Source organism: Meles meles, chromosome 5, assembly GCF_922984935.1.
Source record: "Meles meles chromosome 5, mMelMel3.1 paternal haplotype, whole genome shotgun sequence".
Taxonomy (NCBI): domain Eukaryota; kingdom Metazoa; phylum Chordata; class Mammalia; order Carnivora; family Mustelidae; genus Meles; species Meles meles.
The window spans coordinates 134,794,020-134,938,198 of record NC_060070.1 but is presented as its reverse complement, the minus strand read 5'-3'; the positions used below and the strand labels follow the sequence as shown (position 1 = coordinate 134,938,198).

The following is a 144,179-nucleotide window of genomic DNA, read 5'->3' as shown; positions in this document are numbered from 1 at the left end:
TCAGTTCAAAGGGATCTCAGAGTTCAGGGGCCACTGAATCCCCAGCAGGCACTAGGAGGATGCCCAGGGCCCATGCAGAACCTGCCATATTCCCCCACATCCCTGCCAAGGCACAAAGTGTCCAGGAAGGAGGGGACATCAGCCCCCAGGAGGATTCATGGGCTTCTCCCTTCATTCAGATGCTCTCTGGGGAAGAGCGAGTGGCAGGAGAAGACCCTGGAAGGGAATTAGAAGTTTTTGGATTGAGCCAATTTTCTGAAAAGGACTATTTTCAAGAGAAAGGAACCATTATGTTTAGTTGCCAAATGTAAGTGTCTTCTGCGACATTTGTGGCTCAGTGGGTTAAGCGTCCCATTTTTTATTTCGACTCACCTTGTGATGTCAGAGTCATGAGATCAAGACCCGCATCAGACTCCGCAGTCAGCACGGAGTCTGCTTGAGATTCCCTCTCTTCCTCTCCCTCTGCTCCTCCCCTTGCTCACTCTCTCTCTCTCTAAAATAAATAAATTAATAAAATCATTTTTAACTTTGCCCCTATAGTATGGTGTTAAATTTTTTTTTATTATGTTATGTTAGCCACCATATACTACATCATTAGTTTTTGAGATAGTGTTCCACGAATCACTGTTTGTGTATAACACCCAGTGCTCCATGCAATCCATGCCCTCCTTAATACCCATCACTGGGCTCACCCATCCCCCTGCCAAAACTCTCAGTTAGATTCCCGGAGCCCATAGTCTTTCATGGTTCATCTCCCCCACTGATTCCCTCCCCTCACTTTCCCCCTCCTTCTCGAAATGTCCTCTGTGCTATTCCTTATGTTCCACATATAAGTGAAACCATATGATAATTGTGTTTCTCTGTTTGACTTATTTCACTCAGCATAATCTCTTCCAGTCCCATCCATGTTGATGAAAATAGGGGGTATTCAACCCTTCTGATGACTGAGTTATATTCCATTGTATATATGGACTACACCTTCTTTATCCTTTCATCTATTGAATGGCATCTCGGGTCCTTACACTGTTTGGCCATTGTGGACACTGTAACTGCAGAAAGAGAAATTAGGGAATCTATTCCATTTACAGTAGCACTAAAAACCTTATGATACCTTCAAATAAACCTAACCAAAGAGGTAAAGGATCTATACTCTAGAAACTACAGAACACTGATGAAGGAAATTGAAGAAGACACAAAAAGATGGAAAAACATTCCATGCTCATGGATCAGAAGAATAAACATTGTTAAAATGTCTATACTGCCCAGAGCAATCTATACTTTCAACACCATCAAATCAAAATACCAATGCATTTTTCAAAGTGCTGGAACAAACAATCCTAAAACATGTATGGAACCAGAAAAGACCCTGAATCACCAAAGAAACATTGAAAGTGAAAAACAAAGCTGGGGGCATCACGTTGCCTGATTTCAAGCTCTATTACACAGCTGTGATCACCAAGACAGCATGGTACTGGCACAAAAACAGACACATAGACCAGTGGAACAGAATAGAGAGCCCAGAAATAGACCCTCACCTCTATGGTCAACTAATCTTTGACAAAGCAAGAAAAAATATGCAATGGAACAAAGACAATCTCTTCAAATTAATAAAATCTTTAAAAAATGTCTTCTAATGTCAATGAGAATAGGGCTCAGGAGTAATACATGTTTAAGTTTACAATAAGGACAAATACATTTTTTTCAGACATCTACAGTATAGTGTATTCAATTTGAAATTGCTTTATCAAGACGTAAGTTATCAACTCAACACCTCTGACCAAATTATTATATTTGAACAGTACAGACGTGTGAAGAGTAATTGAATTCATCCTTTCAAGAAACATTCATCATCCTTAAGGAGGACAGTTGTTAGGATGAGCACTGGGTGTTGTATGTAAGTGATGAATCACTGAATTCACTCCAGAAGCCAATATTGTACTCTATGTTAACCATCTAAAATTTAAATTAGCCACCTGCGTGGCTCAGTTGGTTAAGTGTCTGCCTTCAGCTCAGGTCACGATCTCAGGGTCCTGGGACTGAGCCCCTGAGCTCCTTGCTCGGTGGGGACCCTGCTTCTCCCTCTGCCTGCCACTTCTTCTGCTTGTGCACTTGCTCATTCTCTCTCCAACAAATAAATAAAATCTTTAAAAATAAATAAATAAATAAAATTTAAATTAAAAAAATAAAAGCGATCAGCCTCAAAAAAAAAAAAAAGAAAAGAAAATACTCCTCATCCTTAACAGAAACTTCCTTATTGTTATCAATTCATGTGATATATTTAGAATTCTACAAAAGATAACATTTACCTAATGCTTACTATTTCTAAGGGCAAGCATTTTCAGGTTGTAAATGAAAAACTTGAGGTGGGGGGAGGGCTAAACATACCGCACAAGAACCCACAGTAGCACATGGACTTTAAGCCCTGTTATGTTCAATAACAAAGCCTACACGTGTTCTTTTTGTTGTTGTTATTTTATTTTATTTTATTTTAATTTTTCATTGTTCCAAGATTCATTGTTTATGCACCACACCCAGTGGTCCATGCAATGCGTGCCCTCCTTAATACCCACCACCAGGCTCACCCAACCACCGATCTCCCTCCCCTCCAAAACTGTCAGTTTGTTTTTCAGAGTCCACGGTCTCTCGTGGTTCATCTCCCCCTCTGATTTCCCTCAACTCACTTCTCCTCTCCACACATGTTCTACTTTTTCCAAAAGTTTGTAACAGGAGTTTCTGTCTTTCAGGCATGTAGTTAAAAACATTTTTCTACCTCTAATAATACATGATTTAAAGTTCTTTAAGTACGGAGTAGCATCTATGTAAGTAAACAGCATGATTTTCTAAAAAATGTATATATGTAAGTTTCTATTTTAGTAATCAAAAACTTGACTCTTCTATTGATAGCTACATGACACCTTGGACAAGTGATTTAACCATTTTGAGCCCAGTGTTGCTTCCTCAGTGGTAAGATGAAAGGAATGATATTGACATCAAAGGCGGCGCTTGAGGTGGAGTAAACATTAAATGAATCTGCCCTTGAACTTCTCCTTTCCCTGGGGGAGTCAAGAGGAAAATGAACTTTCTTTGAAGAGAATGGTGGTGGATCATGATCTGTCAGTGGCTTCCTCCATCCGACTGCCCAGCATTGCTCAGGTTGTTGACCTGGTTGGTGTTTCCACGGGAAGGGTGATCCTGGGTGCCCTTCTCCCCTGTCATGTCCTTCTTTAGCAGTAGGAGCACCAAAGATGGACTAGTTCTCTCCACTCTTGGTCTTGAAGCTTATAGAGCAAGAGCAGAGCTTGGCTCCATGTCCCTAGAATCTGAACTACAGAAGACCTTGCACACGTGCCTCCACGTCTTCCAGAGCAAGGATGGCACCGTTCACAGTAGACTCCCTTTCCTTGAGTGACAGAATGCAGGACGAGAGACAGAGGACAACCTCACCGGGGCACCGAAGAGTGCAGCACATTTAAAGCTGCTATCTTGATTGACGAAACCTGCTAACAACATAGTAATTTTTACGTGGTCATTGTTCACTGTTGAGAACATACTTTCCCAAAATTTCACATTGTATTAGGCTGTCCTGGTGATAAAAACATGTTTCCCCAGATGATATTAACCAAGCCTGGGCTATAACAAATACAGACGACCCTTGAAGAACATAGGTGTGAACTGTGTGGTCCACTTATACATGTTGGGTGTCTTTGTTTTTGTTTTTGTTTTTGTTTTTTTCAAAAAATAGAGTACAGTACTATAAATGCATTTTCTCTCCTTATGATTTTCTTAGTAACATTTTCTTTTCCCTAGCTTGCTTTATTGTAAGAACACAGTATTTAATAGTCATAAAACTTACAAAATATGTGTTAACCGACAGTTATTGTGATTGGTAAGGTTTCTGGCCAACAGCAGGCTATTAGCAAAGTTTTAGAGGAGGCCAAAAGTTAGAAGCAGAGTTTTGACTGCATGGTGGGGAGGGGTCAGTTCCCCTAATCCCAGTGTTCTTCAAGGGTTAATTGTATACATTCTTCAGGATAGCAGGCACTGTCTGTTGTCTATAATCCTACTAGCTGGTATTAATAGAAAAGAAAGAAAAAATCTTTTAAGCTTAAAAAGAAAAGTCACTCATGTTTAAAACAAGAAATCCCAATTTTTTAAGAATAAAATGAATAATCAGATGTAAGTATAAGGAGGAGTATAAATGAAATACATTTTTATATCTATTATTTTCAGTGTTTTTAAAAAAATGCAAGTCATAGTCCAACACTACATATCACCTTACTATCTAATTCATGTTTTAAAATAAAAATTAGAAGCTGTTCTAGGAAATGAAGTGTAAAATATAACTCTCCAGAGTTAGAATCAAGGCCTTCGTTGTTAAGAATTAAGGAACAGGTTTTCTCTAAGCGTAAATTTGAGTTTGAGGAAATCTGATAAATAACACATTATTTGTAATAGGAAATAAGTAAAATAACAACAATGACAAGAAAGTTTCCTCTAAGTAGAATCAAAGTTTCCAGAAAGAAAATTAAGTAGTTGCAACCCTGATGATTTAAATTTTCCTACATGACCTCTAGGTGGCGTGGCCGATACCAAGTTTTTAATTTAATGATTATGACCTAAAATCTACTGTTAAAAAAAAAAAAAAGTTACTTATTTACCTCAAAGCACTGATTCCACTTAAAATACAAAGCATGTAGGATGGGGTACACTTTAAGCTTTTATCAATCATTTACTCCTTAGTATAAGTTATCTTCTAACATCAAGTGTTGACAGCAAGAATGTGTAGGGTAAATAGGGAGGGCAGAAAGACAGAGTGGGGTCTTAGAGGGCCCCAGGTCCTGAAAGCCAGCATCTCCTAATTTATCATTTTTTTCAAGGCCCAATGCAAATATTGAAAGAACTAAATAAACCCTAAGTAACTTCAGCGAGAGGCAATTCAAATTCATTTATTTCTTTTTGAATATGGCTCAAATGACGACAACTGTCCCCACCCTTTCTGGCATATTGCACATTACTTTTTATCAGTTGGCCAGAGGAAGCAGAAGGAACTGGGAAAAGTCTCCCTGGATAGATGGGGGAAAGCTGGCCCAGTACTCCATCAAGTGTTGCCTTCTCAAGGAGGATACCATCTCTGCTCTCTTCAATCCCATCATCCTAACACCAAGCACAGACCTGCGGCATGGTCCTCAGTGAAGATCATATGAATAAATACCAGGTGGCCATCAATAAACCCCTACAAAATATGGAGGGCAGGTATGATTTGGCCAATGAGGATACTGAGACTGAAAGAAGGTAAAAGATTTCCCCAGAGTCACCCCCAAATTACTAGTGCTCCTGTTTCCTCCTGCAACCCAGTTCTATCTAACTGGGTGCCTCTCTTATCGGACTGAATGTTTACTTCCTCCCAAGGTTCATATGTTGAAGCTCTAAGCCCCATTGTGTTGGTATTTACGGATGGGGTTTTGGAAGATAATCAGGTTTAGATGAGGTCATAAGGGTGGGGTTTCCATGATGGAATTCATGATCAGAACACTCTCTCTCTCTCTCTCTTTCCAGATACAGCAACTAGGGAACTTTTGCAAGCCAGAAAAAGGACCCTCCTGATCAGAGACCAAGTCCAAATCTTCAGGTTTCTTGATCTAGACTTCCAGCCTCCAGGACTGTGAGAAAAAATGTCTATTGGTTTAGTCTGTGGTATTTTGTTATAACAGGCTGAGCTAACTAATAAGGCCTCCACACTTATCTTGAATTTATACAAGTGACTTATAATTACCTGATACAGCACCATATTTCATAGAACACAAAACACTATTGAGACATACAGCAGGATCTTATGTGTACCGCCAAGAGAAAAACTACCTCCATTTCCCCTAGGACACAATGCTTCCTTACCTCAGAGAAAATCATTCTATGTTCATTAAGAGAGCTTTTTAAAACGGATTAAGCATAGATTTTCTCAGCTATCTCTTTTGTACCTAACGTTTGTAGAAAGTGAAATAAATTGCTTGAGATATCACTAAGACTTTTTCATAGAGTACAATTTTTTGAATCATTTTTTTTCTACCCAGACCAATCCTTTTATTTTTTAAGGTTTTACTGAAAACCCAGACCCATCTTATGTTTATGTTTTGCCATTCAATATCATCTTTGGTGTCTTAAAAATCTCTGGCCATGCAACTTTTTTTTTGGGGGGGGGGCAACATTTCTTAAAATAAATCCATGGGCGACCTTAAACTCCTTGGACCTGGGCTCCCACTCAGCTTCGTATCATGCAGTGTGGGCCTTTTGGGATCCCATCCCGCTGGAGGCCGCTTTACATCGCTCAGATTCATCAGTGTTCCAACTCCCACCCCAAGACCACCCATTCACAGAGGTTAAAAGACTGAGGATACCCACTGTCTCTAGAATTTTCTTCCAACTCTTGACACGCATTGCGAAGTCTATGATGTCACAAGTTTCAGGCCTTGACCAATACAGACCGATGATGACTTTAAGATGCAACTCAGTATCAAACGTATTTTAATAATTGTACGCATTTGGAATCAATAAAATGCACTTTTATGTATTTTATATTTGCTCTGTGTCTCCTCGCTGGAATGTGAGATCGGAGATTTTGCCTATTTATTTACAACAATGTCTCTAGCCCCACCACAGCCCTGGTGTGGTCTGTGCTCAATAAACAGTTAATGAAGACGTGATTGAATTAATTTATTCATACATTCTATTAAGCTACCAATTTAGGAGAAGATTCCTTCTTTTCAGTTAAGATTTGTTCTTTGCTGGAAAGCAGTATTAATAGTATGATCTCTTCAGAGAGAAATAAAGAAAAGATAAATAATCCCTATGTTAAGAGTTGTAGCTAACTGATTTTTTTTCCTTTTATTTATCTACACTTCCTAAATTTTCTAACATGGTATTATCGTGCTACTAATTTTATAATAAAACCATAATATCAGCACATGATTTTTAACTTGTGTTGTTTTACTTTTATTTAGTAAAAGGCTAAACCATCTCTACTACAAAGCAAAAGCACAATCTCAATTCAATTATTTTTGCATTAAGTCTATTTTCAATAATTTAAGTTTTAGAGCATCTTGGTATAGGGTTCCTAAAAAATGCATATCTATAGCTTGAGGGTAAATGGAAGAAGTCCAAGTTAAGGTACTTTGGGATCAATCAAAATCTCATTATGAATCCCAGGCTTGAGCCTCGGCTCCTGCTGGTGAGCAGATCCCTGTTCTCCCAGGTTCCGTGGTCTTCGGGGGATCCCTGGTCATGCAGAAGTTCCCTGAGGTCTCATTCTAAAGAGGCTGTCAGCAAGTCTATTTTATGCCACTCAAAAAGACATAAAGAAGGTAAGGAAATTGGGAAACGTGTTTCTGTCCAATAATCTGTATCCAGATGCTGATCCATCTATCAACCTAAATCAGTAAAGGGGAGTGAAAGGAGTATTATGGGCTGAACTGCTTTCCTCCCTCAAATCCTTATTTTGAAGCCCTAATAGCCAGTACCTCTGAATGTGACTGCTTTTGGAGACAGGACTTCGGAAGGGGTGATTACATTAAAATGAGGCCCTTAGGGTGGGTCCTGATCCAATCTGGAAATTAGCACGAACAAGAGACGCACCAAGGGTGCTCCCCTGTGCAGAGGAGTGGCCTCTGGAGGACACAAGCTGAGGAGAGGAGCCTCAGAAGGAACCAATCCTGCCGGCACCTTGATCTTGGACTTCTAGAACTGTGAGAAAATAAATTTCTGTTGCTCAAGGCACCCAGTCTATGATACTTTGTTGCAGAGACTCTAGCAAAGGAATGCAGGAGATAGGTATTTGGTGATCGTTGAGTTAGTAGGACTCTTCTTTTAATACAACTTTAAACTTAAATTTAGAGTGATCCCCAGCGGGGGCACCCGGGTGGCTCAGTTGATTAACTGTCTGACTCTTAATTTCGGCTCCGTTAATGCTCTCAGGGTTGTATGGTCAAGCCCATGTCCGGTTCCATGCCGTGTGTAGAGCCTGTTTGAGATTCTCTCTCTCCTTCTTCCTCTGAGTACACCCCTCTCTCTCCTTCCCTAAAGAAAATAAAATAAAATAAAAATAAGTAAATAAAGTGACCCTTGCGACCTCTGGGAACCTGTCCATGATTTGTCGCGCTGATAGAAAGTGGTGGCATAAGTGCCTTCTGCCTCTAGGTAATCCCAAAACTCTTATTAGCTCTTCCTCTCAAACTTCCCCCATACAGGATCCCCTTGGTTTCTAAAACTTTGTGACCAAGAGATTGATTTGAAGTCTCAGGTCCAGCAGGGACTCTGTGATAGCCCAGATAGGTCAAGGGCAGACACAGAAAAGGACACAGAACATGAGTCTAGAAAATACACCACCCAGTTAATCAGCTGCTTTATAGATAGTCCTAAGTTAGTCGTACCTAATGATGGAAATGAAAGCTTATAGCGTAGGAAAAAGAAACTGACAGATTATCAGGCTGACACTCTCCATTTGCTAAACAGAGATAATAGATTCATTATCTCGGCCCCCTCTCCTTAACAGTATGGGTTTGATTGCCCTCTTGCCTACAGGTAATTCTCCATCAAAATTAAATCCGTCAGCTAGTTCTCAATTTTATAAACTATGCAGGCAGGGGGAGAGAGGAGGTCGGGGCGGAGGCTGGCGCTGGGTGGGAGGGAGGTTATCTTTCCTGGGGCTGCTGGAACGCCAATCCAAAGTTTCTCTGAACCAAGGGCCTTGAAACAGGCCTGCATTCACGGTCCCATAGTGACATCAGCTGGTCAGATCCGAAACAACAGCCTAGCTAGAGAGGAAATGGTTCAGGAAAATGTTTAAAATTCAACTATAGCCAGGAATCCCTGAGTAAACTAGTATTTTAGCACGGGCACATAAATTAGATTTTCATATTTCTTCCAAATATGAACAAGCCGACATAATTTTATTGCACTTAGCTTTACTGTGTTTTGCAGATACTGTGCTTTCTACAAATCAAAAAAAAAAAAAAAAAAAAAAAAAGTGGCGACCCTGGGTCCAAGAAAGTCTATCAGCGTCATTTTTCGAACAGTATTTGCCCATTTCATGTCTCTGTGTCACATGTTAGCAATTCTCACAATAGTTTAAGTTTTTCATTATTATTATTGTATCAGTTATGATGATCTGTGATCACTACTTAGGACTCATCAAAAGCTCAGATGATAGCATTTTTAGCAATGAAGTATTTTTAAATTTAGATCCGTACATTGTTCTTCCAGACATGATGACGCTGCATCCTTAACAGACGACAGTGGAGTGTACACAGAGCAATTACGTGCACTGGGAAACCAAAACATTCACTTGTCTCGTTTTATTGCAACACTCACTCTATTGCAGTGGTCTGGAAACCTGCAGTACCTCCTGGGTGTGACTATAATGTTAATAGCTGGTGGTAAATACAAATTTAGAAGTCAGCTCCTAGAAATGGCACTTTCAAACCTTCCAGTGACAACAATATAATAATAAGTCCAAATTAGCTATGTGACTTTTATGGATCAGGAATGATTTTTAATGTTATGATATTGAGTAACAGCTGAGCACAAGTGAGCTAGGGTCTCTGACAGTGCTAACACATAAAATGACCCCTTTTGGAGCGTTGCACAGCTCAGTTAGCCCAGGTCCAGTTTAAAATACAAGAAAATGAATGATTCAGGGGTTTGATCGTAAGAAAATATAACACAGCCTACCTTAGACCTCTTTGATTGGTTTACCAGAGAAAAGCCTTCGGTAGGAATTTTGGCACAACACTGAAAATTTCTTCATCCTGTGGATTCCATTTTTTTTTTTTAACAGTACAGGAGATTCTGTGGTTGAAGCAGAACCAGAAGGCAAGGATAGAAGAAGAATCTAGAGCACTATGCCTGTAATTCACAGTGGGAAGCAGAGGCGAGATTAAGAAATATTCCTGAGATTGACAGAGCAATTGACAGAGTTTGAAAACAACTGTCTGAAACCTAACAGTGTGCGGAGGAAAGGTATTAAGTGAAAGAAGTCAGGCAGTCAGGAAATGATTTATTTCTTAATTCAAAAACTCATTTTAAGAGTAAAGGAAATATATTGTTAAAGAAAGAATAAGGAGACTGATTAACACTGGTAGAAAGCCTTTAAATTTAGATATTGGAAAGTGTTACCATAAAAACACAACCAATAACTCAATCATTTGAGTTGATTTTGTTATGCAGAAGGTAGCTAAGCTCTTATCCATAACTACTGCTACAATAACAAAGATTCCTTGCTCACAACCCATCTCAGCCACACATCTGCACTTCTTCTGTTCTATGTGCCTTCTTAATTCAGATACCAGGCTGAAGAAGTGTCTGGTGTCTAGGACACGGTAATCTTGCAGCAGAGAAAGGAGCTAAGACCAAATCACTGGATGGCTTGTCAATTTCTCAAAAATAAGTCAAACATCCACTCCCCAATATCAGGGTGGTGAGGAAGTATAATCCTCCCCCAGGGATACATTCCAAGCCACATGGCTACAAACAAGGATATATAATGCTTTTATAGAGAAGGCAAAAAACAATTAGAAACAATACTGCAATCCCACCATTCTATAAAATGCCCAGTGTTTTGTGCAAATTAGATGCTCAATAAATGCTTTGAATTAGTCTGTGAATGACAACATTGACAGTGACCTCACACTAAATGTAGATAGATTTGTCTTCTCTGGTACAGAGTTGTATCCCATGGAGTGTTACAAAATCATTTCCCCTTTTCTCCCACAAATGTCCTACTAGGAATGAATCTCACAAACATAATGTTGAACAAAAGAAGCCAGATGCCAAAAAGTACTTACTAACAGATGCATGGATAAAAAAACTTTGGTATATCCATGAAGGAATACTACTCAGCTGTTACAAGGAATGATCTTTAGATACACACAACAGCACAGAAGAGTCTCAAAATAATTAAGGGGAGTGAGAAACAAAAAAGGAGAGCACATTCGGTAAGACTACATTTATATAAAGTTCTAGAAAATGCAAACTAATCTATGGTGACAGAACGTGGTGACCTGGGGAGAGGAGAGGTAGGGCTGGAAGAGAGAGTGATAAGGAAACTCTGGGGTTGATGGATATGTTCATTATCCTAATTGTGGAGATGGTTTCATAAGTGCATTCACATGTCAAAACCCATCAAATTGCACACTCCAAATACATGCAATTTATTTATGTCAATTATGCCTCGATAAAGCTTTTAAAAGAGAACTTGCCATATGATAATATTTACGTATTTTTTGAGCAGGCAAAACTAATCTATGGTGGTTCCTCTTGAGATAGGTCATGACTAGAAGGGGTGTGGGAGATTTTGCTTCCTGAGCTATATGCACATTTGAGTTACACACATGTGTTCTACTGGTGAAATTTCATTGATCCACATATTCATGACGGGGCATTTTTCTGTAGGCAAGTTGTGCTGTTATTCTTTTAACAAATAGTAACAAATACCAACCATATTTTTTAAAAGATTTATTTTAGAGAGAGCAAGCGAGAGCATAGGGGTGGGGGAGGGAGAGGGAGAGAAGCAGACTCCTGGCTGAGCATGGAGCCCTGACATGGGGCTTTAACGTAGAATCCTATGATCATGACCTGAGCTGAAATCAAGGGTCAAACACAACAAACTGAGCCACCCAGGTGCCCCCAATAGCAACCATCTTAAAAATACGAAAGAAATCCACCCTCATCAATAATTTATTTTTGACAGAAAAATAATAGTTATGGTAATTGCATTCAGTTATCACCTATCTTTGAAACTCAATTCAAGGATGGTGAGTGGATTTTTCCTGCAAATCTCCATGACTGAAGACAGACAACTGGGATTTGTAGGCTGTAGACAAAGGGACCGTGGAGGAATGCATCAGCATGTTGACCTTGGGGGCAGTATCTGTCCCCCAAAAGGTGTAAATGCTCATGTTTCTGCTCTCTTTTGTGTCCCTAATTTTAATTACTGTCCCTTGCACTCCCATTTTATGCAGAGATGGGGAAACCACATATATACACAGATGGTGCACAGGCACCTGAAACAACTCAAAAAGCAAGTGAGTTATGTCACATACCCATAGATGGGATCATACTATTGCAGAAGGCGGAGCTAAGATGAACAATGAAAGTTCCCAGACATTTTAATAAATTCATAATTTTCACCATTTAATATATCTTAAAAAGAAAACCTCATTCCCACTGATTGATTACTTTAATGAATAAATATAATGTAGAGTCAATGGTTTGATGGTTGAAGTGGATTAAATTTCCATTCTTGTCATTCCTGAAAAGAATGAGCTTAAATAAAAATGTATTGAAAGTTTATAATTTTCAGCAACCCCCACCCCCCCAAACAAAGGCATAAAATCAGTCTGAATATCAAATGACTTTGATCTTTGTATTTATTTTATAAATGATTACCTGATTACTGTGAATGCCCCTATGGAGTGAAAACATAGTGTCTCAAGTTGCTCAAGTAATTTTAATTTGCCTAATAGTTAATAATAAGTAATTAGTAATAAGTAATTTTAGAAGAAAATTTTTCAAAATGACATTGATCTGTTATAAAAATTACTACTCTCTTCTCATGCATAAAGCTTTAAGATAGGCTCCATCTAATAAAAGAAAAATGAAAATAACATAACTACTATGATTATCAGTAAAAATGTGAAAGACAAAAATAAAGAGCTCACAATTCCATTCTGCATCAGATGTCCACTACTCACCAGGTGCTGTGCTGTGGATGACACAGACAAATTACAACCTGATTTGGGGACCCGGAAGTGGGGTGCTGCCCTGAGAAAATCCTAGAATATATGCAAGTTTTCAGGACAGAATTGTTGGTAGAAGTCCTGAAGGTCTAGGGGAGGTCCTTGAGCAGAATCTTATCGATGGACCCAAGGAGACAGTTGCAGAGAGCTCAAAGGAAAATCAAGAAAACATTCTGAGAAGCTAAGGGAAAAAGGATCCTCATTATGTAGTATCAGAAAATTTAAAAATACTGTTGTTATGCAAAGGTAGAAATGTGTGTCTGAAATGGATAATCTAGCCAAGGAGATATGAGATATGCCACCTGCCTCTATTTGCTAAGCTAAGGAGATAGGAGAATGCCACCTGCCTCTATTTGCTGTGTAGCACGAAATGTGAGTACAGAAATAAAGTAAATTAAATAAGCTAAAGAACAAAACATAAAAAGGATCCAGGACTTGCTATCTTCAAAAGTAACACTCTTGGGGCACCTGGGTGGCTCAGTAGGTTAAGCCTCCAACTCTTGATTTCAGCTCAGGTCCTGATCTCAGGATCATGAGGTCTCCAGCCTTGCATCTCTCTCTCCTTCTCTTTAAATAATAAATAAATAAAAATAAAACTCTTTTTCACTCCCAGCCTTTCCAGATGGCAAATGGTGATAAAAATAAGAAATACCTTTTGGAAAAAGATTGACTCCAAGGCATGATCAAGAGAACATAGCCTAAAGATGGAGCCAAGGTTGTGACTGAAAAGTCTTTTTATAAGACCTCAGAAGACTTCAAAATAGGGAAAAATCTCCCTGAGGGTCTTAAAAGTCATTGTCCCTCAGCTTCCTTTCAGGGAATCTAAGCTGCAGAGGAGTTCATTCAAGAGATTTGGGGTGTTGTTTTTGTCTAATGCAATGGATTATAAACCAATTCTACTATTCCCCTCCAATTCCTCTCCAAAAAAAAAAATTATGAATTTTTTAAAGAAGTAATATTAGCTTGAATTGAGAGTGTGGACAGTACAAAATGAATGCTAAAACTTGCACAGTTAGGAAGTAGACTGAAGAATTATTCAGCTTCAAACAAGGTCCACATCCAATGGAAGAGGAAAGCTATTTCAGAGGATGGAGCCAAGAACTACAGTGAATCATCCCCAAGCATTAATCATGGAGCTGGTCTTAATCATGGAACTGGCAACACTCACCCGGCTGGATTTCAGGATTGTTATAAACCTGTAAGGTGGGGGGGGGGGGTGTTCCTTCATCTTTTCTGAACATGGATGTCTACGATGGTTATCCCATTTCTATTCCATCATTGCATGTTGTGTTAAGTGGGATCCAGGTAATGTATCACTGTATTTACAGGTGTTTCAGTTAAAAAAAATAGTTGTCAAGAAGTTGTTTCAGAGGTATAATGCTGAAAAGCCTCATCCTGCCCTGGATAAGACTTAAATGATGGGATACTGGACATTGAGTTGGAGCCCGTGTTTCAGGTGAGGATTTGGAGCAAGTATAGTTTCCATACAGGGGAGACTTGAATTATTGTGGGAGAAGAGAGAAGGGAGACTCTAGAAGATGGCATTTTCCAAAAAATGGTGGCAAAAATAGTTTTAGTCCCGCATGCTCTTCCAGAAGTTTGAAGCTGCTCTTCCAGAGATAGGGTCTATTTCCCTGGACCCTGAGTCAGGGCACCCTTCATTAATAGACTGGGATAAAACTGATATTGAGACTCCCAAGCCTTGGTAATTTTAGAAGTAAATTTTCCAAAATGTCATCGATCTGTATGAAAGCTCAACTCTTCTTCTCATGCATAAAGCTCTAAGATTCCCCATGGATCCTCACCAGAAAAGAGGAAAAAAATTAAAACAACCAGAATGACTCATGACCATCACTTGAAATGTGAAAAAGACTAAAAGAAATAACTAAAAGTGTAAATCATAACTGGATATTCACCATTGATCTGGTGTTGTGATAAGACTGGGTGTGCCCAGGAAGCTAAGATGGCAACTGAGTAGGAGGACTCTAGGCTGGTCTTATGCATGAAACATAAGATAACTGTCAAATCATCCCAAATGCCTGAGAAATCAGCCTGAAGTCTGACAAAACAAAGTCCACAACTAAAGGAAGAGAAGAAGGCTCATCAAAGAAGTGAATACATCCCTTTAGGAAATCAAAGAAAGCATGAGAGTGCTGGGGGAAGGTGATGGAAGAGTAGAGAACTCTCATTTCACCTGGTCCCTTGAATTCAGTTAGATACCTATCAAATCATTCTGAACATCTGTGAATTCAACATGACATCTAAGAAAAGAATTGCTGCAAGTCTACAAATAGAAAAGAACCACTTCTTGCAAGTGGCATGGAAAGTTTTGAGGGAACAAAGCCACATAGAGAAACCCAAAGCCACTTACACTGAGCTTCACCCCCTGGCCAAGGTTGGCACAACTCTAGCCTGGCAAAGACACCTGAGAATCAGTGTAACAGCCTCCATACCCAGAAGACCAGCAGAAACATCAGGTTGATGCCAAGTTTATGGATCACACAGAACTGAAAAACCTCTGTGCTAGGGGAAAATAGTATACAGAATTCAAGGGTTTTTTTCTCATGAATCTTCACCTTTTCAGTTTAAAATTTTCTTTCTTCTTTTTTTTCCCTTTGCAACTAGTTTCTTATTTTATCAACTCTTTGTTTTTAAGTCTTTTTTAAATTCTCATTTTTAACTTTACATTTTATAGATATATTCTTCACTTTTGGCTTCCTTTCACTGTGTTTATTTTCATATATTTATCACTTTTTTTCCTTACAATATTGGAATTTAGTATCTTCTAACAGACAGACTATACCAAAATATACCCAGGATGAAGTGGATCACCCTGTTTTGTCCACCTATGAGGTCCACCTATGAGATCATATGCTCACTTTTCTCCCTTCCTTTTTTTCTTTTCTTGTTTTTTTTTTTTTTTGGTTTCAGATGTCTGCAGATGTGTCTAGTGTATATTCTGCTGGGGTCATGGTTGGTATTTTTATTTTGTTCTCTTGTTCATCTATTCTTCTCTGGACCAAAAGACTAGAAGGAGAAATTTATAGAAAAAAGAAAGAAAGAACCAGAAGTAATACTCCCTGCCATAGATTTAATACATACAGATATAAGTAAAATGTCAGAATTTAGAAAAAACGATTATAAAAATACTAACTGGACTTGAAAAAAAAAGCATAAGAGACACTAGAGAATCTCTTAGTGCAGAAATAAAAGAACTAAAATCAATCAGACTGAAATTAAAAATGCTTTAACTGAGATGCAGTCTAAAATGGACATTCTAACGACAAGGGAAAATGAAACAGAAGAGAGAGTCAGTGACATAGAAGACAAAATGATGGAAAGTAAGGAAGCTGAGGAAAAGAAAGAAAAACAACTGATGGATCATGGTGGGGGGGGGGGGCTTTGAGAAATCAGAGATACCATAATGCAAAACAATTTTAGAATTATTGTGGTCCAGAGGAAGAAGAGAGAGAGGGACAGAAGGAATATTTGAGCAAATCATAGCTGAGAACTCTCCTAATCTGGAAGGAAATAGACATTCAAGTCCAGAAGCCACAGAGAATCCCCCTCAAAAATCAATAAAAAGTAGGTAAACACCCAACATATAATAGTGAAGCTTGCAAATCTGAGATAAAAAGAAAATCCTGAAAGCAGCTTGAGACAAGAGGTCCTTAAACTACAAGAAACATTAGACTGGCAAAAGACCTATTCACAGAGAATTTGTAGGCCAGAAAGGGGCGGCAAGATATATATATTCAGGGTACTAAATGCGAAAAACATGCAACCAAGAGTACTTTATTCAGCAAGCAGTTATTCAGAATGGAAGGAGAGATAGTTTCCGAGACAAACAGAAACTAAAAAAAATTGTGATCACTAAACCACCTGTAGGAAATATTAAAGGGGATCCTGTAAGTGAAGAGAGAGCTCAAAAGTAACATAGACCAGAAAGGAACAGAGACAATATACAGAAACAGTGACTTTACAGGTAATACAATGACACTAAATTCATATCTTTCAGTAGTTACTCTGTAAATGGGTTAATGCTCCAATCAAAAGACATAAGGTATCATATTTGATAAAAAAGCAAGATCTATCCATATGCTGTCTACAAGAGACTCGTTTTACATACTCATCACATGTAGCTAACTAGCATCTCTGAACAACTGCCCTACATTCTTGTAATCTCCCTAATTATTAGTTCTACCTTCTCAAAGTAGAAGCCAGAAACTCTCAATCCCAGACTCCCTTGGAGCTGATAAAAGGAATTCAAGTCCCAACCGTTTGTGAAATTGTATCAATCTATGGACGGGAGAAATGCAATTAGGATCTGGGAAGATCTATGAGGGTATCCTGGGTATGTTTCTCAGGAAAGGTATGACTTCTGGGATAAGGACCAGATCTTGAACTAACCTAGTCAGATTTGGATTCAGTTTTAGCCTTCTCCCTTTTGTTATAATTCCCAATAGAGGCCTTGACTATTCAGTAAAATTAGATGGTATGAAAGAAAACAAAGGAAAAGACCAGAAACAGTTGCAAAGTGTGCCTAACTTCATCCCTCCCCAGGCAAGCAGAATGGAAGCAAAATTTATCAAAAAATTGTATCCAGCAGAGAAATGAGTAGATGTCCATGGGAAAGATGGGAGCAGAGATGAAGAGGACTGGCGGCCAAAAGCACAGCTCAGAAGGAGCACAAATCAATATCTTCTCATTCAATTTATACCAAGACCCTTCAAAACAGGAAAGCTTAATTAGCCTATAAAACTGAATCATGGGAACTTGAGACATCACCCAATCCAGCGTTTCTAAATTCATGTTCAGTGGCAGCACCTGTCTTCAAAAGAAATATTGTCATTGTAAAACTGAGGAATTGGTATAGGGATTCTTTATATTATTCTACTTGGTGTATGTTGGAAATTTTCCACAAAAAATATTTTAAAGAAATATTGCATTGAAACCTAATCTACAAAACAAACTAAATGCATGCAGTTTATTTTTTTTTTAAAGATTTTATTTATTTATTTGACAGAGAGAGAGATCACAAGTAGGCAGAGAGAGGCAGGCAGAGAGAGAGGAGGAAGCAGGCTCCATGCAGAGCAGAGAGCCCGATGCGGGGCTCGATCCCAGGACCCTGAGATCATGACCTGAGCCGAAGGCAGCGGCTTAATCCACTGAGCCACCCAGGTGCCCCAAATGCATGCAGTTTAAATACTGTGAAATCATGCTTCCAAGATTCAGCATACTTGCTAAGAATCATTTCCAAGGTGGTCTACCATTGCTTACACACTCAGAATGACAAAGAGCACACGATTTTGAGGCACTCAGAGTTGGATAGTTCTGTTTTGTCAGAAAATGCTGATATTGATCCGAAGTATGAGCTCTTATAACTTCAAATGAAAACCAGACAGTTCCCCCAGCAAGAAATCATATTTAGGGGCACCTGGGTGGCTCAGTGGGTTAAAGCCTCTGCCTTCGGCTCAGGTCATGATCTCAGGGTCCTGGGATCGAGCCCCACATAGGGTTCTCTGCTCGGTGGGGAGTCTGCTTCCTCTTCTCTTTCTCGCTCTCTCCACCTGCCTCTCTGCTTACTTGTGATCTCTGTCTGTCAAATAAATAAATAAAATCTTTTTAAAAAAAGAAATCATATTTATACTTTTTGTAGCATTCAGTGCATTTTTCAAATAATTCCAAATAATGGTCAAAGTTTGTTATTCTGTATCACACTAATATATGTTACAAAGTCAGCAGACTTTGAAAGAGAGAAAGGTTGAAGGCCATTTTCCTTCCTCTGGGTTAAAGAGATATGAGCAAAATATGTAAGTTAAATTAAGATACCTACAGGCAAAACCGACAAAGTGTTTTACGTTTTGCTACATAACAGATCGAGATTTTTTTTTTAATATCATGGTACTCTCCATCATCACCTACCTGTCAGCTCTACATCATTTGTTATTAATTTAACACCAGAGAAACTGGAAGGAGCTAGAAGCTAGTGAGGGCACACAAATCAGGAGCAAAGACACCAAAACCTCCTTGGAGATTCCTGTTCACAAACTTTAAGGGAATTTGAAAAATGCCTCTCAATTTGGAAAATGCTTGATAGGAAATCAAAGAAAGTCCAGCGACACAAGTTTCAGTAGCTTAATCTAAATGCAGCAACAGAATGAGGTACAAGCAGCCAGGTCATCTGTGGAATTTCAAGACTACTGTGGGAACACATATCTGTTCTCCTGATTTTCTGTAGCAGGTCCTTCCTTAATTGTATGGACCTGTTTCCAGCACCAGCTGATTCTAAACCAAGGACATCTATATGCACATCTACATACACCTCAGCAGGATGAGTTGGAGGAAAAGGTGTATCTGATTTGTAGACTGATCTTCACAGCAGTGCTCCCTTACTAAGAATCACAGTTGGCCTTACACTGAAAAATTACATGAAACATGCTTGTCCCGTGTTAGCTGGACACGTAAGTGTCCATTCCAATAAGTGGTGTTCATTCCAATACATATGTAAATGCCATCCTTCTCTCAAAAGTGTTTTAGAGCAAAATGACACTATAATGTCAAGTACATAGAAAAGATGCTCCTCTATTAAACTTCCTAACTGAATCCCATTTACTTATGTTGGCATGGCCATATATGCTGAAAGTCAAAAATAAAATCTAAAGGTTGGCACTGACCATCATGTAACAACAAATGACTAAATGTTCAGCAAATCTGTTTCCTCTTCCATTGTCAATCAGAATTCTTACAGGAAACAGAATCCAACTCTGATGACTCAAGAAATTTTAATGAAAGAACTATTTACAGAGGTGTGGAAATGATTAAGAAAATCAATAAGGGATGCTGAGGCTCGTCCCAGAGACGAGCAAGAAGAGAAAGCCATTACCACTACTAGGTTGCCAGCTGCTCTCAGATAGCATAGCCTGTCCTCTGGTCATCCCATACATACAGGATGGACTCCTCCTGAAGGCTGGCCATCTTGACTAATGACACTTCTTCATCCACCAAGAGAATTGGAAGGAAGTGTATTACTCACACCCAGGGGACTTCAGGGGAGAGAAGGGTAGGTGCAAGGCTGTCTATCTAGAACAGCAAAAGCAAAGAGCAGAGAGTTGCTTTGACCTTCATCATGCCCAGGGCATCAGAGTGAAGAAGGGTTCCCATGCCCAGACTAGGACTAATGAGGTTCAAACTTCCCACTGATGCAAGAGCTCAAGGAGGTGTATGGAATTTCCTTACATAAAGCACCAGGTACATGCTGGTGGGGAAGGGTTAGCCAGAAGCCTAAAAGCTGTCAGCCATCAAACATCAAAAATTGAGTCAGACTCTATCAGACAGCCCAAAAAATGGAAGAAGGAAGTAAGGCATATAAACTCTAAACTCTAGTCCTGCAATCCCCTGTCTGTGCCTCCCACAATGATGCTTTCTGGAAGCCGGAGGGTGAGAAATCTTGGGTAATGTCATCCATAGGGTGATGTCATATTTCTGGAGCCCAGAGCGAGCTAAAGAGAATGGAAAATGGAACCTGGGGGCAAAAGTCAAAGAACCAGCAGATAGACAGAAACCATTATTCAGCCTCTCCTCAGTTTGGTGAAACTTCGTAACAGAGTTCTACCCAATAGCATGTGGAAAGAAGTGACGTGTGACCATTTCAGTCCCAGCCCATAGCACCTGACATGGCCCTCTATGTTCTTCCAGTGTTTCCATCCATAGTTCAGATTGAAAGGGTCCAGAGAAGGACTTTGAAGTCTTCAGTGATCACAGCGCCACTAGACTAGCTGAGTCTGAGTTTTTAAATGACTGTTGATCAGAGACCCACGCTCAACAGTGACATGAGTAAGAAATCAGTTTGTATGTGCTAAGCTTCTGAGTCTGTGGAACTGCTATTTAGACAACTATAACCAATACATACATGAATATTGTTGGGAAAGAAAAAGTCTAAACTGAGCTGAAGTTTGCAAAAGAGACTAAAAAACAACTTCTAAAAATCATTAGCAATAAAAGACCATGAAAAAATAGGTTACCTACTTTGGACCAAAATGATCAAACCTTTGGTTCATTAGTTTTGCCTCTGTGCTTTCTTCCAGTATTATTGAAGGCGTGCTCTCTTGTATAGAAGAAAAGAAAGGAAAATAGCTTTTGGGTAGGAATTCAACCATATCTTCCATAAATGGGGACAAGTGGGGCCTTTCAACACCAGCATGGGGACTGCTAGTCCTTGCGTGTGTATATAGTTTGGACCACTGTAAAGCCCATCCTCTTTCTTCAATGTTATTCTATCTCCGTAAGATTTCATTCCTATGATTACTATTCATTTAATCTTCATTCACTCATCCTAGAAACATTTATTTAATGATAACTCTGTGCCAGCCACCTTCCCAGTGACTTACTGCTTACTTGGAAGAGTCCTAGATATGAAGTGTAACAAGTGATTTGTTGGAAGTACCTGTAGAGTTCAGTGGGACCCAAAAGGAGGAGTGCCCAGCTTTTGCTCTGCCGTGGTCAGGAGCAGGGGTATGGATGGATTAGGAAAGTCTTCAGAGAAAAGGTGACCCGGAGTAGCTGAAAAGAAGTAGCTCTACAGGCACATAAGCACCCAACAGCCTGCACTGCTCTTAGGAGAAAGAATTAGCCTGCCCCAACAAGAGATGGGTCCGTGTATGCTGGTCACAGGCTAACTCTTCACTTTAAGGGTAGCACAGAGGACACGCTTTGCCTTTGGACTTTCCTCCAGATACACTGGGCAGATATTCTGCTGCTACAAATCCTGTGATTATCTGCCATCATCACCTCCGGGGCTGAGGTTGAAGCTGGGCCAATAGCTCTTCCCTAACACATTCAGCAACAATGTTGGCACCAGCAGCAGCTGCTGGCAGGCGGGCAAGCCACTACGGCATAGCAGTGACCCCTGGATGGCTCTCAGGCCATGCTCTAGCTGAGTTCTAATGAAGTGCTGTCCCCAAGAAGAGTCTAGAGCTTCCTTGAGATCCACTGAGTCTGAGAGGTATGAGGCTGCAAGGAACCAGTCCATCAGGGAGGGGACCCTCAAAACCTGGGGAAAATTTGATTCTTTCATTCTTCTAAGGTACTTCTCTCTATGAATCCTCTGAAAATGCATTTTCTTACACTCGTTGTGAGGATCCACAAGTTAATACAAGTAAAGAGCTTAGCGTGGTGTCTGGGGCACAACAGTGAGTAACAAATGTCATAGTCCAATGTGAGTAACAAATGTCATAGTCCAATGACAAGTATGACAGTGAGATGGTGTTGATGAGATGATAAATGGCCACTTCCTGAGCTCAAGGAAGGTGGTTCAGGTGATCAGTAAATGATGGGGGCCACTGAAGGAAATTATTTTTCCTTGAGGAAACTGCTTGCCAACTCCCAATTTGTGTTTTCTGAATCATTTCATTTGCACTGGCCTACTGCTCATATACAGATTTCTTGCTTTTGGGTTTTTAACACTTACTTAAAGGCAGAACTCTACCATATCTTCACAATTTGCCTGTTAATCATTTTGACCCATCGGACTAGCTTTCTACATCATTCTGTGTCTTTGCACCTCCCTTTTTTAAAATTTTTTTAATGTTTTTTCAAAAAGATTTTTTATTTATTTATTTGACAGACAGAGATCATACGTAGGCAGAGAGGCAGGCAGAGAGAGAGGAGGAAGCAGGCTCCCCACCGAGCAGAGAGTCCGATGTGGGGCTCCATCCCAGGACTCTGGGATCATGACCCGAGCCGAAGGCAGAGGCTTTAAGCCACTGAGCCACCCAGGTGCCCCTGCACCTCCCTTTTTTTATTCAACAAATGAATTTATCCCCGTTTCTGTCCTGAGCCTTGTGTCAGGTGTTGATGACTCAGCAATAAACAGGACAGAGTCTATGCCCTCAGAAGGTTTGCTGGCGGCAGGCAGAGAGACAAGAAAGCAGTTTGAATGCAGCGGGGTACTTCTTGTGGAGAGAGCATTCCCAAGGCTACTATGAGAGCTCAGACCCCCAGCCCTAGGTGAGGGTAAGGGTAGGAGAGTGGGGGCATTTCTGGTGCGGACAACCACAGATGCAAAGGCTCAAAGGCAAGAGGGCACAGGGAGCTTTCAGGACTATGAGGAGACAGGCAGGGCTAGAGAAGACAACATAAGGGAAGAAGTGTCAAAAGATGAGTCTGAAGAAGTCAGTGGTGGTCAGGACCTTAGTTGCTGGGCCAAGGTGTCTGGATTAAATTCTCAGTCCTTAGCAAGACACTGCCAAAATAGACTGACAGTTTAGATAGATGTCTGGAGGTGCAGGGTGGAGGACAGAAGGGAAGAGGACAAAATGGATACAGGGACTCAAGGCAGGAAAAACGTTCCCCAGGTAGGAGCTACTCTAGGTAGCTGAAAAATTCCAAATGTTCAATGATGGTGCTCATGATAAGGCATGAGCAATGAGGATGGAGAACAGCAGAGCAGCATGCATGGGGTTACAGTGACCAGAAGGAAATACTGGCCCAAACACAGGTCCAGTATAGACCTCCTTACCCAGTCTGCCCATGCTGGGGAGGCAGGAGAAGGAAGATTGTCTTGGGCCTTGAATCACCCTCTGTTGGCCACACTGGAACATGAAGGAGAGGTAAGAGTCAGGGATGGCACCTGGACTTCTGACTTGGGCAAATGTTTGCATGTCATTCAGTGAAACAGAGAGGAGATAAGGTGTAGCCCTGGGGAGAGGGCATGAGATAGCACAGTGAGCTCACTTCAGACATGCTGAATTTGATGCACCTAAGAGTCTTCAAAGTAAAGACTTCTGAATGCAGTTTACAAGGCCCTTCTCATCCAGCATCTCTCACCTATCCAGCCTCCCCTCTCAGTACTCACCCTGGGCAGTTTCTGCAGAGAATCATGTTCTCTTCACAAATACAGTCTCTGCACATGCAATTCCCACCACCCAGAATTCTCCCCCAACACCACCCCACCCTACCTCGGTCCCAACCAACCTGCTCATCCTTCAAGTCTTGGCTTGGGTACCAGAACCTCCTGTAAATGTCCCTGACCCCACCCCCCAAGTTCCACCTTAAGTGTCCCTCTGTGTGTTCTTGCCTTTGACTCTGCTTCCCAATCATTATCTACTACAGGGTTGCAATTATCTGTTTTCCAGTCTCTTCCCTCAAGATGCCCTAAGCTTGATGGGGAGGAGGGGTGCTCATCAATGTGTCCCTAGTGCTTTTCAGTGCCTGGCACATAGTAATGGCTTAACAGGAGGTCTCTGTGACAAAGAGAAGCCAGCACACGTGGTACATACAGCACCTATTCACCTCACAGTTGATGTCACTTAAACACGGGTTCAAAACTCCAACATGTTTTGAAATAGAAAGCTAAGCTCTCTCCTACATCTGAAAATTGTCTGATAGGCACCGCTAAGAGCAATCTGATACAGTAACAGTTTCTGGCATATGCAGCTCATTTTAACAGATGCCAATATGACATACAGAAAGCTGTCAGGCCTGCTCCAAAAAGGAAAGTCAGCCAGTTCATGTTCCACTTGCCAAATTAATTTCACTTGACGTTCAATTTCTATCCTAAGGTACTGTGGATTTAAAACAGCAGATTAGAGAAGTGTTCCGTCTGACAAAATCAGATCCTCAAGTTATTTTTATTATGAGTCAGGCTGATTATGAGACAGGGATATCTCCAATCCATCTAAGAAATATATTCATCGATTACTTTTTTCATTTTTTTACTATTATGTGAGTCACCATACAATACATCATTAGTTTTTGATGTAGTGTTCAATGATTCATTCATTATTTGCATATAAGACCCAGCATTCTTTACAACACATGATTTTAATTTTAAATAAAATTCACTTTCTCCTCTTTCTTATGCCTAACATTGAGTGAAGAGTATGCATCGGGGTGCCTGGGTGGCTCAGTCACTAAGCGTCTGCCTTCAGCTCGGGTCATGATCCCAGGGTCCTGGGATCAAGTCCTGCTTTGAGGTCCCTGCTCAGGGAGCCCACTTCTCCCTCTCCCTCTGTCTGATGCTCCTCTGCTGTGTTCTCCCTCTGCCAAATAAATAAATAAAAATATTTTTTTAAGGATTTTATTTATTTATTTGACAGAGAGAGAGAGAGAGATCACAAGCAGGCAGAGAGGCAGGCAGAGAGAGGGGGGGAGGCAGGCTTTCCAAGCAAAGAGTCTGACACAGGGCTCAATCCCAGGACCCCAAGATCATGACCTGAGCTGAAGGCAGAGGCTCAACCCACTGAGCCACCCAGGTGCCCCAAATAAATAAAATTCTTTAAAAAAAAAAAAAAAAGAGCATGCATCTGTTCACCATACTCACAGAGAAAGGAAATAGCAGGAAGTTAGAACTCTATGGGCTTGAGAACAGAAAGGTGACTTGAGGGCACTTGGGTGGCTCAGTGGGTTGAGATCACTTACTGGGTTACAAATCAGAACTCAACTGGTATTAAAAGATGGGTTTATTCCCTGTATATTTTCAGATCACAATGATTTGAAACATGAAGTCAAACATGAAGTCAAAGGCCACAGATACATGGAGGTAAAAGAATATCCTACTAAAGAGTGAATGGGTCAGCCAGGATATTAAATTAAATTAGAAATTAAAAAATACATGGAAACAAATTACAATGAAACAATGATGATCCAAAACCTTTGGGATGTAGCAAGGGCAGTCATAAGAGGGAACTGTATAGCAATACATGCCTACCCTAAGAAGCAAGAAAAATCTCAAATACACAACCTAACCTTATACCTAAAGGAGCTAGAAAAGGAATAAAGCAAGCCTAGAGCCAGCATTAGATGGGAAATAATAAAGATTAGAGCAGAAATAAATGATATAGAAACAAAAAACAAACAAAACCCAGGAGAACAGATCGATGAAACTAAGAGCTGGATCTTGGAAAGAATTAATAAAATTGATAAACCCCTATCCTGTCTAATCAAAAAGAAAAGAAAAATAATCCAAATAGATAAAATCATGAATGAAAGAGTAGTGATAACAACCAACACCACAGAAATACAATTATAAGAAAATATTATGAAAAATTATTTGGACCATCTGGAAGAAATACATAAATTCCTAGAAATATACAAACTACCAAAACTGAAACAGGAAAAGATAGCAAGTTTGAACAGACCCATAACCAGCAAAGAAATAGAATCAGTAATCAAAAATCTCCCAACAAACAGAAGTCCAGGACCAGATGTCTTCCCAGGTGAATTCTACCAGACATTTAAAGACTTAGTACCTTTTCTTTTCAAACTGTTCCAAAAAGTAGAAATGGAAGGGAAAGTTGCAAACTCATTCTTTGAGGCCAGCATGACCTTGATTCCAAAACAAAGACCACTAAAAAGGAGAATTACAAGTCAATATCCCTGATGAGCATGATGCAAAAATTCTCAACAAGAAACCACCAAAACCGAATCTAACAGTACATTAAAAGAATTATTCACCCCCAGTCAAGTGGGATTTATTCCCAGGCTGCAGGGGTGGTTCAATATTTGCAAATCGATCACTGTGATTCACCACATTAATAAAAGAAAATTTGGTAATTTATAAATTAATATGGCATGTCTGTCCATTTGTTCAACTGTACTTTTTCAGCTTTGTGGTTTTTTTTAAAAGATTTTATTTATTTATTTGACAGACAGAGATCACAAGTAGGCAGAGAGGCAGGCAGAGAAAGAGGGGGAAGCAGGCTCCCCGCTGAGCAGAGAGCCTGATGGGGAGCTCAATCCCAGGATCCTGAGATCATGACCTAAGCCGAAGGCAGAGGCTTAACCCACTGAGCCACCCAGGCGCCCGTCAGCTTTGTGTTTTTATATTGTTATTCACATGAATAACACTTGTGTTTTTATATCTCCATCTTTTAATATTTAATACAAATGGGATCTTCGCTTTAATTGCAACTTCTATTGATTTTTTTTATGTTGCTATTATAATCTGCTGCTTTGATAAATTCTCTTATTTGTAGTTTCTCCATTGGTTATCTTGACTTTTCAAGATATAAAACCAAATTCTCTACAAATAGATTTTGACCTCTCATTTCCATCTGAATGCTTCTAGTTACTTTTTCTTATCTAAAAGCTTTGGCTAAAACTCTCTCACACAGTGTTATGAAATAGTGGAGATGGTGAGTTCTCTTGCTTTTTTCCTGAGTTTAACAAGAAAGCTTCTAATGTCCTCCTATTTTTTTTAATTTTTAATTTATTTGACAGACAGAGATCACAAGTAGGCAGAGAAAGAAGGAGAAGCAGCCTCCATGCCGAGCAGAGAGCCCGATGCGGGGACCAATCCCAGCACCCTGGGATCATGACCTGAGCCGAAGGCAGAGGCTTTACCCCACTGAGACACCCAGGCGCCCCTGTTCTCCTATTAAATAAAAAGCAAACTCTACCTTTGGGATTTTGGCACATAAGTGCATGCACACACACACTCATTCACACACACACACACAAATATAAATTCCTATTTTATTGAGTGTTCTTAATATGAATGAGTATTGAATAATGTTAAATGACTTTTCTGAGCCTGCAGTGATGATTATATGACCTTTCTCCTTGGCCATATTAACACGATGCATTATATTAACAGATTTCCTAATGTTGAACCACCCTAGCATTCTTGGAATGAATTCCATGTATTCATTATGTATTTTTAATGTGTAATTGGGTTCTATTTGCTAATATTTTGTTTATGATTTTTTTTTAAAGATTTTATTTATTTATTTGACAGACAGAGATCACAGATAGGCAGAGAGGCAGCCAGAGAGAGAGAGAGGAGGGGAAGCAGGCTCCCTGCTGAGCAGAGAGCCCGATGCAGGGCTCGATCCCAGGACCCCAGGACCATGACCTGGGCCGAAGGCAGAGGCTTCAACCCACTGAGCCACCCAGGCGCCCCGTTTATGATTTTTAACATATATGTTTATAACTGAGATTGTTCGTAGTTATTGATAGGTTTAGAGATCAGTGTTTTAGTCTCTTTGTAAATCAAATTTCCAAGTTTTTCTTCTTTGCTCTGGAGTAGTTTAACCAGCATTGAGATGATGTGATCTTTAACTTTGATAGAATTCCATGATGGAAATACCTGGAACTAGTACTTTTTGGTGAGGCAGCTCTTTTACTAGTTCCCCTACTTCTTCCATAGTAATTACTATGGAATCTTTAGGATCTTTCTCACTGGTGTCAATTTGATTACATTGCTTTTTTCTAGAAAAAAGTTCAAAAAATGTTTGTAGGAAACTTCATCTAAGTTTACATTTATTTACAGAGAATTCTATAAAGTAAATCTTATGACTTTTAAAATTCTCTCTGTTAGGATGGTTATTGCCCTTGTCGCTTTTAATTCTGTGCCTTTATGCTTTCTCCTATGTTTTTCCTACATACTAGCTAGTGGTTTGTGAATTTTGTGAATTTTTCAACTTTTGCAAATTGAATTTATCCGTAGATTCTACTGTTTTGTTATTGTTGTTTTCTTACACAATTCTTTTACATTGATCACTTCTTCCCTTGTGCTTTCCCCTGGCTTATTTTTAAATTATTTACACTACAGTTTTATTTTATTTTTCACTTTTATTCATATAAATATTTCACAGTATAAATTTTCCTATCATAAATGCATTCATAGATCCACATGATTCTGCTATTTTACTCTGAGTTTCCTCATTGATCCAAGAGTTGCTTATTAAAATGTTTTTACATGTCTAAAAGAAGTCTTTTTAAATTTTTATTTTTATTAGTTTCTTATTCGACTGCATTGTGGTCAAAATTATTTTTATTCTTTAGAATTTATTACTTTTCAAGTTTATTTTTTTCTTCATGATCTAAGATGCAATCAATTTTCATGAATGCTCATGTGCACTTGAAATGGAGGTATGGGAGGCTGACAAGGGCCCAAATATATCAGGTCCTATCCCGAGAACCTGGAAATATATTACTCTATAAAGGAATATGAAAAAGGGTCTTTGCAGATATAATTAAGTTAAGGATCTATAGATGGGGGAAATTATCTTGGATTACCCAACTGGAACTTCCATGCCACTGCAAGTGTCTTTATGAGAGCGGGACTGAGGGAGACTTGACACACACAAAGGAGAAGGGTACGAGAAGATGGGACAGAAAGAAATCTGAAGACGCTGGCCTTGACTGGAATGATGCAGCCTGCTGACACCTTCATTTTGGTACGGTGAAACTGATTTGGGACTTCTAATTTCCAGAATGCGACAAATGAATTCTTGTTGTTTTAATCCACCAAGATGGAAGGAATTTGTCACAGCAGCCATAGGAAAGCTAACACATAGGTGTTTCCTCTATTTATCAGGTTTCAGAGATTTGTACATATATTTATGTTCTAAATTACTCCTTATCTTTCTGGATTTTCTATATTCTTCCTGATTTTTTTTTCTGCTTGCTCTGTCTCAGATTGAGGGAGATACAGTAAAGGCTCCTATTATTTCTGAGTTTCTACTTCCCGGCCATCTCCTGTTGGATCTCCTGGTGAAAATTTTCTCATGTTTCTGGGTATGGAACATTAATCACTATTTTTTTAGAGATTTTATTTATTTATTTGGCAGGCAAAGATCACAAGTAGGCGGAGAAAGCAGGCAGAGAGAGAGAGAGGGAAGCAGGCTCCCTGCCGAGCAGAGAGCCCGATGTGGGGCTCGATCCCAGGACCCTGGGATCATGACCTGAGCCGAAGACAGAGGCATTAACACACTGAGCCACCCAGATGCCCCCATTAATCACTATTTTATCTTTATCCTATATTGTAGCCTTTAAAGCATTATAAACTCCCCTTTGTTCTTTTCGATGTGCTCTTGTAAACAGCATCATGTGAATTTTGCTTTGTTAGACAGTTCTAAAATCCTTTTTGGGGCACCTGGGTGGCTCAGTCAGTTATGCATCTGCCTTCGGCTCAGGTCATGATCTGAGGGTCCTGGGATGGAGCCCTGTGTCATGTTTCTCTGCTCAGTGGGGAATCTGTTTCTCCCTCCCCCTCTGCCACTCCTCTTTGCTCATGTGTACTCTCTCTCTCTCTAGTAAATAAAATAATAATAATAGTAATCTGTAAAAAATAAAATCCTTTTCTTTTATAGGTGAATTAAACCTACGTATTTATTAATATAATCCATATACTTGGTCTCAGTTCTGTTAAATGGGTACAGGCAGACATACAGCCATCCACTTACATGGTCTGCTTTATTTGCTTGCATTTTCTCTTTCTTTTGGTGCTTAAGAAAGCTTATATTTTTGCTCTAAGGTTACATTTAGAATAATACCTTTATATAATAACTGAATCCTCTCTTCTTGGGGATACTGCCTATCATTTACCTATTACGAACAATATTGGAATTTGCTAGAAATCTTTTCGTTCTCCTTCCCTCTTGCTCCTTCAGCACCTAATGTGAAATAACATCTTTTTTCTTCTAACCAACACCAATCAGCAAGCTAGTCTCAGTTCCAAATGTTCTTCATCTTATCTTCCCACTTTTGATAGTTATACAAATAGTTATAGTTTTTGATAGTTATACAATTTTTACAGTTATATTGTTCCTACCATGCAGAGAAGATAAGCATTGTATAATGACTACCTTCATTACGTCCATCATTTAGTCATGGTACTAGAGATAATCAGGGACTCCTGGGTAGCTCAGTGGGATAAGCCTCTGCCTTCAGCTCAGGTCATGATCTCAGGGTCCTGGCTCTTTGCTTAACAGGGAGTCTGCTTCCCTCTCTCTCTCTCTATCTCCAGCCCTGCCTACTTGTGATCTCTCTCTCTCTCTCTCTTTCTCTCTCTGTCAAATAAATAAACAGAATCTTTATTTTAAAAAGATAAAATCAATTCCCCTTGAATACGAAAGTCAAAACTCAATTTCCTAGATTACCTTACAGCCTTGGACACAAGCAAGTGACTAAGTTCTGCAATCAGAACTTTGATCCAGAGGTGTGGAATGTTAGGAAGCCACTGTGCATGGACCTGCCATTTCTGCTGAAAAAGCCAGTGGCCCAGGCAACCAGCTTCCACAGGTAATGATGAAAGAGAAGTTTCCCAGTGATTTGAAGGTCATGTTCCTGAGGCAGAAGCGGCATTGATGCTGTTAGCAGTGGTAACTGCAGTAACATCCGTTTCTGGTGTTTGTACTTTGTAGCCATTACACATAGAGTAGAAGTTTCTCAACAGGCCAATACTCCGACTTCGTTTTGGAATCCTAGGTTTGAGATCTTCTCTAGCCCCCAGCCTAACACTACTGTGAACTTCCTAAAATCCTCTTCTGTACTCCCTGCTTAGAGTAGATACTGTTGATTGTATCCAAACCTCCTGACTTGAATCATACCTGGAAGGTCACACATCTTCTACTATTTTTGTAGAGACTGAATGATATACGTTACGCTAACACACTGAACAGACACTCAGCAGTGCTCAGCAAGGATTAGTTTCCCTATGGGTTCCTGAAGAGGTAAATAAGGAGGGTACACAGGCAGCCATGGTAGATTATCTTGAAGTTTCTGAAATAGATCTTCATTTATTAAAGACATATTCAAGCACTGGACATGGAATGTCCAAACCTCAAATGTTTCCTGGAATCTTCCTGGTCTATTAAACTCAGGAGCAAAGGTAACAAGGTTTATATACATGACTGGCTATGTAAGTCATGGGGTCCACTGCAATATGAAAATGCAAGGTTCTTTAAAAAAAAAAACTATAATGGGGGGGCTCCTGGGTGGCTCAGTTGGTTAAGTGACTGACTCTTGATTTCAGCTCAGGTCACAACCTCAGAGTCGTAAGATTGAGTCCCGCATGGGGCTCCGCACTGGGCAAAGAGACTGCTTGGGACTCCCTCTCTCCCTCTGCCCACCACTCCCCCCGCTCCCAGCTTACACAGGCATGGATACATGCATACATGCATGCTCTTACTCTCTCTCAAAAAAAAAAAAAAAAACTTTATATGTAATGAATTTCCAAGATGGCAACAGCAGAGCATTAAACCAACCACAGGGCGCTTCTCAGCTTGCATGCCCATGAAGCCTGCCGTGTCCAAATGAAACACTTTTGATCTCTTTCTCATCTGTTATTGTTAAGAATAGAGAATATGACAGGGACACCTAGATCCCTCCATTGCTCCCCTTAAATTCTGTTTAAAACAAGCAAGCCGTGATATTTATATGTCACAATTGGCCACAACAAAAGACTTTCCAGCCAACCATACAAAACTACTTCAGTGTGCAGTTACATATCAAAATTACAATTACAAAATTACATTAGTTGTACTAAAACACATGTTCACTTTAAGGGAAACCAGTATACAAAATTGCATGTTCACTTTAAGGGAAAAAGTGAAACACGTGTGCTTACCTTAAACATGAAAGACATAATGTCAACACGAAAAGGAACCAGATAGAATTCAAGCCCACTGGGGTTATATTTGGGGAAACTGAGTCTTGATAAGGCTGACTGCCTGCCTAGAGTGACCCAACCAGTTAGTTCTGAATAGAGTATGGAACCTCTGGCTCCTGGAATCCAGTGTAAATTTGCCTCTTTTATATGGCACCATCTCCCTTCCCGTTCATCTCAGAAGCACTCATGGGTTCATCAGTTTCCCCCCATCCCATTCATGAACATCCACAAAAAAAGTAAGAATACCAGAAAACAAAAAGAAATTCAATATTAAAAAACTTCAGGGCTTAAAGGGAAGAAGTTTCGGGGCACCTGGGTGGCTCAGTGGGTTAAAGCCTCTGCCTTCGGCTCAGGTCATGATCCCAGGGTCCTGGGATCGAGCCCCACATCGTGCTCTCTGCTCCACAGGGAGCCTGCTTCCTCCTCTCTCTCTGCCTGCCTCTCTGCCTAGTTGTGATTTCTCTCTCTGCTCCACAGGGAGCCTGCTTCCTCCTCTCTCTCTGCCTGCCTCTCTGCCTAGTTGTGATTTCTCTCTGTCAAATAAATAAAATAAAAAAAAAAAAAGGGAAGAAGTTTCTATCTACATCAAAACAAATTTTCTTTTCAATTACAAAATCTATCTGTAATAATTTGAACTGGATAAATTTAAAGATGATATCCTACCTATTTATCAAATCTTACTCCCTGAAATTATCACTTCTATTATTTAGGGGAATATCCATTCAGTTATTTTTTTATCCTGGAGCTCAAATCATAGTTCAGGTCACTAAGGTCAAGACTTATATACCATCCACTGGAATTACATAACTGAAATTTTTAAAAAATGTTTTATTATAAGCAGAACCCGAACCTAAATACTGAAAATAGGTTAATTTTCTCAGAGAACTGGTCTTTTTAGAAGTAATGAAATAGTCATTCAATTCTCTGTATATGGAAAATAGAAAATCAATGTGCAATAATCCACTTCCACTGGAATTTCCTTTGTATTTTGTTTATGTTGATTTGACCAACTTTCCTTTTCCTTACATTTACTTCTGCTGCCAGTGTTAACTCATTGAGTATTTGGGGGTAAGGAAGGACAACATTTCCCTATGAAATGGCCATATTTCTGAATTAGTGATGAGCTACCTTGTAGTAGTTCATTTCTCTCAGACTAATACACATTTTGTTTACTCACTTTTCAATGTGGAGAAAAAAATTCCAGAAATCTTTTGGAAATAGTCCAGGCTTCAACATACACTACCCATTTTCTACTTAAAGACATAAGGACATAACAGCTCAAGGGGAAGATGTTATGTGCATTTCTTATGTACTTGACAAAAGCTACATAAATTACATCAGTACTTTATCTTTGTAGTACTGCATATAAGATCATTAAAACTATTGATGGCTGATTTTCCTGGGCCACAGGAATTGCTTGATGGTATCTAATATGCCCAGTGCTCTATAAATAATCTTTAAATTTTAATGCTCTGCTACTATTGAGCTGTATATTGAAAGAAGAAAAATTTGTTTTTCCAATACAATTAAAATCCCCATGAATAACACCCTGTTAGAAATTCCTAATAGACCGTGAACTATTTGCTATTTAATTTGATTGTTCAAATTCAGAGATTCCCAAGCCAAGCTACGGTAAATGTCTATTCCAATTATGCATAAAAAGTCTCTTGGCATGCCAAATCAGCTAACCAGTTAACTCTGCTGTCTAGAAATTGGCAGGCTCCGCCTACTGCAACACCAAAGCCCGTTATGCCGATACGTCCTCAAGAGCTCCAAGAACTCACAGAATTCTTCGCCACCACCTCTCCACCTGTCTTACACCCATCTTTCCGTCCCGCCCCTTATATTGGCCCCGCCTCCTCGCTCAGGCACGTTTTCCACGCCCCCCTGCGTTCAGCCAATAGCTGGTGCCGTTTGTGGGAGTGGGCCTTCCCTCCCAGCCAATGCAGGAGATCCTTGCTGTCCTGGTCCTGCCCCTGCCAGGAACTCCTGCCGGAAGATGGCGGCGGCAGCCGAATTGACGCTGCTGGAGAAATCCCTGGGGCTGAGTAAAGGGAACAAATACAGCGCTCAGGGCGAGCGCCAGGTGAGAAGCCGGGCGGCGTGGAGGGGAAGAGGTGGATAAAAGCGGGCCCTTTGAGCCCAGGTAAGATGGGCAGGCCAGCAGAGGCGGAGGATGCGGCTCTTCTCCCCACGTGTCTGCGCCGCAGGGCGGGCTGGCTGGTGTCTTTCGGTCTCCTGCGGTCCTGGCTCCTGAGGGTTTCAGGGGTATCTGCCTCGTTCCGGCTTTGCCTGAACTTTTCCTCCTGGGAAATTGTCGTCCTATTTTAGGAAAGCGAGGAGGGCCCTCAGAGAGCCCTTAGGCCGATCTGGAGATCCCGTATTTGGGTTCAGTGACAGCACTTACTGTAACATTAGTTTTCATTCAGTGTCCAGCAGCTGTTCCAGAGAGCTAACGGGGTGCCGAGTAGCACTGTGCTGGGACTGGGGAATGCAGCAGTGATTGAGAAGACGGACACACTCCTTCCTCCCAGGAACCTTGGCTTTAACCTGGGTGGACAAAGATTGCTGCTATTTTAATTACAATAAGTGAAAAATGCTACATTGAAGCCGAGATGGCTGAGAGAGCACATACTTGGTCTTGGTCCAATGTGGGAGATTCAAGGAAGGTTTTTCTGAGTTCAAGTTCAGTGTGAGACGTGCAGAGAGTGAAGGAGGAAGGTTAATGCAGTATGAAGCTGGTAAGATATAAGGACTCAGATTTCTCAGGACAGTGAAGAACATTTGTGTTTCGTTCATAAACGTTGTTTAACGTGGATGGAAAGCATTAGGGAAGGCGAATGATTGTAAGGCGACTACTTTGGATAGATAACATTTTTGCCCCTCCTTGAGATTTTTTCCATGTGACGTTTATTCTTAGTTTTTCTGTTCTTCGTTTGGTTTATGTTAAAAGCAGTCCTAGTGTAGTTTTTACACATAAGTTCAACTGAAGCCTAGAAAGGTCGTGGGGCTCGCCTAAGATGAACCCACTGATTGGAGACCAAGCCGCCTGCTTTTGCTTTTTCCTCTGGCCTCATGCTGATTCCTTCCCTTCACCCACTGCTCCCTAGTTTGGTTTCTGTTTTTTAGAGAACATTGCCAAGACATGAGTCTTGCCTTCAGGAAGCTTACCTAGTATGAGAAATAGTCATTGGCAATTAACTTAAAGCAAGACAGAACATCTACTAAATAGAGGAGACGTTGCTGAGGAATGTGGAGGAGAAGGTTAATTTCGACTGTGAGAATGGATTCATAGTAAACTTCACAGAAAGCTGGTATTTAAAGCGTGTGAGACCAAAATTATGAAAGATTGGGAAGTTTGGGACAAGGAGTAGACCAATATGAAAAATACTACAATGCTAAATAAGCCCAAAATTATAGTTTGAGGGTAGTTGTGAGGGCTTTATGGAGTTCAGATTGTGGTTCTTACTTTAATTAAAACGTTTTTGGTGGGTGGGGGGAGATCTTAGCAGAAGGCAGCTATTGAAAGTTTCTATTTCTATTTACATGTTTGGTGAAAGGGATGGGAATAAATAATATTCGGTCTGTTTTTGGTGGGGAAGAGAGACGACTGACAGCAGTAAGCCAGCAATGGTGTGAAAATGTTGGGGTTTGGGAGAAAATTGTCTAGAAAGAATTATTGAACCATCTCTGGTGCAAAAGGGGTGGTTTTTTTTTTTTTTTTTTTTTTAAGATTTTATTTATTTATTTGACAGAGAGAGATCACAAGTAGACAGAGAGGCAGGCAGAGAGAGAGAGAGGGAAGCAGGCCCCCTGTTGAGCAGAGAGCCTGATGTGGGACTCGATCCCAGGACCCTGAGATCATGACCTGAGCCGAAGGCAGCGGCTTAACCCACTGAGCCACCCAGGCGCCCCAAAAGGGGTGGTTTTATTAAAGCACAGGGACAGCACCCATGGGCAAAAAGAGCTGCACAGGAGTTGTGAGGAGTGACTGATAATATACTTTCAAGTTGGGAAAGGGCATTAGTCTCTAAGGAATCTGGAAGCAAGGTTTGTAGGATCTTGCAGGGCTAGCTATTGTTAGGAAAAGATCATTTATTACTGTCTAGTAAAACCTTAGTCATGAGACCTTTCAGACATATATCAGTGGGCCATATGCTTGGAGGATGAGTACTAACATATATCCTGGGGGGTAGAGATAAAGGAAGTTTTGAAAGGGATTTTTATATGTTAAAGAAGACTTACAGGATCCTGGAGGTCAGGCTACTCTTAAGCTAAGGTTGCCTTTTGCCTTTAGCAAGCTATTAACATCGATGGAGGCAGTTGAGTTCCTAGAGGAATGTCATCTGCCTGTCTTGAGGACTTGTCATTGGGCTGTAAGTTGTAAGGAAATTTAATTTTTTTCTTTTGCCTTTGTTCTCCACATCAAGGAATAAAGCATTCTTTGCAACATTGCCAGTTATACAGTAGTCACCCATCTGTGTATCTCTTCCCCATCCATGGTTTCGATATCTGTGGTTTTGGTTACCCATGGTAGCCATGTCCAGAAACAGATGATTCTCCTTCTGACATAGTGTCAGAAGGTCAGGAGTAGCCTAGCACTGTGTCACAATGCCTACGTGATTCACCTCGCTTCATCTGATTATATAGGCATTTTGAAACCTTGCATCATCATAAGAAGAGTGAGCACAGTAGAATTCTAATTTAAAGCACAATTTCTCATTGTGCTTTAAATTTCTTGGTTTTGCATCAAGAACCTTTAAATTAACTGTCAGTTTCTTATAATCTGAGTCTTTGTATTGCTGTTCTAATAAGGGAAACAAAAACTGGACTATTTTTCAGATGATTACCTGAAGCCCAGACTATTATCAGTGGCCCCAATTATATTTTAAAATGTTTTTTAGATATGAAATATTGGCCAACAGTGACTTCACTCTAAATGATTCCAAAATTGGTAGATACGCAATTCATGGCAACCAAGTCATTGTCACAGTCCATACCTACATCAACGAGATATAATTATATTAGATCACTTATCACTAAAACCAGGCCAGATCTCACTTGCTGGTTCTAACTATATCGACATTAAGTCAGCGTTACTATAATCATATCCTTTTGTTATTATAGAAGTCGGGTTTATTTAAGTATGTTCATCTTGCTAAAAGAGGATATTGGTAAACTTGATAAAAATTAATGCAATATTATTGGGATTTCTATTTTTTCCTCTTGTGTATGCACAATTATGAATTAATGTAGAAACATTGATTTTTGCAATGTTACTACCAGTTTCACTTGAAGCATCTGTTATCAAATTGTAAATAACATCTTAACTACTGTTTTCCTGATTTTCATTTGAATATAACTTAGTAGCTTAGAGTAGAATCCTAGGGCATTTGAAAAAACAGTGAATGATTTAGTGAATCCTTAGAACTTGAGGTCCTATTGAGATTTGTTTTTTAAATTTATCAAAAGAATTTTTTTTCTTTTTAAGATTCCAGTTCTTCAGACAAACAATGGTCCAAGTCTAACAGGACTCACTACTATAGCAGCTCATCTTGTCAAGCAGGCCAACAAAGAATATTTGCTGGGGAACACTGCAGAAGAAAAAGCAATCGTTCAGCAGTGGTTGGAATACAGGGTAACTCGAGTAGATGGACACTCCAATAAAGACGATATCCGCACTCTGTTGAAGGTATTGTGACTTCTCTTTAGAGACTAAAATGCATGAACTGTTTGTAGCAGGAAGCTCTCTCCCCTGAGATTCACTAGCTGAAGCCATTAGCCTTCTTGTTTCCTTCTGCCTCAGGGTAATTTGTACCTGTTATTACCTGTGCTGGAAACAGACTCTGCCTGCCCTTCCCCTTCAGATCTCAGCCCAGATGCCCCTTCTCCAGAAATGTTTTTGACCATCTCTCTAATGCATGTGGGTCCTTGTTCTATATGCTTTTTCTTTCTAACACTCATCACAGTCAACCATTACTTGTATGATTCTTTTTTTAATGTAATGTCTAAATACTTAGTTTCTCCACTCAGCAATAAAGTACTTTCTCAAAGGCAAAAAGGAAGTCAGAATCATTGGGAACTACTGAAAAAAACCGGTAGATTGATCTGAAAAAAACCCACATTTTTCCCTTCAGATTCACTGCTTTAAGATTTGTATTTTCTTTCTAAAGAAGCAAAATCAGAACAAAAGAATCTATTGATGTAAGGTATAAGCTGAATATGGCTCCAGAGTCACCAGCAGTGAGAAACATTCCAAATGATATTTTTATTACTTATTTACATAAAAATAAAGCAGATTAAAAAACATATTTTTAATAGAAGCTTAGAATTTGAAGGCACCTTAGAGATCATTTAGGTAACCACATATCACTGCAGGAATCCCTTCTGTTTTGTAATTTTATTCCCATTATCATATAAATTGGTAGTATAAGTTGTGAAAGAAGGTCTCATAGAACTGAAAACTTTTCATTGATCACTCTGGGAAATGGTTTAAACTGTATTTTGGGGGGCGTCTGGGTGGCTCAGTGGGTTAAGCCTCTGCCTGCAGCTCAGGTCATGATCTCAAGGTCCTGGGATCGAGCTCAGCATTAGGCTGTCTGCTCAGCGGGGAGCCTGCTTCCCCCTCTCTCTCTGCCTGCCTCTCTATTTGTGATCTCTCTCTGTGTCCAATAAATAAAATCTTATTAAAAATTAAATAAATAAACTGAATTTTGAAAGATATCATCAAGAGAACTGATAAAAAATGAATTTCCGACCTTGTTCTTTATAGGTCTATCCTGACCAACTACGCATGCTTAATTAATATACATACCGACCCCTTCCACTGGCCTCTGCCATGCTCAGCAGCCTTTCCAGAGCGAAGCAAGCATGTTTTTCCTTTAAGTGAATGTGGGATTTCAGGCAAATAAAATATAACTATCTCTTAAAATTTTCCAGGAACAAGGATAGTAATAAAGTACTTCATTCTGAAAGATGTGAACAGGATTTCACCAAATTAGGTTTATAAGTTCAAAGTTGTATTCAGAGATTGGGTATTAAAAACATGGAAGTACTTCCACCGAAGTGTTGTATCTGGGAAATGTAAATATTATTTGAAATTCCAGTGAAGAGAATCTGACTAGAAATATTGCCATTTTTGAAGTGTACAGGGAACAAGTTTTTTGGTTGTCATCCTTGCTCTGCCAGTTTTCTTACCTATACCTGCACTGATAGACCTGATGCAGTTCTAAGGGCAGTGGTGCAGTGACCCAGTAGACACAGTCTTTGCCTGTACAGAGCTTAGACCAGTGAGGGAGACAAATGTATATATATATAATGGACTACAATGTGATTTTTGGCCATATGAGCATAGATGAGGAAACATTGTTTTCTGTTTTGTTTTGCTTTTTGCTGTTTTTATCTTAAAGGTAGTAAATACTTGTTATAGAAATTTAAAAAATAGAAGGAAAAAAGTTTTCAAGCATTAGTAGCCCCACCAAGAGAGAAGTGCTAATAACACTTAAACTTGGTCCTCAGATATTTATTGAAATCCCTTCATGTTCTTTCCATGCTTTTCTTTTCCATATAGATAGATATGTGTGTGTTTTTTTTAAAGTGGACAGTTATTGGCTGCTGTAACTTGCATTTTTTTGTTTACTGACAGTTGTGAACATCTTTCAGGTCCACAAAATATTATTGATGCTGTCTTTTTTTTTTTTTTTTAAAGATTTTATTTATTTATTTGACAGACAGAGATCACAAGTAGGCAGAGAGGCAGCCAGAAAGAGAGAGAGGAAGGGAAGCAGGCTCCCTGCTGAGCAGAGAGCCCGATGTGGGGCTCGATCCCAGGACCCCGGGATCATGACCCAAGCCAAAGGCAGAGGCTTTAACCCACTGAGCCACTCAGGTGCCCCTGATGCTGTCTTTTTGATAACCTGTTAATATTGCCTCATGTAGGTGTACCAGGATTTAAATCATTTTAAAAAATTTCCTTGTATGCATTCTTTGCTCATTTTTAATACCAGGCTATTTATCTTTGTATTACTTATTTTCTTACTCTCTAAAGTTCCCATTTCAGGCTAAAACCACTATTCGAAGTTTAAAAATGGCTCATAATTAAGGTAATGTATAATTTCAAAATGACAGGCATTACAAAACTCTAACACTAATTGTTGAATCTAGATGGAGAATATATAGCTGTTTATTACCTGCTTTTTCAGTGTTACTAGAAAGTTTAATACTAATTAGGAAACAAAACCTCAGGTAGAACTCTGTAGGGGGAAATGTTTGGTAAATTTTGGCAGTGGCATGCGATTCATTATTTATTAAAACAATATTCAATTCAATATTCAATTCATTAAAACATGAATATTGAATGTTCTGTGAATATTCTGAATATGTGAAATTCTGTGATATGGCAGAAAAAATTTGAATTATATCACTAATCAGAAAAATTTTAATTATAAAGATCTTTTAAAGACAACAACCTTGAGAGTCTCTGTAACAAAAACTTACACATGGATTCTGTTTTAAGAAAATACACACTGTACAGAGCCGTGTTCAGTTACTGGTTTAGACCTTTTTTAAAAATGCTTCTTAAAATTAAATTGAAGATATATTTATTTTATTCTTAACTTTATCCAGGTTGTTTCATTTGAAGACACTTGGAGAGAAACCATTTCCATTCACAGATCACTCTAGAATTTAAGTGGTAGCTCCTTATATACCAGTCTATTTCACCCTTTGTACCCAAATTTTATTTTGATTTTTCAGCATTTGTCTCATTTTTATCCAGTTCCTTTATGCCCTCATCTGTACCAACCCTAGCAATTCCATGTTTATATAGCATCTTGAAAATTACTGTCTTTAGATGAAGACATGGGTATACTCAAAGACATTAAATTCAATTCAGCAAATATATGGAGCTACCGTGTGCCAGGTATTTGGGATGTGATTTGAGAAAACAAAATGTTCTCTACAGTTTACGGCATTTTTCTGGAATAAATGCTATTGACCACTGAGCCGTGTTCTATAACTTGTCCTTAGAGGAGGATCCTATGAGAACACCTGATAATAATCCATGTAACGGATTTATAAACCTTTGTCTAAAGGTTATAAGAATCTTCTGTCTCATTTGATTTGAATGCAGCATAATGAATGCATCGTGAATTCCTGTGCTGTTAAATTATATGTTAATTTTGAGAGGAACCCAAAGTATTCATATGATTTTTTTTTTTAATCTACATTTTTTTTTTATTTTCTCTGGGAGGGAATTGATTAATTCACATTGTTCTGTTAGACTTTACTTCTGATTTGGATTAGGATTTCTTAAGATTTTTATTTCATTTTTTAACATGTACTTTAATTCTTTTTTTCCTTCAAAAGTGTTTATTCACCATTGAGGGAGCTCAGTGTTGCTAGTATTTTGTTGTTGTTGTTGTTAAAGATTTTTAAATGAATTCTTTTGTGTATATAACTTAATATTGCCTTTTGATGATTGTGGTCTGGAGAACAAATGGCAAAGGACTTTCTGTAGGTTTAAGTGGTGTTTAAAACTGGAGTCTTTTGAGGTACCTGGCTGGCTCAATGGGTTAGCCTCTGCCTTTGGCTCAGGTCATGATCTCAGGGTCCTGGGATCAAGCCCCACATCAGGCTCTCTGCTCAGCGGGCAGCATGCTTCCCTCTGCCCCCCTGCCTGCCTCTCTGCCTACTTGTGATCTCTGTCTCTCTGTCAGATAAATAAATAAAATCTTTAAAAAAACAAAACACCTGGAATCTTTTAGGGGTGGCTCAGTTGGTTAAGAGTCAGACTCTTGGTTTGGCTCAGGTCATGATCTCATGTGTTGTGAGATGGAGCCCTGCATGGGGCTGCACAATCAGCATGGCATCTGCTGAAAAATTCCCTCCCTCACACCCACGCCTGCATTCTCTCTCGCTCTCTCAAATAAATTAATAAATCTTTTTTAAAAAACTGTGGAGTCTTGCAGGTATTGGAAAAACTAGATCTCCAATTGTAAAAGATGGAGGTTGAAGTCGGAATGTTACCTTACACGATATATAGAAATTAACTCAAAATGAATTGAAGTCCTGAATGTAAAACCTAACACTATAAAACTCTTAGAAGAAAACTTAGGGGAAAAAATACCATGTTATTTGATTTGGCAGTGATTTCTTGGATATGACACCAAAAGCATAGGCAAGTAAAGTAAAAATGGATAAATTGGACTACATCAAAATTTTAAACTTCTCTGCATCACTGGACATAATCAACAGAGTGAACAGTCAACCCATGGAATGGGAGAAAATATTTGTAAATCATGTAACTAGTAAAGAGTTAGTATCTAAAATATATAAAGAACTCCTGTAGCCCAGCAACAAAAAAATGAAGAACCCAGTTAAAAATGTAAAAATGGTGGTGCACCTGGGTGGTTCAGTGGGTTGAGCAACTGCCTTGGGCTCGGGTCGTGATCTCAGGCCTGGGATCGAGTCCCACATGGAGCTCTCTGCTCAGCAGGGACCCTGCTTCCACCTCCCTCTCTGCCTAGTTGTGATCTCTGTGAAATAAACAAATAAAATCTTTAAAAAAAAATGTAAAATGGTGCAGTTGCTATGAAAAACAATATGCTGATTCCTCAAAAGATCAAAGTAGAATTACTGTGTGTGTGTTTGTTTGTATAATTCTACGTATAGATGTATACCCAAAATAATTGAAAGTGGGCTTTTAAGAGATGTATGTACACCCACATCCACAGCAGTATTATCGACGATAGCCTAGAAGGGCCCATTGGCGGATGACTAGATGAACAAAATGTGGTGTATATGTAAACAATGAAATTCTATTTAGCCCCAAAAGGGAAGAAAATTCTAACTCATGTTAACAACATGACTGAACCCTGATGGTATTATGCTAAGTATAAGCTAGTCACAAAAAGACAAATGCCCTATGGTTCCATTTACCTGCGGTATCTAAAGTTGCCAATTCATAGAAATGGAAAGAGTGGTGGTTGCCAGGTCTGGGTGAGGGGGGAAATGGGGAGTTGTTTAATAGAATAGAATTTTAGTTTTGCAAGGTGAAAGAATTCTGAAGACTGGTTACACAACAGTGTGAAGACCCCTGATAGGTACTGAATTATACACTTAAAGTGGCTAAGATGGAAACATGATTGTATTACAATTAAAAGTTTTTAAATATACATATGTAAAAATACAGCAAACCAATAAATTATAATCCTCTTAAGAGAAATTGTTGAAGAGCTTTTATATTTTAATGGAAAAAGTAAATGTAACAACATAATTTACAAAATTATTTCTACCCCTCCCCCAAATTGGTATCTTTGAAATGATCATAGATGGCATTTTGAATAGCATTTTTTAATGTTTTTTCTCATTTCTTTAAAATAAAATTAGACTAATAACATTTACCATATTTTTTAAATTGAGGTTACTGGTATATGATCCATTCCTTTGAATGAATCTGAATCTATTAATGTCAGATTAAATTTATCAAATTAAAAATGAGTGTTTTGTTTTCTCATAGTCTTCTAAATGTTTGAAGTCCAGTGATATGGTAGTTAACTTTATAATTACTGTCTTTTTTTTTGGAAGATTTTATTTATTTGATAGAGCGCATACACATGTGCATGAGTAGGAGGAGGGACAGAGGAAGAGGGAGAATCTCACACAGACTCCATGCCGAGTGTGGAGCCTGATATGGGGCCCTATCTCACAGCCCTGAGATCATGACTTGAGCTGAAATCAAGAGTTGGATGCTTACCTGGCTGAGCCACACCATTATGACTTATTTTTAAATTAAAATTTTGTTTTTTATTTGTTTCTTTTAGGATCTTAATTCATATCTTGAAGATAAAGTCTACCTTACAGGATATAACTTTACCTTAGCAGATATCCTATTGTACTATGGACTTCATCGCTTTATAGTGAGTATTGTTAGCTTTTTTCTCTATAATGTGCAGAATGATTTTTATTTGTCTTAAATTTGCATTTTCACCTTCTCAAATAAAAATGAATTATTTTTATACAAAGTATGTTATGCCATATTCCTTCTACAGTTCCATCAAGTATAGTAGCTTCCTGTTCTTTAATGTGTTTACTTCCTGTCATCGTTTCTACTCTTGTTCACACTTACTTCTCTTGCCACCCTTTGAATTTGACCATCATCATTGGCTGACCCCCATCATCACCATCCCACTGTCCTTCTAACATCTTAATTGCAGTACCCCATATTCTGTGCAACCTCTAATCTTTAGTTCTTAATCTCTTACACACCAATCCCATCATTATCTGAGGCAACTGGATTCCTTCACATTTTCCAAACCGATATACTTTTTCCCCATTCAACTTAGATCCCCTTTTATGTAACTTCTGATAAGTATCTGCAGCTTCTTGCTCCATTGTGCATTCACCACCCTATGCTTGTGAATCCCCACCTCTTGTTCAGTTCTAATAAATGCATTCAGTCCCATGGCTAGGCTGAGCTCTGTTAGAGTAATCCCAAAGTAGAGATTGGTACCACTATAAATTTATACTATCCCGTTTCAGCCAGGCTCTCCTATAAATCCGCTCTTTCATTGTTCCCAGGCATATTTCCTGACCTTTAGTACTTTCCTTAACCCCATCCTTTCCCTCCCCCTTTATCTTCAGTCATTATCACAGAGCCATCCTCCCTCTTTCACCTAGAAATTAAAGACTGTTGATTCGAATGCCTTCATCTTCCAGCCCCCTGCATGCTCATCCTCATCTGCCTTGTCCCCTTTCACACTGCCCTCTTACTGAACTCACCCTCCTGCCCCATTTCTGGATCTTGTCCCAAATTTTATACCCTTTCTTTCCCGTATGTGCAATTTTTCCCTTTATCTGGTCAGTCTCTTTATTTCTTTAGTTTATTTATATATTTGAGAGAGAAGTGCGAGCGGGTGAAGGGCAGAGGCAGAGGGAGAGAGAGCATCCACAAGCAGACTCCCCACTGAATGTAGAGACCAACTTGGGGCTTGATCCCAGGACAATGAGATCAAGACCTGAGGTGAAATTAAGAGTCAAGACGCCCAACCAATCAAGCCACCCAGGTGCCCCCTGGTCAGTTTTGTTCAATTGTATCCCATCTTAAATTTATTTACAAACATTATATGGCACTCACTATGTTCTCCATGCTTTATAAATGCTAACCCATTTAATCCTTATAGCAGCCCTACAAGGTAGGTGCTATTATTATCATCCCCATTTTACAAATGATGTGAGGGAGGCACGAAGAGGTCAGATACCTTCTTTGAGATCACCCAGTTAGTGGCAAAACCAGGTCTGGAAACCAGGCAGTTTGGCTCCAGAGTTTGTGCTTCCTTAAGTCTGTCTGCACCTAAACATCTTCCCAACACCCAGCTTCTCCCTGCGGGAAAAAAATAACCCATACATTTTTCTGTATTCCGCACCTCATGCATCTAATTAATCAGGTTCTTTTATTTCCACCCCCTGGATGCCTCTCTCATGTGTCTTCCTGTGATCCTGGGTGACATTGCCCTAGTTCCAGAATTCATTATCTTCTTATCCATTTCATAGCCTCCTGCCGCCATTCTCATCTCATACAGTCCATCTGCATTGCCACTGGAGTGATTTTCTCACAATTGTGTCTTTCTCAAAATAATTAAGTAGCTCCTCACCGCCTGGGATGGGAGCCCGTCCTTCATGTTGACCCTTCCTCCCCTGCCGGCCTCATTGCCCTTGTTCTGCCCACACACCCCTCTCTCAGCCATAACATACTCCCTGGTCTCTCAGCTGTGCTCCCTCTCCTCAAGGTCCTCGCACTGCTTTTCTCTTTGGCTCCCAAATTTGTTCACATTTCAGCTGGTGTCACTCAGCCGCAGCACTGACTTCTGGTGAAGCCCTCTCAGGCTCCTGAAGCATAGTGAAGTGCCCTTACCTCTGTCTCTTTGTGCCTCACAGACTCCATCAGCTCTGGTTTGTTTCAGTTTCTGCTGTCATTCTTGGAAAATTTCTCTCTCTTAAATTGTAAACTGCTTGAGCCAGACACCGCAGCAACTCATATCTATAACGCTACCGTCCGATGTAATTCCTCCCACATGCATAGCGTCTGCACTCTTCTTCATAAACTGAACAACATAATGGATTCCTCTAGATCTTTCAGTTTACCTCGTAACTCGGAAACTTGGGCTTAGAACATCAAGTGCCTTGTGCAAAGATACAGCCTGGGTTTTGGAGGGGCCAAAACAAACTTCATCTTCTGCTGCAAGTGTCAGTGTATGGCGACGCCCGTCATACACCATCAAATACCATAATGTATGATAATATTTCCTCATCCCTCCTCAAGCTCTAATTCCTCAGTGGATTTACTCAACTTATTAAGCATCGTTTCTCTAAAATCCCCAAGGGATTGTGCTCAGTTCTATAACATCATTGTAACCACCTAATAGGATCCTTCACTCAACCTGCTAGTCTCTATTATTACAACTGTATTTACTGGGTTCATTATATGTGTCCATAATACTGTTCTTGAGAGACATAAATACAAAACTCTATTTTTAAGCAACTGTTGATCTCTTCAAAGAGATAAGACTGTTTCACATGAAATGAGTGCATAAGGCAAAGTGCTAATTTCTGGTCAGAATATTATGGAAAACTTAAAGAGGCAAATAGAATAAAATAAAATGGAGAATCATGAAATTGTCAGAAAAATATCTGCAGGATTTGGCTATTTAACGGAATTTGTGTTGTTTTAGAAAGTTTATGATAAGTTTGAATATAAATCTTGCCTATAAGTAGGATGACCATCTGATTTCTCATCCAAAACAATAGTTTTGACAGTGAAAGGATAGTTATCATTGGTACAACCGGAAAAAAGTAGGACAAATGTTCCTTGTACTTTGAAGAGATAAGACTCTATTTTAAGCAAAATAAGGGGACTAAGGAGGATCATGTCTTATTTCTCTTTGTATCCCTTCCAGCTCTGAGCACAATGCATCTTACAACTTATTGAGCTTATTGAGATCAGCAATACTTAGCAGTCTCTTCCTCTTTGTACTTCCTGTTTTAGGTTGTATATCTTTATAGTGCAGTCTTTAGTTTATGCTTCAGTATGGTTAACTCTAAAGCCTTATTCGAATGTGAAGAGAGTTTAAGTAGAGCTAAAGTAAATTTGATCACAGCAGCCTTCTCTTATTTTTTCTAGATTCAAAATATTTTAGTAACTTTTTAAACGTAGAATGGTGACATGGCACAGTTTACGTCATTCCAAAATACAAAAGCCTCTAGCTAAAGAGAATTTGCTGTTACGGTATCTACCTATCTTTATCCCGGTGGCAAACCTACGGTCTTTAAACTCGGAGGTTTCCATTGCTTGACCTGAGGGTAAGTCCACTGTTAAGACCATGGCTACTTTCTAGAGGAGCAAAAGAACAACTTATATCTAACAACAACAGCACCCTTGTAGGCATTTTTAAAACATTTAAACATGACATTACTTAAATTTAAAAGCTTAATATTAGGAAAAATGTCATCTCTAATCCTATATGTGATGCTGTCAGCAGGCTAGTGAAGGCCTGGCTTCTTGTGGCATAGAGCTCTCATTAAGGACAGCATTTCTCCCATGTAATAAAGTGTAACTCTTGCAAACCAAATGTGTATTTATGTTTTTCTCTCTTCTGGCTTATGCAGTTCATGCAGTAGGAAAAGGAAATATTCAGAAGGAGGGAGCTTGTCTGGAACTTCTTGGCCAGCAGAGTGAACACGGTCTAATTCTATAAAGCAAAACAGTAATAGCACAGGCTACAGAGATATTTAATTATAAGTTCAGGTGCCCTGGAGCGTGTTTGATTTTTCAAGCAGGTTAGAAGTGTTTTGTTCCATGCAGCATGTTAAAACTCGGGTTACATTAACAATATTTAATGATAATGTGCCCATTTATGTTTCCTGTTTGGGGATGTATATTCCCTTTACATGTAGTGACTAGGATATTATGCTTTTCTTTTTCAAAATAACAGTGAGTGGAATGATATGTAAACCATTCAGCTCACCATCCCTATGCATTCATGAAATGAGTCCATAACCAAAACATCTCTCTCAGCCTGGTCTGTCTGCAGGTAAAGTACATCCGAGAAATAAACACCTTCTTAAGGAACTCCTCACAGACTCAAAGCTCTGCTGTGATAGACTTGCACAGTGGTATTAAATGACATCCCTCTTGACTTAGGTGTAAATATATCCAGATGAGAAAAAGGTGATTGTTCGGTATTAAGTTCAGGCAGAGTCGTGTGACGCTCAGGTTGGCTACCTGCTCACATTCACGAGATAGTTTCTTGTACTTTGTTTGCTTTGGCAATATATTTATTTTTGCCCTCATGCATTCCTTCATTTATTTGTTCCCATTATTAAATACTTAATATGTAATCAGCACAGTGTACAAAACAGCAGTCAGGGAACCTTCAAGTCATCAGATAATCCCAAAGTATTTTGTTTCATTGTGAGCCCAATTTTAGTTGTGGCTAAGTTACTCTAATTATAAGATCTGGTCTATCTTAATTCCCTTTGAGGAATATTACGTTGTTCTTTCTTTGTGAAACTGCCAGTTAGCGTGGCTGTTTATTATCCTACTAGTGACTCATTGCTTTCTTAAAGTGATTTCACTCATAGATAGCCGTCCCTGTGAACAGACTGTTACTCAAGATTATTGAAATCCTTTGTAGCGTTATGTGCTGCTTGACTATGAGATTGTTATCAACTAAAATACATTTGTTTTGAAGTTAGGAACACCAGTGGAGGTACGTTGTTCTTTTAGAAAGAAAGGAAAAGTACAAGAAACAGCTGCAGTGCAGTCCAGGAGCACCAGCCGTAAAGAATGTCCCGAAGGTAGCAAACCGGCCTCTCGCCCCTATCTGGAATGGGTCACTTAACATGGTGCTCACATGTCCCTGTGGGAAATTGGTAACTAAGAATATCATCTCTTTGGCTTTGAAGGTTCAGACTAGGTATAGGGAGCCAGTATAAGTAAAAAGGGATGATTAGGTAGAAGGAGCCAAGCATCATCGCTATAGACACACTGGCATGTGGGCCAGTAAGCAACAGGAAGTGGTGACTGAAAAGTCACATTGTGTTTCCTGCTGTAAGAAGCAAAAAGAAACTAGCCAACTAGAGAGGGATGCTTTATGTGAAAGGGCCCAGGGGATTCCATCTAAAAAGTTCTAAAAAATTGTAAGGTTTTTCTTTGCAGGGGAGGGATCTGTTTTGTGTTTGTTTACAGTAAATTCAGAAATAAAATGTCTACCAAAAATGTGGCAGAGATAACAAATTGAGATCAGTCATAAATTTCTCAGATTCATGGGACAGGCTCCAAAGTTTAAACTAAAAAGAGGGTAAGTGGTAACCTGAACCTTTTGGGAAAGTTCTTGTGTATTTTTGGCTAACTTTTCTGAGGGAAAATGAATAGATTTACATTCTCTGAAGTAGATCATCTAGTTAAAAATTATTGGAATAAATTGGAAGTGTTAGCAGAAGCTTTAGAACCTCTTGGAATAAAACTTACTTTGTACTGTGGCTCCTGGGTGGCTCAGTCAGTTAAGCGTCCGACTCTTGCTTTCAGCTCAGGCCATGATCTCAGGGTTGTGGGAGGGTGCTCTGCATTTGACTGCATGCTCAGTGGGGAGCCTGGTGGAGAGTCTCTTCTTCTCCCCCCACTTACTTGCTCTCTCTCTAAAATAAATAAATCTTAACATTTATTTTGTACCCCCCAAAAACAAAAAATGACAAATTTATTTGTGCCATGAGTCTACTCATAATTCTTACACTAGAGACTTAGTGTGAAATTTTTAAGTTGGAGAATATTGATTTTGCTGTGTGTAGTATCTTGTTTTCACGAAAGAGGTTTGCTGAAGTTGATTTCAAATGTATGTATGTTTGAATGAAGAAAACTCACCCCCCATTTCCTGTTAGATTTGTCGCTGTGTTTACTAGTTGCTGAGATTTTTAAAAAATTTTGTGTCTTCTTTTCAAGTCAGCGATGAGGTTCACATATGGGAAAGATTTAGAAAAAGAATGAAGTGTCAGCTCTTTTACAAAATGTGTTTTACCTTTTGAAATATAAACTGATAATTAGTTTATTCTGTAGTGGTTGTTTATTCTCCTCCTGTGTACAGACCAGGAATAAGATAATTCTTAGGAGTAAGATAAATCTTAGGAGTAAGATAATTCTTAGGGATAAGATAATTCTTCATATGTGAAGCCATGAATTCTCTTTTAATAAAAAGTACCTTTTAGGGGCGCCTGGGTGACTCAGTGGGTTAAGCCTCTGCCTTCGGCTTAGGTCATGATCCCAGGGTCCTGGGATCAAGCCCCGCATCGGGCTCTCTGCTCCGTGGGGAGCCTGCTTCCTCCTCTCTCTCTGCCTGCCTCTCTGCCTACTTGTGATCTCTGTCAAACAAATAAATTTAAAAAAAAAATCTTAAAAAAAAAAGTACCTTTTATATTAAGAAAAGACATTCTTGGCCAGTTTTTATGACTAATGTGTTAATTTTGTACCTCCAGGCCATAGATGAACGATATTATAGGTGAAACAGTTATAGTAACATATTTCTGATAACTAGATGTAACCCTATACCACCTTAAACAAGATGAGTATATTTTTTTAATTTGTTTAGCAGTTTAAAAGTAAGGACCTACATCTGTAACTTAATTTTTTTTTTTTATGTAGCAAAAGCAGGAGACTCACTACTAATAATTTAGGTAAACTGAGCCAACAGAGTTGGACATCAGAGGCCACCAAAGACAATGTTCAGATATCAGATATTGATACAATAATATCCTCATATCTAAGGTAAAAAGGAAAGCAGGATGATTTGTATCAATTTTCTTTTTAAATTGCCTCATAGTAAATATGAAATGGGAATATGAGTTCAAGTAAACATTTACTGAGAGAATACTATGTGTCTGCTTTTAATTTTATTAATACAGTTTTGTATTCTGCAATACACTTTGCCTACTAGAGTGATTTGCCCTTCAATGTTGTTGACTCAGTAACATAGCAGAGTATTTGCCTATAGACATGAATATATGCTAAATTCTGAACAGCCACAAGACGTCTGTCTCACTAGTACCTTCCAACAAGCAGCCTGCTAACGTGTTTGAACCACAGGAGGGTTTTTTTTCTCTTGTGTAAATATGCCAGTCCGTTTTACAGACACTTGTAATAGTAGTTGAGTAAATGTTAATTTAACAACATGAAAAGGAGCTAGCTACCCTATTCTTAAACATGGGTCATAGCTGTAGTTACTGCCCCTATTGGCTCTCTCTTTATCTGACAACTCTTTATGATTCCAGTCCAAGATTTGTCTCAGAGAAAAGTTTCTGAGTCACCTACTCTGGAATTAGAGCTCAGTGAAATGATTGGCACCAACTGTTCTTTTTTTCATCTTTCTCTAACCAAATCTCTGGGCATTCTTGTAGCTTGACAGGAAATTGTGCGACGTACTACATTCACTGGAGATAGAGTTCAGTTTTGTAGCAGACCAAATTGAGGTCTGTTCCTCCGAGGCATATGCCACTGGAAATAGCCCTTCCTTCTTGTGTTTGGCAATAATCACTTGAAATTAAGTGGGTCATTGTCTTCTTGAATACAGTTTTTCCCAAGAGTTTAATAGAAAGGAAGTGTATATTTTTTTTCAAGTTTACATGGTATTCCCTTGTTAAGCATGTTAAATCCTAATAAAACTTGCTTTTGGATTTGCTAAAAAATATTGTAGAAAGAACCAATGTCTTAGCCTTTTAAAAGCTATTGTCTTCCTTTCTCCTATCTTCCTTTCGGAAAAGTAAAGAACAAACTCTTTCTGTTAGTTTGATGATCAGAGCCAGCATCCCCAACAAGAAAATATGGAGTCAAAACAGCTAAGATAAAACAGCACTAACATCCTGTTTTGCAGCTTAGACAGGATCATACCAACATTCTGCTTTGCAGCCTTTGCAGAAATGACTTCTGCAAAACGTTCTAAAATAAGACAATTAACCAAAGAAGTATTTGTCAATATCACAGGCAAGAGGTAGTTAAGATCTAAGCCCCCAGATGTCAGCAAAAAAAAAAGACCGTCAGCACATGGACATACGTACTTGACCAAAGCCCTGATTGGCACGACTCAGCACACGCTGATTGCTTAAGAAAGTTCCTCAAAAGAGTTCATAAAAACCCCTAAACTTAGAAACTCTGAGGGCAGCCCACTCAGGCCCCCCCTCCCTCTCCAGGAACTTCATACTCTTCCTCAATATTTGCTTTGCTGTCCACCAGTCTTCATCTGGACTTCTTTATTCTTCGAAGCAGCGCAGGCTTGGGCACTGAGGGAACCCAAGTTCTGTAACACTTGGACCTCCAGATGCTGGGTTAATGTAATTCTTGCATTTGTTGAAAATTTGAGACTTCCCTAAAAGGCACGCCTGGTGTTGAACTGAACGTAAAAGCATCAAACAAATGACTCTTCTAAGTAGCTGAAACTCTTATTTCTATCTAAATATATTGGCTTTTGAGAACTGGAATTTTTCTACCTGAGTTTTCTGTCTTCTACGTGAATGATTTTGAAAATTGTTCTTATGCAATGTCTGTGTTGTGTGTGTTTTTAATCTCTGTTTAGGTTGACCTGACAGTTCAAGAAAAGGAGAAATATCTTAATGTGTCTCGCTGGTTTTGTCACATTCAGCATTATCCAGGGATCAGGCAACATCTGTCCGTTGTTGTCTTCATCAAGAACAGACTATATACCAATGCCCACTAGAAGCTGTCCATGACACACAGAAGCGTGATCACAAATGTTTTAAAGGAAAGTGTATCATTCTGGACCAGAGAAATAACGTAAATGGATACGCAGTCATTCTTTATTTGCTGAAGTTGGAATAAACTTACCTCTGAATGTTTTATTTGTTCTTTAGTTGAAATTTTGCAGCTTTTATGTAAAAATTCAACTGTCAAAACTTGAGTTGAGATCAAGTTATAAATTAACCTTTTTTTTGAATAGATGAAACTTATTTTAGTAAAACTTGCAAATCAGTGGCTTAATCTTAAGGGAAAAAATAGTCTTTTCAAGTGGCTGACATACTTGGCTATTTATCATCCTCCCTCTCATATTTTACAATTCATTTTCCCCTTATGGATATTTACAGTAATTTGTGTAATAAGAACTGTAATAAATTGTGCCAAGGACACAGAAAGGGAAAACAGATGGATTCGTTTTCAAATATTTATGTGAGCCAGTAAATGTGGTTGAAAAAATCTTCTTTGTTTCTTTCTTTCCTGTAGTCAGTATTCATTGAGGTGAAACTAACTACTGAAGTGCCCTGGAGGGAGCTGGAGTAAGACACGTTCAGTGGAGTTAATGGTTCTTTTGTTGTTGTTGGGCTCAGTGGAATATGCAGGGAATAAAAACAGGAGGGGAAATTACTGCTTTCTAACTTCAGACTTGACAACGATCTAGATTTTTCTAAACTAAAAGCCAACTCAAAGTTGCTGCTGAAGCACTGTAAAAAACGAAGACGTATTATTAACAAATCTACACATTTTAACACTTGCTGGCTGATTAAGTAATCAGTTATTGAAAGCTAAATAAGGGATATTTCCAAATAATAAGAAAAATAAAGCCTTTGAACGGCACCTGGGTGGCTCAGTCAGTTAAGCATCTGCCTTTGGCTCAGGTCATGATCCCTGGGCCCTGGGATAGAGCCCCACATCAGGCTCCCTGCTCAGCAGAGTCCTCTTCTCCCTCTTTCTCTGTCCTTCCTTCCAGCTCATGCTCTGTCATATTCTCTCTCTCTCTCCTACTTGGATACAGTCTCTCTCTCAAATAAATAAAATCTTCTAGAAAAATAGAGCCTTTAGCGCTTTACTGTTTCATACTATTTTGGTGCTGGTGCTGAATCTGAGTAGTATACAATTCAAAGGTCAAGTGAAAACAGAGATTTGGGAAATAGCCCTGTGGTTGAGTTCTGCTTTTATCACTTACTAGCTATAAGATCTTGAGCAAATCAGTTAGCCATATTTCCTTAATCTATAAAAATAAAGCTAAATCTAAGTTAGGAGGATTAAATGAGGTAATACATTGGGAAAAGCCTAACAAAGCTCACGTCTATCGGTACAGTTTCCTAAGACCACCCCCCAATTTTGTCCTTCATGTTACTAAGTCAGATTTAAGAGGCCAACTGTGGGTGATTCTTCTGTAATAGATGGGACAATTTTTATCAGATTAGATCTCACATTTCATTGCCCTTGGGAGCATTTTTAATTTTAAAATACAGCCTTTAAATTAGAAATGGTAAACTTATATTTGCGCACTGAGACTAGAGGAGTCTAGTCTTGGGAGCTAGTATGTGTGCCATAGAGGCAGACCCAGTCTATGACTTTTCATGCAAACCACTGCCCCAGCAGGGTCTGCTACAAGCATTCCATGTCATGTTTCCCTGCTGCAAATTCCTCCTTCCTCTAACACTTCTCTCTGCCCCCAGGACTGCAGGGGGAGGAAGCAGGACAGGATAGATGAGAGATGGGCTACCCAGCTTTTCCTTTCCAGCCATTTCCTCCAGTCAGCTATAAGGAAAGGATAACACCTGTCTACTTCTTTGCCAAATGCGCTCTCTTCCCATGTCTATCTTGTGAATATAGGAATCTTTACATCTGCTAGTCAGTTTTTTATGCAAGGGCCCAGCATTGCTTCCACAGATATTACCCACTGCTATCATGTCGCAGGACTGCCTGTCACTAACTTGGATTGTTAGAGGATGACGGTATAGCAGAAATGTAAAGACCTGGCTTCCATAAGCAAAAGTTAGATAATGTTCTTGGCACCTAAAACAGAACCAGTTCGTTTCCTTGTTGAAATGTTGCAGTGCATCTTGGGTCATTTCTGTCAGTTACTTCTGTGCCAGAAATGCCCTTCCCTTCTCACTTGATATTCTTCACTATTCAACTGTGTCATGGCCTCCTGAAAGTCAGGTCTATCCTGACCAACCCATCTCCTACCCCTGATTCTGGCACTTGAGATCATTGTACTACTGTAATTATTTATCTCTTCTATGAGGCCGTTAATTTCTTGAGCACACAGACTCTTCCCTTCTTATATTCAGCCCCAAAACAATGCCGACTATAGTATTCTAAGTCCATTTTGCAGTGACCAAGGAAAGTATAAGGGTGAATTTCAATTAGGTACAACTGTAAGTAGCAGAAAAACCAAGTAACATTAAAGTGGTTTGTTTTCCTCTCTGTGAAAGAAGACAGTCCACAACTGGTATTAGGCATCCAGCTCCCATCCTTCTGCTTCTCCGTACTGAACAAGTCGTTTCTTTTCTCAAGTTCAATTTAAAGTCCAAGATGGCAACCAGGGCCCCAGACATCAGGTCTGTGATCAAAACCCAGAGAAGGAGAAAGAGAGGAGGGGCAAAAAGACTTTCTCCAGCTGAGTCAACCGAAGGAAGGGCCTTTCCTGGAAGTCCTATTCAGCACTATCTGTTTATATCTGTGGCCATTGCAGCTGGGATGAAGGCCAGAAACATAGTTCTTCGGCCCACACATTGTCATCCAGAATAAAATCAGTGCTCTGTCAATAACGGAAAAATGGGATACTAGATAGGCATTTGGTATCTTTGTCACAAAAAGTAGTATTTAAATGGGAAAATACCTTCTGAATACCAAATAATTTGTAAAAGAATTTTTATTAGTAAACTGCTGACACTCCATGGATCATCAGTTTGCAAAGAATTAGAATAAAGTAAATACTTTTCACTGACCACAATGTCCATGATTCAGAAGCTATTTTAGAATTCTGCAGTACTCTTGAATTACCAGGAAAATCTATTGTACTTTTAATAATAATAATAATAGCTAACATTTATTGAGAATTTAGTATGTATTGGGTAGCATTCTAAGTACTATGAGTGAATTCACTCCTTTAATTATTACCCTTTTTTTGCAATTAATGAAACCAAGGCACAGACTGGTTAAGGAACTTGGGCAGGATCACACAATCAGTATCAAGGAGGTGGGATTCAGACATGCGTTTGGCTCAGACTTAACTTGTAAACTACCCATGTGCCAGTAAGGTTCTCCTTAAATCATTTAGAGAAATTACTTATTACCAACCTTAGGAGAAAAGCTGCCCTAAGCATTGGATAAAACAAATGAGTACATAACTTCAGGAATTAATGAGATACTTACACACTCTGAATACACTAAATTAAGGAATGGAATCTTACATTTGCCTCACTATATATCAGGAGACCTTGAAGAAGTCAGTGCACATGAAATCCCTCTTATGAATTAGAGATAAAAATTTATGGTCTCACGATTTAATTTGCAATAAGAACATATAAAAATTACTTGGTATGATGCCTAGCATCACAGAAAGTGATCAGATAACTGCAATGGTAGATCATAAAATCATAACCCACAATTCTATAAACTCAAATCCTTAAACATTCTTAAGTCCCCTTCTGCTGTCCCTGAGGCACTGTGAGCCCATCTGCGATAAGACAGTTGAGCAGAGCATCTCGTGATTTTGGTTAAACATGAATTTGTCTTATGACTTACCAAATTAAAAATCTCTGGTCCTCACATCTTTCAAGCTGTTCAAAACAGGCAGCATTCTATTCATTGTGTTTTGTTTTGTTTTGTTTTCTAAAAGAATAGTAATATGACTCTAAAAGAAAGTGGGACAATCTTTGTGCATTTGTGAATGCACAATTGTGAATTCCCTTTGTAACCATGTTCTTTCTGATGCTCAGAAGTCTGCATCACTGATCATTCAATAATCCCTCAAATATTTATTTAGAACCTACTATGTGTCAAAAACTGCCTGTCCCTGAGGATGACAATGACATTATTGCTCACATTTACAGTCCAATGGTCTGTGACCAATTTCTGAAACGGCACATAAAGTTTGGGAGGCTGCTGCCACTCAGTGTTGCTTGAAAGAAATAAAAGCAATCAGATACCATTTACTGAATGCCTACAATGTTGCAGGCTCTGTACCAGGCACTACACATTCAATTATCTCACATTAATTGAGGACTTAGGTTGGGGGCATAGACAACCCACATGCCAACCAACACCTCAGTTAAACCATGGCTGAAGTGAATGGGAAGTGTACAGTTTCAGAGGCTGAGGACAAAATCTGTCACCATATTACACACCGGGGTTGATTTGACTGCCCTGAGCAGATACATGGCCCTGTCTCCTCATTCCATGTGCAACTTTCAAGAACAGGTAAAAAATTTCAAATAGAGAAGGAACAAACATTCTTCAGTCAAGAATCCAGAAATTTTTCATTCATTGCCATGAACACGGTTTTTGTTTTTGTTTTTTTAAGATTTTGTTTATTCATTTGACGGACAGACATCACAAGTAGGCAGAGAGGCAGGCAGAGAGAGAGAGAGAGAGGAAAGCAGGCTCTCTGCTGAGCAGAGAGCCCGATGTGGGGCAGGCAGAGAGGCAGGCAGAGAGAGAGAGAGAGAGGAAAGCAGGCTCTCTGCTGAGCAGAGAGCCCGATGTGGGGCTCGATTTCAGGATCCTGAGATCATGACCTGAGCTGAAGTCAGAGGCTTAACCCACTGAGCCACCCAGGTGCCCCGAACACTGGTTTTAAAACGGAAATAATAGGGCTGGACGTAATATCAAAAGGTCATTTGCCTTTAGGCACAATTCTATCCAAAGCATCCAAGATGTCATGAAGTATTTTATGAAGTGTGTTTGTAAATCTCAAGTAGCTGCTGTTGCAATATGGTGGGAGAAGTAACAAACCTTCAAGGATGACACAATCACCCATCTATGACCTGGCTTTCTGGTCAAAACTCCACTCCTCCCCATCCAGATTCGGCAATAAGATTATTGGACTGAGGTTTTTAACAGATAATGTGGACATTCTCAACTTTAATCCCTGTTAAACATGGGTCCTCCATTGGCTCTGCCCAATGAAATCTGAAGCCATAGTTAAGCACAGTCAGTGATAGGCACATAAGGTCTCCTGCAGGATGAAGGCAGGAAGGTAGGAGCAGAATGAATGGCAAGACCACCTACTGCCAGGGCAGCACAAGAGAGCCCTGCTGAAAAGTCCTTCCAGAAAAGCCTAGGATGTGTTGATAAAAATTTAAGCAGATCTATTGTTGGGAAAGAATAGGACTCTTATAATCAGGTACAGGTACATCACACTGAAAGATCAAATACGCAACTTGTTGACAAGGAATCAGAATATTGTGAAGTATAGCTCTTTCATTTATATATTTCTTTCATTTGACTTCATTCCTTTAAAGAAAAAAGTCAGACGTTACATGAACTTTGATATTAATCCAGCTTTGGCAGAAATGTGTGGTTTAATGGATTAGAGCATTTAGCTTCTTACTCTAGAGAGCAATATTTCTTCTTTCTCTCCATAATTAGATAATCTGCTCCTACCCATTACCAGGGCACTAAATTTCAAATTCTCCGTACACCTGAGCAGGCTGCTACATATCTGGCCATCTTAATTTTAGTCTTGATTTATGGAAGCTGAATTACATTCCTAACTTCCTGGAGCTCTGGGTGAATTTTATTGCAAAAGCAATGGGGAGAAAGTTACCATCATATATCTCTCTTGCTGGGCAGAGCTTTTAGATACACAAGGGGCTCTATATCCCACTGCTCCATGTCTTGTATGCTGAATTTATAACACTTTGAAGCCCAGCTCTAGGGTTACATACAGGCATATCAGAGATGAGATGGGGAATTTGATTTTGCAATAATGATTACTTGTTGCTAGAGCCCACATTCCTGCAGGCTCTGCCTTTATTCCCGATACTGCTGGTGAATAAAACTAATTCCAACTGCTACCTAATCTAGCAAAACTCATCTTTCACTTACGAGGGAGGCCTAAAGAAGGTAGATAGGAAGTCAGGAGAATTTGAGATCTTGGCTATTTTTGCTATTATGTCTCAAGGATTTCTGCTTCCATTATCGTGATTCCTTTAGGAATATTTTAATCTTTCAAACTTTCATTTCTTTGTGGGGAGGATGAAAGCTTTGCATCTTTTCCAGCCTGGTGAGTTAATGTGATGGCTCTTGCGTGCTGTCTCTTCTACTTCAAAGAGACTGGGTCCCTAGGGCTAGCCAATTGTATTATGGATCTTGCAGATTTGGCTTGCCATTCCTGCTGACTGTCATCTGTCCTAACAGTCTCACAGTGGATAATTTTTGTCCCCCCTAACATCATCTGCTTGAGAAATTTGTGCCTGGCAGGCCTGTCTGTCCAAGTTAAACTTGAAATACAGCAGCCACACAACTAATTTGACAAGGCATAGCTCTGAAGAAGAAGGCCAGAGGCTTGCTTTGACCAAGACCACAAACTTCCAGCCATTGGATTACCAATTCCAAAGTTTCTTTGGTGCAGTCCATGAACCAGTCTGTTCACGGAATGTAGGCTATCCTTCCTCTACTGCCTCACGGTTCCCGACCTTCTGCAACACACACACACCCTTTTCTTCAAGTCACTTAGAGATTTTTAACCCTCTTGGGGTTATCATGATGAGGGTTGGCCTCATCAGCTTCATAGTTTCTGATTGCTTTCAAAATTTAACTTGAGCCCTGTTCACTTGGATAAAAGAACTCTAGAGTTGACTATCTTTGTCAGAAGTGTGGGGAATGCATAACAGACATCACACTAAAGCAGGGGTTCGAACTTTAGCATGTGTGGTAAATCACCTAGCTCTTCTCAAGTCACATGTCACTTGGCCCCAATCTGAGTTTGTGTGATTCAAGAGGTCCAATGTAGTGACTGCACCATGAGGACCATTGTACTACCCCTGTCCCAAGCTGGGATGACAGTCAGTCATAGACTAGCTGTATCACTCAACAGCTGGTACTTCTGTCACATCTTCTGAAGGTGTGACCATTGGGGGGGTTGGAACTCTATGTTTTGACTAGTCGGGCTCATCACAAGAGCACAAATGCTCTTCGTGGAGACTCTGCAGTTGGATGCCTCATGTTCTCCAAGTGGTGTACCTACAACAGAAGCATTTGTAGGGGCAACAAGCAAGATTGAGGACAGGACTGTCTGGTGGCTGCCACCTGGAAGACAGCTGCTCTCAAAGCACAGCACGCTACTTCTACCTAAGTCTCAAGTCTAGTGTGCCCGGCGCATTCCCGAAATTTCACGAGATTAATGTGCAGTGATACTTACCATCTTACCCCAAAAAGACCCTCCAATTTTTTCCTCTCCTTTGCTTTCATTAGTTTCTTCCATTTTTAATTTTTTTCATCTGCTTCAAAAATAGGTGAAACAAAAGGGAATAAACAGTAACGTCAACAGAAAATGTGCCAGAGGAAATCTCAGGAAGCAGATATGATAAAAAGCAAAATAAATTTAGTAAGTCCCTTCCCTCGTTATGTTTATGTTTATCCTTGATGAGCTTATGCCAAGGAATGAATTTCAGTTTTGTTCTCAGTATGTTTATAATTAAGTGCTCATTTTATTTCTGTTTTTTAAATTTTCATAAGCTTCTACATGGATGTAGCAACTATTACCATGAAGTCAGAACTTTACTTCTATTAAATTAACATTATTTCCATGACTTAGATGTCTTAACTCTGAAAAAGCACAAGAACTGGAAAAATCCCTTTACAATTCCATGGTTGAAAAGTGTCTGATATTGAGTCTCTGGAAAATGATCTTGTATGGTGTAATATGATGGTGAGAACAGCTATTCTTAAAAACACAGAAGTAGTGTATGATTCCATGAATGTAATCTTTTTTGAAAAGACAGAATTTTAGAAATGGAGGATATATTATAGGGTTGGGAAGGGGATAGAGAAGAAAATAGGTATGATTACAAAAAGGCCCCATGGGGATCATTATGGCTTTGAAACTGTTCAACATGTTTACTGAGATGATAGATAGACAAACCTACACATGTGATAAAATTGCACAGAGCCAGGGGCATCAAGGCCATTGAGCATCTAACTCTTGGTTTCAGCTCAGGTCATGGTCTCAGGGTAGAGATTGAGTCCCACATGGGGCTCTGTTCTCAGCAGAGAGTCTGCTTGGGATTCTCTAACTCTCCCTCTGCCCCCACAATCAATCTTTTAAAAAATTGTATAGAGCCAAATACACACATGCACACACACACACCATGAATACAAATAAAATGGGAAAGGTGGATAAGATTCCTGAATTGTATCAATGTCAATACCTGGTTGTGATGTTACCATTTGCAAAATGTTACCCTTGGAGGCAAGCAAGGTGAGGTGTGAGAGGAATCTATTATTTCTTGCAACTGTGTGATAATCTGTCATTATTTCAAAGTTTCATTCAAGAATACAGAATCTCGACAGACAACAAGAGAGAACACAAGACTTTTGTCAGGATGACATAGAGTCCAAGGACATGCTCTCAGCAGCCCTAATCCTTGCTGAGGTGCACGGTGCAACAGCACGGCTTATGGGGCTATTCTCTGACTCCTTGCTATGGACCTAACCATCCCAGAGAACAACATAAGTCAGTGATATGCAAGAACAGATAAAACAGCTAGAACATGTATCTGCAGACTGAAAGCAACAGAATCGTAGAAGAGTAATCATATAGTGATAAATAGAATGGCTTCTCTCTTCGCTCCTTCCCAATCTCCCTTCCCCACTCTCTCCTCACCTGCCATCTGCACATAAACACACGCACAGGGACCGAGACTGTTTCTGCCACATGAAAGTTGGGCAGTCATTTAACTTCTCTGTGCCTCAGCCTCCTCATCTGTAAGAATATTAACAATAATACCTACTTCAAAGGACTGACATGAGGGTTAAATGAATTAGTATGTATAGAGCATTTACAACACTATCTGGCATATCATGGGTGCCATGTAGGTGTTTGTTCAATTGAAACACAATTCTGACACTAATTATAGGAATTAGCTTAGCCCCCACAGGTAATGGACACCATTCCCTATAAGACCAGCCTCCCTTTAGACACCAGGCACAAACTCCAGGTTCCCAAGCCACCCATGTATCTGACCAGTGGTCTACAGATTTTGGAGGTTCCCACTCTACCCTCTTGGGTTCAGTAATTCATTAGAACAGTTCATAGAACTCTGGAAAGTACTGTACTTCTAGTTATAGTGTCATTGCAAGGGATACAAATCAGGACCAATGAAATGAGTATATGCATGAATATGAGTATATGCATGATCTGGGAAGGTCCCAAACACAAAGTTTCTGTATCCTCAATATACCCCACCTTCTAGATACATCAGTAGGAGATTATCAACTGGGAAAATCACTGGAGCTTCTGTGTCCAGGAGGTTTTTTCGGGGGGTTCATTACTTAGGCGTGGATACTTGAATTATTGACCATGTAATTGAACTCAGTCCCCAGTCCCCCTCCACTCCCCAGGGATCAGACTGTTATTATATGGCTCAAAGCCCCAACCCTCTAATCACCCATTGGTCTTCACGCATGGCCAACACCCATCCCCAAGCCATCTAAGGGCCCTTGAGAGTGACTTGGTTAGCATAAACTCAGACCACCATGAATAACAGAGACACTGCTGTCACTTGAGATATTCCAAAGATTTAGAGGTTATCTCCAAGCAACCAGGAACAAAGATCAGCCCAAGTCTTTATTATACAACATAATAAACTTTATTGAATTGAATGGGCAGAAGGGGCAAAGAAAGCATTCCAGGAAGGGAGTGTCTAAACAGAACCAGCAGCAATATGCCTGGCACAGTCGTGGCACAGTGGAAAGACCCCCTAGCTGATTGGGCTTTGCTACATTGCTAAAGACCAGAGCTACTGTTCTGCTATTTGATAGCCATGATGCCGTCTTATGGGAGCATGTGTATTATTGGAACCCACTGTGAATTCTGTCTAGGAGAGGTGGACATCATTGAAACACACACCATTTAGTGAACTTATTTATCATTTCTCAAAATTGTACTATTTCTCACCAATGTATTATTTCCCCCACAAAATTCATTCTTTCTCACAATACCATGGTCAGATTAGGCAGTTTTCTGACTTTGTGTGGTGTTGATCAGGCCCACTGCAGGTCGCGGGACTGCATTTTAAAAGGCTGATGGCTGGGATGAAAAGAGCCAAGAAGGGCCCCCTCACACATCTGGTGCCTTGCTGACTGCTCGCTGTCTCAGCTCTCCCCCACATAGCCTCTCTCTACATGTGATGTCTTATCTTCCAGTGCTTCTCCACGTGATGGCCTTCCTACAGCAAGACAGCCTGGACTTCCCGACAAGAGAGCAAAAGTAAAAATTACCAGGTGTTTCAAGGCCCAACACTAGCACAACATTTTTGCCTCCATGTTCTATTTGTCCAAGCTATAACAAAGCCAGTCTAGTTTCAAGGCGGGGGGACGGGGGGGAGACAAACTCCATCTCTTGATGGAAAAAGCAGCATGTTGCATGTGTACACAGGGAGGGAAGGAATCACTGCGGTCATCTTTGGGTACTCTACCATGTCCTCTGACCGTCAGTTTACTAATCAAGGGGGATATTTTAAAAGCTACCTCAACTGGGGCAGGGAGCCTGCTTCCTCCTCTCTCTTTCTCTCTGCCTGCCTCTCTGCCTACTTGTGATCTCTCTCTGTCAAATAAAAAAAAAAAAAAAAAAAAAAAAGCTACCTCAACTAGAGGTTGAGGTTCATGAGAAGATACACGAGAATCTTCCTGAGAAGATTAGGAGACATGGCATATGATATATGCTAGCATTTTATAGATTGTAGAGTGCTAAAAAAAAGTACAAGATTTTTTAGTGGTCTTGGTAAATGTGGATTGGAATAATGAGAACAGTTTATACAGGGCTTTAAAAGGAGATAGAGGAAATTATAATAGTCATAATAACATGTATTGAGCATTTGCTATGCGCCAAGCATTGTACTAAGGGCTTTATGGGTATTATCTTCTTTAATCATCACAACCTTACAAATGGATATTTTATTGCCATTTTACAGTGAAGGAACTGCAGGCAAGTGGCAGAGCCAGAACTTCAATCCAGTTCTGTCTAGTTTCAAAGTCTTAACTACTACTGCACCTAGAATTCTTCTATCACTTATAAGCAATCAGCAGTTGGGTAAGGGGAGGTAGCTGCTACCCCAGGACTACTGAAACAGAATTTTTTAATGTGGAACCTACAATCTGCATATTTAACAGCCACACTAATGTGGAAGAAGCATTAACCTCCCTGTACTATAGTGAGACTTTTCAGGTTTTTCATTATTTCAAAGACACTAAGAAGACAAGCTGAAAGGAAATTTAGGCTTGCAGGTGCAGAAGAAAGCTTGAGTAAGAAAAGTACTTAGAAGTGGGGAGAAAAATGAAGGGCTTTAAAAATAATTACATTTTCTAGAGGTTGATGCTAAAAACAAGGAAATGAAATTGGGACTAGAAAGGTTACAAACCACACTCAACAACTTGCAATCAACCAAGTTTACATTTCATGCATTAATTCATCTATTTTATGCATCTTTGCCTTTGGGCTTATTTCCTCTGCTAGAAAACCCCAATTTCCACCTTCTCCTCACTCAACCTGACTAATACCTCTTCATTCCGGTTCTGAGGACAAATATGTACCGCCTCTGGGAAGTCTTTCCTGGCCACCTCCCACTTCCAAGTGTCCCACATGTGTACTGTACCTTCCTACATGCTATCATTTATAGACTTCATATTCTAAACGTTGGGTTATGTTCCTTCTTCAGCACTAGGCTGCGAGACCCTGGAGGGTAAGAGGTGTACAGAAAGAAAGGGACAAGGGGAGACTGGATGATTCTTAGAACCACTGGATGAACACAAGAGCTGAAGGAGTCACTGCAAAGCCGCACATTGTCCTTAGAACAATCATGAAGACTTGTTGAGATTACAAGATGAACTTTATGAAGTGTAACAAACCGCAGCCATTAGATACATACAGCTCCAAAGTTGACACTTCATGACCACAATTCAAAGCTGCCAAGCGAACCGGTCCCTTCCGTAATTACATGTATTTTATCTTAAACCATATAACAGCCGGTTGAAATTTCGTACATACAAATACCAAGAACAGTTTTTTTTTTTTTCTTCACATGGGCACGAACGAGCCTAAGTGATTTGGGCAGGTTACTTAGCCTTTAACCCTGTTTCTTCATTTGTTAGAGAGAAATGACAAAAGCGTTTCCCCGAGTGCTATGATGACCAAACGTGGCAATGCACGTCGAAATGCTTTATAAGATACTGGTGTCAGGTAATAATAGAGATAGTATACTTAAATCGCTATTAATAATCTGCGTCTGTAAACCTTCTCTCCCAACCTCTCTAAACCAGAATAAATTCCAGCGAGTTCAAGGAGAAATGAACAAAAGTTCACGTTAACGTTCCAATTCCGGCAGCATCTGCCCTAACCCAGCATGGCGGCATCTGCTTCCTAAAGCCCCATCTCTGGCTACACTAACGCAACTGCGCGATAAGGAGACTCAGCTTTCCCAACGCCCTTTGATGACGCCCAAAATCCGCGCCCGGAAGGCGGACAGCGTAGGTCTGCGCAGGCGCAACGCGGAGGCGGGTGGGCGGAGCAGGTCGCGATGAGTGGCGGAGGGACGGAGACTCCTGTGGGTAGTGAGGCCACCCCGGGCGGCGGCGACAAGAAGAAGGATTCGTTGGGAACCGCGGGCTCGCCAGCGCATCTCATTATCAAGGGTACGGAGTGGTAGGGCTATCGCTGTGGTGGAGCCCGGCGCCACTCCACCTCCCAAGCTGCACCCTCTGACCCGGGGCCGCTCCCCAGGACGACCCCCAGTTTCCGGGCGGCCTTGGGTTCGTGGGAGGTTGGGGGAGTGGTGGCCAGACCCCGCCTGGTTTCCTACGCCAGGTGCATCCCAGTACAACTAACCCACCCAGTCCCTCCTACTTTTTCGAAAAAGCCGCGGACGTGAGTCTTGGGCCCCGCCCCTTCACCCCTTTCTCTTGCCGGGGACTTTTGAGCACCGAGCTTCTTTGGACGCTGCCTCACCACGGTCCTGTAAAGCTGAGGGAGGCATGGAGCTGGGGAGTCGGGAAGGGCCTGCGCCCCGCTGCAGGTCGCTTAGGAGTTGGGTGACTTTGGGTGGTCCACTTTACTTACTCTGCCCCTTTCTGCTCCTGGATCATGAGAGGAGTAAACATAGATAACTTACATGAAAACCATCTTAAAACCTTAAAGCGCCATACACATGTACAGATGTCCATTTGTCTTGTCTGCTTTGCTCTGGAAGAAGGTTACCTCCTGGATTCTCACGAACCTGAGTACTTGATTCCCAAAGCTCAGGAACAACCCTGTTTTCCAGTAGCAGGATCTTTGACAGTTAGATTCTGTACTTTCTCATACTCATCCTTTTCTTCTTATTTTTTATTTTTTTTAAGATTTTATTTATTTATTTGACAGAGAGAAATCACAAGAGAGGCAGGGAGAGAGAGAGGAAGGGAAGCAGGCTCTCCACTGAGCAGAGAGCCGGGTGTGGGACTCGATCCCAGGACCCTGAGATCATGACCTGAGCTGAAGGCAGAGGCTTAACCCACTGAGCCACCCAGGGGCCCCCCTTTTCTTTTTATTTTTGATTTTTTTTTTAAGATTTTATTTATTTGACAGACAGAGATCACAAGTAGGTGGAGTGGCAGGCAGAGAGAGGAAGGGAAGCAGGCTCCCTGCTGAGCAGAGAGCCCGACGTGGGGCTCGATCCCAGGACCCTGGGATCATGACCTGAGCCGAAGGCAGCGGCTTAATCCACTGAGCCACCCAGGCGCCCCTATTTTTGATTTTTTATCCTTATCCTTTCTCAACCCTGTGCTGATCCCGTCTGTCCCAACATCTTGCAGCGTTGAAGCCCTCATAATATGCTAGAGTCCTTCACTGTCAGGGGAATGACATCCTTCAGTTGCTGACCATTTCATTTTAACTTTATCTGTCAGGATGGTAGACCGCTCCTGCACAGCTGGCTGTGGCTATTTTTCTAGACTTCAGGTTGTCTTTTAAATCTGATTAGGAGTGTGGGAGTGGTGCGTGAGTGTTAGGGCTAAATTATAAATGTTTACATATGTTACCTTAAGTGAACTGCTACTTAAAAAGTGTTCTTAATTGCAGTGAAATACATGTAACATAAAATTTATCTTAACCCTTTCTTAACCCTTAAGTTCAGTGGTATTAGGGCATCCACATTGTTGGGCAGCCCTCACCACCATCCATCTCAAACTGAAACTCATGGCACCAATGAATCATTAACTCCGCATCCCTTCCTTCCCTCTAGTTCTTGGCAACCACCGTTCTACTTTCTGACTCTTTGTGACTACTCTAGATAATTCATGTAAATGAAATCATACCGTATTTGCCCTTATGTGACTGGCTTACTTCACTGTGTATAATGTCCCCACGGTTTATCCATGTTGTAGCGTGTGTCAGAATTTCCTAACTTTTAAAAAGCTAAATATTATTTCACCATATGTATAGACCACATTTTATGTATCCATTCATCTCTGGGTGGACTTTTGGGTTGCTTCCGCCTTTTGTTGCTGTGAATAATGCTGCTGTGACTATTGGTATGCAGATACCTGTTTGAGCCCTTGCTTTCCTTGCTTTCCTTTCTTTTGAGTGTATGCCCAGAACTGGATCAAGTGATAATTCTGTTTTTCATTTTTTGAGCAATCACCATACTGTCTTGTATAGTGGCTGCACTATTTTACAGTCTCACTCACAGTGCAAAAGGTTCTCCACCTCCTCACCAACACATGCTATTCTGTGTCTTTGGCAGTGGCCATTCTAATGGGATGAAGTCCTGTCTTATCGTTTTATTTTCCATTTTCCTAATGATCAGTGATGTTGAGCATCTTTTTATGTGCTTATTGGCCATTTGTATATCTTTGGAGAAATGTCCATTCCAAGTCCTTTGCCAGTTTTTCAGTCAGGTAATTTTTTGTTGTTGTCAGGGTTTTCTGTATAGTCTGGATATTAACCCCCTTGCTCATGGATGATTTGCTTATGTTTTCTCCCATCCCATGGGTTGCCTTTTCACTCTTTTGATTGTATCCCTTGATGCATAGTTTTTTAAAAAAATTTTCATAGATTTTTTTTAAAGGTAATTCAAAGAAAGTTTTTCAAGTTAATTGAAAATTGAGTTTTAATTACAAATATATGTAGAATTTCCTTGGCTTTTTTTATGGAACCATTTACTCTTTGCATTCTGAAAATCTGTTTTTAGTTCATCCTTGTGTGAAGACCATCAATTACGAACACATCATTGTTGGATTTTATTGCCAGAATTTAATGAAAGGGAAACATAAATAAATGATTTCTGTCCTTGTACCCTAGGTCTTTAAGGGTTTCTGGCCCATGGTTTGAGTGGTAAGAGGTAAGGACTGGGAAACAGGAAGGGCTTCCTGTACACTGGAGTGTCTGATCTGAGTCTTAAAAGAGTCAAGTGTAAACAGTTAAGAAAAGAGGGCAAGGTTCCTTTGGATTGAGTTTAGAACAGCATGTGCAAAGGTGTGGAGGCCTCAAACAGCATGGCATGTTTGGGAAACTATACATTGCTACAGTGTGACTGAGAGAGGTGGAGTTTGGTGGAAATCAGACCATAGAAGACTTCTCGCCTTTTTAAGGGGATTGGACTTTTTTTTTTTTTGGAATGGCAGGAAGCCATCCAGCCGTAAGTCTGAGAGTTGTGTGGTTTGATTTGTATTTTATTTTATTTATTTTTTAAAGATTTTATTTATTTATTTGACAGAGAGAGATCACAAGTAGGCAGAGAGGCAGGCAGTGAGAGAGAGAGAAGGGAGCAGGCTCCCTGCTGAGCAGAGAGCCCAATGCAGGACTTGATTCCAGGACCCTGAGATCATGACCTGAGTGGAAGGCAGAGGCTTAACCCACTGAACACCCAGGTGCCCTGATTTGTATTTCAAATAAAGCAGTCAGGCAGATGACCATGGGTCCTTATCTTGTGGATTGGGTGTTTGTGAATTTGCCTAATTGCTAAAATGAATTTGTAACTCCAGATTCAATACTGATGGTGCTTTCATGGTTATTCCTAGGTGCATAGAACTGACAAATTTGAATCTCCCTACATGCACATTTATAGTCGAGACTGAGCAAGGCAATGCTCTGCTTTTTGTGTTAGCTTTTATACTACACATAAGTGTCCTTTTTACTTTTTATTCGGTGCCATATTTTTCACATTTTTGTGCTTTTTGATGGTGATTTTGCTTTTTAGAATGATCCCCAAGGTGTATAGTGCTGAGTTTCCCTTCAGTACAAGAAAGCTGTGTGCCTTACAGAGAAAGAGAGCTGTATTAGAGAGGTTTCTTTCAGGTATCAGTTAGAGTGCTGTTTGGTGCTAGTCAACAATCCGGAAAAAGGAAGGACATTCACCAATTTGTGTGTTAGGCCATTCTGGAGAGTGCCAAAGTATCATTTATAGTGTGTGATGTGGTGATGGGAAAGCAGCTATATTTGTGGATTCCTGAGGTGATTGAGAGAGCGTAGTGGACAGCATTGTTGTGAAGCTGAAAGCTAAAGAAATTCACGGTCAGTTGGGTAAGGTCAGGAAAATGTTAAATGCTGGCCACACTTTCAGACATGGTACAGTGTGAAAAACGTTCGACTTGCAGGTGAAGGAAGTTATACGGATAAAAATAACTGAAGTGTTAATACAGGAGAAATTGTTATCTTGGAAGGGCTGTTTTTGGAATGCCAAGACTGGCATGTTTTACAAGGATGTTGGTAAACAAACTCGTGTGATACAAATGACATTTTGTTTTGACAGAAATGTGATCAGAGGCCTGCAGGAACCTAAGCCTGTATTTCCTCTAGGAGCACTAGTTCTGTATGTGCTAGTTCAGTGTTTGAGGCAGCTTTGTAAACATCACTACTGCAAATGACAAGAACTCTGTGGAGTGGCTTACAGAGAGGTGTGACTGTTCAAATAGTCCTAGCGAGACAAGCAGGGATGAAAACAAGGGCATGGACCTGAGAAGTAGTGAGGAAGAGTAACATCTGTTTGGCAATGTGGGGGATGTTATCAGAAAAAAATTGCAGTAAATTGTTTCATATGATATTACACTAAAGGCCGGAAATTCAGGGCCAGAGGAGAAACTTCTTTTATTAGATAATGAGAGATCTATACAGTGCACTGTTTCTTCTTGTTCCTTAGCCACAGAGCGTACTGATCTTCTGTGAAAGTGCTTATCTCTGTCTTTTGTGTGAAACGATATGGGTCCGGCTCCCACATTAGAGTATGAACTCTTGGAAGACAGAAGAATGTATCAAACAACACAAGAATGCTTTGCATGTGGTAAGGTTAGGGTTGAATTTATGTGAAAATCTGTAGCTTATATTTACACTATCAGACTTGGAGAATTTCTAATCCTTAGGACTCCTGCATTGTAATGTGCTTGCTTTGTTGTTATAATGTTACAACAAAACTAGTTAGTGGCCTCATTTCTGTGGTCATGTGTATTTTCTCCCCAGATCTTTACTCTCTTAAATTTTGGGAGATTCAGGTTTAAGAGGTGATCATTATCTACTTCTAAAGAAAATTGAATTCTCTCTCCAAAGGCCAAATAAGTTCTCATTATATCAGGCTCCCCGATTCAAATCAGCAAAGCTTAGTGCCTTTTCTATCCTCTAGAAAGATACATGTTAACCCATATGTCTTCTGTGGATGATAGAACTAATTTGGTCTCTGAGATACTCACTGGAAGAGAGACACAATTTCAGGACAATACAGTAAGTAGTATGCTAGAAGTAATCGCCCCAGGTGCTTTGGGAGCATTAAATGGGGACACTCCTTGAAACCTAGGAGGAAGCTGAATAGAACAAATGAAATTTTCAAGGAAGTGTGGTATCTGAGCAGTTTTGAAGGAAGAGCAGGGATTGGGGAAGGGTTCCAGAGCATGGACTATGGCAAGGACATATGAGGAGCTTGATATGTTTGGAAAACTGCAACTAGTTCAGAATTGCCAATGTGTGGGGAGAAGAGGCTGGAGCCAGACATGGAGGACCATGTGTGGCTACTAGGAGGATTGAACTTCAGCCTGTCAGCCAGTTGCGTTTCAGAGACGCTGGTATTTATTGAAATGTGAACAGATACTCTTTGCCACATAGGTTCTCTTATCAAACAAGGCCCACACATTTCTGCATACTGTAGCCCTCACTTGGGCTTTAATAGTTCATAAAAGTATACTATAGGCTCCCAGAAGATCTGAGGTGAAGGAACATGTCTAACTTGATTTTATCTAATGTTTCCCAAACTTAACTCAGCATAGAACTTTTTTTTTTTTTTTAAATGAACTCCTATTATTTTCTTACAGAAGTGTTCTGGGTAATGAACCATTGAAGGACTTAAGCAGAAATAATAGTTCTCTTTATATTTTTGTACTTAGCATACTTCCCCATATGTATTCTATTAAGACTCCTTAAATAAAGAATTGAAATATGCCCCGTTCATGTCTGCAAAAATAAAAAATTAGAGGAACAGGTTATGCCAGTAAATGAACATGAAAGTTACATATTTTTATTTGGAGATCTAATTTCCTCCGGGAGGTTTGAGGTTTACCTCTTAAATTTTATAGTTGTTACAAAGTAGGATGAGTAGAATGACTTAACCAAAAACAATTTAAAATTCACAACTTTTTCAGACTTATCCAAAAGTAAAAAACCTATAATGCACACTCACCACCCATCTTAATAAATAAACGTTCAAAGCTCACTGGGAACCTTGCTCTAATTGCATTGTTCTCCCTCCTCTCTAAAGGTAACCACTGTCTTGGTTTTGCTCTTTATCATTTTCTTTTTTTTTTTTTAAGATTTTATTTATTTATTTGATAGAGATCACAAGTAGGCAGAGAGGCAGGCAGAGAGAGAGGAAGGGAAGAAGGCTCCCCGCTGAGCAGAGATTCCCAATGCAGGGCTTGATCCCAGGACCCTGAGATCATGACCTGAGCCAAAGGCAGAGGATTTAACCCACTGAACCACCAAGGAGCCTCACTCTTTATCATTTTCATGCGTTTCTTTCTAGTGTTATTGCTTCTGTATGTGTCCCAACAGGAAGTGTCTTCTGCATATGTACAATGGCTTTATCCTTCTGAAACTTGCTTTTTTGTTGAGCGTTATAGTTGTGAGATTTATCCATGTTAATAAGTGTAACTGTAGTGTATTCATTTTTACCTGCTGATTTTTAGTATTCTGTTGTCTGTTTCCATTGTTAACTTTTTTCTTCTTTTGACCTTATAGTCATCCTGCAGTAAACATTTGTAAATGTCTTTCATTTGTGTAGGAGTTTTTCTGGGGCGTGCACACAGGCATGAAATTGCTGGGTATACATGTCTTGAGCTTTATCAGGTATTGCCAAATGCTCTCAGAAGTACTTATGCCAATTTACTGGCAGTGGGTGAGATTTCCTCTCACTCCAAGTCTAAACTAGATTTTAACCTACATCTATTCATGGGAATTGGGAAGAGCAAAACAAACTAGAGGTCCTAGAGATTGCGCCACCCAGCATGGATTAACTCTGAATTTCATTTTGTCTTTATAGACCTTGGAGAAATTCATTCAAGACTTTTAGATCACAGACCAGTTATTCAAGGCGAAACCCGTTATTTTGTGAAAGAATTTGAAGTGAGTATTTAAAACTTATTTTGCAAAAATACTGCCCTAGTTGTTAGTGTGTTCATATACACAAGGGGATTTCTCTGATTTTAAAATCTCTGATTTCCATTTGCGTGGTCATAAAACAGGCAAAGGAAACTCATTCAGGGGTATTACCATTCATGGAACGAGCATAAGACTAAACAGCAGGAGACTTGGGTTCAAGTGCTAGTGCCTACTCTGGAGTATTGAATATCTATTGATCTCAGTTTTCTTCATCTTTAAATGAGATACAGTGAAAAAAGATCTTAAATACTGATGGGTGTAGATCTCCCAGATTCATTCTATATTTTTTTTCTCAGTTGTAGTATCAACACCCACCCAGAGTACTCAGATTAAAACATGAGCCTCATCCTTGGCTGTTCTTAACCGGTCAGGGCCCACTTTCAGTGACCATTTCTTTTGGATATTACTCATAATGTCTCCATCCCTTCTGATTTGTGTTCCTGCTTTATCACCCCAGTCAAATCCGGTCTTTACCATGCTGCCAGAGTGCTCTGATGTTACTTCGCTTTTTAAAACCTGTTAATAGGGGCGCCTGGGTGGCTCAGTGGATTAAAGCCTCTGCCTTCGGCTCAGGTCATGATCCTGGGGTCCTGGGATCGAGCCCCGCATCGGGCTCTCTGCTCAGCAGGGAGCCTGCTTCCCCCCTCTCTCTCTGCCTGCCTCGCTGCCTACTTGTGATCTCTCTCTCTGTTAAATAAATAAATAAAAATCTAAAAAAAAAAATAAAATAAAACCTGTTAATAATATTTGCTGTCTACAGGATGTCCAAGCATCCTTCTCTTGGCCCCTACCTTGTTGGCTTTACCGTCTGCCACGCAACATTCCATGCTGTGCTCCAGCAGTACTGAAGCACCAGCCTGCCGCCCTGTTGCATATTCCTGGTGTTTGGCACATGTATAATTGGTTCATTGTGCATTAGACAGTAACGCCCCGAGCTGCTGTCAGATAGATGGTAAATGGTGCTGCACACACAAATTTCATGATGCTGTGTGAGTTGGGGTGCTGTTTTTAAATAAGACCCCAACCAGACAGGAAGTCTAAACCTGCCAAAAGGAAAGAACCTTTTCATAAATCCTTTAAAACTAGAGAAGGCCTGCGGCACAGAGCACTCCAGATGAGGGACAGAGCTGCAGCTCAGATACCATTTCTGAGTTCAACAGGCTTACTTAAAATCTGCATAATACCTGATTCACAGGGTGGGCATAAAGATCAAAGGTATGCATGTGCACCCAATGCATGTGTCTGTATGTGTGTATTTGAGAGTATTACTTGGTATCTAGGAATAAATAACTGCTAGTTCTCTTTATCATCATTACTATGTGGTGGGATTTGGATAATCTGGGACACACAGAATATTACCCAGAAATGATTCCCTTATCATGCTATATGAAGATTATTACCAGTTCCATGGTGAGAATAAAGTTTGGGCATGGTACGGCTGGATTTTATGTGTAAGAGTCTTCCAAGGCCAAAATCAAGGTGTTGATCAGACATTGTTCTTATTTGAAGCTCCAAGTCCAGTTCATTCCCCCAGTTCATTCATTGGGTACGGTGAAGTTCCCATTTCCTTATTTGGTCTCAGCCAGGGGCCCCTCTGAACTCCTAGGGGCCACTTACATTCTTTGATAGGTGGCCCCTTCCATCTTCAAAGCCATAAATTGGGGACACTTGGTTGGCTCAGTTGGTAGAGTGTGTGACTCCCCACATTGGGTGTACACATTACTCAAACCAGAAAAACAAAAACAAAACCAGAAGTCAGTCTCGCTCACATGGAGTCCCTCCCTCTCCTGCTTGCCAGGAAGAGCCTAGACTCTGTAAAGGACTCACTGATTAAGTCAGGGCCACTAAAGAGAATCTCCCCTTTTTAAAGTCACCTGATTTGGGACCTTAATAAATCTGTAGAATATATATATATATATATACAGTAGCACCTCGATTAGGTCTTGATTGAATAACTGGGAGTAGGTGTGTGTACACTGTGCAGTGGGGGTCTTAAGGACCATCATAGAATTTTGCCTACTATAAGCTCTTGTAACTACCTGATATTTTCCTTGTTACTTATTTATTACCTGTCTTCTTTCATTAGAATAGAGGTACCATAAGAGTCAGGACTCTTCATTGTATAGAAATGCCTTATTCTCTGTTGTATTAAAAAATGCCTAAACCAGGGTGCCTGGGTGGCTCAGTCAGTTAAATGTCTGACTCTTGATTTTGGCTAAGGTCATGATCTCAGGGTTGTGAGACCAAGCCCTGTGTCAGGAAAGGAGGCTATATTGAGGAAGGGAAAAAGAACATGGGCCTTGAAGCCTGACATCTTTGGGCTCAAATCCTGCCCCTCCTCCTTACCAGCTAAGATCATCTGCTTCACTAAGGCTTAAGGTGCCTACTTAATAATGGGAGCAATAACATATACTGTACAGTTCTTGCGAGGATTAAGTGGTATGTTATCTTTAAAAAATCCGTGACGTAGAGATGTTGGATGAATGTTGTTAACTGTTAGTATTAAGAGAAAGATGGTAGCAAATACAGTCAAATAAAAATGTTCTAATTCAGAATTTGCAATAATTTGAACAAGAATAAGTTCCATTTTAGGGAAAATAGGGATTTGTGAAGCAAATGACATGAGCTTATATTAGAAAAATGTTTACTAGAGAAGGAAATGATCACACCGGGTGTGATAGAAACAAGCTTATTCTTTAAGTGTCTCGAGCACTTGTTTTGTGTGAGACAGAATGTCAGGAACCAGTGCTATCCTGGTGAAGAAGACAGACCCACCCTTCATGAAGCATTCTCATATTGTCATTAAAGACTGACCTCTAAGGGACTCAGAAATATCTTGTCAGCTAAGTTTAAGTGGTTGTCTTCAACCAAGTGTAATATACTCCTTTAAATGGTTTTCTTTAATTTTTTTTAAATTTGAGAGAGAGAGAGAGGGCAAGTGAACAGGGGGTGGAGAGAGCAACAGAGGGAGGGGGACAAACAGACCCTTCAGTGAGCATAGTGCCCTATGTGGAGCCTGATGGGGTGGGGGGGGAGGCTGATCTCAGGACCCTGAGATCATGACCTGAGCTGAAACTAAGAGTGGGATGCACAACCGTCTAAGCCATCCAGCTGCCCCAAATCCTTTTCTTGCCACCTACGTGATCTAGGCTTTTTACATGATAACCTTCCTAGTTGGTCTTCCTGAGGGTTTAGAGTAGTGTGGAAACTTTCCTGTGTATCAGGTTCAACTAACTTTTTTTGTGTATCGTGTTCTGACATTTCCCTTCAAGTTAGAAGGAAAAAACTGAAAGCATTTTAGAGGCCTTTGATTTGAATTTATACCTACATAATTTACAGCTCTTTTGTATCTTGCTGCAGACAATAACATCCTCTAATTTGTCCCTAGATGCCATGGTTGGGCAGAGAGGAATGGTGAAGTAGAATTATCAGGACTTCCTAGAACTTTCCTCTCTCTCGCATTTAAATGTAGTTCATCTTAAGAAAACCTGGCTAGTATTTCAAACTAAAGTTGTTTATAGTTTTTTGTGTTTCAGCAAGGTAATGCGCAGGGGAACAATCATCTTTTTCTATACAAAATTTTATTTCTAGAAGAGGGGAACAAGTGCCACATGGTGGCAGCATTACGTAAATTATTGAAGTTCTGTTATATTTAAGCTCTGTTTTTGTGCTTGTTAGTATTTGTGGACAGTTGACTATCTTTCTCCTGACTTTATGCAGATCTTTTCTGCATGATTCCATGTCATTGATTCTGGTGCACAGAGATCTCAGTAGAGCCCTTTCAGTGAGCATTCAGTAGGGTCTGTGGGTGCAGCATTGTCTGCTGGACCATAATCTCTCTAGCTGCAGGGGAGAGGTCACGGCCTCTCCTTGTGGAACTGCTAGTGAGCTTTGCTGGAGTGCTTTTGGGGTATATGGTCCTCTACAAATTCCTTTCTTTCTTTCTTTCTTTTTTTTTTTTTTTAGTTTCATAAGTCTCTTTTTTATTGGGAAAACCTTTTGTTATTGAATCATAGTTGACACACAATTTCAGGTGTACAGCATAGTGATTCAACAAATCTATACATTATGCTGTGCTCCCCACAAGTGTAGCTTCCTTCTGTCATCATACAATGCCATCACAGTACCATTAATTATATTTCCTGGGCTGTACCTTTTATCCCCATGACCTGTTTATTCAGTTTGTTAACTGAAGCGGGTGTCTCCCACTCCCCTTCACCCATTTTGCCCATCCCCCCACCTCTTCCCCTCTGGTTGCTTATTTCATTTTTAGAAAATTTTTTTCTTTGAATGCTTTATTGAATAGTTACTGATTACTTAGGTATATCAGTAAGGAATGTGCTTAGTTACTAGTAACTAAACTAGTAACCTGAAAAATGGTGACTTTTTAACAAGTATTTATTTTTCTCTCAATACCCAGGGCTGGAGTCAACTTTTTCTTTTAACTTTGCCTTCTACCTCCTGGAGTGTTGTTCCTATCCTTATGCTTTCAAGGTGGCTTTGGGAGCTCTAACCACAACATCTGCATTTCATGTAACAAAAAAGAAGGCAGATGGGAAATAGCAAGCAGTCTGTGCAGGCACATTTACCACTCCAAATAGTATTTGGGGACTGATAGGAAGAGAAGGGAATGGATCCACAAATAATGTCAAGAAGATAGATAAAAATAAATAAGAAACAGTCTCCCTCCAGGAAGTTTACAGTCTAGGGGAAAAAAGACATATAAACAGTGAGTTTTAATGGTGGAATTATTATAAAATAAGCACAAAGCTCTTGAGATCTCAAGAAGAAACAACTCCAGAAGCAACTCCCAGCAGAGGTGGGAGGAAAATTTTCATGGAGGGGGTAGTGTTTGAGCTAAGAAAGAAAAATGGATGTAGGCCCCTAAGGGGGAAAAATAGAAAAAATGATTAAAATTAGAGGCCAAAGAAAAAAAAAGGATTCAAATAAATATAGTAATTACAGAGTCGGGAGGGATTGTGTCTATGAGTTTGAATGTGGGTTGGGTTGAATTAATGGAGAGAAAATTCCTTAAAAGGCAGGACAAACTAGAATTTCACATGACATCCTGATCTCTCATTTTTGGTTAGATTATTAGAGTAACTGTCAGATTATTAAGTATCAGGATAAAGTCTGTCCCATATAGCATGTGATAGACATATATATACACACATACACACAGTATGGTTTTAAATCTTGTGGGACTGATGAGTTTAGCGATTGAAAGAAAATTTCTAACATCCTGTCTTATATAACACTATCATTGGACCTATTTATTGTTTAAATGAATGAGGCTACAAACTCCCTTTCTACAATGTAAGACTACCAGTTTGTCTGCTAGAAGAAATAACCTTTTAAGTAAGTGCTTCTTTTTTAATTTTTATTTTTATTGAAGTATAATTGACACATGTTACATTAGTTGCAAGTCTACAGGTAGTAATTCAATAAGTCTATATGTTATACTGTGTTCACCACAGATATAGCTACCATTTTCACCATACAATGCATTACAATTCCATTGACTATATTCCCAGTGCTGTGTCCTTTATCCCTGAGACTTGCTCATTCCATAAGTGGAAGCCTGTACTTGTTACCCCCTTCACTCATTTTGCCCATCCCCCCCCCCTCACCCTTCCGTTTGGCAAACATCTTCTTTTCTGTATTTATAGATTTACTTCTGCTCTTTGTATTATTTTTTTTAGATTCTACATATAAGTGAAATCATACAGTATTTGTCCTTTTTTTTTTGATTGATTAATTTTGGGGGAAGGGGTAGAGGAAGAAGGAGAGACTCTTCAAGCAGTCTCCCCAGTGAGCACAGAGACCCATGTAGTACTCAGTCTCACCACCCTGAGACCATGACCTGAGCTGAAATCAAAAGTCAGGTGCTTAACCAACTGAGCCACCCAGGTGCCCCTGTCCTTTTCTGTCTGACTTATTTCACTGAGCATAGTATCTGCTAAGTTCATTCATGTTGTTGCAGATGGCAAGATCTCATCTCTTCTTATGGCTGAGTAATAGTCCAGAGTGTGTGTGTATGCGTGTGTGTGCACGCGCGCATGTGCACATTTCACATCTTCTCTATCCATTCATCTATCAATGGACACTTCTGTTGCTTCCATATCTTGGCTATTGTAAATAACGCTGCAGTAAACCTAGGGGTGCCTGTGTCTTAAAAATGGTGTTTTCATTTTCTTTTGGTAAATGCCCAGTAGTAGATTCTATTTTTAATTTTTTTAAAAGATTTTATTTATTTATTTGGCAGAGAGAGACATGGCAAGAGAAGGAACAGAAGCAGGGGGAGTGGGAGAGGGAGAAGCAGGCTGCCTGCCAAGCAGGGAACCCGATGTGGGGCTCAATCCCAGGACCCCGAGATCATGACCTGAACCGAAGACAGATGCCCAACGACTGAGCTACCCAGGCACCCCTCTATTTTTAGTTTTTTGATGAACTTCCATACTGTTTTCCACAGTGTTTGTACCAATTTGCATTCCCACCAACACTACACAAGGATTCCTTTTTCCATATCCTTGACAACATTTGGTGTTTCTTGTCTTCTTGATTCTAGACATTCTGACAGGTGTGAAGTGGTATCTCATTATCGTTTTAATTTGCATCTCCCTGATGGTGAGTGGTGTTGAGCATCTTTTCATGTGTCTATTGGCTGTCGGTATGTCTTCTTAAAAAAAGGCTATTCAGATCCTCTGCCCATGTCTTAATTGGATTATTTGGTTTTGGTGTTGAATTGTATAAGTTCTTTATGTATTTTGGATAGTAACCCCTTATCAGGTATATCATTTGCAAATGTCTACTCCCATTCAGTAGGTTGTCTTTTCAGTTTGTTGATAAGTTTCCTTTGCTGTGCAGAAGCTTTTTACTTCTGTGTAATACCATAGCTTCTTTTTGGTTTTGTTGCTTTTGCCTAAGGCCAATATTAAAGAGATCATTGCCTGTGTTTTCTGATAGGATTTTTATGGTTTCAGACCTCACATTTAGGTCTTCAGTCCATTTTGAGTTTATTTTTTTGTACAGTGTCAGAAAGTGGTCCAGTTTTATTCTTTTGCATGTGGCTGTAGTTTTCCCAGCACCATTCATTGAAGAGACTCTGTCATTGTATTTTCTTGCCTCATTTGCCATAGCTTAATTGAGCACATAAGCATGGGTTTATTTCTGAGCTCTCTATTCTGTTCCATTGACCTATGTGTGATTTTTGTACCAGTTCTGTGTACTGTTTTGATTACTACAACTTTGTAGTATATCTTGGAACCTGGGATTATGATACCTCTAGCTTTGTTTTTCTTTCTCAAGACTGTTGGCTATTCGGGTTCTTTTGTGGGTCCTTGAAAATTTTAGTATTATTTGTTTCTTTTTTTTTTTTTTTAAAGAGCAGTTAATTTATTTATTTGACAGAGAGAGATCACAAGTAGGCAGAGAGAGAGAGAGAGAGAGGGAAGCAGGCTCCCTGCTGAGCAGAGGGCCCGATGTGGGACTCGATCCCAGGACCCTGAGATCATGACCTGAGCCGAAGGCAGCGGCTTAACCCACTGAGCCACCCAGGCGCCCTCAGTATTATTTGTTTCTATTTCTGAAATACGCTATTGATGTTTTGATAGGGATTCTTTTTTTTTTTTTTTTTTAAGATCTTTTTATTTATTTATTTGACAGAGCGAGATCACAAGTAGGCAGAGAGAGAGAGGAGGAAGCAGGATCCCCACGGAGCAGAGAGCCCGATGCAGGACTCGATCCCACGACCCCGAGATCATGACCTGAGTGGAAGGCAGAGGCTTAACCCATTGAGCCACCCAGGCGCCCCTTGATAGGGATTCTTAATTTTATATTTTATTTTAACTTTGATAGTGTTTCTTAACTTTAGTACATTATGGTGTCCTTGGAGAATTTTTTCTTCCAGAAGAATATGTAGAGGACGTATATATTCAATTTGAGTACAATTTCAAGGGCATTCTGGAATCCCAGAGCCCATCCATCGACCCTAGAGTAAGACCTATGATTTGAATAGAACTACAGAACTCCCGTTTCCGTTTTTCATTGTCTTTGTATTTGAATTGAGAACCACTTTTTTGCATCTTGGTAAAGAAAAGTGTACCGTAAGGAATGCAAAAATCTCTATAGTCTTGATTCATTCAGATTCCAGTGCCATTGGGCGCAAGGTGGTAACAGCTTTGACATAATTGGTCTGATTTTTCGCTTCAATCTGTCTATAGAGATAGAGCAGCTAGGTTAGCAAAACCAAGCAACATCTGTAATAAAACGATGGGACAAGATATTCTCCAAATACCAGAAGACCAAATCACCAATAGCTAAAAGATTTCTGTGGAATCAGAAACAGAAGGAATACATGGAAGAACACCTGAGGGTCTTGTGAAGCCGTTGAATGCTAGAAAACCTCAAAATTACTATCAGGAATGCTTGAAGGGCCATTCTGAGGAAAAAGTAGAATCTTCGGAGGGGCTTCACAGGTTCTAATTTCTGAGTGAGTGGTAACAGACCACAGGAAAGTTTTTAGGCTGAAGCCACCTATGAGTTTGAAACTCACAAACCAAAACACCCTTCTAGAACAAGGCCCTGCACCCAGAGAAACTAAAGGAGATTGAATACTTTGTGAAACAACAGGAAAAGGGATTTTAGAACTTCCAAATTTGAAAGGCTGTCCTGACCACCCTTCCCTTCTAAAAACAGAGGATAACTGATTTCACTTAAAAGTAAGCAGGAGTCAAATCCCATAACAGTAATGTCCTATAAGGCAATGAAGTATGACCACAAAAAAAGATGCCCTAATATTTAAAATGAGCTTGGGAAGCATAAGAAAATTATTAGAAGTGAGGAAAAAATGGTATAAATCAGAATCAGAAAAACTCAAAATTGATTGGCTAAAACAAAAATGGAAAAAAAAAGCTAAGGTGAAAAATTCAGGAAAAAGAAATTTTAAAAATTATTTCAGGAATGAAAACTAAACTAGAAGGAACTCAGGAGTGAATAAACACAATGGGTAGTCCTTGTTTGAAATTTAAGACATAGTGAAAGATAAGAAGAATTCAAGAGAAAGGAGTAGTTTTTGATAGTAAATACAGCAGATGCAATACAGTGTATGTCTGATAATCAGCCCCTACAGAAGAAAGCCAAAGTGATGTAATAGAACAAATGTGAAAACTAAAATTCAAGAAAGCTTTCTTGAAATAAAATACTAGTGAAATTTTATGGAAGGGCACACTGCTGTCAGGGTAAATTAACCCAGAAGGGCCTATAGTGAGAAATTTTATTAATCTGTTGGATTTCATAGAAAAAATTTTTCCTTTGGGCATATAGACAAAATGGGGAAGAAGACCTGATTGTTAACAGACTTATCTATTTTACGCTAGAAGACAATGGATTTGAACAGCCAGGGATTTTATGTCTAGCCTAACTGACCCTGAGCTATAGGGACCACAGATTCCCTGTTGCTGGGTCATGCAGGACTCTGCAAATATTGTTCAAATGAGCCTTTTCTGAGGAACCTATTATCTAATCCACAGAGTGAGTTTCAGATGACCTAAATAGTTGGTAAGACTTCTACCTAACAATAGTTGGTAAGCATTAAATATATATTTACTTACAAAACTAAGACTGAACGGTAGTTGTAAGGGAGAGAGTATAACACACAGTGGCTGCTTTCTGATAGTGCAGATGCGGTCTGGCAGAAAGTGGAGGCCGAGGGAAGTGTATATGAAAAGTAGGATATCGTCTCTTATTGCCTTATAAATATTAACTGAGAATAAAAGGACATTGTTTCACGTTGGATCCTGAAGAACTGTGAAAGCTAGAGAAGGAGGTGATCCTAATATTAATACTACTTATAGTAGGGAACCAGTAGACAGTGACCAAAAAAGTGGAGCCCAAGGGTATTATATAAAGTATAAGTATAAACACAACCGTGAGAACAAAAACGCCGAGTTCTTCTCAATATTGAAAGGGATGCCAAAAGAGAGAGAACAAATAGATCACATGACCACACCGGAAAAGATTATGTACATTGTGTATGTGCATTTATGAGTTACCCTCATAGAGTGACATAAGAATAGTCTGTATGTCATGTTTACATTTAAGAAGGAAGGAGTTGGAAATATATATATATACTTACACATACATATGAATAAATACAATGGGGAGAATAAAGGCGAAAGAGAGAGAATTAAATTTCCTTACAACTTTTACAACGTACAGCCCATTGACAAATCTTTGAGATAGACAGAGTGACCTTCTTCTCAGAGCTCAACTGCCTCTGTGTTAATGCTTTGCTAAGGGCAAAAGGCAGCCTTAGCTTAATACCAGCCCGACCTCCAGGATCCTTTCAGTCTCCTTTAACATACAAAAATTGCTTTGGAAACTTCCTTTTCTCTACCCCCATATCTCTTTATATTTTAGCAATAGTCCTCCAAGCATGTGGCTGCCTGATAAACGTCTCAAGGGTGTCATGACTAAGGGTTTACTGAACAGTAGTAAATGACCTTTACCTCATAACAGCTAGTCTTTCAAGGTCCTGGAAACCATACTTCCACACTCCTTAAAGGAAGATGTCTATGGCCATACCCCCCTGAACATGCCTGATCTCAAATTCCTTAGAGGCTTATGCTATCCCTAATCAATCATCCTCACAACCCCAAGTGCAGCACTTTCTGCCCACAGGTCCTGTCTCCAGGCTTTAAGGAAACCACCTTTTTGCCCTGAAGACACCTCAAGAACTCTTTCTTGACCATTCACTCCAAACTCCAGCATTTTCATATCAAATACATCCACATACACATACATGCCTGTGTGTGTACATATGTATATACACGTATGTATGCGGATGTGTAGCCACATACTTAAGACAGTGGTAAGATGAAGTTTTTAAAATACCTACCTATGGGGAGAGTTAGGAAGGAATACAATGCAAAGAACATGGATAGAAGCTAGACTTTTTTGAATGTATATATTTTTTATAGATGTAATTTTGGAGACATGTAAATATTTTACATAAAAAGTTAAGTTTTAAGGAACAGATCCTAAAAATCAAGTAAAGCGTCAAAAAACAAACCAGTGTGTTCTGGATGGTTGCCTTGGCATGCAGAGAGAAATTATGTTGCAAGTAACTTTGAAACACAGCGGTTTGATGGTACACTCCTAATGGAAGCTCCCTTCAGAACAGCAGCAGCAACAGCAAACCAACCCTTCAGCTGTTTGCAGTAATCATTTTGTTGAAGCTAGTGTCCTCATTATCATTTGAGTGAAATGGTGATAAAGCAAATGCTTAGTTCTGTTGGTGTTTTTGAGAACTGCAAAGAAACGGATAACAGAACAGTAGTTAAAAACCTGATTCTTAATTCGTGAGTATGAACTTAAAATGTGTCTTTTAAAAGCACATAACCTATTTTGTAGCCTTGTCCACTGAAAGCCCTAGAAATAATGACAGACCCAGTAGCAGTGACCGCTCCTACTGTTCATTCTCAAATACTATTCCTAAATATTAGTGGTGTTTAGAGACCTGCTGATTCCAACCAAATCTGAGTCCAGAAATCTACAAGGTGAGCCCAGTTGTATCAGAAAGCAAAGCAGCTACTGAAGAACATACAATTTTTTTGTAAGATCTTATTTATTTATTTGACAGAGATCACAAGTAGGCAGAGAGGCAGGCAGAGAAAGAAGGGGAAGCAGGCTCCCCGCTGAGCAGAGAGCCCAATGCGGTGCTCCGTCCCAGGACCCTGGGACCACCACCCGAGCCGAAGTTAGAGGTTTTAACCCACTGAGCCACCCAGGCGCCCCAAGAACATACAATTTTGTCAAAGCATTACAGAGCCCACTTGACTGGGCTCCCACTGGACAAAGATAGGACAGTTTGAACACCAGTAAGGAAAAATACTGTAATGGCTTGAAAACTTCAAATATGTTAATTCTGTGAGTCATAGGAATGCGTAGAAACAAACAGAAACCTTTAGAGAATACTAGGGAACCAAATCATTATTTTTAACTGTTAAATAAGAGGAAATAATCAAGTGCTCTATTTTGCTGTTCACATGTAAGCATTCCTAAGAGTAACTAAATAGTTGAGAGGAAATTTTTTTTTCCCAGAAGTATTCCTGCTGATAAACGAAGACGGAATGCTACCAACATCCTGCTGAAAGTACACAGCCCACCTCTGAAATACTCCTGCAAACAAAAAAATAAAACCCTGAATCTGATCAAGCCTCTAGTTCTAACTACTAATTTACAGGAAAGAGAACAGACAAAGGGATATGTTAAATTACACCACAGGGGTTCATTCAGCCAAATAACAGACTGTGGGAAACTGCAGAGCAGATGACTCACTTTTTTTTTTCAACAAATTACAAAGAAAAAAGTGATGGAGGGGAAATCTGTAGATTAAAAGAAGATTTAAGAAACATATTAATCAGTTGCAATATATGTTTTACTTTGATTTTGGTTTAAATGGGGATAAAAAAGAACATTAATGAGACACTTGAGGAAATGGGAATACCACCTTGATATTTAATAGTATTAAAGAATTATTATTGAGCACGTGTGTGCATGTGTCTCTGTGAGTGTGAGGAGAGAAAGGGACAGAGAGGTGGTCTTACTGTATTTTTTTTTTACTTTTAAAAAAATTATTTATTTGAGAGAGAAAAAAAGAGAGAGAGAGAGCACGAGAAGAGGGAGGGTCTGAGGGAGAAGCAGACTCTCTGACAAGCAGGGAACCCAGTGCAGAGCTCCATCCCAGAACTCCAGGATCATGACCTGAGCCAAAGGCAGTCCCTTAATCAACTGAGACACCCAGGCGCCCATGTACTTTTTTTTTTTTTTTTACAGAGGAGTCTTTGTCTTTTAAAGATGTTGAAATGATGTGCTATTTGGGATTTGTTTCAAAAGAATCTAGAATTGTGGGCAGGAGAAGGTATGCATTGTTATAGAGGGAACAAAAAAAGCCAGGAGTTGAGAACTGTTGCTTGGTGTTAAGTATGGGATTCACTTTTGATTCTTTCTCAACCTTTGTATAACTTTTTCATTTTTACTGTGGAAAAATTAATAAAAATCTGGCCACAGCTGCTCAAAACAAAATGAAGAAGAGCTAAGAGTGGCTCAGAACAAAATAAAAACCTCAGCAATACAATTAACTCATTATTTCCCTACAATCAAGTTTACTACCCTTCTTTTTTTATTTTGTATTCATTTTAAACTGACAGTGAAGTTACTAAGGTAGTATAAATAGTTCTCATATATCCCTCACTCAATTTCTCTCCCTACTAATATATAATGGGTAAAAAACTAAGAAACTAACATTGATACATTACTATTGATGAAATACTTGGCTTTATTTGGGTTTCATCAGTTTTTCCATTACGGTCCTCATTTTATTCTGGAACCTAATCCAGGGTACCACATTGCATTTACTCGACTGTCTTTTTCGTCTTCGGCCTGTGACAGTTATCTTTCTTTGTTTTTCATGACTTTTACAGTCTTGAATACTGGCCAGTAGCCTGTGGAATGTCTCCCAATCTGGGTTTGTCTGATGTTTTTCTTAAGATTAGACTGGGTTATGGGTTTTGGGGAAGTGCCCTTGTCACATTACATCAGAGAGTACATGTTATCACCATGACATCACCAGTGATGTCAACCTTCATTGTCTTTACTATGAAGTCAGTATTTTTTGCTTTCCCTACTGTGTTCTTTGGAAGCAAGTCATTAAGTCTGGCCTACCCTCAAGTGGTGGTGATGGGGGTGGTATTAAAGTCGCTTTCTGAAGAGGGGGTGTGTCTGGGGTCCTCAAGGCCACATCCAGGTTCAGTAATTGACAATAAGCCTTAACATATGGTCATACTGGTGGGTAGGCTTTAATACGGCAGAAGGATACAGAGCAAAATCAGCAAAGGGAACAGGTGCATGACAAAGATTTTGGAGAAAACCAGGCAGAAGCTTCCAAGAGTCTTCAGTGGAGTCACACAGGATGTGCGGCATTTCCGCAGCAATGAGCTGTGACGACACAGGTGAAATGCCTACTGGAGAAACTCACCGGAGTCTAGGAGTCCAGGGATTTTATTGGCAATTGCTCAGGTAGGCAGTCTGTGCCTGGCATAGGTCGAAATTCCAGAGTCCCAGAAGAAAAGATGTGTCTTATCATTTATAGAAAATTTTATACTAGTGCAGGGAACTATTTACTGGGCCACGTCCCAGACCCTGGCCAAAGGCCAACCTTGTAAGCAGGCCTTTCTAAAGAGAACGGTCAGTGTTAACTCTTTTCTGTATAGAGGAGTATCTACATGTTGTTACCTTTACTGCACAGTTTTGAGAAAAATGGAATGAGATTTAAAAACAGCATAGTAATGGGAGCTATTATTATGTGTTTGATGTAAGAACAGCAAAATTAAAATTAGATCAAGGGTGTCTAATTTCTTTTCTGTACAGAATGAAGTATGTGGCAGTCTAGGCCTCTTTCTGTTCATTTAGTGTTTCTCCTGCCCCAGTTTTAAACGTTGCTATAAAAATATTACTCATATTGCAACTTTTGAAGCATTTCAAATAAAAAAATGCCTCCAGGTTGTGACCTCATTTATTGCCAAATAATTGGAAGAAAGCTGTGTAAATTTCATTAATAAGTAATGGCATAACCACCGAAACCTGGCTGGAAATCCCAGAAAGTAATTACTGAGATTTAAGACACAGTATGTATTAGTAATTTACTTTCTTTTAATAGGAAAAACGTGGTCTTCGAGAAATGCGAGTTCTTGAAAATTTGAAGAATATGATCCATGAAACAAATGAACATACTCTTCCTAAATGTAGAGAAATCATGCAGGACAACTTAAATCAAGTTCTCCAGAGATGTAAGCCAGCATTGTTGTTGTTTTGTTTTGTTTTTTAATATATATATTGTTTTATTTCAAATGAATGCTATGCCAAGATGTATTTCCTTCAGTATTTTGATAGTAGGTAGAGAATTCTTAACGAAAATGTACAAATTGGAAGTCCTGCCACAGAGAACATTGACTATCTTGTGATTCATGTACGTTGCCGCTGACATTGAGAATCTCAATCTCCAAAGTGAGATGTGTGTATCTGGGGTGCACAAGACAATCAGTCCTTTTAGGATGTGAGACTGTTGGAACACATTTTACCTTTTTTGTTTTTTTAATTATCCATAAGAAGAAGTTTGATAACTAGGAGTTAGGTTATGAAATGAAGCTTCTTTTTCAAACAGGATACTAGAGTTTTTAACTTTCTAAAAAAAAAATCCTGTCATAAATGTTTGTATCTTATAACATTTTTCATTGAGCAAAATGTTGTACTTTGGAGAGATATTCAAAAAGAATCCTTATTAAACATATCAAGTAATGACATAAAATAAAAGTTTTATTAATAACTGCTTTTACTCAAGGCTTCTCCTTACATCTATGTTGACAGTATTCAGCTTGTCCAGGGATAGCTAATGCTGGTAACTGAAAAAATACCTTTCTGGGGAATAAAAAAGAAAAAACAAAACTAGCCAGTAATATAATGATCTATGAAGGAAAGCTGAACAGGGAGATTTGGTTGATAACTGAAAGCAAGTCTTTGTATTCAAATCCAGGTTAGTCTTATGTAGTCTGATGCCTTTAGGAGCTTAGAGAGAGTGAATACCCCAAGATTACATTTGATTTCTTTGAGTGGAATAGTAGAACGTCTAAAATTGACTGTAGGCTTTTGCATTTTACTACAGATGTCCCATGTTTGTCTGTCATTTCCTTAACCCTGGCAATCATTCTAGATGTTATACTAACAGTAAAACTTGAAGTATTATTAATGAGAATACTTATGAATGCATTTGAGATGTGCTTATAACTTGCCTTTTCTACACTTTGAGTATATAGAAATAAATTGGGTTAAACTTGGTAAAAATCTATGAGTTATGAAATCATGCAAGCAAGTTTATATGGAATATACTGGAATATATTCCAACCTAAGTAGCACTTTACAAGCCAAGGGATGAGTTAGGTTTTGTTTTGTGCCTCTTAACACAACTGCCACATTTATCTCTTCCCGTGCACGGTGGAGAGCTGTGCGCTCAGAATTCTGCAAGTGTGGCCTTAAGCCGGTGGTCCCACGTGTTGCACAGAACTAAGGAACTGTGCAGCAGCAAGGTGTGGACGTCTTGAATTACTGGAATGTAGAACTATGACGGAATCGTCAGCTTGGAAGTATTTCTGCTTTGGGCTGGGTAGCCACCCACCTTGCAGAGTGTCTCCAGATTTGGTGACCAGAAGCTTTAGAACAAAAACTGACCCGTGGCTCCTTAAAAATCACAAAAAGTAAATGAGAGCTCTAGGAGGATAGGGAAAAAGCAGTCCATCAAGTCAGCAAGATGCAGCCTTTATGTTATTTTAAGTGTTTCTTTACTATAAAAGATAGTAGTTACTAAAGAGCAAAGAAAAAAATTAGAAAAACAAAAAAAATTATTAAAAAAAACACTCAGAAGTTAAAGTCACGTAGTTATTATTTCTGCATTAATTAATGCCTTGAGAGCTGGAGGCCACTTTCCCCTCCTGCCTCTCTTCCCCAACCCATCCCTTGGCAATTTTAACTTTATCAAGGTTTGCAGTATTTGATTTCTGTCCTACACTTCCAGTGCTACCGATTGTTTATTTAGTCACAGACTGTTCAGTTCCTTCTGATTTATTGATTAGATCTGTAATGATATTGTCATAGTTCTCACTTTGTTTCCTTAGCACTGTAATTTCATTTTTCATTTCATGCAGTGTGTTTGCTCTCTTTTAATGAGTTCATATTGTTATTTTGTATAACAAAGTACCTGTGGAAACTTGTGTTAGGTTTTCTTTTCTGAATAGGTGCTTAGTCTGTCTTATCTGTCTCTCACATGTTATGTGGTTTCTCTCCTCCCCAAATCTGTTTCTGTACAAATGTAAGCATATTAGAGTTCTAAGAATTTTGTTAACTCGTTTTTTTTTTCTAACTTTTGGGAGATGAAGTAATTAAAGTGGGACGAGGAGTCTCAGTTCTTGGCTGCCATATTTCAGAGTTTATGATATACAACTATAATTCCCCCCTTGTTCAGTAAATGATGGAATTTTTTACCTTTTGTTTTTCTTAACATTTTATTTATCTTGCGAGTTAGGTGGGGGACTAAGTTTGCCTGGTTTTGCTTCAGTCTGTCTCTATCTAGAAATCTTTAGTAATTCAGTAGTTTAAAATACTAACCAATTTTTTATAGCACTTTACCAGTTAGAATTTTCACCAGTATTTTCTTCTTCACTGACTGCCGCTGCTCCACATCTCCTTCCTCTTCTCCCTTTTCCATTCTCCTTCCCATTCATTCCCTCACATGTATCTTATTAACGTATTTTCTTGGCTCCACTTTGAGACTGTGACCAGAATGTGACCGCCCTCATCACGTCCCTAACTGCCACCACCCTGGTCTCAGCCACAATGACCTCTCACCTAGATTGTTCTAGTAGTCACGTAACTCATGTCTTTCTTCCCTGTTATCTGCTCTCCACATAGGAACGTGAGTGATCTTTTTAAAATGTGACTTGGCTTCTGTCATTACTATATCAGGATCTCCTCACCTTGCTTAGAGAAAAGCCAAAATCCTTACAGTGGCCTGGACATTTCTACATGATTGGACCCACTCTGACTTTTATTTTCTTCCATTTTCTTTTCCCACACTTCATTCTAGCTACTCCAGCCTTCTTATTCTTCTCCTAGTATGTGCCAAATGTGCTCCCACTTCAGTGTTCCCTCTGGAATACTCTTGTCAGATTTTCGTACATTGTCGTTTCCTGTAGACCTCCACTCAGGTGTCCACAGTGAGACCCTCCTAGCTCCTCTGTAATAATATCGCCCGTCACTCTAGCATTCTCTAGCCTCTTTACTGGGCTTTGTTTTTCTCCGGAATATCCACCACAACCTAACGTGTTCAGTATTTATCCATATGTTGTCTGTCTCCCCAGCTAACACATACATTCCGTGAGCTCAGAGACTGTTCTCTGCAGTACCCCGACACCTAAAACAGTGACACATTGTGGGCATGAAGTAATTGTGCTCATTGAAATGAATGAATGAGAATTCAGCCAACGTCTTCTGCTACCAAACCAAAATTATTTGCTTATGTATGTATTTGAAGTTTACATACACACACCTTGATAGAATGTATTGGCTTCTCTTGCGTGAGGACAGTCAGGATGTTGTTAACTGTTATCTGTGGCACAATTACTGTATGTGGTGATAATTTCAAAAAATCTTTGGTTGAAAGAAAATAATTTGACAAATTCTCGATGCTTTAAAATCAGTACAGTCTCCTAAAACACTGAAACAACAGGGGAAATAGCTTCCTACTGAATTAGGTATAACCAGTAAGTGATATGGAGGTGATGGGAAGGTTTACATAATGGGTCTTTTCCCTTGGGATCTCTAATCATGAAGAAGGAATGTTTGGTATAGTCACATGATTTTTCTTGTATTTTAGAAAAGCATATTTCATGAAATTAGAAAGTAAGCCTTTATTATCGTGTGGCCAAAGAATTAAAAAATCAGTTACTTCTAAGGGACTGAAATTTCTAAAAATGATCATTCTGTCTGAGACCAAAGACAGTCCCTATAAGGAACAAAAGTTTGCCTCTGTCTGATGTGTTCTAATTAAAATTTTAAAGAACATAACAAATGACAGAATAGTGTTATGGTCTTGTAACTCTTCTTTTACATTAAACCGAGAATGATTGGAAAATGAAGAAGCACCCAAAGACCACAAAATGGATTTTTTAAAAAAGTTATGTTTGGAGTCGGGGGTGGGGGGGAATCCAATCAGGAAATGATAGAACCACTGCTTGGGAAAAATGATGTAATATTAATATGCCATAGAAAGAAGGCAGATCTAATCAGCTCCCATTTTGTTTTGTTTTCATCTTTTCTTTTAGAACAAACAATGATTGGGAACACAATTTTCAGTCCTAAAATACTGTCTTTGATATAACTAAAATAAATGGTTACTGATAAAAACATTACTTTTGAAAAGCAGAGTCCTCCTCTTTTACCATATTCTCACAGGGAGGGACCTAACATTTTTCTGAAAGGGAAATCACAGTCCCTCCCTGTTATGGAACTTGTGAGCTATTTGGGGCTAGGTTTGAGTAGGATAGGAAAGCAGAATTGTAAAATACGAGGCAAACCTCTGTTTAAGCAATTGCAAAATAAAATGGTGAGATACATACCTTCCTGGTAAAGGGATTTCAAATAAGAGAAAATCCTTATAGGGAAAGGATTAATCTGGAAGGTCCTTATTATGAACCTATTATGTCAACCTTGAACTGTTCTTTGAAGACAAGCAAAACATTTTCATTAGAAGAAGGAGTAAGGAAAGTAGTTTCAGTAGGTATAGTACAGTAAGAAGAAAAATAGTGGTAACAACACTCCTTAACTACTTACACTGTGCGAAAAACTGTTCTCAGTGGCATTAATATGGCAGTTATTATTTGTGAGTCTAGAGCTACTGTATTACCTCATTTAATGTCAATTCCGAAGTCCTCTTATTAGTTGTTGGGTTTAGTTTACACATGAGGAACTAAGGTGCTAAGGCATTAGGAACAACAGCAGTCGCATCACCTGGCACGTAGTAAATGCTCATTAAGTGTTAGACAAGTAAGTCAATGAGCAAGCAGGCATGCCAAGTTATGCGACTAAGTGCTCAACTCCAGATTTGACTATGGCTTGCTATTAACCTGCATGCGAAACAGTGAAATAAGTGAAAACATTTGTGTACAGAAATACAGTGGATTGAGTAAATGAAGAGGTCTGAAAAACTGTTGGATGAAAACCAGTTTCATTGATGAGATCATAAGAGGAGCAGAGTGTTGAGGGTATGAGCCAAGTCCTTAGAGGCAGGGTCTGATTTTAAATCCTGCTTTCTGTACTTACTAGTCATATTACCCCCTCTTTGTATCTCGGTTTTTTACAGATGCCAGAAATCTGTAAAATGGCACAGTGATCCTCTCCTAATAGGAAAGTGGGTTTAAGAGGAATAGTACATGGGAAGTACTTAGCATAGGCCTAGGCACATAGTAATACTTAATAAATAAGTCTAATAATTACTACTAATAGCTGTGATCCATTGGAAAGGGAAATCACTCAGTGAAAACAGAAATTTGAATGTGGCGGTGGCAGTGAGGATGAATTAACAGATAAGAGAGGAGAAGCAAGTACAGAAAGTTCTGGAAGCATTGTAAGTATCAGGTACTGCCTGCAAGAGAGAAGTTCATATGTATAAGAAAAGGGGGGAGAGAGGGTGAACAAATCAAAGAGACACTGTAGAGACAGACTGTAATGATAAATTTATCAGGATTTTTATATCTTTTTAGAGAATTCTGTAGTCATTGTTGACAACTTGTCATTGGAATTAGTACTTTAAATGCCCTTGGCTTGTACCTCAAGGTTCAAGAATGACGATGGTTCTAATGATGGCATCCTGAATATTCTAGCAAAACTTCTTTTTTCCCTTCTGGCCACCTCACCATGATCAAAATAGTATCACTTCTTTTGTATAGCTTCATGAGATCTGAAACAATCCAAGTTTTGGTGTGTTTTGTTTTGCTTTTTTCAGGTAAGTCTTGAATGAGGACTGCTGACTGAAACCCATTGTCTGTTTTATTTCAGTGCAAGCAGCTTCTGACTCAGTCTGTAGACTCCAACAGAGGGAGCAGGAACGAAAGAAGGTAAAAGTAGATCACTTGGCTAATGGGGTCTATAACTCTTACTGTCATCATATTGTTATCAGTTGCTTTTCTTTTTTTTTAAAGATTTTATTTATTTATTTGATGGACAGAGATCACAAGTAGCCAGAGAGGCAGGCAGAGAGGGGTGGTGGGAAGCAGGCACCTTGCCGAGCAGAAAGTCTGATGTGGGGCTTGATCCCAGGACCCCGAGATCATAACCTGAGCCAAAGGCAGGGGCTTTAACCCACTGAGCCACCCAGGTGCCCCAGCAGTTGCTTTTGATTAAAAAAAAAAAAAAAAAAAACCCTTCAAATTTGTTTTCTTTATGCAGTGATTTAAAAAGATTTAAAAATGACTAATTCATTGAAGATACATTGAGGAGGTGTGAACACATGATTGCACCATCCATATTTTTCTAATTCAAATTGCAGACCTCTTTTTTTTCTTTTTCAACATTTCCATCTTTTCCCTGAATACCGACCAGATTGGAAATATAAATCTTTTATTTAAGCATGAAACATTGATGAGTAGGTTATGTATATTTCTTCTAGAAAAGGAAGGATTCATGCCTGTGGGTGAGTTATTTAATGAATAGTCCTATGAGTATGTGAATCACTTGCTGAGTAGTGCTTTGCTTATTGAAAGTATATCTTAAGTACATTCAGATGTGGAAAAACAGCACAAGAATTTAAGTTCCTATGATTTTTTTATTCTTTTCACTTATAATTTATGTATTTTTATAACTTAATCATTGTTGTAAACTAACAAAGATAGACTTTTTAAGAAATGTTGAAAATACTAAATCACTCTGAATATAATGCCTTTTATGTATCAACAAGTGTTACTATCTCCATTTCTATGGAATGGGTTGTGTTAAGATCTGCACTGTATAAAAATCCAGTGAAATAAACCTTGCCAGAGTTTAAGTTTCCACAGCCTCTGTTCAACTCTAAATATCGATACAGAGTTTAAAAATTCAAAAATTTAGTAAGTTAGACTTTACTGAAAGGATTTGACATTCAGGCAGGTGAAGACTGCACAGGAGGAGTAGGGGCCTGGCAGGCTGGATCAGGAAGCAGGGCCCCTGAGCATGTTGACAAAATGGCAAGGCAAAGCCAGGGCTGGGAAACCTGTCAGCGTGTGGTGCGTTCAGTGTCAGAGAGCACTGTAAAGGCAGGCACAGGAGCTCATGTGGACCATCCCAGGCTGGACAGCAGATGTTTTTTATTTCTCTACTCTGCAGGGTGCCACTGGGGATGAAAGATTTTAGTTTGTTAAGTTTAAGGCAGTTCATACACTCAGGAACTAACAATCCAGAAGAGGAGTCTCAAACCACTAACACTGGTATGATGTAGGATAAAGTAAGAGCTGTGTTTAAGTTACAAAGAACTTTGTAGGATCTTGGCAGAAGGAGTAATGTAGTAGGAACATGGTGGCATTCGAGCCCAACCTTAATCATTGAGTAGAAATTGATGGAGGATGGGAAGAAACCTATTGTAGGATGAGGGGATACAGTGTAAGCAAAGACAAAAGACGTGAGAAGTCCATAGTCTCGCACAGCCACTATGTAGAGTATCTAAATGGATATTTCCGGAGATGATTGTGGAGAATCTTGAATGCTGTATTAAACAATTTGTGGTGGAGGGCACCAGGAGCATTTCTGGTTTTGAGAAGCAGAAAAGCTATTTGATAGAACACTGGCTATACTGGCTGTTGTGTAAATAAGCAATTCTTTTTATTTATTTATTTATTTATTTTTCAAAATAAAAATTTTAAAAAAGAGCGTTCTGTGTAGCATGTTATTATATGATTTAAGCAGATTCACGTGAATATGCACTCAGACATTATTGATCTTTTTTCCTAAGACATACAATTGTGATAAAATGTCAATTCTTGCCACTCTTTAGCAGAACTAACCTAAAATTAAATTTAATTGGAATAATTTCTCTTGTCACATGGAATTTCTTCACATTTGGTGTATTAACAGTGTGTAAGTAGGAAGACGACCAGCTTAGGTGAGGAAATACCTGGAGTCTTCTACTTCCGGTGTTCCCTTTGTTGGCTCGCCTCATCCCCTTACACAAATCCTTGAGCTTCAAGCTCCTCAGTTGCAAAATAAATACCAGTTACACTTACCTGATAGGTTGATGTTTCTCCTTACCAGGTAAATTGCATTATATAATCTGCATGAAACAGCTTTGCAAATTGTACTGCATCAAGTGAAAGGCACCATTTTTCCTCTGCCAGCTCGATTATTGTTTAAGGTGCAGGTAGTCACTCTGTGGGTAGGAGCCCTGCTGTGGTCTCTTAAGTTGGTGAGCATTTGAGAATTCCACCCATTCACGATTTCTTAAATTAAAAGATACTAAGATACTAATATACTAAGATACTAAGATACTAAGATAAAAATGGCCTCAAGAAATAATAAAGGCCTTAGATTATGTTAATCTTCCATATATTTCTTATAGGTATTATGTCGGAGAATGTTACTGAACTATTTTTTAATGTGGAATGCACATTAAAAATTAGTATTTTAGAATGTACTGAAATGTGTTTCACTAACTGTGCCATGCTAATGGCATTTACGAAGCTATGTGTGTAAGAATCCACTCCGATTATTTATTTTCTTTTCTCAAAATAATTTAATAAAATTCACCAGCTGAATGTTACACAAAGATGCATTTCTCAGACAACGCTCAGAGAAAAGTAATAATTCTTCATATTCTGCAGATCAATAAACCTTTAGTCTCTGTTTCTTTTTTAGTGCTTGTCTAGTTAGCAGAACATTTGAAATATGTATCTTTAAGGACCTTTTTTTTTATACTGCTGTATCTGATTTCTGCCGAAACTTTGACATGGCAGAGGTTTCAGATTACATATATATAAAAGATACAGACATAAAGTTTAAATTTTCATCTAGCAAATGTGTACAAAGCAAAACTGACCTCTAGTTGGGTCGTACAGTCTCATGTTAATTGTTGCCCTTGGTTATACTGTTGGCTACATTTTGTATATTTGAATAGCTCTGAGAACAAAGAAAGATGGGAGTAGTAATGGAATAAAATAGACTATTGCCATTAATCTTTAATTCTTTTATGTCAAGACAATATGTGGAATTCTGTGGGAAGTAAATTATGATAAACGTCATTCATCCAAATTACACTTCCCACAATTGATACCTAAAAGTACATTCAGAAGAACAATAAATGCACATTCCCCAGTTGTTTAACATATGTCTTGAAAACTACCCTCTAGTACAAAGTTGCATTTTGGAAGCTAGCATTAAAAGTAGTGAAATGAAAATACAGCTAGTTTAGAAAATTCACTGACTTAAAAATATACCATCAAGGGAAACACGCTGTGAATACCTGTCAGCAGTTTTAAACTTAGGTTCATGCCCACGTGTCAACTTTTGAAGCCATATTTGACAAGACTAGAGATAATAATAAAGTAAATACGAATCCTCTGATTCATCCTTTCTACAGATATTCATTAGATTTGAGTTATACCCCTGCATGATTTTTTTCATGAGAGCAACGAAATAGCACATACGTTGTTCGTCATGGAGTTGGACAGTACAAAGGAATAGATCAGTATGCAGTAGTCTCTTTAAAATCCTTTCTGATGGCTATCACATTCTGACACTTCTTACTGCAGTAAATTCTTTTTCATTTTTTGGTATAAGGCCTAGGTTAAATTAGTGACAGTGTATTACTGACAGATGTTTGAAAGGGCCTTTTAGGCCTTAGTTGGCTTATTCAGAGTTTCCCTGTAGGCCAGGGTGTCTCAGCCTCTGCAGTATGACCTTTAGAATAGATCATTCTTTGTTGTGGCAGCTTGGTAGGATATTTAGAAGCATCTTTGGCTTTTACCCACCACATGCCAATAGCACTTCCTTCCCCCTAACCTGTGCTGTGATAACCAAAAGTTTGAGGGACCAGAGAAAATTAAATGATGGTTAAAATCCACCCCCGCCCCAGTTAAGAATCACTGACTTGGACTATAATATATACAAAATTTTGTTTTTATTATGTATCCTACAGTTCACTTATACACCTGTTCTTAGACATAGGTTGACTTCTTTTTAAATTTATCTCTAATGAGATATATGTAAGTCAGTGTTCTATTACTATTTCTTCCTTGTAAAGAAAAATAAAAATCATTACAGCGAAATACTCTATACACAGTTGTAGCTCATTTATAAATTTCTCTTCCTTCTCTTTTAAAGTTGGCATTTTCTAATTTTATTTTAAAAACACATTTATCCACTCATTTAAGAATGCAATGATTCCATTTAGAAAGAACCCTCTGACACCTGATGTGAGAATTTTTTTGTTGTGGTAAAATACGTATAACATAAAATTTACTATTTTCACTGGTTTTAAGTGTGTAGTTCTATGACATTAAGTACATAATGTACATTAAGTACATTCACATTGCTCTACAACCGTCACTACCATCCATTTCCAGAACTTTCATCTACCCCAACTGAGACTCTACCTGTTAAACACTAACTCCCCTTTCCCACTTCTTTATTCCTGGCAACCAGCACTCCACTGTCTGTCCCTATAATTGGACTAGTCTAGGTACCTGTGCTAAGTGGAATAGTACAACATTTATCTTTTTGTCACTGGCTTATTTCTTTGTTCACCTATGTTGTAGCCAATATCAGAATTTCATTCCTTTTTTTTTTTTTTAAGATTTTATTTATTTATTTGACAGACAGAGACTTCAAGTAGGTAGAGAGGCAGGCAGAGAGAGAGAGGAGGAAGCAGGCTCCCTGCTGAGCAGAGAACCCGATGCGGGGCTCGATCCCAGGACCCTGGGATCATGACCTGAGCTGAAGGCAGAGACTTTAACCCACTGAGCCACCCAGGCGCCCCAGAATTTCATTCCTTTTTAAGAATGACTAAGAGTCCATTATATGTATATTCCATGTTTTGTATATCCATTCATTTGCCTTTGGATACTTGTGTTGCTCCCACATTTTCACTATTGTGAATAACACTGCTACTAACTGAGTGTACACCTATTTGTTCAAACCCCTGCCTTCTGTTCGTTTAGGTATATACTCAAGAGTGGAATTACTGGGTGAAATGGTAATTCAATTTTTAATTTTCTGAGGAACGACCATTCTGTTTTCTGTAGTCACATCTCTCTATATTCCCATCCACAGTGCACAAGTGTTCCATTTTCTCCGCATCCTTGTCAACACTTGTTATTTTCTGTTTCTTTGGTAGCAGCAGTCCTAATGGGTGTGAGATGGTATCTTATCGTGGTTTTGATTTGCAGTTCTTTAATGATTATTGTTATCATTACTTTAATGAGTATCTTTTCCTTTGTTTATTGGCTATTTTTGTGTCTTTTTTGTAGAAATGTTCCTTCAAGCCCTTTGCCCATCTTTTAATCAGGTTATTTTGTTTTGTTTTTGTTATTATTGAGTTGTAGGAGTTGGTTAATATATGTTGGATATTAACCTCTTATCATATATATGATGTGTAAATACTTTCTCCTATTCTGTGGGTTGGCTTTCACTCTGTTGATAGTGTCCTTTGATGCACACAAGCTCGTATTTTTGATGAAGTTTAATTTATTTTTACTTTCATTGCCTCTGCTTTTGGTGCGGTAGCCAAGAAATCATTGCTAAATCTAATGTCATGAAGCTTTCCCCCAGTTGTCTTCTAAGAACTTTATAGTTTGAGATCTTGACAGTTAGATCGTTGACCTATTTTGAGTTAATTTTTGTATATGATGCAAGGTAAAGTCCATTTTCATTTTTAGTTGCATGTAGGTACCCAGTTTTCCAGCACCATTTGTTGAAAGGATTGCCTTTTCCCTATTGAACGATTTTTGACACTCTTATCAAAAATCATTGACCATCTTTCTAAGGGTTTATTTCTGAACACTTCTCTTCTAGTGGTCTGTGTGTTTTTCATTATACCAGTACGACATTGTTTTGACCACAGTAGCTTTGTGGTAAGTTCTGAAATCAAGAAATGTATTTTGTAAAATGAAGGTTTTATTATTATTCAGATATGGTAAGACCAACCGATAAGGGGATGACTGCCATGGAAAGACTGTTTATTATTCATAGTTCCCAAGTGGAGGTTGCATGCTGTACCACACAGGACCATATGAGGATGCACCAAGGTTAGTCAGGAGGCGGGGTGAGGGGCAAGGAGACAGGTTATGATGGTTCAGGTTATTGTGGTTTCAGCAGGAAGGAACATGTGAGACAGTGTTAGCAGACTTAGGATTAGCTAATTTGAACAATTTCAGCAGGCTCTAGGGGATAGAGGCTGTCTGGCCTTGTGTGATTAGAGCAGGTAGATAGTGGCCCAGGGGCTGAGATCCCAGTAAAGGTGGTTGGGGTATGGACTCTCAGCTGGTTGGCTTGCATATAAAAGGTACACTCACAGGGGAGTCATGAGTCCTATCTCTAGGAATAGGCTAGCCCTGGGAGGGAGAGTCTCTTTCCAGGGTTAGTTAGCAAGGCCCCAGTTATCAACACTGTAGAACACATGGTCAAGACAGTGTGAGACCTCCAACTTCATTCTTTTTTTCAGGATTGTTTTGGCTACTTAGTGTCACTTGAGATTTCATATGACTTTTAGGATGTATTCTTCTATTTCTGTAAAAAAAACGTCATTGGGATTTTAATAGGGATTCCACTGACCCTACAGATCACTTTGGATAGTACTGACATCTTAACAATATTAAGCCTTCCAACCCATCAACATGAGGTGACTTTCTATTGACATGTCTTTAATTTCTTCTTTAGGAATGTTTTCTAGTTATCAGTGTACAAGTCTTTTGTACAAGTCCCCTTGGTTAAATTCATTCCCAAATAGTCTTTTCAATGCTACTATAAATAGAATTTTCTTAATACCCTTTTTGAATTGTTCATTGTTAGTATATAGAAATACAGTTGATTTTTGAGTTTTTATTTTGTATCTGGCAAATTTGTTGAATTTGTTGATTCTAGTCAGTTTTTTTGTGTGGAACCTTATGGTTTTCTACATATAAGACTATGCTCTCTGTAAGCACAGATAATTTCACCTCTTTTCCAATTTAGAAGCCTTCTTTTTTTCCTCTCTTAATTGTCCTGGCTAGGACTTCTAATACTATGTTCAGTAGAAGTGGCAAAAGCAAAATTTTGTTGTCTCCTTCCTGATATTAGAGGGAAAGGTTTCAGTTTTTTGCCATTGGATATGATGCTGGCTGTGAGTTTTTCACATATTGGCCTTTATGATGTTGAGATAGTTTCCTTCTGTGACTAGTTTGTGGAGTGTTTTTACCACGTAAGGGTCTTGAACCTTGACTAATATGTTTTCTGCATTAGATTGAAATGGTTAATGTGGTTTTTTTCCCCTTCATTCTGTTGATGTAGTATATTTTTTCCATTGATTTTCGTGTGTTTTAAACCATCCTTACATTACAAGAACAAAATAGTGTGTGACTATTTTACTATGCTTTTGAACGCAGTTTGCCACTAATTTATTGAGGATTTTATATCAGTATTCATCAGGAATATTGATCTGCACTTGTTTTTTTCTTATAGTATCTTTTTTTTTTTAAAGATTCATTTATTTATTTGACAGAGAGAAACACAGTGAGAGAGGGAGCATAAGCAGGGGGAGTGGGAGAGGGAGAAGCAGGCTTCCTGCCAAGCAGAGAGCCTGATGGGCTCAATCCTAGGACCCTGGGATCATGACCTGAGCCGAGGGCAGATGCCCAACGACTGAACCACCCAGGCACCCCATTTTTCTTATAGTGTCTTTATCTGGCTTTTGTCTCAGGACATTGGTGACCTTATAGAATGAGTTGGGAAGTCTTCCCTCCTCTTCAAATTTTTTGAAGAGTTTGAGAAGGATTAGTAGTAATTCTTCTTTAAGTATTCTGTAGAATTCACCAGTAAACTCTTCTGGTTCTGATGTGACTTGATTTTTAATATCACATGCTCTCATAAACTCTTGCTAGAAGAGGAAAAACTATTTTAAAGTTAGTTGCACTTTTGTTTTGAAAATTAGCAGGAGCCCCGCATGTAAATCCCCGAGTGGTTAACAGTGTGCCTGTACTTTTTCTCTACCTATTCAGGTGTATTCAGATTTTTTGAAGCTCTTAATTACTTTTGAAATTGGAATGTGAAATACTTGTTAGTTTCTATCATTTTTTAAAACATTGCCAATCCTGAGACTAATAATTTAATTTATTACTTGGTTTAAGCAATGTTATATAGCAAAAAAGAGTAGAAAACTTGATTGTTACTCTGATTCTACCTTATTGTAAGTGTGTATCCATGGAAGTATGTCTGTATAGGAGCAGCATACATACCATATTTGACACCAAGAATAGACCTTCTTTTAACACTTCTCCCAACAAAATTATGTTTAATAATAAGCCAGATGTTAAAGAATAATGACAAGAACGAAAATGCAGATGGTATTATTTTTAACTTCATGTATGTAGTCACACCAATAAAAAAATAAAAAATTTAAAAAGAACTATAACACCAAAGGAAAAAAGTAAGTAATAAATTTAAGTGCATTGATTATTTTAGGGGGAAAAAAAAACCTCACCTATATATTGTCTGTTATGGTAATTAATAATATTACCCCTTGCTTTTGATTCTAGGCAGATTGGTTAATAACCTCATTGAATTTGATATTTAACTATTCAAATTAAATAATATACACAGATTTATTAATCTGTTTGACTCAAAGTTGATTTAAAATGGTTTTTATTATAATTTTGAAATTTCTGTGACAATATAAATATATTTATATTTATATAATTTAATATAAATTAATAATAAATAATAAAATAATAACAAGAAATTAACATAATATAATAAATATAAGATAAATAGTTCAGAAAATGTTAAGCATAAGTCCGGAAGAGCTTCATAAAAATCACGTCACAATGAATTCTAGAAATTGCAATAGTGGATATTGCAATACTAGTCTTTATTCTTTGGCAGTTGTTCTGATGGCTCTCAGTGTCCCCATACTATAAAAATTTTAGATCTCAGTGAAAACATACTCAAACTTAAGTACCAAAAAATGGTAGTATAGAATAATGGATTTGAACTGATTCAGATCTTACCTGCATTTGCTCTACTGTCATTGTTTAAGTGCAGTTATATTTAATTCCCCGGAGGTTGGAGGGGCTTAGTGTCTAAAGCAAGCTGAAATGATTCTGGACTACTTGGTATTTACTTTGGAAATAAACATGTATAGCTGACTTCATCTTTGTCCGAGACTGGTTATGTAACTGGAAGTCCTCTAAATTCACTTCAGTGTAAAAGACACAGTTTATTAAAGGATAAATAATAAAAATGTGTTAATCTGAAACACATTATTAAAATTCAACAATAACCTCAGTAATTATATAGAGCTTTAGACCAAAGAAAGATTTTTGGTTTAGGAGTATTTTATCACCGACATTTTTCAGTATGGTCAGTGCCTGGTGATGATAAAAAACGTCTTTCATTTGTTTGTGTCCTTGATGTAAATTCTCTACAGACAATACACCATCTTATTGCTTGCACCCAGGGCAGAACTCTCCCACCCTCCTGCTGTTGCTGTGCCCGGTACATATTGTATCATTATTGAAAAGAGAAAGCTGCAGACCATCCTATGTGATGTGACTTCATTTTGTTGTTATTAAAGAAATACATTTGTACAAACATCAGAAAATAATCTTTAGTACTCATTGAACTATTTATAATACCAGGAAAAAGGATACTAGAGAAAGGATTTGGTGTGTATGTAGGGAACTATCACTTCCTATCAGACTTGTATGAAGCTGTTTGACTATAACTAGAGTTAAATGGGATCATTGTTTTTTCAAATGTGTTTTAATTAAAGGAACACTTATTTCAGACTAAATCTCACATAGAACCCCATTTCTTGAACATAAAAGCTGAATTGCTGTTTCTGAAAGTGATGTGCCCAGGAGATGATGGTCTGCACTTAGCGTGGTTATTTATAAAAGATTTTTCTGATTTCCGAGAGGTTTTTGTAGTTGTGACCAGATTCATTGGCATTTCGGGCTAAGTCCTTGGCTTCTGTAACTTCCTCATGCATGAGCTGGGGCGCATGTTGGCATTAGAACAGCTTCAGTGGAGTTGAAGTATTGTGACAGTCTGTTAGGGGGCTTATGTGCTGATTTTGATTAAGCAGCTGCTCAGCTCCTTGTCGTCCTATTCCAGGGAAGTTACAACTGGCCAAACTGCATTTCCGTACATTTTGAATAGCCAGACCCTAGGATAACCTTCACTCCTGTCGTAGAATAATTTTTACCTCTTTGCCTAGGTGGTATGTAAGATACAGCTAATTGGGGATTTTTCTGCTATTACATAAAATAAAACCTTATGTGAATCTTAGAAAATGGAACATTTCATCTAGCCAAGTTTACCTCACAGCTGAGGTTTTTATCTTCTTCAGGCACCACTTTTATCACTTTATTTTGGGAGGAAATCTTTAAAAAGTATATTTCATACTTTTCTGGTTTTCATAAAAATTATTATTATAGGCTAAATTTCTTTATGAAATTAGGAGTTACTGAAAATAGTTTTATATGATGGTGAATATGGGGTTGTCCTCAGAGAATTAGAGAGTTTTTCTCTTTGGGAAATACCCTCAAATACTATGTGTGTTCTAAGTTTTTGTATCTATGTTCTCCCTCCCCATAAGGCTGATGCCTATCATTTCTTCCTATCTCATTTATCAGCATTTTTTTTTCTAATTTGTGACTTTTAATACGGTGTACTTTTGGAAACCAGTTAATTAACATGGTTAGAATTGTGCGTAAAGTAAGGTAAGTTAATTCAGTATCAAACAAGCTTTTCAGGAATACTGCAGTATTTGTAATTGGACTTGACTTTTTTTTTCCTTTTGTTGGATTAAAAGACTTACTCTAGAGGCGCCTGGGTGGTCAGTGGGTTAAGTCTCTGCCTTCAGCTCAGGTCATGATATCAGGGTCCTGGGATTGAGCCCCACATGGGGCTCTCTGCTCAGCAGGGAGCCTGCTTCTCCCTCCCTCTCTCTCTCTGCCTGCCTCTCTGCCTACTTGTGATCTCTGTCAAATAAATAAATAAAATCTTTAAAAAAAAAAACAAAACTTACCATATAGTTCTCCCCTAAGTTTCAGTAGATGTTATTCCAGCTAGGCAAATGTTATTTATTTATGTAAAGAGTATGGTATTAGCAGTACATGAATGTAGAAACTGTCCTTTAATTTTCTTTACTGATCGGTAAGAAGAATGCAGGATTGCATAGCACTTACTTTTTTATTCATTGATTCATTCATTCATTCATTTGAGAGAGAGAGAGAAAGAGACAGCATAAGCAGGGGGAGAGCCGGAGGGAGAGGGAGAAGCAGACTCCCCGCTGAGCTGGGTGGAGCTTGATAACAGGACCCAGGGATCATGACCTGAGCTGAAGGCAGATGCTTAACCCACTGAGCCACCCAGGCATCCCTCATAGTACTTTCTTTTATTAAAAGTGAGAGTCTGAGATAAAAGTAGGAGTGACTTCAAGAAGTTCTTGATGAGAAAGCAAGACTAAATTTTCAGCTAGATTAGAGCATAGGCCACATTCAACTTATTTTTACCTGAACTGTGAGGCCAAGGAATGATCTATCTTTTGTGAAGAAGCTAAAGCTAGTTGGATATATATATTTTTAGTCATAATATTCTGAAATTACCAAATAGACATACTTGTATTGAATGACATCTTAAAGTCCTTTCTTAGAGCCAAATGATAAGGAGGATTAAATTGAGTATAGGAATGAGAAGGGGAAACTCAGTTTTATTTGAGTTGCCTGTATTCAAATTATTACAAGAATCCATTGCTGAAATTGGATTACTAAAACTAGGAATGCTTGGGTGGTTCAGTTGGTTAAGCATCTGCCTTTGGCTCAGGTCATGATCCCAGGGTCCTGGGATGGAGCCCGGCATTGAGCTCCCTCAGCTCAGCCCGGGCCTGCTTCTCCCTCTCCCTCTACCCCCTGCCCCGCATGGACCTATGCATGCATGCAAGGTTTCTCCCTCTCTCTTTCTCAAATAAATAAAATCTTTAAAAATTATTAAATTAAATAATTTATTGAATTTATTAAAATTAATAAAATAAATAAATTATTAAAATTAAAGGACAAAAAATGAAGAGGATAAAAAGTGGTTTGATTTTCCTTCTAGATGTTTTGCTTATAATTTGTATAATAGTGATATTAATTTTTATTAAGTTCCACAGGCAATGAGCTAGGAACTGGACATGTATTACCTCTGGTCTTCATGTTTATTTATGAATGTAAAAGTATTTTCCTCATTTTAAAGTTAAACTTCAGCTTGCTTAGGGTCATGCAGCTGGTAGCAAGTGAACCAGAATTTGAAGTTAGGTTTGTATGCTTCCCAAATCATTTTTCCATTGAATTGCACTGGAAAAAGTGCTCTCTGGTGGGAAGTGGAATCAGGGCTGTTGCCTTGTGGTCCAAATCACAGGGTTGGCTAAGCCAATTATGGCATATCTTAAAGAATAAAAAGAAAAGAAAAATCTATTAAGCAACATCTGAGTGTGCATGTTGAGTATTTTCTGATTTATTAAAAAATAGTTTACAGCTAAAAGCAGGATCCCATCTTGAGAAAGTGTATGTGCATTTTCTTCTATCTTTAGTCTAACTGTGGCTAACTGTGGCTATAATAATTTTTGCCAAAGTTCCATGAAAAGAGTTTAATGAACTCTTCATGTTTTATTCATCTTTTGGAGAATTACAATCCATGAGGCTGAAAAGTTAAAAAATAAAGTTCTGAATTTTGTTTAGCCTGTTTCCCAACTTTTTGTTTAGCCTGTTTCCCAACTCTATTGCCACCAGCAAACCCCTCCCTAACCCTCTCCCCACCACTGTAAGTGCCTTGTCTGGGGCACATATTTTAGTTTGACTTTAACTAGTTTAACTAGACTTTAACTAGAATGTTTGACTTTAAGGCAAACTTCAGACTCACTCCAATCTGGTTTCACTTGAAAAGCCTCTGTGCAGAGAAACCGGATCAGATTGGCAAGAAAAAGCTCTTGTAGTAATTGTTTTTGTCCTGTAAAAGAGACTTTTTCTACCTGTGTAAACCTTCCTCTGGAAAGATCCAATTCGCACTTTGGATAAAAAAGGCATAGGTTGGGTATCATGAAGACCTAAGTTTGAATCTACAGCTTAATAGGTGAGTGACCATGGAGAAATACCTTTAGTGTCCTTAAACCTTAGTCTTCGCGTGTAAAGTGAAAATAACGTCATTTTATAACAGTAGTTTTTAGGAGTAGATAAGATATGCAGGACAGGTAGCAAAAACATGCATTTCATAGGTACGTAGAGAACAACAGATTATCCACCTTTTTATCCTGCTTATCATCATCTCAGATGAGAGAGAAAGTGGAGCAGCAAGGATGTGATGACAGCATGAAAACACAGTTCCCATTTTTTCCCTACTGGCTATCCTTTCGGTGTGACCAAGCATCTGGGCACCAGTATCTGAGTGTGCCAGGTGTCCTGTTTTCATTAGAGTGCTGGAATTTATAATGACTTTTGGTGCTTTATAATTTTTTATGGTTTGTATCTGTCCCTTTTTTTTGTTTGTTTTGTTTTTTTTCTTTTTTTCTTTTTTTTTTAAAGATTTTATTTATTTATTTGACAGAGAGAGATCACAAGTAGATAGAGAGGCAGGCAGAGAGAGAGAGAGAGGGAAGCAGGCTCCCCGCTGAGCAGAGAGCCCGATGCGGGACTCGATCCCAGGACCCTGAGATCACGACCTGAGCCGAAGGCAGCGGCTTAACCCACTGAGCCACCCAGGCGCCCTTGTTTTTTTTCTTAATAGGACTTAGTCTGTATCCAGACTTCTAAAGACATGTATGTAGAACATTTAAGGCAGGGAGATAAAATAATTTTTCTAACTCTCTTTTCCTATTTAGCTTCTCTTTGTTGTACATATTCAGAGATGATTAAAATCGTACTAAACTTACACCTTTTCATTTATACATTGTTTTATCTTTATTGTTGTGGTAGTCAAAAGAAAATTTTTTCATCTTCATGTAGAAATATTCAGGAACATCTCAAGAACTTATTTGCACAGATGCTTTTGGTGTTTATTTACTTTAAGGAATGGAACTAAACCAGAAGAAATGTCATGAGTTCTTTTACAGTGATTAATAATCTTTGCATCTCAGGTCTTTTTTAGATTTAAAATCTTTTAAAAATTTTCTTTAAAAGATTTTTTTATTAATTTATCTGACAAAGAGAGCACAAATGGGGGAGTGGCAGAGGCAGAGGGAGAAGCAGGCTCCCCACTGTGCAGGGAGCCCAGCTCAATCCCAGGACCCTGGAATCATGACTTGAGCCAAAGGCAGATGCTTAACTGATTGAGCCAGCTAGGTACCCCCAAAGCTTTTTTAAATTTAAAATCTATTTTAATGCATCAAAAAAATATTTTATGTAAGACATGCACCTTGGTTTCTCATAATGATTTCTTTTGGCGTATATTCTTTACACTTGATTTAAAAATTATATACACTTAAATGGAATTTGAGAAGAAATAGAGACATGAAAATTTACTTGGATTGTATTTGATTTTGTCATTTAAAGATATTAGACATTTTAGAAATTTCAGAAATACGATTACCATCCGAGTTCACTCATAGTAAGAGAAGCCTTAGATGTTTCTGATTTGTCATGTTTTTGTTGGACATTAAAACTGCAATGCCATTTTAGCATTGTGACTTTCAAGCTGATTGCTGTAGTAGGCAAATACCAGGAGTTAAAGTTATGTTTGTCTCTTGTGCATAGAAGAATAATTGTCTGGAAAATGTCATGTGACTTTCAAATTTCTTTTCTCAGATTCTTTATGACCATTTAATAGCTAGTGAAAAACAGCATAAAACCCAGTGGGAAGATTTCATGAAAGAACAGCACAGCAGACAGGCTGAAGTGGATGAAGAACACAGAAAAGCCATGGAGAGGCTTAAAGAACAGTATGCCGAGATGGAGAAGGACCTAGCGAAATTTTCAACCTTTTAAGAACTTTAACCGCAACAGTGACAATTTAGTAAGAGAACATTGACTTCCCCCAAAAAAACTGTTCCCACCAAACCATTTAGCCTCTGCTTCAAGCTTAGCAATATATTCAGTGGCACTCTTACTCAGAAGAAAGAAAGTTCTATTGGAGTATTAATGAAGTGTCTAATAGAAGAAGAGTGCCACACTTTCCAGTTTTAAGTGCCTATATATGACTATTTGAATGGGGAGGATAGGAGGAAAAAATGGGATAAGTATGCTTTTTGTTAATCAGCATTGGGTGTCTTTTCAGTTGATTATCTCAGAGAACTGTAGGTATAGACTTAGAAAAATAATTTAATTCATTCTCATATTGGGTTAGTTATTGTGGCTTAGAAGGCAGATAGAATAGCTACCTGTCATAACGTCCTTGGCTATGGGAAGAATGTATACAGTATTATTCCATGGGTAATGTGGACAAAAACAACTGTCTTTGGAGCAGAGATCCCATTTAAGAGAGGTGAGAGTCAAAATCTTTTCTCTACTGAGGCAAAGATGGCCACATTGGTCTTTGAACCGCCCATTGGGAAGGGTTGCAGGTTTTACAGGTTTTACAGGACAGCATAATGCCACGTGTTTCACTGAATGACAAAACACACTTGTTAAGTGGCCTTCCAGCACTTAATATTTTCAGCTTTTAAAACAGACTTAGAAGGAAAAGCTTACCAAAAATAAATTTGACGTTTAGCCTTTCCAAAAACCATAATCTTATCCATAGTATTTACCTCATTTTTGTGTCTGTTTTGCTGTGGGTAAGCTTTGTAAGATAAATAATGTCTATACATGTTTAAACTGTGTAATGAGTAATCAGCAAAACCTGCCAAGGAGTCCCTCTGGAACCATATAAAGATTCTGACTCTGAATAAACCAGAAGTGTTTGCCCACATGGCAAATGATCCATGTTAAATGTAAATCCTTTTTTAGTGTTTAACGTCTGTTCTCATAAGCAGGTGTATTTTGATGAAACATGTACCAATTCTGTCATCACTGTGATCTTTAAAAAAATCTGCATTTAACAGCCTAATTGAGAAACTAAGTTGATTTTTTATTCGCCATAAACCTAGCAAAATTAAATGCAATAATTTCTGAGATTTATGGCAAATGAATTCGAGGTATGGATAAATCTTTCAAATATTTTTTGCTGCTCTCCTGTAAAGAAAGGCACAAGAAAGAAAATAACCAACTTTCTTGTGTTATCTCAGTGTTGCTACTGCAGAGAAGTGACAATGCTTGCTTGTGTAAATTTATGGCTTACTGTCAAAGCTTCATTCTTGGCTGCATGTTGAAAATGTGATTAAAGTTAATAGAGGAGATGAAATAAGTATTTGAGATTTCTTTCAATAACACTGAACTTCTGCCAACTTTCTCTGTCCGCTACTGTAGGCTTGACAGGTTCATCAATCATTCTCTGGTACCTGGACTAAAAAGAGCACTTGCTGACACTAAGGCATGTTGGAATTTTCTTAATTCTCTTTCAGTGGATGGAAAAAAATAAAACCATACTTCCAAAAATAGCCCACACATGAAAAGGGAGGGGAACCTTAAATGAAAATTCCCTTTGTACTGTAGGCAGTTTTTGGAATGCTCTTAATTGCCAACGCACCATTTGAACAGATGCTGTAACCAAGAAATCAGGACTGTGTGTGTGAGAGCAAACGTGCTCTTAATGTGGTTGCTCCAGTTGCACAGCAAAGGTTTCTGATAGTGTTTGCTCCTCTCATGTGATAATAAATATAGTCTAAGTTTGTATATTTTATACAAGGATCTAAAGGACTTCTTAAACCCAAATGAGTTGGTAAGCTCTTTGAACTGTAAACATGAAGATAGTAAATTCTTTCTTTGTAACTTTGCTAGCTAGTCAGCATGGTGTGTGAAAAAGACAGTTGGTTTGCCTTCCCCCTAATATTTTCACTTATATTTCACAGTTTCCAAATCACTTTGGACAGATATTTTATTTACATTTAAAAATTAGTAATTACAGTGCAAAAACAATGAATACTGTTACGCTGAAAAAATAAATAAATTTTAAAAAATTAGTAATTACATAATTTACAACATTTCTGTTTATGCTGTTGAGCAGAGATGAAATGAGTTCTGTGTAGCTCACAGGATTATTTTATAATGATCAAGTGAAGTAATGTTCTGCCCTTTTAAAGTATTATAAAAGTATTTGTTTTTAAGGTCTAAGTATTTTCTATTTTCATTATGATTTCTATTTTGACTTAACGTATTTGTGGGTGTTTTTTCATTTCTTAACCTGTAGATTTTTAAATTGTTCTTGTTGATGGATGCTTTAATTGGATTGTGGTTAGAGACTTTGTTATATTGATATATTGAAATTTGTTATTTGCCTTATGACCTAAAATATTTTTAGTTTCTGTTTCATTAGCACTTCAACATGCTGTTTTCTAGTTCTTGGGTATCCACTAGACCAAACTTACTGTATTGTTCAGATGATCTCTGTTTTACTGTTGCTTTTCTTCTGTGTAATCCCGCAGATTCTGAGATACTTCGAAATTTCATACTCTGGTGAGTTTTCTGATTCTTCCTATAATTCTGTCAGTTTTGTTTTCTATATTTTGAAGCTTTGTTGTTAGGTACATACAACTTTGGAATTTTTTGTCTTCCAAGCTTGGAATTGATTCTTGTTGTCATAGCCTCTATTTCTAGAAGTGTTTTTATTTCACTTTTTATGGCTTTTAATTATGTGGAGTTTTTAAAAAATCTATACAGGCTGCACATAATCAGCTGGTTAGTATTTGTAACTTAAAAATTATAACTGGATTTGTTTTCTATCTAATCCATTTAAATTTGTTGAGACTATTAATGTATTAGGATTCATTTATATCATCTTTCGTGCTTTTTGTCCTACCTTTTCTGTTTCCTCACGCCCTTTTTTTTTTTGCTTTCTTATAGATTAATTTTTTTGTTTTCCTGTTTATTCTCCCTCTACTAGTTTAGAAGGTAAAAATTTAGTGCTTACCAAAAAATTTAATCTGCGTAGTTAACAAATTCTAAAGTCAGTATCCTTGCTGTCTTCCTAAACACCAGAAACTGTTGAACAAAGTTTGATTCCTCAATCAACTAAATTTAACTCAACTAAAATTAGAATTTTAAATCAAGTAAAATCAGAATTTTACTTTATCTCAGTTTAACTCCAAAAATAGCTATTTTACTGTATACAGTCAGTGTTTATTTAGACTTACCCACAGTTTATCATTTTACTATCCTTGAAAGATAGCTGACTCTATAATTCTAGATTGATGGTTTGACGGTTATTTTCTCTCAGTATTTAGTGATATTCTTTCCTTGTCTTCTTGCTTCCATCATTGCTTCTGAAATCATGTCGTAGTTTGATCCGTATTCCTTTGAAGCTAATCTGTCTCTTCTCTCACAGTTTTTCTTACAGTTTTTATCTTTGATGTTTTCTTTTTTTAATTTAATTTAATTTTTATTTTCAGTGTTCCAAAATTCATTGTTTATGCACCACACCCAGTGCTCCATGCAATACGTGCCCTCCATAATACCCACCACCAGGCTCACCCAACCCAATTAAAGTCATTGTAATACAATGTGTCTAACTGTGGATTTCTTTTTGTTTTGTTTTAATTCCAGTATTTTTTATTTTGTTAAATTTCTTTTTATTATCCTGTATACATTCATTGAGCTTCCTAAACCTGAAAATTAGTGCTTTTCTTAAATTCTGGAAAATTTTCCATCTTTTTATGTCTTTTAAATATTGCATATTGCTCATTCTCTCTGTTCTTTCCTTTAGGAAATCATCACACTCTGTTCTTTGTATCTCTTTTATATCTGGTTCATATTTTCTGTCTCTTCTTCAGTGTGTTGAATTCTGGATGGTTTCTTTAAATCTGTTTTTCTGTTCCCTAATTCTTGTGTTCCCACCATCTCTAGCCTATTTATAACCTATAGAGTTTTTTTTTAAATAACCTATTGAGTTTTTAATTAGTCTTTTTTTCTTTTTTTTTAAATTCCAAAGTATTGTATGTTTCTTTCTCAAATATTCCTCGTCATTTGTCATAGCTACATTGTTTCCTCTTTTTCTTATCTTAAAACATATTAAATGTATTTACATACTATATATACATGTAAATATATATATTTACATACTATACTATATAAATGTATTTACATACTGTATATAAAATTTAGTATTTTTCTCCTTTTTTGTGGCTCTAAATCTACAATTTGTTGTAGTGTTGTCTGAAACAATTACAATGATTTGTTTTCTAGTAAGATCAGTGATTTTGGTTGACTTGGTATTCTTCTAATCTTTATTTTGGGGGAATTTTTATTTAAAATATGTTCCCGTAAAGAAGATACTGTTTTGTTTTGTTTTGTTTTTTCTTGAATTATCAGTTTGTTCCTTGGGGCATGACCAGTCTTGGATCACTTCCATTTTCATCTTGGGTTTCCTTCCTCTGTCTCATCTGCCCTTCAGTGCGTGAACATACACATACACGGACATTTACTCGCAAGTAGTGGGACTTTCATCCTCAAACATATGTGAGCGTCGGCATTCCTAGAAGAGACTTTTCTTCCCTTCACAGATCTAGTTGAAGTAAAGAAGGGCACATTGAGGCCCTTTCTAGTTTACTACCTACCCTTTCCAGTTTGCTACCCTCTGGGGGTTCATCAGTCCTGCCCTTCATCCAGCTGAGTCCCTGTTATGAACTGAATTGTGTCCCATCAAATTAATATGTTGAAGCCCAAACCCCCAATGGGATTGTATTTGGAGATAGCGCCTTTGAGAAGGTAATTAAGGTTAAATGAAGTGGGGCCCTAATGCCATTACACGGTATCCTTTTAAAAAGAGGAAGAGGCAACAGAGCACTCTCCCCACTTGCACACACAGAAAAGCGCATAGGAGGACACAGCAAGAACTGGCCTTCTGCAAGCCTCACCAGAAATTGAATTTTCTGGAATTGTGATTGTGGACTCACTGCCTCCAGAACTATGAGATACCAGATCTCTTTTCAGCTGCCCCATCTGTAGTATTTTGTTATGGCAGTCAGGGAGACTAATGCACAAGTCTCAAACTGTGTAACTCCTGTCCCCCGTGTAGATGTGGCTCCTTAAAGCTGAGGCCCTTCTAGGCTACAGGGATGGGGAAAGGTCTTTAGGGCAGTTAACCAGTTCCCAGTCTAAATTTTGGTATGGAATTTCACTCTTTCCTATCTGCCTTCAGTTGTTGCCATTTATTTACATTGCTCAAAAATAGATAAAAATTTTTCCGCAGTGTTTTTGATATTTAGTTGCTAGTGAGATTTCTCTGTACAGAAATAGCATGTTAACTTTTTTTAAATATTTTATTTATTTATTTATTTGACTGAGAGAGACACAGAGAGGGAACACAAGCAGGGAGAGTGGGAGAGGAGAAGCAGGCTTTCTGCTGAGCAGAGATCCCGATGTGGGGCTCAATCCCAGGACATTGGGATCATGACCTGAGCCGAAGGCAGAGACTTAATGACCGAGCCACCCAGGCGCCCCCAGAAATAACATGTTAGACAAATATGCATTGATTTTACTATATTAAAATTTACCTACAAAAGAAATGTCCGTATTCTGGTATAAAAGTGATACCTTTCGTTTTAATTATTGTGGCAAATACTGTCCATTTGATTATTTATTATCTGTGAACTAATTTGATTATTACTTCTGATGGATTCTTAATTTTTACTGGTTGTGAGCTACTAAAGACAAATAATATAATAGTCTTGTTCTGAACCTATATCACTTTTGTCTGAATACTTCATTTTGGATTCTTTTCTTTTTAGGACATACTGTGGTTTGTGAGTATATAAATATTATGGATATATAGATAGAGGTACTAGATCTATGGAAATGCCATGAAATGCCATGAAAACCTGGAGGAGTCACAAATGCCTCCCAGATACATCGTAGGTTCTCTTCTTTGCTCCCGGAACACATAAGCTTTCCATCTGAACACTTCCATTCACTTTATTTCTTGCCATGCATGTATTTTGATGTATTAGATTCTGGTTGCCATTACAAATTAAAAGTAGAGGGTTTTATTGCTTTGGAATTTAGCATAATGACTGCTTTTCCTGAAACTGTACCCTAGAGGCTCTTTTCTTTGCCATTTGGTGCTGTAAGTCTGTATCTCAGGATGAACAATACCAGAAAAATATTTTTAAACATTCTTTCAGTTAAAATGTTTGAATCTACCATTATAGAAAATATATTTTCTATTAGTTTGTTCTTAGTTCTTCAGAAAAGTTTTATAATCATTCATTAATTTTCAACTCCAATAAATACAGATCTTAATATTTTATTGACTTACATGCAACTCAAGGTCACAGAAGGATTGGAGGGTCAAAATCAGTCGAATCACTACCTTCTCTTCCTTTTTCATTTTTAAAATTTAACTGCTAAAAACAGTGCTCTTCTTGTGATTGATCTGGCAAAATTAACAAACAGCAGTATTTCCTTTGATAGTTTCATATTTATATTCCGTGAAAAAAAGAAACTGACATTTTCACAGGTGGTGTACTGCACAGAACAATACACTAACATCTGATCCTCACAAAAATTCACGATTCTAATGATCTCTGCAGAAATAATCAAAATTTATTTAAGGTAAGTAATCAATACTCTCATTTGTATAACACAGCTTATAGCTTACAGTTTATGTTGTACTTTCAAGTGCCTTATATGTACTTTTATCTTACTTCATCCTTACAACAAAGCCTTATGCACTTTGTTCTTTGGAAAAAAAGTAAAGTGATAGAAATACAAGGAATATAGTGTTTTGTTCACCTAACATTGAACCAGCAACATTAGCTAGATAATTCTTTTATCTTTTTTGAAAAAAATTCCATAAATAATGACATGAAAATCCACAGTATGTATGTCTCCAATTTTTATTGACCGTTACGTAGTTGTTGTTTTTTTTTTTTTTTAAGAATGCTTTATGTACTACAAAGATTAGTAAGTCGGTATTTCAGTCTTCTAAAATATTCTGAATTACTAAAGGTATTTACTACTGTTTCAGTCTGGGCCACAGGATAGAAAATAATATGAGTGTGGCCAAGGTTAAAAGGCAGATAAATGCCATTAGGGAACAGACCGCTCTATGATTTGAGGTCGCTGAGAACAGTCAACACACACACCAGGCGCAAATGGCCCAGCCTTTACTTAAAGGAAAAGGAATACAAGCCCTTTACAATGTATTTAACCCTCCTGGCCAGCAAATCAACTTCATAGTCAACATGGGCAGTACTATACTTTTTAAAGATGAAAGCGAATACAGAATATGAGGTTCCCATTATTCCTTTGGACTAATTGTTTTCCTCCCTTAAGTATAAAAAAAGAAAATCAAGTTTGATTGAGACTGGGCAGGCCTGGAGAAGTTTAACCCTCATAGCAAATAATCACCATGTATGGGTGAAAAATTTAACTATAAAAGAAGTTACCGTTATCTGCAGATACACAGTTTTACTTATATCATGATAAATAGAAAACCCCTGAAGATTTCACCAAAAACTGTTAGCACTAATCAACAAGTTCAATAAAGTTACAGGATGCAAAATCAACACAAAAATCAGTTGTGTTTCTATACACTAACAAAAAAGTAAGAGAAATCAGAAAGTGAAATTAAGAAAACAATCCCATTTACAATCGCCTTCGAAAAGAATAAAATACCTAGGAATAAATTTAGCCAGATGTAAAATATTTGTACACTGAAAACTACCAGATGTTGATGAAAGAAATTGAAGAAGATATAAATAAATGGAAAGATAATCCACGCTGAAGGATTGGAAGACTTACACAATTTTTAAAAATGTCAGTACTGGGGCGCCTGGGTGGCTCAGTGGGTTAAAGCCTCTGCCTTCGGCTCAGGTCATGATCTCAGGGTCCTGGGATCGAGCCCCGCATCGGGCTCTCTGCTCAGCGGGAAGCCTGCTTCCTCCTCTCTCTCTGCCTGCCTCCCTGCCTGCTTGTGATTTCTGTCTGTCAAATCAATAAAATATTTAAAAAAAAAAAAAAAATGTCGGTACTACCCAAATTCAATATGATTACTACAGATTACATGTCTTAGCTAGGTTGTGTTAGTCCCTAACAAAATACCAATGGCATTTCTTCACAGAACTAGTATAATCCTAAAATTTGTATGGAACCACAAAAGACCCTGAGTAGCTAAAGCAATGTTGAGGAAGAACAAGGCTAGAAGCATCACACTTTGTTATTTCAAAGTATGTTACAAAGCTATAGTAATCAAAACAGTATGGTATTGGTGTAAAAACGGACACACCAGTGGAACAGAATAGAGAGCCCAGACATAAACCCATATATATGTGGTCATTTAATTTATGACAAAAGAATCAGGAATATACAATGGGGGAAGAATAATGTCTTAAGTAAATGGTGTTGGGAAAACTGGACAGCCACATGCAAAAAAGAATGAAACTAGAAAAAAAAAATGAAACTAGATCACTATACCATACACAAAAATCAAAATGGATTAAAGAACTTGAGTGTATGACCTGTAAACATAAAGCTCTGGAAGATGGCACAAGGGTAAGATCTTTGACTTTTGATTTTTTTTTTTTTTGTATTTGCTACCAAAAGCAAAAAGTAAAACTACTTTAAAAAGCTTCTGTACATCAAAAAATGAAAACTATGGGATGAGAGAAAATATTTGCAAATCGTATCTGATAAGAGGTTGATATTCAAAATATATAAAGTAAAAATAGCATAAAGAAAAAATTCAATAAAAAATGGTCAAAGGAACTAATTAGACAACTTTCAAAACAAGTCATACAAATGGCCCACAGGTGCATAAAGAGGTGTTGAACATCTCTAATCAGAGAAATGCAGGTCAAAACCACAGAGAGACATTATGTCGTACCTGTTAGAGTGGCTACTATCAAAAAGACAAGAAATAGCAAGTGTTGGCAAAGATACGGAGAAAATGGAACCCCCGTGCACTCGTGGTGGGAATGTAAATTGGTGCAGCCACTGTGGAAAACGGTATGGAGCTTCCTCCAAAAGTTCAAACTTGAACTAGCAGAGGATCCAGCAGTTCCACATCTGGGTATGTATATAAAAGAAACCTTGTCACTATCTGGAAGAGATATCTGCACCCCTATGTTCATTGCAGTATTTGCAACAACCAAGATGTGGAATTGACCTAAATCCATCAATGGTTGAATAGAAAAAGAAAATGTGATTATATGGACACAATGAAATATTAAGCAGCCATAGAGAAGAAAGTAATCTTGTCATTTGTGAAAACATGGATGGGCCTTAAGAGCATTATAAGTAAAATAAGTTAGAGAAAGACAAGTACTGTATGATCTCACCTATATGCAGAATTAAAAAAAAAAAAAAAACCTCCCAGAAACTGAACAGATCAGTGGTTGCCAGAGGCATGGGGGTGGGTAGTGAGTGAAATGAGCAAAGAGGATTAAAATGCTCAAAACTTCAGTTAGAAAACAAATTAGGTCATGAGATGTACAGCACCGTGACTATAATAAACCGTACTATATTGTGAATTTGAACGTTGCTAAGAGAATAGATCTTAAAAGTTCTCATCACAAGAAAGAATTCTATAACTGTGAGGTGGTGGATGTTAACTTATTGTGACCATTTTGCAATATATACATACAGCAAATCACGTTGTACACCTGAAAGTAATACAATGTTATATGTCAGTTATTTCAATAAAGCTGAGAGGAAAGAGTCAATATATGAGGTTAGCTAGATTGTGTTTCAAAGTTTCTCTATTACATAGATGTAATTCTCGACTTTTATGAAACTGCTTATATTGCTAAAATTACAGTTCTACAAAGAAAATATCTTGTAAATGTTTTAAAGTTTAAATAATGCATTCCCTTAAAATATATTTGTAGTGAATTTGAAAAGAAAGCCACAAGTCAAATCACTTTTTTAAAAATGCCATGTAGTATGAAGGTTTAAGCAGCTTTTTTGGAAATGTACATTTTTTAAGAAAATAGTTTATAAAGCTACAGTGAAATCATTGTCACAAAATTTAAAAGATGTCCTCAATTGCATATGAAATTTCTCTTAAAAATAATTTATTAAAATGGAAAACATTAGTGTTTAATTCTACTAAGCAATCATTTGATGCTAAGGAATCTGTCCTTCACTTGAAATTTCAAATTTATAACTAAAACCAGCAGGTGTCACTGTGTAACAGATTTTCCCCCGTCCATCTAAGAGCTCTGTGTAGATGGGTGTATACCATCTATGAACAAAGATGTATAAGAGATAATTTAAGTTACATCACTGAACAAAAATACCAGAATGCAGGAAGGTACATACAGGATTTCAGGAGGGTGAGGAGTATTTGTGAGAATTGTATATTTTTTTCCTTTCTTCATGTCTCAGTCATACAGATTTTTTCATTATATTATTGATGTGAGAGTTTTATTAGCAGTAAAAGCATATAGTAAAAAAAACCCAGGTGATATTTTGGACTTTCTACTGAAGTATAGAGAAGTACATAGATGATTAGGTTGCAGCTGTGTAACCAAAACCACATCAAGAAACAGCATTCCCAGGAATGTTTTTTTTTTTTTTAATATTTTATTTATTTGACAGATAGAAATCACAACTAGGCAGAGAGAGAGGAGGAAGCAGGCTCCCCGCGGAGCAGAGAGCCCGATGTGGGGCTCGATCCCAGGACCCCAGGATCATGACCTGAGCCGAAGGCAGAGGCTTTAACCCACTGAGCCACCCAGGCACCCCACCCAGGAATGTTTTCAAATGAATTTTGAAAAGCCCTTGGTCCTTCCCTCCAAAGTAAGGTAGAGTTATAATTTCTAAATGAATGTTTAGAGACCAAAATATGTAATTGGTAGAAAATAATAGGAATTGAAGAGCTGGTTGTCAGCGCATTCCCCCCTCCCCCCAACCTGGTATGGAAACCAAAGTAGATTTAATGCACATTTATTCACTGGAGCTTTGTAGAGTGCCTGGATTTTATTCCAAGAGCAATACAGTCAACATCGTACTCAGTCTTAAAGAAATTTATAATCAAGTTGTGCATATATAATGATAAAATAGAAAAGACAATAATATACCAAGGACCATAATATTAATAGATCAATGACCATTTTTTGTGTGTATATATGTATCTGTACACACACATACCATTATATACAAGCAAGTAGTTTATGATTAAAATAAGTGACTTCCAGGTAGGAACTATCCTTGTGAATTGTAATCACAGAGTCATTCTATTATTTTTTTAAAAGATTTTATTTATTCATTTGACACAGAGACAGAGATCACAAGTAGGCAGACAGGCAGGCGGGGGTAGGGGGAAACAGGCTCCCTGCCAAGCAGAGAGCCCGATGTGGGGCTCCATCCCAGGTCCCTGAGATCACGACCTGAGCCAAAGGTAGAGGCTTAACCCACTGAGCCACCCAGGCACCTCAGTCATTCTATTATTAATACAGATGAAACTTGAATTGATTAGGACTTAGAAGATGAAAAGAATGGCCAAATATTTCTGGTTCAGTTTAGTTCAGTAAACATTTATGGAGCACCTATACTCAAGCCACTCTATTCCTCTGTAGGTATCAAGGATTAAGAAGTGAATGAAGCTTGGTCTCCACCCTTGTTTACCAAAAACATAGACAGAAATATTCCTGGCAAACTGAAATGATAATTTATAGACTCTTCGATGTTGAAGGCAGGGATAGGGAAGACTAGGAATTGGAAAGCACACTGGTTTGAGAGCCAAAAGACAGGTTTTAGTCATGCTTCCATCACTAAATTTATACAGGGACTTAAAGACATCACTTAGAAAATTATCACATCATTTCCAACTTGAGTATTTTGTGTTTATCTTATAGTTAATGAGATTATTAGAGTGAGTGGCACTGTAGAAGTTACTGGAAGGTTACTCAGTAGATTCAGATGAATGACTGATTGATAGAGAAAATTACTAACCTGCTCTTGGATTTTTTGAGAACGTCGTTGAAAACAGCAATGCCTAGTCTAGGCAGGGTAGGGATAGAGATGAAGATCTTGGTTTGGAATTTAAGGTAGTGGGAATTTTTAACATTTATATATAGATATGTTTATGTGTTATTTATAGTATGCCAATTACTAGCACAGTTTCGGATTTAGATATTTCCTTTTCATATACATTCTTAATTGTTATCCCAAATAACTGAATTTTTGCTTTGCAGAATATCATCACCACTGTTTAGGAAAGTAAAGATATCAAACGGTCTTCTCTTCACCTTTTAGATCTTTTGCTTTTATATAACTAGTGAGAAAATACGATGGGGTTTTATTAAGCAGCTACCCCTCTTTAAGGATTTCCTGTTTCCTTTCCCAGAAGACTAAATTGTTCAAGGACAAAGAATGTGTTTTATGCTGTTTTATATCCACGCAGAGAACACATGCTGACTATGTATTAGACAAGGGGAACTTTGTATTACAAAGCTAGTTAAGGGTTTGGTTAAGGGAGATTGGAATTATCCTTGCCATTTGCATTTGTGTTTTGCCAGTGATTGAATATGAAGAAATACCTAGGCTAGATTAATGTGTTCCATTATTTTTAGTCTACACCATCGGGTTTCTGGTCTCTTGTCACCTAACTTACAATATTTGCTATTTCTCTTAGGAAAGCTTTTAGGGTGAACTATATACTACAAAAATAGAAACTTGAGTCTTACCTTTTTGAAACACACACACACACACACACACACACACACACAATCACTCCCAATTAACCAATATTTTTCTAAAATTTAGGTCATCTGTTTGGAACTTGGAATGAATCTCTAGATGGAAACAATGATGTACATAGTGATTAAGCTCTTAGCTAGCCCACAAAAACTATTATTATGTCTCAAAATATCATGGTACCAATAGTAATACCAGTAGTATGTAATGCTATAAGCCACTATATTTAATTTTTTTGTTTTTGAGAAATGTATCCAGAGTTTCAACTTGAGAGACCTGGAATGAACCCTTCTTGCTATTGCTCTGAAAGTAATGCTGCTCGGTAGGACCAGAGGAAGCAGGAATCCCTTAGTTCCTGAAGAGAGACTAATACAGTATAGGTCAAACCCTTCTTTATCCCCACTCCTGGCTCCCACCAGTCTGCTTGCCTTTCCATTGTTATACTTACTGTTTCAAAACAGAACGTTATCTATCTCCCTTCCAAATGAAGTCACAGTTTCTCATCTGATGCTGAAGAGATTTTGGAATTTTTAATAGGATTTATGGAAAATAAGAACCAAAGGACAGAAGAGAAGCCCTTCCCTACCACCACCATGCACACTCCACACACATCTGTAAGTGTACTCAGGTGACTATGATAGTTTTTTAAACCCACCACTGGATAAAGGTATTTCATTTGTAGATTCAGTGAGCTTCATACATATTTTCTGAGGTTCTCTTAAGTGTGGGATGTCCTGTGAGAGGACTGAGTCGGCCGTGACGTTGCTCTCTACAAGCTTATTCTGGGGCTTGAGAAATGACAAGTGGCAGTAGAGAGCAACTCCCAAGGGTTTACTTTCACTTCTTTTCCCTCCTTTCTCACCCAAACTGGCCCTGCCATCACCTGGGTTACCATGAAGTGAGTTAGGGTGGTGGTGGAGATCCCAGGTCCCAGTGGTGCCTACGATTATAAGATGATAACAGAAGACCTGCTTGTATCTGATATGTGTGTATGTCCTGTGTTGATCATGGGTTTATTGTCTTCTAATCTCATGTAGGTACCTTCTTAGGGACACAGAGGGAGACTGTCCCTGAGTCCCGGGATGCGTGGACATTACTGTCAATCACCTGGGAAAGTGGTGATTCTTAGGACCAGGGGGGTTGAGAACCTCTCCTTTCCTCTCCTTCTCATCTGGACTTCGAGAAAGGTAGGCACACTTGGTAGCACTCTGGTGGGTTGGGGTTAGAGATAACCCCTGCCACATGGAGCCAGTCAGGGAGTCTTTTCGACAGGAGTGTTTGAGCCGAAGATGAGCGAGTTGTGTTTTATAAACCAGATTTTCTAGTTCCATTTTATGACTGTCTCCATTTTGTAGCCCTCAAATACTCAGTGAAAATCTTTTTAAAATGTATATGATCTCAGTTGTGTGGGGAATTCGGGAAGGAGGTGTCCTTTGGCGTAAAGTACATGGTGGTGATAACAGGGAGAGATCGCCAAGGCGAGGGTGGGGGCATTGTCCCCATGAGGCCTGGTCACTACTCCCCAGTGGAGATTTCATCTCCATTGCTCACCTAGGAGCATCTAGATTCGATTTTAGTAAAGAAGAAGGAAGTTCCCTTTTTACATTTTAGGGAAAGGAAAACAATGATAGTAACTGGAAAGTAGGAGGCAATACTCATCGTTGCTGTGGCCAACCGACCGGCAGAGTCACGTCTAGATGCCCATTTGTATGCCACCTTGTGTCGACAACAACCAACAAAACCTTGACTAAACATGTGCAGGAAAAAGAATGCATGTTTCAAGCATTAGTTATAATCAAACTAATTTTATTTCTTTTATTACCATTTTTTCAGATATAAAGATAAAAATGTAGGGATCAAGAAAATCATTCATTTAATATATTACAGATGTGTTATAACTAGCATCTGGACCCAAGATGGGTATCTGGGTATCCCCCAGAGGCTCCACATTTACCCTTAGCTACTGTTCCATTTATCTGCTCACATTTATAGGAAAATGCCTGAAAATTTGCTGCTGTCTCACCTTACCTTACCTTGTATTCTCCCTGAGACCTTTCCACCCATCTTGTCAAGGTCACCAGCAACCTCTGTCAAGCCAAGTCCAGTGACTGGCCCTGAGTTCATCTTACTGTAGCTCAGAAGTTGACACAGTTGATTACTCCCTCCTTCTAGAAACACTTTCTTCACTTGGCTCTCTGACCACCGTATATTCCCAGTGTGCCTTCCACCTCTCTACGTACTCCTTTTCTTTTCCGCCTCTAATTTTACATTTCTCAGGGTCCAACCTCCAACCTGTTCTCTTCCCAACAGCCATGACTTTTACCAGCCCAGTTTCTATCTCTGGCCTTGACTCTTCCCCTCACACATCCGAAATACCCAATTAGCCTCTCTACTTATGTAGCTAACAGGTATCAAGCTTCAGTGCCTAAAGAGGACTCTGGATGCCCCTTCCTCCCACATGGTTCCTCCCCTACTTTTCCAAATCCCTGTATGAGGCCCCACTCTTTATCCAGCTGCTTCCATCCAAATCGAGGCATTGTGCTTGAGTCTTGTGTCACATGCTACATCTGGTACATCAGCTAGCCAAGCTGGCTCTGCCTTCGTATCCCTAATCTAAACACCAGCTTTTACCAACTCAGTGCTGCAGTTCTAGTCTAAGCCACTGTCGGGTTTTCCACCTAGACTCCTGCTTCTCAATGGGCCTCCTTGTGTTTGCTCTTCCTCCCCACCCACTCATTTCCCTCACTGCAGCCACGTGTCTTTTAGAAAGCACGGACTAGATCATTGAATCCATACTCCTTTGCATGACCTCTGAGGTCCTGTCTGTGTCACGTTTATCTCTTGCCATTGTACCCATTGATTAGTTTCGTCTGGTTATGCTGACTTTCTTGCTAATCTTCAAACATACCCAAACTGATTTCCATCTAGGAACCTCTGCCTGACATGCTTTTTCCCCATGTCCAATCAAGACTCCCTCCCTCACTTTCTTTAGTTCTCTGTTCAAACATCACCCTCAGAGAGGCCTTCCCTGACCACTCAACCTAAAATAGCACCCTCACATTTGTATTCAGTGTCCCCAACTAAAATATAAGTTTCATCAGGGCAGGACCCTTGTGTGTCTTACCCATTCTATATTCTCAGTGCCTGGCATATGGGGTTTATTGAGTGGATGGATGGATGGATAGATGGGTAGGTGGATGGATGGATGGATAGATGGGTGGGTGGGTGGGTGGATAGATGGACGGATGGATGGGTCAGTGGATGGATGGATGGATGGATGGATGGATGGATGGATGGATGGGTAGATGGGTGGGTAGATGGATGGATGGGAGGGTATGTTGTAGTCTAGCACTGCACCTAGATTTCTTCATTCCTGATTTTTTCTAAAATGTAATATGGAAGAGCTGAGGGATTTCTTCATAGCTTAATTCTACATTTGGTAATGGATTAAAAAAAAAAAACCTTTAAAGATAATACATCCTTAAACCTTTGAACGACAATGCCAGGCATAGATATTTCATAGAAATGGCTGTCTCTTTGCTGACATATCCTATCTATAGTAACATACTGTTCAAGGGGAAAATGAGTTCTCTACAGCAATTATTGGAAATGAATGTTGAATCATAATAGAGACTGCCAACAAGAAGATTTTCAGTACTTCTCATTTCATTGACAAAGCATCCAAGTAATAACCTGTATTAAGAGGAGATGTGACCATTGTAACATACATGACTGAATCAGACAGAGGTATCTGAGAACCATGAGATACGGGATAGCTGAGGTGGCGTGAGTTCCGTTCCACCTCCACTGCTTATTAATTAGGTGACCATGGCCAAGTTACTCAGCTGCTGTGTGCCTCAGTTTCCTCATCTGTAAAATAGGGGTGGTGGAAGTACCAAAACTTCCCTCAGAAGTTTGTTCTGAGGATTAAATGAGCTAACTTACATCATATATTTACAACATAGCCTGACGTATAAGTACCATATTTAATGTATTTTTTAACAGTTTTATCATCATCATCATCATCATCATCATCATTGGTTCTAGATGTCCATTTGGGGATTTATTCTTTGCAATCCATCCATAAAAATGTTGATAGATCATGATTGTAAATACTTTAGGTTTCTTAAAGTGAAGTCCATAGCCATTCCCCTTGGAGTACTTAGCTGGATTAGACTGCTTTCTCTGATCTTAAAATACATATTAAAGCCAAAGAAATACTAGTTTTGTAAATCCTTAGATGGCACACCCATACAGCTGGTACCACAAATGATGTCACATTTCAGGAAGATCAGCTAATATATTCCATGGGATCAAAGGTACTGCTTAGGATGAAATGTTTTACTTCTAGTTCCCAGGCTGGTCTTTGATTCAGACCCAAATTAGAGAAAAACCTAGCCTTTCAAACAGGTCTTTCCTGAACCAATTTTGACAGCACTTAATTGACCAGGGTTATTTATTACCACATTTAGTAATTTGGGTGAGATTTCTCGTTTCTCAAAACAAGTATTGCTTACACCCTTTCAAAAGAATGTTACTGGTATGTGGGTAGGTTGTCTGGGGCCAGCCTCTTATCAGAGCCCAGACTCAAAAAGTCTGAGTTCAGCGAAGTGACTTAGACTGGGTGCTTTTGTTTTGTTTTGTTTAATAAGCATGTATGGGTCTTGCTAAAACACGGTGCTACCCCCATCCAAGAACAATGCTGCACACATCATTTCCTGAAATAATAGAGTTGGAAGGCCATTATCTACTCACAAAACAGGCTGAAACAACAGTTCCTGATATTCTTCTCAAATACTTTAACTTCCCAAGGAATCCGGAAAAAATAATTCCATGAGCCGGTGTTGTGAATGAAGGTATGACATTTCAGTTTCCTTCACTGGAATCCAGTGACCAGCAGTAATGAATTACTACCCACTTGGCGTTACTAAGAGGGACTCTGGCTGGGTAAGTTGTTTGTCTTTGCTTTGGGAACACTGCTCACCGCCTTACAGACTCCTGTGAGATGGTGGCCTCGGGTCCTTTTTTGTCCACTTCTGGGAACCATCCCAGAGATTACCTGCAGCTTCTGGAACTCTACTTATTTATGGCATTATTTTTCTTTTACTCCTGAGGAGAATTTGTGGCTTCTGTTTCAGGCTTTCCGATAAGAAATGTATACTTTCTGGAGAGCATGAATATCCATTTCATCAAAACATGTTTTCGAATAGCATGAGAGCTTTCTTTGAACCCTGTGTACCCTCTATCTTCAGTGCGGCTTGGTAGATATTCATAATAAGAGCTGTCTTCTCTGTGATCTTTAACAATCTGGGCATCACCGAGGTCGCCTAATCACGTTCATGGCAAACAAGAGAAACAAAGACTTCTAATATGTAGACATTGCCTTCTGGAATCTCATCTGAAGGAAAACTGGCATAATAAATGATTTCATCATGGATTTTCTTCTTTGTGTCCTGAGAAGAAATTGGGGACAGTCACGGACTTTGAGCCTATATAGTGTGGACTATGCCAACTATGTATCTTTGGAAACTTCCAGAAGATTGCCTGTTGGAAATTTCATCTGAGTGTTGGACTTTGTTTTGACATAGCCTCCCTACAAAGTAAGAGGTATAACATATCGTGTGTAAGTGTCGCAGGTAGTGACATTTAGCAGAATGAAGAGAAACTCGAGACACTGTCACATTACTTAGAGAGGTTGCATAAGCCGTCACCGGAAGTTTTTCACAGTGGGGTTGACTACTTTCAGTCTGGCTTGTTTAGGTATTCATAAATCTTCTCCCTGTCTGGAAGTGTGGGTATTGATTTAGTGCCTTCTCATTTGGATACATCAGAATGAAATTGTTGGTCCCGTTCTGTGGTGAAATATATAACTTTTAGTCATGTGAAATTTTGCATTGAAAAGTATTTATTTCTGATTGTATTAGAAATTGACCAGTTCTTCGGAAAATAGTAGAAATAGCTCTATTGAGGTTTTCTTCCTTTAGGATATTCCATTAGCCTGGCCCTGACTTGGCCAACCAGTGTAGTTGGCAGCCTTCATCCAGCTCCTCCTGGTGGCCATATGTCCGCATTCGAGAATTCCTTACCACTTGACATTGTCGTTTGACTCCCACTGACCCTTTCCAAGCCAAGAGACTCCAATTGAGAAACTGTAGATGGAGATGGTCAATTTTTTTTAATTAAAAAGGGATAGATAAAATTAAGACCATCTCAAGAAGAGTCCATGACAGCAGCAAAAAGGAAAAGGAGGGCCTGAGCCATCACACATTACAGGATGGAAAGCAGCCATGTGCGGTTCTGGGATGGTGGCTAAAGTAGTCTTTCGCGGAGGAAGAGGGCCAGGCATGAGGTCTTGGCACTTTGTTCCTTGTGTGGAGTGTGCCAGGGCCAGGTTTTGGTGGCCTTCAGTCTGATTTAAGAACTGAGAGGGAACGAGCTGTGTCTGGAGCCTTAAATCAGTTGTCTTTGTTGTTTTGGCTGTGGTCTGTATCAGTGGGATCCTTTTTGGCTTCTTATCTTGGCTCACTCCCAGAATGGACTTAACACAATAGTTAGCCAATTCTACAGATTCCAGTTACTTTAATAGTCTTTATAATTGCCTCAGAGGGAAATCACCAGCTATGAATATTTAACGCGTCTATGAAGCACTTAAATCCTAACTGCTGTCATACATATTTAAGGATGGCTGCCCTTAATGTTTTCTAGTGCCGACATTTTTTCCTCAGTAATACAGCAATTCTGTAAGGTGCAGTATAGCTTTTCAGATACCAAGAATTTCTTAGCCTTCACAACCAGGTATAGAACAGGCTGTAAGCAAAGAAGGAAAGTTAAATTAGAGTTTGTTCCTCATTTTCAACTCATTGTTGCCCAGGCTAACTACATGATAAATTATGAATCTGCATTTACCATAAGACCTTGTCATCAGCATTTGCTAAGATAGAATGCAGTTGTTCTAAAGCGAGATCTATCCTGGACTGTATCCAGGAGCTGCATTGCTGGTCCAGCCAACATCTACCTGGTTCTTATGATGTATTTTGCAAAGTACAGGGGATACAAATGAAATTTAAAATTCAGCTACTGCCTATATAATATTTTAGGCAGAGAAGCAAAGGCTAACCTAAGTGAAATAGTTGGAATACAATTTAAAGCTAAATTGTAGAACTCTTGGATGGTACAGGAGGAAGAAATCACTGTAGGCTGAAATAGTTCATTCTTTCTTCCAAGGAAGCTTCATGGGAGAGGCAGAATGTGAAAGATGAGTGGAATATAACTGGACAGAAAAGAAAAGGGACAGAAACGGTTTTTGGAGGCTCTTGACCATCAGACTCTTTGATAGTAACTTCATATACATAATCTCATCGATCCAGCAGGGTGGACATCTATATCCCTGCTTATACGGGAGAGTATGAAGGACTGGACAGGATAAGTAACTGACTCGGGCTTATATAGCTAGCGAGCTGGTGACCAGTGATGGCTAAGACCAGGGGCTCTGAATTCAGGTCGTTTGGGATTTGAATCTCAGCTCCTCTGCTGACTGGCTGGGCTGAATTTCTTCGTGCTTCAGTTTTTTCACCTACAAACTAGGGGAAAGTAAGAAGAACTGCCTCTTAGGTTTAATGTGGTGAACAAACTATTTAACGAGATGAAGAATTTAGCCATTTCTGAGGTACTGTAACCCATCAATAAATGTTTAAATGTGTACCTGTGTATAATTAAACATTTAAGTGTGTGTGTGTGTGTGTGTGTGTAGAGAGAGAGAGAGAGTTTGAGATTTTTACCTCCATCTTGTCTGATTCCAAAGTCTATGTTCTTGATTCCATATCACCTTGCGGAGGGAGCAGGTAGAAAATTCTGCACAGAATAAGAGCAAGCATTTTGTCTGCTAAAGAAAAGTGAAGTCCCCTTCATGCCTGAAGTAGGGTTGGGGTGATGAAGAAGGGATTGGATAAATCGTATGGAAGTGAATTACATAGGCCCTTAGGAGCTCGAGGCCATGGGGACCAGGAAAGCCAGCTCGTTTCTGGACGGGAGAAGGGCATGGGGAGAGTGTTGCTCTGAACAGTGTGTGAGGTAGTGGTGAGGGCTGCTGGATGGAAGTCCACTTGGGGAGCTGGCAAGTAAAGTGTGAGAGGATGTGGTCCTGCAGGGGGGAAGTAAGAGCCAAAAGAAAGGGCGCATGTAGGAGCTGCTGGTCGCGGTGGCACCACCTCAGTCGGGTGACAGCAGGACTGCGGGGCTCTCGGCGCTGTCCTTGCTGCTCGTGGGCGCTGCCCATGACTATGCCACCCCGCCAGGGCTTCTCGGCCCTAGACCTTAGACTACCCAAAGCTGAGTCAAATTTAACCAAAGATGACCCTGTCTCGAGCAAAAGAGAAAAATCAATACTGTTTTATTCTAGATAAATCGCAAAATAAAATGAATGAGAGGTGCCCCTGGGTGGCTCAGTCGGTTAAGCGTCTGACTCCTGATTTCAGCTCAGGTCGTGATCTCAGGGTCCTGGGATCGAGCCCCATGTCAGGCTCCGAGATCAGCATGGAGTCTGCTTGGGATTCTCTCTCTTGCTCTGCCCCTCCCCCAGCTCATGTTCACGCTCTCTAAATAAATAGATAAAATCTTTTAAAAAAAATGAATGAATAAAACAGTTTACTACAGTGTCTCTTAATAGTTCTTTGGCTTCAGCAAGCCTCACATACTGTTTTAATGCCTGTCTATCATTTACTAAAGATTTAGTAAAGCAAATCAACACTTCTCAAGCTGACTTCACATGTTGAATCTCATATCCCATATTTCCCGTTTCTTACATTTCTATCCAATGACTTATGTCTAGTATAATAATGCCCAATCTTCTTTCTTACCAATATAGGCTAATGGTTATACCAGCTCTGTTAATATCCAAAGATTAAAAAGGGAGGGGGGGGCATGTATTAGCTGAATGGTCCCTGAACAAATCCTTTGTTAAACCTAAAAGCTATCATCCATAGGCACTGCTGATCTATCAGAGGAGCCCGAGTCTGGCAAATGATGAATCATTATTGTATATTCAGCCAGAAGCTGGAATTAAAACCTACAAGAATTGTAATAGTAATAAGAATATGATTAATTAGAAAAGAGTGTATAGAAATGGTTGAGAATATGGACTTAGAACCAGACAGCCCCAGGGTCCAGTCCTGACCTTGCTCCTTGCCAGCGGGATCAGCCTCGTCTATTACTTTAGCCTCAGCTTCCTTCTTTTGAGTCCTACAAGGGCTAGACGGGGTAATATTTGCTTAGAACAATATTTGGCCCGTAAGTGGCGCTGGGGTGGCCCCGTCGGTTAAGTGCCTGACTCCTGGTTTTGACTCAGGTCAGGATCTCAGGGTCGTGGGGTCAAGCCCCACGTTGGGCTCTACGCTAGCATGGAGTCTGCTTACGATCCTCTCTCCCTCTGCCTCCTCCCCCGATAAATCATAAAATAAATCTTTAAAAAAAAACCACTTTAACAATGCTCGGTAGATGTTTCTTTTGTTTTGTCTTTGCTCAGTAAATGTTAGTACTTAACGTGGATCCCACATTATTCTTTACAGAAAAAGCCTTGCTCCACTCTTTGTTTTATTTGAACCTGTCCGTCCTGTGCAGTAGCAGGAAAGGTGTTGCTGTTCCCCTGGGATATCAAGAACTGAAGTTCAAAGAGAGGCAAAGTAACTTAGCGAAAGCTCATTAATGGCAAACCCAGGACTCAAACTCTGGTGCTCTCTCCTCTGGGTTTTTCAGCGATCCAAGGAGTCCTGGTTTTTGGGGATCAAAGAGCCAGTCCCTGATAGCAGCAGTTTCCAACCAGTCCAGGGGCAGTGAGAACACGTGACAGGGGTTTTCCTGTCCATGCCGTTCGTATTCTTGGGCCAGATGACTGAAATGAGAAAATGAGGGTCAGTGTAGGGAGTTTTAAACAGAGTTAATCGTACTCAACTTCCAGGACTCTGCCTCTTACTCTAAGGCTACATCTTTCCTACTTTTCGATGTTAAAATATTCTTACAAAATGGTGGCCGAATGTGAGTTATTTTTTTATTAACCTGTCTGTCCGATGTCACAGAACTTAGACAAAACCACCTTGGGCCATGAATTTTGTTTTAATATGTGGAATTTAAGAAAAAAAAACAGATGAACATAGGGGAAGGGAAGGAAAAATAAGATTAAAAAAAAACAGGGAGGGAGGCAAAGCAGAAGAGATGCTGGACTCTGGGAAACAAACTGAGGGTCGCTGGAGCAGAGGTGGGTGGAGGATGGGGTACCTGGGGGAGGGGCATGAAGGAGGCCACGTGATGTGATGAGCAATGGGTGTTACATGCAGTTGACAAATCGCTCAACTCTACCCCTGAAACTAATAATGTAATAATACACTGTATGCTAACTAAATTCAGTTTATATTAAAAAAAAAACTGATCTAAAGTTTGAGAAGGGGTTCTAGCCCTAGTGTGATTTCATTATTATACGTCTTAATAGTTTTAAGTTCCCAGTGTTACTCAGTCTATCCACATCAGGCCATAAAGTCCGGTCCTTGGATTTGTGTGCGGTTTCCCTTTTATGTCTTTCTCTTTTTTTAGTATCTAGGTTACTGCTTCTGAGCCTTTTTGGCAGAAATCGGTCATTTTAGGAATCTAATAAAATTATGGATGCCTCGCTCCCCTCCACCCCTAAAAAGCACATACACAGTTATCGGCACAAATTGAGCAGTCCGTAAACTTGGTGGTGCTCAAACCCAGGAACCTCTAGGTGGCTCTAGTTGTCTGTTCATGTGACCCATTTTGTTGGTTTGTTTCCTCTTACTTCTTCCCTGTCAGGTGTTAGGGCTCACACAGGGGAGATGGGTTTTACAAGGGTAGAAGGTGCAGTGTTAGGACGCGGTGTTTATTTGGAGGTTCCTACAGCACGTGGGGCTTTTCAGGTGGAACAAGCAGTTGATGGAAGATTGTGGGAAACCAGAAGTCTTCTGTAGAGTCGATAAGAATAGAAATTAAAGAAACACCTTTGGAGGGCAATCTGGAAATATCTACCGACTTTTAAAATTCAGACACTTGCATTTGTATGTTAAGGCATGTACACGGAGATCTTTGTGTGGGGCTTTTCATGGAGGAGCAAATGATTGGAAACACACAAATGTCCATCAGTTTGGAACTAGTTGAATAAATTATGGTGTATTCATGTTAGTATACTCTGCAGCCATTAAAAAGGATGAGGTAGCACTATGACAACATGAAATGACCCCCAAGATACGTGAAAATGCAATTTTTTTAAAAAAGAAAAGCACACATCCACGAATTCTAGCCGCTGGTGACAATACTGCCTTCCAGGTGGGGACCGGGAAGCCAAATCTCCAACGGGAGACACACTTGCTTTTTTCATTTATTGTAGTGACTAAATTATTTTATTTTGTATTTTATTTTTTTCCTAAGTGATTTTAATTATATCCTTGTTTTACTTATTCAAGCTTAAATAAGCTGCCTTATTTAAGGTTGCTTAAGAATGAATTCCTTTTTTAAAGTTACCTTTAAAAATTTTGAATTAACTTTTACACTCACTACGCAGTATGAGAAAAAGAGGTTAGAGTATATTCAGGTTAAATTGCCTAAATGAAAAGGGATGAAGGGAGGCTGGTGGCTCAGTGGGTTAAGGGTCCGACTCTTAGGCTCTCAGGGCGGTGAGACTGAGCCCCCACTGCATCAGGGTCCACGCTCAGCAGGGAGTCTGCTGAAGCGTCTCTCCCTCTGCACCTCCCCCACTCAGGCACTTTCTAATACATATGTCAATCTTTAAAAAAAGGCGGGGAGATGATGCCAAATTAACGGTTTTCTTTTGGCCTCATTTTCTAATGTGGGGATGAGGGGGCACCTGATAGCATTAAGAACTGGTAAATGAACAAATCAAAGGAAATAGCTGTTCACACAGCATGGGGCCAGGCTAAGGAATTTACCACCACAGACAGTCATGGAGTCAGATATTGTGGCTGGAGATTTTTTTTTTTTTTTGAAGTCTGGTCACTTCTGTCCAGTCATAACATTTGTAGTTATGCAAGAAAAGATAAGGATAATCAAATCTGATGGTGCAGGATGTAAGCTGATCGTTGGAAAGGAAGGAATTTCTCCCCAGCCTCCCTTCTTTTTTGGCTTCTCCCAGTGCCTCAGAATAACATTACACAATTAGCTAGGTTCACTTTGAAGAATTGACAGTACTTCCTCTGAATCATTAGGTATCATCCATGGCCAAGGGAAGGATTCCAGACCTGACAGGGCAGCAAAACTCATGACTCTTTTTTTTTTTTTTTTTTTTTTTTTTTGCACCCAGAGTGGTGCCCCTTGGGTTCAGAGGTGAACATGTTTGCAGGGGAGCCCCCTGGCTGCTGGGCTGCTCCTGCCATTCCTGGGGAAAGAACAGGTTTGGGTTCTTCTCCTGTGGAGCTGGCGATCTCCTATCAACAACAAAGGCTAGATTATCGCGGGAGGGACTGAATAGACACTCGGGAAATAACTCATGCTTTTTCTCTTTCCTTCTTTGGCTACAGCTTGTAATGAATCCCTCCACCAGGGGTAGACAGAAGACATAAACTAGCGCTTACCAGTCTCATTTCGCCCAGCTACAGGTCTTATAGGGTTACCACTCATGTTTATCCACGTGATTCAAAAAACACGGCACCCTTCTATGTACCTCTGTCTTCTGTTTAAAGATGTACAGTAGAATGGATCCAATGGACTTGGATTTGGAGTTCCACTTAGCAAGACCCACTGCGGAATGACTCCATTCCGTCCCTCTCATGTGATCAGCTCCAGGGTAAACCATTAAGTGTCCAGTCACGTGAATAAGAGGATCCTCTTGTTAAATGGGGTTTCTCTCATATTATGGAATCCGGAAGGAGGCAGACAGGGTGTTTGTTAAATGTGCAGGATGAATGCGTATCCTTATTCCAGGACTTTGCTTTGACGGGCCTTTTCCATCAACCCTCAGCTGGACGAGCTGGGGACAACAGAGTTAGTGACCCCCGGCCCATCTGGTAGCTGGACACAGGGGACAGCCTCTTGCTATCCCAGACCTGCTTCAAACAGTGGGTCATCCAAACATCGAAAGCCAGGAGAAAATGTGTCTCCATCATTATCGTGTGACTTAATCACACACTAGAAAGCTCTAACTGAGCCTTAAAAAAAAAAAAAAAGAGCCCTCTCATTACCTATAATTATCATTTCTTTTTGTGCTGTCCGGACCCATTGGCACTGGCAACCTTCTCAGGAGACCCATCGCGTTTACTTTCTGCGGCGATGGAAATGCGCTGTATCTCTTCTGCCCAGTGGGGTGGCCGTTAGCTACAGAGGACTCTTGAGCACTTAGGATGTGGCCAGTGGGACCAAGGAACTGAATGCTGAGTGCAATTCGACTTGGATTAACTTGTGAACAATAACGCCATCTGGACTTTAGCCCTCCTCACGTCCCCATCTCACTTTGACATTAACGTACCAGCAAGTGACATAGCCATTTCGTTCCTTCCCAGCCAGTGCGTTGGCTCTCTTTTTGTCATCAGGATTTAAAAGCGACACTTGGGTGTCACTTTGCTGTTTTCACACAGTTTTAGTAAAAGCGATACAGTCTCATCACTGTGGAAAGGCTGAGGGCTGCCCTTACGCCTAACCCCTGAATGGCGATCTCAGGCAACAACCTCAGCGAGGCCTCTTTTTTCTAAATGGAGCAACTGGGAGTGAAAAATCTAGGAATCTCATGTTTGCATAACCGAGAGCGACATGGGGTACTAGGAAATTCCATCAGTAAGCCAAGCACCTTCTTAGCAACAGGGACCGTGTCCTTTATCTGTTTCCTTAGTTCCTAGCATAAATTTTAATAAGTGTTTCTCAAATGAGTGAAATAATATGTGAAGGGATAAACTGATATGGCTCAGAAACGATGCTGGTGACGGAACATTGAAGACGGCGTCTTTATTAGCGGATAGGTCACAGGAACAAGACAAAGAACAATAATGTGAACTTACAGGACAACTAATAGACACTGCAAACCATCTATGACTAGTGTTAGTTCTGTACAGAATAAATGGTACCCTACCTTGATGAGATATGCGGAACCAGAAAAAATTTCCATTTTCCACAACATTTTTACCTCTGAATTTAGATTTTACGATGGCCCTTCTCCCCTCCTGGACATTCCTTTCCACCTTGACTTCCTTTGCACCCTTGCCCTGAGAGACACAGTGTAGTCAGCCGCCTCCCCTCTCTGACTCCTGCCCTGTTTTACCACCATCATGGTCTGTGTGTGAAAATACTTTGTAAACTGAAGCCCTTAACAGAACAAGAGCCTCACTTTTCTATTTTAAGATGCTCTCACAGGATAACCACAGTTTTTCCTAGTCCCTTTTCTGCTCTCTTCTTGGTTCTCATGTAGACAATCCATCAGTTTCTTTCTTTGATAACTCATTCCTGCCCTTAAGGCTTTTTTTTTTTTTTTGACAGACAGAGATCACAAGTAGTCAGAGAGGCAGGCAGAGAGAGAGAGGAGGAAGCTGGCTCCCTGCTGAGCAGAGAGCCCGATGTGGGACTCGATCCCAAGACCCTGAGATCATGACCTGAGCCGCAGGCAGAGGCTTTAACCCACTGAGCCACCAAGGCACCCCAAGGCTTTTTTTTTTTTTTAATTGTATCTGATGACTTGTATGTCCCACCATCTCAACTGCTGTAGCCTCATTTCCTTCTTCGTATCAAAGCATACTTGAAACCCCAACTCGTGGGTGACTCACTTCATTAAGCATCTGCCTTTGGCTCAGGTCACATCTCAGGGTCCTGGGATCAGAGCCCCACGTCAGGCTCCCTGCTCAGTGGGGAGTCTGCTTTCCCTCCCACTCTGTGCCCCTGAATCCCTGCTTGTGCCCTCTCTCTCTCTCTTTCTCTCTCACTCTCTCAAATAAATAAAATCTTTTTTTAAAAAAATGAAACCCCAATTCCTATGTAGAAGTTTCTCAAACAGCAAAACCGGTGTGTTACGGAAGAAAGAACTCAGAGCTCTAAGAAGTGTGAACAACTGATTTAAGAATTTACTTGGGTCTCTAGATGGTTGTATGATCAAATATACTTCAATTTTTAAAAATGTACAAATAAATAAAATAAAATATCAAATGAGGTTTAAAAAAATATAGAGGGGCCCCTGGCTGGCTCAGCCAGTTAAACAAATGACTTTGGCTCAGGTCATGGTCTCAGGGTCCTGGATAAGCCTCGGGGTGGGCTCCCTGTTCAGTGGAGAGTCTACATGACCCTCTGCCTCTACCTCTGCTCCTGCTTCTGTTCTCTCTTTCTCTCTCTCTCTCTCTCTCTCACTCTTGCTCTCGCTCTCTCAAATGAACAGACAAAATCTTTGAAAAAAATTTTTTGAAAAAATGGAAAAGGTTTTTTAGACTCTCAGCAATAATTGGGAAGGGTATAAATGAAATTCTTCCAAGGTCCCTTGCTTGCATGTAGAAGTAAAAATGTTAATGATATTAGCTTTTCTTTTTAAGATTTTATTTATTTATTTATTTATTCATTTATTTATTTATTTATATGATCTCCGCTCCCAGTGTGGGGCTCAAACTCACAAATCCGAGATTGAGAGTCTCAGGCTTTACCAGCTGAGCCAGCCAGGCACCATAATATTAGGTTTTGACACCCAATAGTACATGTTTGGTAGTCTTTCCTACCAAAATAGTAAAAGATTGAGAATTGCCAAGTTAATGAAAGAAAATTATCTTAAAGTATTGAGTCAGTTCTAAAAAAGGCAAAAAGGAAGAAGGGGAAAAAGATAACCTAGATTAGGCAAGCATGAAGCTGATGGGAGACCGTAGATTTTGAAACAAATAAATCTTAGGAAATAAAGGTGTATAGTGACAAAATGCTTTTCTCAAAATATAAACGTTGATAGCTGAGTTGTTTTTATAAAACTGTGCCCTTACAAGAGACACATTAAATTATGAGAACACAGAAAAGATTGAAAGCAAACATATAGAGATAAGATAGAAAAAGATAAGAAAATGTATATTGTGGAAACACTAACCAAAGGAAAACTAGTAACCAAATTAGGATCAGAGAAAGGATATTGAGCAAAATATATTCCAAGAGATAAAGAGCAATCCTTCAGGATGGTAAAACATGTAATTTACCAACAAAGTATAAAAATTCTAAATTTGCAGCAAATAATGTAACTGCCTTAATAATTGACAAAAAAAGGCACTGAAATCAGTAAGACAATAGCAGATTTGAACAAGACAATTAACAAGCTTGATCAAATTGGCATTCGTGGAACTGAGTCCCTATTGCTGCACAATAGGCAGAATATATATTGTTCTTAAGTACACAGTGGGTATTTATGAAAAGTGACCCCATGCTGGGCCGTACAGCAAGTTTCACCAGATTTCGAAATCTGAAGATCACACACACTGTGTTCTGACAACTTAGAATAAAGCTATAAATTAAAAATGAAAATATTACTGGAAATATTATGTAAATATTATATAAAATATTATGTCTAAATAAGCCCCAGGTCCAAAGAGAAATCACAGTGGAGGTTAGAAAATATTGTAAACTGGAAGAGAATTTATGACATTGAAGCTATGGGGATACAACTAAAGCCACGCTTCAAGGAAAACTTATAGTTTAAAATTTTTAAATGGAATTTAAATTTACAAAAAAATTGCAAAATATTAGATATACAAATGAACTTAAGTTTACAGAAAAATAGTATATGGGAAGGAAATACTAAAAATCAGTTTTCTAATTACTCATCTCTAGATGTGTGAGAAAAACAGCAAATTAAACCTAAAGAAAGTAGAAATAAAGGGCAGGGCTGGGTGGCTCAGTCAGTTATGTGGCCAACTCTAGATTTTGGCCCAGGTCATGATCTAAGTTTCCTGGAATGAGTCCTGCATTGGGCTCCCTGTTCAGTGGGAGTCTGGTTGTCTCCCTGTCCCTCTGCCCCTTCTCTGGCTCTTTCTCACTCTCACTCTCTAAAAAAAATAATAATAATAAATCTTAAAAAAAAAAACCAAAATAGAGAATAAATAGATGAGAGGAATGAACAAAACAGAAAATAGCAATAGAGAGGACCTACAAAGCTAAAAATTTTGTGTTTTTTTTTTTTAATTTTGTGTTTGACAAGAGTAAAGAAATGATGCAAAACTTGTTATAAGAGCATGACTTGGAAGAGTCCCAAATTCTATCGGCAGCAGAATGGATAAATAAATTGTGGTTTGTTCATACAGTGCAATGCTTTACAGATGCCCGAAATGAACTGACCCAGCCACAGACCATAATATGGATGACTCTCACGAATGTAGAGTGAAATCAGCTAGATGCAAAATTATATGTACTATATGATTCCACTCATATAATGTTCAAAATAGTATAGTTAGTACCTGGTTATCCCTGGGGAGGTGGGAGATTGTAGTGATTCGGAGGGGGCTCAGGGAGGAACTTCTGAGGTGCCAGTAACTGTCTACTTCTAGACGCGGGTGACAGTCCCCGGGAATATTCTCTGGATGATTTGTTGAGTTGTATGCTCTTTTGTAAAGATACAAACCTATGATGAGGTTTATTCAAAATAAGACATATTATTTTGCTGAACTTGGGGCTCAGTGCCAGAATTGGAAAGGTGAATCAGAGGCAGTGTCTGGCTTCCAGGAATTCAATATCCCTGTGGACAGTGACTTAGAGACCAATGCGCTAAGTGCCGTCGAGGATCAACATACAGAAGAGGGCCAGTCTTGCCTCATGGGATCAGGATTGGTTTCCCAAGGAGTCAGCATGTGAACGGGATCTTAGAGTATCATCAGCCTCAGAACAAAATGAAGTGTCTGGGGATATCTGGGTAGAACATTCATAAACACAAGCCAAGTTTAAAAGTGGAGGCATGTTCACTCAGCCACTAAAAAAAGAAATGATTAGAAAAATCGGTACTTATTAAGTTTTGCGTTAGTGCCGAAGGCTGATCATAAACGAGAGAATGGACCCCTGCCAGGAGGCACGAGTAAAAATAGAATTGAAGGGCAAATCTTCTTTGTTAATCTAAAACTACATGCATGGATCTCAGTGTCTGTAGAGTGGATTAATTTTATACATTTGCTGGTAGCCAAGCACTGATAGGAGTAGATATTGAAATTCAAAATTATGCACATCTGTAGGGAAAACGTGAGTGCTTCTGTGCGCCTGTTCACACGCCGCTCTCCAGCTGCCGATAATGCTTCCAGAAGCACAGTGAGAACATGTCTACTCCACAGGCTTAGGGCTTTCTGTCTGCTCCCCCTGCTCGTGCCGCCACTGCCATCCCCTCCTGCAAGCCAGCGTGTACCCTAGGTAAATTTATAGGTTACCTAGTGTAACCTTCTAAGTGGGCGGGCAGCTCTTCACTAAAGGGACATTTGGAAGGCAGACTGAGGTCCTGTTTTGTGCGTGCCTCTGCTCTGCACTTAATGCCGGGCCCTGCAGTCATCTGCCTGTGAGTCTGTCTCTCCTATTCATGTCCTTGTCCCCTTTGCCTACCACAGTGGCTGGCACCCCATGGGTGCTGAGCAAATGTTTGCCGAAACCACGTTAAATAAAAGCCCAGGTGGTGAGTGGCCCTAACCGTGCAGCTGTGGCATGGGGAAGGCTTATCTGTAGCCCCGAGGGTGTGGACTGATGAGGGGACAATTTATCATGCCAGTGAGGACGCTTTTGAGTGTGAAAACAGTGAGGTGCTGGTCATTTTCTACTTCTTGTAGAAAACTGGTAGCTTCCTACTTCACCTTGAAAAAAGGTGAATTAATTAAACTAATTTAATTAAAAAGGTTATTAATACATATGCGGGGGGTGGGGGCTCGCCTGGGTGGCTCAGTCGGTTAAGTGTCTGCTTTCAGCTGAGGTCATGATCCCAGGGTTCTGGGATCGAGTCCCGTGTTGGGCTTCTGGCTGAGCGGGGAGCCTGCTTCTCCCTCTGCCGCTGCCCCTTCCCCCACCTTCCCTGCTTGTGCTCTCTCTCTTTCAAATGAACAAATAAATAATCTTAATTTAAAAAATACATATGCCAGGTTAAACCAAGGATCCTCTGGAGAAAACCGAGATACGGTCACCCCGGTGAAGACTCTCTTACCACAGAATTATTGCAAGATGTGCCTGTCACCCCAGACACTCCCTCTCATCTGTGGTCCCCACCCCAGGTGACCGTAGAGAGTCTGGTACGCGAGGCAACACTGTGCGTTCTAGATCTCCGAGAGGAAGGTGGTCCTGGGGACTGCGCAGAGACCTCCTCCTCCCGTGTTCCTGCAACAATCCCGGGGCGGGGGGGGAGACCCACCACCCTTTTAAGGTCAAGTTCTCATCTCCTGTGGGCTCTCTGGGTTCCTGCTGAATCACCAAAGCCTGGTGTTTGGCCCACGTGTGGCACCGGCAGACACGGGGCGGGGGGGTAGCTGGGCCCCGTGGCCAGCGCGGAGTCGCCAGCATCACGCCCTGTTTGCTGGGCAGGCCTGGGGCCAGCGGCGCCCCCCACTCCTGCTCCGCCCTGTGCTTCTGCCGCGGAGACAGAGCCCTCCCCGGGGCCGGCTGTCACTGCTGCTTTCCCGCCTCCTTGAGAAAGCGCGCCATTCTCTCTGCCTGCAGACACCGTCGAGGCCACGGGGGCCGTGTTCCTGGGGCGCCGGCTAAGATCAGGAGACAGCACGCGCCTCGGGAGCCTGGGGACGTCCTAGAATACGGAGTCTGACGGAAGGGGAGATGAAGAACAAAGATAGAAGTTTGCAATCAAGGAAAACATTACCCCCCAACACACACCCCCGCCGCCCCCAAAAATACTTTCCAGGCTATGTAAGGAGTCCGTAAACATTGCAGCCGATGAACATGTGATAAACGATTAACTTCCCAGTTTCTCTGATAGGAAGGCTGCGGAGGGAGATAAAGCAGGGGCGCACGACGGAGGACAAACAGCTCAGCATCCCACAAACCTCAACATGTTTCTTTTTTTGTTTTCAAGACCGGTTGCCATTTCCTCCGCGACGCTTGTTTGTGAACGCGCTGACTCATCTGGAGGCCCGCGCCCGCTTCGCTGCCCGAGGGATGGGCTTGCACTTCTGCCAAGGGGACTCGGGCGAGAGATAACGGCCGCGACAACAATAGCCTTCCTCAGCTGCCGGCCAAAAGCGCTTTTGGCACTGGGTGTTGCGCTGAGAATGACTTATCTTCAGTGCTCCGAAAGCTCTGAAGTTCTGGAAGCCCGGAGTGGTTGTTTGCCAGACAGAGATAACGGGCAGGATGCGACTGAGAGCCAGAGGCCCTGGGGAAGCCAGGCTACACCTGGCAGCCGCTGAAGAGGAAAAGGGGATGGAGCAGCCGGTGAGCACATGGTTTCCTGGTTGCCCAGTCCTTGCTGTCAACACCAGCCAACAGTCTCAAGTTAGCCCAAAGGACTGACTTTATCATGAGCCGGATTAAAACAACAACAACCAAAAAAAAAAAAAACAAACAAAAAAAAAAAAAAAAAACCCGTAACAGGTTATGTTGCAAAGAGGAATTTCCAGAGATGTGATTTTAAAAAAAAAAAAAAAAAAATTGGGGCACCTGGGTGGCTCAGTGGGTTAAAGCCTCTGCCTTCGGCTCAGGTCATGATCCCAGCATCCTGGGATCGAGCCCCGCATCGGGCTCTCTGCTTGGCAGGGAGCCTGCTTCCTCCTCTCTCTCTGCCTGCCTCTCTGCCTACTTGTGATTTCTCTCTGTCAAATAAATAAATAAAATCTTAAAAAAAAAAATTAATGCAAGCAACTCATCTTGGAGAGAGAATCTGTTCATTTGCAGTAGTTCTGGTTAAAAAATACGTGATTGTGTGACAAGGCAAGGGTTTGGTTGTCTTATAAATTGCTCAATTGGTAACACATCCTTCATTTTTTTTTTTTAATTTAAATTCAATTAGGCGGGGCGCCTGGGCGGCTCAGTCCGTTAAGCATCTGCCTTAGGCTCAGGTCATGATCCTGGGGTCCTGGGATCAAGCCTGGCTTGGGCTCCCTGCTCAGCAGGAAGCCTGCTGCTCCCTCTCTTACTTCCCCTGCCTGTGTTCCCTCTCTCGCTGTCTCTCTGTTAAATAAGTAAATACAGTCTTTGTTCAAAAAATATAAATTCAATTAGCCAACACATAGTAAGTACATCATTAGTTTCAGATGTGGTGTTGAGCATTTCATCAGTTGCATGTAACCCCCCAGGCTCATCACAGTTACCCCAGCCCCCCACCCACCTCCCCTCCAGCAACTCTCCGTTTGTTTCCCATAGCTAAGAGTCTCTCCTGGTTTTTCTCCCTCTCTGATTTCTTCCCATTCAGTTTTCCTTCCTTTCCCCTATGATCCTCTGCGCTGTTTCCTACATTCCATAGAGTGAAACTTTATGTTAATTGTCTTTCTCCGATTGATTTATTTTGCTCAGCATAGTACTCTCCAGTTCCATGCAGGTCAATGTAAATGGTAACTAGTCATCCTTTCTGATGGCTGAGTAATATTCCATTGTACATATAGACCGGATCTTCTTTATACATTTATCTGTCCATGGACATCACAGCCCTTTCCACAGTTTGGCTACTATGGACATTGCTGCTATAAACATTGGGGTGCACGTGCCCCTTCTTTTCACTACATCTGTATCTTTGGGGTATATACCTATAATGCAATAGCTGGGTCTTAGGGTAGCTCTATTTTTAATTTCGTAAGGAACCTCCACACTGTTTTCCAGAGTGGCTGCACCAACTTGCATTCCCACCAACAGACGCATCCTTCATTCTTACGTCATGGTTCTGATAACCTAGAGAGGCAGTTGAAGATAGCTCAGAGCTTGGACCTGCTTATTCTGAGCTGTCCAAAGAGCATCTGAAATTAGTATTAACTGTTCTACTTACCAAACGCACCTTTAGGGATAGGGATGATGCTCAACGCTCTGCAGGCTTCTTCAGCTCAAGTCCTTACGTGCCTAGATAGGCATCACCATTCAGTTTCTGCTGTAGTTTTGTGATGAACATTTCCTTCATTGTCTCATAGAACCTGTTAGGGTAACAACTAAAACAGCAATAAAATAATGATTGTGTTAGTGATAAGTTCAGTGCTCTACTATGAATCGAGTTACAAAGGGCTACCCAAGTCCTGGGCAGCGTGTCGGTGCTAATAACCCTGACTAATTTGAGGGCAGTGGAGGGCAAGGACTGGGTTTGTTTCATCAGTATTCGAAGCCACAGAACTTGTTCTTCAACAGTGAGTCCAAGAAAATGTCAGAGCCTGCTGAGTTCTTGGAATTTTGATACATAATTGATATTTACATAGTGATTTAAGATTTCGGCAGGAGAGCTCCCATGTCAATGCTAAGTAACTTAATTACATTGTGCGTAAAGACAGCATATTCTTTCCCTTCGCCTAGTGCTGCCTAGCCTGACTCCTATTCTTATGGTTATTATAAACTAATCAGCACCATCTTGAGGAGTATTTAACAGGCATCTAACATGGTATCATGCTAGAACACCTAAAAAAAAAAAATCCCTCTAGATTTTAGAGCGCTCCTTTCTTTTAATAGATGGGTAGGTTTGTTTTCATATGTTGGTTATTTAAATCACCCTGAAGAGAGGAGGCCCATCAGAGTGTGAGTCTTACCTCAATCAAAGCCATGTTTTTTGTCGGCTATCATACAACATATTTTCAGTAAGATTTTGGCAGGTGAAGGCTAGATTTAGCTATAGATAGCTTAGGGGAGGGTAAGGACCACACACTGTTGGCAACGTCTTTATCCTTAGTCTCTTGGTCTAATTAAGATTGTGATTAGCCATCTGATCTCAGTAGTA

At 39.3% G+C, this 144,179-nt stretch overlaps 2 protein-coding genes across 5 annotated transcripts; both read left to right on the top strand.

Annotated features, from left to right (window-relative positions):
* Window positions 1-34,140: 34,140 nt before the first annotated feature.
* Window positions 34,141-53,766, top strand: EEF1E1 (eukaryotic translation elongation factor 1 epsilon 1). The gene is made up of 4 exons (XM_046004143.1): window positions 34,141-34,267; window positions 37,673-37,873; window positions 44,004-44,099; window positions 52,797-53,766. The coding sequence occupies exons 1-4, from the start codon at window positions 34,181-34,183 to the stop codon at window positions 52,935-52,937; spliced, it is 525 nt and encodes a 174-aa protein (XP_045860099.1). The 5' UTR covers window positions 34,141-34,180; the 3' UTR covers window positions 52,938-53,766.
* An 11,866-nt stretch (window positions 53,767-65,632) lies between these two features.
* BLOC1S5 (biogenesis of lysosomal organelles complex 1 subunit 5) lies at window positions 65,633-141,912 on the top strand. Of its 4 annotated transcripts, XM_046006164.1 has the most exons (6): window positions 65,653-65,842; window positions 72,703-72,785; window positions 87,541-87,670; window positions 93,486-93,544; window positions 111,139-111,169; window positions 141,348-141,912. In XM_046006164.1, the coding sequence occupies exons 1-6, from the start codon at window positions 65,728-65,730 to the stop codon at window positions 141,470-141,472; spliced, it is 543 nt and encodes a 180-aa protein (XP_045862120.1). In that variant the 5' UTR covers window positions 65,653-65,727; the 3' UTR covers window positions 141,473-141,912. The 4 variants fall into 4 exon arrangements, with proteins under 4 accessions (XP_045862122.1, XP_045862121.1, XP_045862120.1 ...); XM_046006163.1 differs by lacking the exons at window positions 111,139-111,169; window positions 141,348-141,912 and adding an exon at window positions 108,425-108,672 and having other exon boundaries at window positions 65,687-65,842; XM_046006166.1 differs by lacking the exons at window positions 87,541-87,670; window positions 141,348-141,912 and having other exon boundaries at window positions 65,633-65,842; window positions 111,139-112,630.
* The last annotated feature ends 2,267 nt before the right edge of the window (window positions 141,913-144,179 follow it).

What these genes read in the sequence shown, in the direction of transcription:
- EEF1E1 (XM_046004143.1), top strand. Translation starts at nt 34,181, where the DNA reads ATGGCGGCGGCAGCCGAATTGACGCTGCTGGAGAAATCCCTGGGGCTG. An exon ending in ATATCCGCACTCTGTTGAAG is followed by an intron (nt 37,874 to 44,003) that starts GTATTGTGACTT and finishes TGTTTCTTTTAG; the next exon opens with GATCTTAATTCATATCTTGA. An exon ending in ATGGACTTCATCGCTTTATA is followed by an intron (nt 44,100 to 52,796) that starts GTGAGTATTGTT and finishes ATCTCTGTTTAG; the next exon opens with GTTGACCTGACAGTTCAAGA.
- BLOC1S5 (XM_046006163.1), top strand. Translation starts at nt 65,728, where the DNA reads ATGAGTGGCGGAGGGACGGAGACTCCTGTGGGTAGTGAGGCCACCCCG. An exon ending in AAATCAAGTTCTCCAGAGAT is followed by an intron (nt 87,671 to 93,485) that starts GTAAGCCAGCAT and finishes GTTTTATTTCAG; the next exon opens with TGCAAGCAGCTTCTGACTCA. An exon ending in GGGAGCAGGAACGAAAGAAG is followed by an intron (nt 93,545 to 108,424) that starts GTAAAAGTAGAT and finishes TTCTTTTCTCAG; the next exon opens with ATTCTTTATGACCATTTAAT.